Raw genomic sequence first — 117,022 nt, 5'->3', positions numbered from 1 at the left:
ATCACGCAAGCACAAACTGAAATAAAATGTGTGTACATTGTTCAATCAATTAGTGACAGTCCCAAATCTCACATGAATTTGTACATATCCACTGTATACATGAATTGCACCAAAGTTGGTTCCTGTTTCAGTAACGTCTTTGGTTAGGTTCATGTCTTCAAACAAAAAGACAATAATGATTGGTTGACAATTAGAGCCTCCCACAATGCAGCCGGTGGCTGCAGGATGAAGTTGGTGAAGAGCAACTGCAGAAACTAACAGTAGACTGCAGTCAAAATGTCATGACCTTTGATCACATGATTTATGTTCATGCAGTGGACATGAAGGTGCAAGTCCACATTTTTCCCCCCAATAATGCAACACAGTTTCAAAGCCAGTGACATGACAAAAGAGATCAGCTCGAACGAGCATATTATTCTTTATATGGAGGAGTTTGAGCTGATCAATTCTGTCTGTGGTCATGCCTTTCAAAGTGTGTTGCAAGCCTGCCTTGCATCTACATGTCAACTGCATGAAGTCGCTGTAGCTGCTTATTTCATGTTTATTTTTGACATTACAAACAATTAAACATTTTTATAAACAATGGAAACACTGTCATGTAGCTATGAGCCTTGCTGTAGGTTAAAGGCTATACGGACACTCCTGGGCTGCAAACCGCAACGGCAACACAACCATGTTGCACGGAGCCTTGTTTTAGGGAGAAGGCTATATGGACACTCCTGACCTAAACACACTAGTACACCACAGAGGACATGTAATATCTACATATGTACAATGTAATAACTAGTGTATCTTGAAGGGTACTTTTTTGTAATTCAATACACCTGAAAATATGAGGGCAGTGCAAGCAGATGAATGAAAGTAGTGAATATCAGTTTTTATCTGTGAGAATCCCTGGGACCAAAGTAGGTAAGGATTTAGTCAAGGTTAAAGTTAAGGGTCAGTTTTAGATTTTGGATAGTCATTTTGCAGGTCAGCAGTGTCCTTATAGTCTCTCTCTTGCTGTAGGTAAACCGTGCCCCTCCTCCGACTCCGACTTCACTCGTTGACTTTCGTCTACATTCGGCTGCGTTAAAGCCTTCCTGCTCGAACACACCCGATGGGTTTATTGATCCCCTCACCACTCTCTGGAAGTCACCCTCAGAGTTTCGTCAGCAACACGTGACGACCTGGATCCCTCCTAGTTGGCAGGGGTGAGGGGTGGGTTTGGGATTCACCATTTAAAAACACCCTAATGATTGGTTGACAAATAGTGCCTCCCACTTGCCAGGCTGATGGCTGCATTGTGCAGCCAGTGAGAAGCAACTGCAGCAACTTGAAGGTGACTTCATAAAAAACTGCAGGACCTTTGATGAAATATTTTTTGTCAAGTTCATGCAGTCGACATTTTGAAAGGCAATGACCAACAATGTTCACCGACTTAGGGTAATTGATCCACTCGAACGGTCCAATTTCTTCTTCTACTTCTATGGACGGATCAGTGGTATTTTGCTGCCATTGTCTGACTACCACCACCCATTGGCTTGAAGAGTTGGGTGGCGAAAAGCAGAATGCGTTGGTGAACATTGATCAAATCAAATCTTATTTGTCACGTGCTGAATACAGACCTTACCTTGAAATGCTTACTAACAAGCCCTTAACCAACAATGCAGTTCAAGAAATAGAGTTAAGAAAATATTTACTAAATAAACTAAAGCAAAAAAGAAAAGAAAAAGAAAAGGTATCAAGAAAATGACACAACAATAACAAGGCTCTATACAGGGGGTACCGGTACCAAGTCAATGAGTGGGGGTACAGGTTAGTCGAGGTCATTTGAAAAATGACTTTTAAATATATAATTAACAACGTAAATGGTGGCCATATTATTAATTGTTCAGCAGTCTTATGGCTTGGGGGTAGAAGCTGTTAAGGAGCCTTTTGGTCCTAGACTTGGCACTCCGGTACCGCTTGCCGTGCAGTAGCAGAGAGAACAGTCTATTACTTGGGTGTCCCTTTGGGCTTTCATTTTTGTGCCTTCCTCTGACACCGCCTAGTATATAGGTCCTGGATGTCAGGAAGCTTGGTCACAGTGATGTGCTGGGCTGTACGCATTACCCTCTGTAGCACCTTACGATCAATGCCGAGCAGTTGCCATACCGGGCGGTGTTGCAACTGGGTAGGGTGCTGTCAATGGTGCAGCTAACATTTTGAGAATCTAAGGGCCCATGCCCATGTCTCCTGAGGGAGAAAAGGTGTTGTCGTTCCCTCTTCACAACTGTCTTGGTGTGTTTGCACCATGATAGTTTGTTGGTGATGTAGAAACCAAGAAACTTGAAACTCTCGACCGCTCCACTTCAGCCCCGTCGATGTTAATGGGGTTCTGTTCGGCCCTCCTTTTCCCATAGTCCACGATCAACTCCTTTGTCTTTCTCACATTTAGGGAGAGGTTGTTGTCCTGGCACCACACTGCCAGGTCTCTGACCTCCTCCTATAGGCTGTCTCATCTTTGTCTGTGATCAGACCTACCACTGTTGTGTCGTTAGCAAAGTTAATGATGGTGTTGGAGTCATGCTTGACCACGCAGTCGTGGGTGAACAGAGAGTACAGGAGGGGAATAAGCACGTACCCTTAAGGGGCCCCAGTGTTGAGGATCAACGTGGCAGATGTGTTGTTGCTTACCCTTACCACCTGGCGGCTGCCCATTAGGAAGTCCAGGATCCAGTTGCAGAGGGAGGTGTTTAGTCCCAGGGTCCTTAGCTTAGTGATGAGCTCTGTGGGTACTATGGTGTTGAACACTGAGCTGTAGTCAATGAACAGCATTCTAACATAGGTGATCCTTTTGTCCAGGTGGGAAAGGGCAGTGTGCAGTACGATTGAGATTGTGTCATCTGTAAATCTGTTGGAGCAGTATGTGAATTGGAGTGGGTCTAGGGTGTCTGGCATGATGGTGTTGATGTGAGTCATGACCAGCCTTTCACAGCACTTCATGGCTACCAACGTGTGTACTAAGGGGAGGTAATAATTTGGGCAGGTTACCTTTGCTTTCTTGGGCACAGGGACTACAGTGGCATGTTTGAAACATGTAAACTCAGCAAAAAAAGAAACATACCTTTTTCAGGACCCTGTCTTTCAAAGATAATTAATAAAAATAAAAATAACTTCAAAGATCTTTATTGTAAAGGATTTAAAAACACTGTTTCCCATCCTTGTTCAATAAACCATAAACAATTAATGAATATGCACCTGTGGAACGGTCGTTAAGACACTAACAGCTTACAGACAGTAGGCAATTAAGGTCACAGTTATGAAAACCTAGGACACTAAAGAGGCCTTTCTACTGACTCTGAAAAACACCAAAAGAAAGATGCTCAGGGTTCCTGCTCATCTACGTGAATGTGCCTTAGGCATGCTGCAAGGAGGCATGAGGACTGCAGATGTGGCCAGGGCAATGTCCGTACTGTGAGACGCTTAAGACAGCGCTACAGGGAGACAGGACGGACAGCTGACCGAGCTGAATCGGTACATCCGAACATCACACCTGCGGGACAGGAACAGGATGGCCACAACAACTGCCCGAGTTACACCAGGAACGCACAATCCCTCCATCAATGCTCAGCCTGTCCGCAATAGGCTGAGAGAGGCTGGACTGAGGGCTTGTAGGCCTGTTGTAAGGGAGGTCCTCACCAGACATCACCGGCAACAATGTCGCCTATGGGCACAAACCCACTTTCGCTGGACCAGACAGGACTGGCAAAAAAATGCTCTTCACTGACGAGTTGCGGTTTTGTCTCACCAGAGGTGATGTTCGGATTTGCGTTTATCATCGAAGGAATGAGAGTTACACCGAGGCCTGTACTCTGGAGCGGGATCGATTTGGAGGTGGAGGGTCCATCATGCTCTGGGGTGGTGTGTCACAGCATCACCGGACTGAGCTTGTTGTCTTTGCAGGCACTCTCAACGCTGTGGGTTACAGGGAAGACATAGTCCTTCCTCATGTGGTACCCTTCCTGCAGGCTCATCCTGACATGACCCTCCAGCATGACAAGTCCAACAGCCATACTGCTCATTCTGTGAGTGATTTCCTGCAAGACAAGAATGTCAGTGTTCTGCCATGGCCAGTGAAGAGCCCAGATCTCAATCCCATTGAGCACGTCTGGGACCTGTTGGATCGGAGGGTGAGGGCTCGGGTCATTCCCCCCAGAAATGTCAGGGAACTTGCAGGTGCCTTGGTGGAAGAGTGGGGTAACATCTCACAGCAAGAACTGGCAAATGTGGTGCTGTCCATGAGGAGGAGATGCACTGCAGTACTTAATGCAGCTGGTGGCCACACCAGATACTGACTGTTACTTTTGATTTTGACCCCCCTTTGTTCAGGAACACATTACTCCACTTCTGTTAGTCACATGTCTGTGGAACTCGTTCCGTTTATGTCTCAGTTGTTGAATCTTGTTATGTTTATACAAATATTTACACATGTTAAGTCTGCTGAAAATAAACACAGTTGACAGTGAGAGGACATTTCTTTTTTTGCTGAGTTTAATTATGGTCAGATTCGCCAAATGGAGGGCGAGGGAGAGCTTTGCCTGTGTCTCTGTATGTGGAGTAAAGGTGGTCTAGAGTTTTTTCCCTCTGGTTGCAGATGTGACATGCTGGCAGAAATGAGGTAAAACAGATTTGTTTGCCTGCCACTAGGAGCGCCGCTTCTGGATGAGAATTTTCTTGTTCGTTTAGGGCTTTATACAGCTCGTTGCGTGCAGTCTTAGTGCCAGCATCGGTTTGTGGTGTTAAAAAGACGCCTATGAATAATATAGCTGAGAACTCTCTCTGTGGATAGTGTGGTCTACAGCTTATCATGAGGTACTCTACCTCAGGCGAGCAATACCTTGAGACTTCTTTAACATTAGACATCGCACACCAGCAGTTATTGACAAATAGACACACACCCCCGCTCCTCGTCTTACCAGAAGTAGCTGCTCTGTCCTGCAGAATCATGGAAAAGCCAGCCAGCTCTATATTATGTGTCGTCGTTTAGCCACGTCTCGTGAAGAATAAGATATTACAGTTTTTAATATCCCGTTGGTAGGATAGTCTTAATCTTACATTGATCAGTTTGTATTCCAATGATTGTACGTTGGCCAATAATACGGAGGGTAGTGTCTCAAGCACTGTGTAATATTGGCCACAGCTAAATTTCACAAATAGTTAATTCACCCTTTTGAAAATGTATCTATAAAGGAACAAATGTGGTGTTTGATTGTTTTGACTCCTTTAAAATAAAGAAAAGTACTTTGAGCTTGTGTGAGACTCACCTTGCCCAGGGGAAGGTTAGTAGAGTGCCCCCTGTAGGGCTGTGAATAACATGACAGTCCACAGTCTCCCAATCCCAAAAGGGGCCAGTATCAAGTCCAGAGCATCACAAATGCACACATCGTGGTGCACACAAGCAACACATATAACAGACAGATTGACACCAAATTTGATATTAAATGGACATGTGTCCATGGTGGAGGGGAGAGTGGGGTAAGTTTGGCTAAAAGGGTAAGTTGAGCCACCCTTGATTCTAGGAAACCATACACAAAATTAATAATTTGACAAAATGTGGAACACCTGCTCCTTCCATGACATAGAATGACCAGGTGAATCCAGGTGAAAGCTATGATTCCTTATTGATATCACTTGTTAAATCAACTTCAATCAGTGTAGATGAGGGGACAGGTTAAAGACGGATTTTTAAGCCTTGAGACAATTGAGACATGGATTGTGTATGTTTGCCATTCAGAGGGTGAATGGGCAAGACAACATATGTTAAGTGCCTGAGCATGGTAGCAGGTGCAGGGTGCACCGGTTTGAGTGTGTCAAGAACGGCAACGCTGCTGGGTTCTTCACACTCAACAGTTTCCCGTGTGTATCAAGAATGGTCCACCACCCAAAGGACATCCAGGCAACTTGACACAACTGTGGGATGCATTGGAGTCAAATTGTTTCCACGTAATTTGTCAACGTATTGTGATTTGTAATCTATGTGGAAAATACATTGGATTTGAAGAAAGTCATCAACGTAAACTGTAGCTTTGAGGATAACTCATTTCAACCACAGGATTATGTCATGGTGGTAAGTATGTTGGATTCACATCAACCAAAAATAAAAGTTAAAGAATAGGATTAAATCAAATCAAACTGCATTTAAAGTACATTTTAAAATGTAGTCATATTCCTCCATTTAGATTTTGGTTGAATATGAGATGTGAATCCAACATATCAATTATTCATTTGCAGACAAACTGGAATTAAAGCCAGGCTCAGTGGCACAGATGGAGCAATCCCATCAGAAGATACATCTCCTTCACATGTTTATATTTGGTTGCGCTAACAACCAAACACAATTCAGCAGGTCTGTAGAAATCTTCAATTGTTATAATAATTTGCACAAAGTCTCAAAGGCATTGATCACTTGCACCATGTACCTTAATGTAATCTACATTTTCTGCAATCCAGGTAATTTGGTTGTGCTATTAGATCAAGAACAGTGATAATACATTCAGTTCTACTTAAATAAACAACATTTTACAATGATTTTCTATTGGAATTTGGTTGTGTTTTTAGATGGTTGAAAGCATAGTGATAACACATTGGGAAATCAACAAACTTTTGGCAGTTTTTGAGTGGATGAACATAGGTTGGAATCTGATTAATCAACGTTTCTACCTAATATTACCCAATTCTCCACGTTGAAAATATGTGCTGTGCCCAGTACTATGTTTTAATCTGATTAGGCTACTTCAAAAGTCTCCAATAGCCTACCTGCGCACATTCGTCCACTCCACTCTAACTTAATTCCTGCATTCAAACTGATGAATGGAAAGAGATATCGGCTACAAAACACCAACAACTGATATTCTGAGATTGTCAAGCCTTCGATACTGGGTACAAGGTAGGAAGGGATGTATTTTATTTTTGTCGAGATAGACTATGTCAATTTGATTTTGGTGTTGTAAACGCAAACCGTGATTTTGAAAAGAGCACAAAGGCGGTAATCGAGTATGATATGCTTTGCTTATTGGTTGTTTGGGGCATTGGCACAGAAATTTGTTGTTGGAAAACGCATAGCATATATTTTATATAATTATATAGCATTTACATTTTGAAAATATTATTTTCCCCTAGCTGATCATCTGCAGCTGACTCTGATCGCAGTGTAATGAAACAGGCAGAGAGAGAGAGTGAGCTCGTCCGTGGTGGTCGACGAACCCTCTACCTTAACCGCGCGTGGCATCAACTGCGCCACAAAAGCATGCTGGTAGTGGTAAAGTCGATATCCACGCGTATAAACACAGGGTCGCTAGTTATTTGTGGTCGTAAACATTTTGTGTGCAACCTATTTTACAGTACAAGGGGAGGTACCTGGAGTTGGACCCCCCCCCCCCAGTAATGTTCTACCTGTCCCTTAATGACATGCTAAAGTGAACAACTTTCACACTTTTCATGATGTTCTTCATACACATGTATTACCAAACATTACTACGTGACTATTTACTTATTACTCCACAGGTTACTCCTTTATAGTTACGCATAGGTAATGTGACGTGTTTTCCAAACAACAATAGATGTATTGACCATGTCATTTGTACTGAAAGTCGGGGTGCACAGTGGTTTGTTTCTCTGCTTACCTTGTCTGAGCAAGAGATGGTTTTCATCCTATTCAATGTCATTTCTCTGGACGCCATCTTACAGCTCAGTGAAATAAACTCATTGCAAACTCAAACCTGTCTGTCTTTGTCAAACGCAAGTATATCTGTCTACATATTTCTCTTTCTATAAATGACCATTCTCTGGCATGCTTTCGACTCAACATTTGCCATGAAAGAGGCCGAAGATGATAACAATCATGACAGGGTTTCAATGTTAAAGAAACTATTTGCGTTCTGTCATACAGCTGCACATCTATCAAAGTCATGAAAAACAACTTTATCAATATAATAGATATTGGATGAGGAGTACTATATTTTGTGACTATAAAGTACAAGAGCCTGGAGAGTAACATGTAGCATTTGGGTTTCAAATTTTAATAACAGATCCCCCTATATACAAACTTAATACTGTGATATAATTTGCCACAGGTGTAAGTGTGTGTGTATAATGCACACTGAATTAAAAAAAAAAATACATTACATGCTATGGTCTAAACGGTCAAAGAAAAACAAATGGAATGGATATTCTTTCCCTGGAATAAAATGGTTGGTTCCCATTCTCTTGCAGTATTGGAAAAGGCCTTCAGAGGGTATTCTTCAGAGGGTATTCTTCAGTGTACAGTAAATGATTTGTGTTGATGGTTTTAGTGTCACCTTCTGCCATTTCACAAACTGTTATTAGGGCATACACACACTAATAATGGGTAGTCTTCAGTGTACATACCATTATCAGTGTTCTTATCGTAACTGGTCAGATCCTAAACAGTCACTTCTTCTCTACAAATTGTTTTAGTTGGTCCACCATTTCTAGTCTGGTGTTTTTACACTGGTAGCTTTGACTCATGTCAGTCGCATGTCTTTCAGCATACCGAACCTCAAATCCCACACATTAAATTTAATTTCTAGGTAAAACAATGGTTTGATGCAAGACCCACTGATCATTGTCATTTATCCAGGTTGGTAGAATATCATGGATGTCAAACACAGAATAATCCACAAATAATACAGCAGAGTTAGAATCAGTAGCTTAAAATGACATGAAATAAAAGCCATGTCAATTAACAAAAGGAAAATCACAGGACAAATTGCCTCCAGTTTCCTTTTGTGGGCTAAAATGACCAATGTTGAATGTGCAAAATCTTGCAAGAGGCATTACAGGTGTGAGGGGGAATGGAGACTAATGGATGCTACACTGCTTGAAAGCGTACGGTGTGTCACTGTGCAGTAATGTTGGGAACAAGTATCATTGGGAGCGGACAGTCTCAGTTGAAGAGTACAGTAGCAGCCATAGGAAGATTGCTCTCCATACTGCACAAGGGTGAAGTCTTTGATGCCGGAGACCCTAAATGCGTCCATCTCCATCGACAAACCAGTTTGCTTCAAAAGACACGACAAATCAAGGAACTCTATCACACAAAAACACTATCTTCAGGTCCCTAACTGCAGACATTCAATGTTAACTGTGTCGCTATGTACAATATAGGATTTTCATATAGTAATATTTTATTTTTTTCCACTCGCTTGAGTCAATATTTTGATACTCTTTGTCCTCTGTATTGATCGAGTATTTGTATTATTTACAATATAAATTACTTCAGTCTTAAGATAAATAAAATACAATTACTTTCGTGTTTGCAGGGTGGAGAGGAGTCGGCCTTCTCTATGCTTCTGGGAAAAGAGGGACTGTCCCCGTTTTTGTTTTGTAGTCTTCCTAAAGAGAGGCGGTGAGAGGCAAGGGGATACATCAGGGGTCAATACTGGGATGATACGGTGCAGATGCTGGCCCCTCTTCAGCCATGATGGGGGTTTGGTGAGGGGTGCAAAGTTCCACTTCCAGCTATACCACCGTGCCACTGGGTGAGTTCCCGTTCTGTGCTGTCAAGTTCTGGATGAGGGGCCAGGCAGCATCAGGGAGGGAGAGAAAGGAAGGAAGAACATTTAGACTCATGGCAAGTAATCCATAAATACCCTCAAGTCCTTTCTAATAACTTGTAGTATAAACTAGTAAACTAAAAGCTGATAGGACAGCCTAAAGAGCATTATTCATTGATAGATGTTTTGCTACCATAGCGTTACGGACGCTGGGCGCAGGACTCACCACTTTACCCGGCCGTGCCCAGGTGCAGATGAGGCCCTCCTGGCATGCGGTGATGATGCAGTCGTCCATGAACACCAGCACGGTCAGTCTCTCGTGGGCGATCTTCTTACACACCAGGGGCTCCAGCAGGGGCACCTCGTGCATCCGCGGACACAGGGTGGTGCCCAGGACCTTGGCGGCATCCAGGCGACTGCTGCGTGGCGCTACGTTGATCTTGTCGTTGCTCTTGCTGATGTTTCCCAGGCTATGGTACCGCTTGTGCTCCTTCTCCCCGCCCACGCCGCTCCCTCCAGACTTGTCTGATTTACGCTCCTGCAGGGAGAGCGTGGCGAAGCGGCCGATACTGAAGGGGGTGGTGTTGCCACCTCCGCTCCCTCCCCCGCCCTCCGTCGTGCTCTGGCCCTTAGAGACGTTGGCCACGGCGGGGTGGGGGAGGGAGTTGGAGCGCGACAAGGAGCGGGGGAGTGGCAGGGGCATGGGGGGTGGCTGGTGGGGGTTAGTGGTGGGGTGGTGGTGGCCCTCAACCCCTCCTACGACCCCTCCACCTGTAGTGTTGTTGATGGTGCTGCTGACCGAGGGAGGGATGGTGGGGCCGAAGGTGTTGGTGAGGGCACGGGACAGGGGCAGCCTCGGGTACAGCACATCATCCGTCAGATCCCACAGGCAGAATTGGGTGTCCTGGCCCACCGAGCCGAAGCGGTAGGTGACGGAGGGCGAGCCTCCCTTGGAGCTGTGGCGGGAGAGGCGTGACAGCGTGCTGCTCGTGCGCACCCGGCCAAAGTGCAGCGGCCCCTGCTGTAGGTCCTCCTCGCTGCCGCTCAGCTCCATGGGCTCCTCGTCCTCCAGGCTGGTGGTGAAGGGGTCAAAGGCCACCACGTTCACCCAGGACTTGTGGCCATGTCCCCGGGCAACCACGCGGCTCTCTGCGAACGACCACACCGTCACCAGGTCGTCCTCGCCGCCCGTGGCCAGGTATTTGCCGTCGGGGCTCCAGGAGACGCACAGCAGGCCGCCGAAGTAGCTCTTCATCACGCCCTGCAGCTCCATGGAGTCAAAGTGGAAGACGCGCAGGCAGCCGTCCTGGCCCACACACGCCACATGCACACCGTCTGGCGAGAAGGCAAACTCGTTGAGGCCTCCATCGCCCACGGCCCAGCGCAGCAGCGGGTTTCGGGGCGTCTTCGTCTTGCAGGAATAGACTGCAAAGCCTTCGCCCTGGCGGAGCAGGGAGTACTGTGGGGCGGCGGTGCCACACGGGTGCTCCACATTGTAGAGGTAGAGGTGGCCACTGGCGTAAGAGGCCAGGAACAGGTTCTCGGACTTGGGCAGCCATTTCAGACAGGTCACCTTGGACTTGTCTATCATCCTCTGAAAGGCAACATGAAGAATTTGATATTAGCAACACTGGTACATTTGATAAGCTTATATGCCATGTTCAGTGACAGTGGAACGAGATTTATCTGAAAGACGCCAGGTGTCACAATAACTGTAACTAATATCTGTTATATATCTGTTAACTGTTAGAGGTTATATGTCCTCATAAACTAGTGTTCAAAAAACAACAGCCTAAATGAAATGACATCTGGAGTGAAAGACTATGGGTCGGCTTCCTAGACATAGATTACAGTCCTGGACAAAGAAGCATGTTCAAGGGAGATTCTCCACTCAAAGTGCTTTAAGTCCAGGACTAGGGTTTGTCCAGACAACCAGATAAAAGTGAGGCCTGTTGGTATATCTGAGCTCTGTGACAGAGATAGAACAGCAGAGAGAGTGGATTTCGATGCAGTGCGCCGGAGGAGGTTCATTGACTTAGAGGAGAAACCAAGCAAAGGCAAAGAGAAGTGCTCTTTATCATCACACTCCATCATCTGATTTTAATTCAAGTCCCTGTGCAGTAAAACTTCTGTTTTTAATATCATATTGTACAACAGCTGATGAAAAATGTTATCAGTGTTAATTCCTGATAGCTGCTGGTTGAAAATACAATCTACACAGGACCTTCTAAATCAGCAGGTTTGCATGTCCAGTAGTTTTGGATTTCCATGGTGACATCAGCATTCTGTAAATTAGTTAATAAACCAATAACAAAGACAGCTCCAAACCCTCTGTCAATAATAGATTGTTTTCAGTTTCACTAGCAACATTCTTGCTTTAGAACATTCCCCCCCCCCCCCATTTTAATGGAAATTACAGTAAAGTACTTAATTATTACTCATAAATGATTTGATGGCAAGAATGCAAATGGCAACACAGACATAGGCTATAGCTCAACCCCCCTCCCAACACAGACATAGGCTATAGCTCAACCCCCCCTCCCATCACAGACAGAGTCAGACACAGTCAGACACAGTCAGACACACACACATACACACACACACATACAGACACACAGACAGACAGACACACAGACAAACAAACACACAAGAGACAGAAACAAAGACACACAAGAGACAGAAACAAAGACACACAAGAGACAGAAACAAAGACACACAAGAGACAGAAACAAAGACACACAGACAGAAACAAAGACACACAGACAGAAACAAAGACACACAGACAGAAACAAAGACACACAGACAGACCGACCTCCTCATTGAAGAGCTTGCTTGTCTCCTTCTTAATGGGGTCCAGGTATTGAACCTGGCCTGCTGAGAAGCCCACAATGAGGGCCACACTGTCTGCTGTGGCAGAGTACTGGTTGAAGTCATGGCAGGTGGGCTGGGTGCCCTTGTAGATACGCTTGTCTATGGGTTTACTGAGGTCCACAGCCTACACAGACAACACAGAGGGGAATAGAGTTAGGAGCAAGCAGCTTTTAAAATGAACAGGTGAAGGTTTGTTCATCCAACAGAACCATCTCAAAAATGTTTCCCTGTTTCTGTGTTCAACTTCAGTGTTTGTCCCCTTTGTGAAAGTTCAATTTGGTACATGTTTAAAATACATTTTGAGTATAGAATATTTGAGGAAATAATTGTTGAATATTGAGACCCCCCCCCCCCAAGAGGCATTTTTTGCATTACAAACTACGATTGATCGTTGTGTAAACCCGGATGAAAACATTTGCTATCAAAAAAACGCGCTACTTGCAACATCAATGCAGCTACATTCTTGCAACTGTATTTCTGAAATGTAACATTACCTGTGGTCTACGGACGCCGTCATTGTAAACAAGAATATGTTCTTAACTGATTTGACTAGTTAAATAAAGGCCAAATAAATGGAAATAAAAATAGAAAAACAATAATGAATGCACGACTTGATTGCCTCAAAATAACGTGATCACGATTTTACTGGATATGCTATTTGGATTAAGACCACTAGAGCAAAATAATCTGGGACATTGCGGCTACTGCCACCCGAGAAAATAGGCGAGTTTACACCAAACTAAAGCAAATTGGCTATAACGTTAGTTAATAATACATCTCAGTAGTCTATTCATTACTTGCAACTCCGTTATTCAACTTACCTTCTTGATATTTGTGTAAGTGTAGAAATAAAGCTCTCTTCCGATGTTAAAACACACTCTCTCGGATTCTTCACTCGGGTCCTCCGGTTGAAGCTTCACCATGGAGACCCTGACAGGAGGGAGGAAGCCCGCCGGAGAGGAGTTGGCTGCGGCACTGGAGGAGGAGGCAGCTCCGGGCCCCTGCACCAGACCTAAACCACCACCGGGTATCGAACCCGGTCCACCCCCGGGGCCCACCGTGGTACCTGCGGACAGACCCCGAGGTAGTCCGCCTCGTTGTTGTGAATCCGAGAGGGTCAGCAGTTTGTAAAAACCCTCTCTAGTCCTGAACTGGGATTTAATCTCATTGATATCCTTCAGTGCGCCTCCATCACCGGCCATTTTTAGTAGCCTACAAACAAGCCGCACAGGAAACTGAAAATTTGACCTGGAAATAATTCTCGAAACTACAAAGAAAATGGGAGCGACGGGCATAGTTAGTGAGCCTGTAAATCCAAGAAATTAATGGGTCTTCAAACGCATTTTTAAAAGACTGCTAATTCAGTGAACAAATTGAGAGACCTTCTTCAAGCGTCATATATCATTGGTCACTGTTATCTAGTTATCGGCAGCCCGTGGCGCACGCACCCTATCGAATAGTGCGAGCGGTGCTGCAAATTCTTGTGTGTCGGCCACCTGCGCTGCGCAGTCGCTATCCATCTGTAATGAGGAGCTGCAGCTTGGCTACTGATGTGTGAAATGAGGTGATTTAAATCGTTGGTATCCATCCCTCTGGCTGACTATCATGAACTAGCAAATAATATTCAACTTAAAACTAGGGTGTTCACTACGTTTTTCATCAGTTTGCAGCAACCTCCGGATAAGATTATCAGGACAACTCACACATTGAAGGAGGCCTTTAGTGCAGTCTGCACAGAACTCCATTCAGAATAGTGTGTATGGGCAATTAAACTTATGGCACTCCAAAAACACTTTCATGCACTGTGAAACCATTTGGCCACTTGTTGACATTACAGTATTATGAAAAATAAATCAGACTTGGAAGATCTTTATTGGGTAACGTTCCCCATTTATTTGGATATATTGTGATGGGAAGTGTGTCTGTGAGCCCCTTTGTGTCTGTGAGCCTGAGGATGAAAAAAGACAGTTTGGACTCAGAGTAGACGTAATATAGTAAACTTAATTCCGGGACACTCAAAATAGTATGCCATGTTAGGTTTGGTATGGTTACATAAAACAGATTGTTACATAAGGCAAAAACGAAAGTGGGGTGGATGGGTAGGCTTATAACCCATCATCTCAGACAACTTTGGCATTTTAGCTAATAATAACTTTTCAACGATTTACTACTTTTTAGCTACTTTGCAACCATTTAACACGTTAGCTAACCCTTCCCATAACCCTTTAACCTAACTCTTAAACTTAACCCCTAGCCTAGCTAACATTAGCAAGCTAGCTAGAATTTGTAACATATCATAAATTTTGCAAATGTGCTACATATTGTACATTTTCGCAAATTCGTAACACATTATACATTTGGAAATTCATAACATATAATATGAATTGTAATTTGTAACATATGAAATGGGTGATGGAAATCCATAAATTAATACAAAACATAACATATCATACCAAACGGAGTGTCTCTGATTCACATACAGAATAATCTGATTCACATACAGAATAATACGAAATGCTCTTGAGACCAGGTTGCAGCAGAGGTCAAGTACTGTAGTACTGTTACAGGATAAATAGGTATTTGTGGAAGAATGAATGCACATGTGTGTCTGGGCACACTGCCTGTGTGGGCTGGCAGTGGAAGCACTCCATCTGCTCCTAGATTGTGAGGGATGAATTCTGTCTGTGCTCCTTTAAACCAGCAGCACAGCAGTGTTGTTGGGCATGGACACAGTGCCATGGCTGCTGCTTGGAGTGTTCGCAGTGGTGCTACCTTGAGATTGGTCCCATGTGCTAGAGTTCTCAAGGTACTGGGACATAGTTCTCCGCAATCTCCAGGATGTACAGGTTACAAAGCCCCGAATTGTCCTCACTCTGCCGTGTCTCCATGACAACTATCCTGCAGGGGGTTATTAATGTGTTAATCAAAACAATATTTACTTGATTGTGTGTGTGAGTGTGTATCCCATGGAACTATACAGGCACACATACCGGTCTGATCCCACTAGACGGAAGGTCTTCTTGGGGTCTGTGATCTCCTGCAGTACGTATGGGCCCTCTCCTCTCCTCTGCCAGCCATGACGCCACACAGCCAGCAGAGTGTTCTCAAAATACACTGAACCGGACAGACGGAGAGAATGTGCATTAGGCCCTCAGACAGACAGAGGGAGGGAGAGAATGTGCATTAGGTCCTCCGTCTCCCAATACCCCCCCCCCACACCCATCAAACCTCACAATGATTTATCATGATGACCATGCTCCTCTACTCCTCCCCTTCTTACCTACAGCTTCCACATCAAAAGTGAAGGTTGTCTCAGCTTGAATTATCGGGTGGCTCCTCTGCACCCCCTCCAGGTCCACAATATGTACTGAATCTATTCAAAGGCAAGAGAGGTACACACACATTAGCCCTTCCTACACATTTAATTTTCCTCATATAGATTAATAGAAACACCGTCATTCAGGGGTTAAAACAGACTTGGTCTGTAACTAGCCTACTCTTCCTGTGGATGGTGATGTTAACAACATGACTTACTCTCAATGAGCACCAGCAGAGTGTTACAGTCCAGCTGGTTCACCTGCACTGTGTCAGGACACCGGCTCTCTGGAACACAAACACACAGTTACAACACAACTGTAAGATTGGTCCAAACTAAGAACAAAGCTCACAATTCCATTGGACAGTATGTTCATAGAAACAAGCATGCTCTGGGATGTGTTCAGTTCATAATACCTAAGCCAGTGTTGGTGAACCAAGAGGTGTTAGAGTTGAGGTTCATGTTGTCCAGTTGAATGGGCTGCTCAGGACTGGGACCCCTGTGTACCCCAATACACACTAGAGGGTACTCCTGCTGCGGTGCCACCATCATCTCAAACACACGCAGGGGACTGGGCAGGGGGAAGTCAAAGTGCTGCAGGGGACAAATACACAGTCAGGGAAGTAGTCAGGGAAGTAGTCAGGGTCTGACAGCTGTGACAGTAGACGTGACTACAGGGTTGTCTCTAGTAGGGAGAAAACTATTTGAAACGGTGTGAAACAGTGAGCAATTATCTGAACTTATCCAATAAGATATTTTGCAAACTGTTTTGCTACGATGTGTCCTACTGAAGAACCCAGGAAGACAGTGGACAGCAGGATGATGAGAAGGGATGCTGTGGGATCCTGTGTGTACTCACCTTGATGAGCATGAACTTATGCATGGGCTCGTACCACTGCAGGAGCACCACACTGGTCTCCAGGGCACAGCACAGGAACACACAGCCCTGCTGCACATTACTGGCTGCACGGAGCAAGGGGGGGACAGAAGAGGACCTCAGCATTCTAGTATAACAGTCATTTAGCAGACACATTGATCTAAATCAACGTTGACTTCAAACCCACTCGTGTTACAACTGAAGTTCAGTGACCAAACCGCCTGAACCATTTAGTTATCAAGCTAAACAGAACTTCTCAACTTCTCTTTTCTCACCCACTGAGCAGGTCTTGCAGCCTTTGGTGTCCGGTATTTTACATGACACCGAAAACTTCCTGCAAATAAGAAAGAAAATGTATGTTGATACGTAATAATAACTACAGGGGGAGACATTGTTATAATTAACAACAAACACCAGGGAACAAACACCACCACTAGGAACGAAGAGGAAGGGAACGGGCCGAAACAGGGGTGGGACTACTACTGAACTTAATAAGAAATAAGAATAAGAAATGATTGTTAGGCTTTTCTGTTGGGAAAGGCTTTGCTACGGTGTTCACTGATGAATAAGACGCAGCACTAGCGTATGGCAATGAGTTGTAGGGTTACCTAGGCAATAGTCTGTGGGTTGGCAAGGCCACCATTCGCTGCTCCTTTCGGGCCTGCTCACACAGCTCCTTCAGTAAGTGAGAATGGAGCTGGGATGACTTACCTGTGGACGAAAACACACACACACACACACACACACACACACACACACACACACACACACACACACACACACACACACACACACACACACACACACACACACACACACACACACACACACACACACTTCAGTCTATTTATTTGACAGATGTTAGTATTGTAGATTGTCTATGGCTTGCAGATCTCACCTGATATTGACATGAGGACATTACTAATGGTGTAAACCCAGCTGCACTTTCCTGGATAGAGCTGCAGGAGAGATTCGGGCAATGAGAACATTTCAATGGTTTTCAAGTTAGGTAGAGATTACAAGCAATATCAAAGCAAAATGCAATACTGCAGCTATAACATCCATTTTACTGAATTGTACAGTCATACTGTTGCATGAGCTTAGTCTCTCAAACAATACGTTTAGCCTCACTGTAGCTCTGGTCCAGGGCGTTAGGACACGTTCAACACGGGACCAGATCTAGCCTCACTGTAGCTCTGGTCCAGGGCGTTAGGACACGTTCAACACGGGACCAGATCTAGCCTCACTGTAGCTCTGGTCCAGGGCGTTAGGACACGTTCAACACGGGACCAGATCTAGCCTCACCGCAGACATAGAAAGACATTAGAGCAGATTCTCACCAGCTCCATGGTGGCCTCTGAGCTGTTCAGGTTGAGGGTGTAGATCCCCTCGTCTGCTCCCAGGATCAGGTGGTGGTCTTTAGTTGTCGGATGGTCCCACGACGTTGAACAATTTACTTTCAACGGACAGCCATGGAATACTTTCTTAAAGTACACCTAGAGACGAGGTGGAGAACAGGACCCCATATTCATAAACTGTTTCCGTGTAGGAGAGCTGATCTAGGATCAGTTACCCCGTGTCCATATCATCAGAATCATTATGATAAACAAAACGAAACATATCCTAGATCAGTACTGCTAGTCTGAGACTCTTTATAAACATGGGCCCAGGAGTCACTGTCATTGTTCGTAGTGTGTGTATAGTGTTCCAGATAAAGGTGTGAGTAAGTCTCAGTGCATCAAAACAGAGTTACAGTAACTGTCGTAAGATGTAGAGACACATACTCGTGAGACTGGTGGACAAACTTACTGGAGGTTTCTTCAGCACAGGGCTGGCACATTCAACTGGATCCTGCAACAGAAAACAGACACATACTCTAAACATGCATATTGGAATGAAATGCTGTTTTACTTCCTGGTCCCATCCATACCTGGGGGGGCTGTCTCCTTCTCCTGTCTTTCTTGGGGGGCAGCTCAGGTGGTTGGAGGTCCGCTGGTCTGTCTGTTATGTGTAATGGGAAGGAAACAGGGTCTACAGGGGACACAATCATGTTGTTACTGTACATTAGAGAGCATGGAGAAGATGTGCTTCAGGGTAAATGTCATAGGTCAAAGGTCATTCACTGTATATGGTACAGTATACAATTCAGAAGGGACAACAGGGCTATCAAATGAAGATCCTATAACGGTAACTGTAGGTAACAAATAGGGATAAGTGTGGAGCTGACACTCACCGGAGTTGACGTTTCGCTGGGAGCGCGGACGGGGGACGGGGCGTGTGTGGGTGGCACTAGAGGTCCGGAGGAGGGGCGAGGGGGCGTAGAGGGAGTGAAGTGTCTGGCCACGTTCGTCCTCTCCTGTCACAATCTCCTCTGAACTGTGACAAACTTTGGGCTGTGTGGGCACAGTGGTGTAAAGTACTTAAGTAAAAATACTTTAAAGTACTACTTATGTATTTTTTTATTTTTTTTGGGGGGGGGGTATCTGTACAATACTTTACTATTTATATTTTGGACAACTTTTACTTTTACTTCACTACATTCCTAAAAAACTTTTTACTCCATACATTTTACCTGACTCCCAAAAGTACTCGTTACATTTTGAATGCGTAGCAGGACAGGAAAATGGTCCAATTCACACACTTATCAAGAGAACAACCCTAGTCATCTCTACAGCCTCTGATCTAGCGGACTCACTAAACACAAATTATTAGTTTGTAAATTATATCTGAGTGTTAGAGTGTGCCCTTTGCTATCCGTAAATTAAATTTAAAAAACATGAAAATGGTGCTGTCTCGTTTGCTTACTGTAAGGAATTTTGAATGATTTATACTTTTACGTTTGATACTTAAGTATATTTAACTTTTAGACTTTTACTGAAGTAGTATTTTAACGGATGAATTTTACTTGAGTCATTTTCTATTAAGGTATCTTTACTTTTACTCAAGTATGACAATGGGGTACTTTTTCCACCACTGCGTAGGAATATGAAGCACTGGAATTGTGGCTTTAATCAACTTTATGCTGTAGGCTATGTCAACACCATATTCATAGACACATGGGATATGTAGAGGTAACGAATGGCCATAGTTTAGAAAATGTAGTGTTTGTTTACCTTAGGAGGGAGTGGGGGTGGGATGTCATCTCGTGGGATTGTTACACTGTTCAGGGAGAAACAGAAATAGTTCAGTGTTTCAGATTGTTGTTTTCATCCAAATCTTCGGATCTCTTTTCCCATGCAGCTCTTATATAGACGGGTCGGCTGACAATGTCACGAAAATGATGTGCGTATCAACGTGTCCAGAAGTTGGGTGTTGTTATCATTCTGAACGGTCAGCTAGCAAGCAACAATTACAAGAAGCTGCCATGTGGGGTATCGTTGGCAGCTCATTTCAGCTCTTTGTATCTTGTTATTGATACCATGTCTTGCTTTGAGGTGTTTTGACTGATGACATGTCCATGCTAATATCCAGTACAACAAAAAAATTGCAGTTTTGAAACTGCAATAAAAGTGCAGTTACTGCAGTAGACTGAGTAGACTGACATTTTGGACGCAGTAATTGGAGAATAACTGCAGTGTACTGCAGTTGAACAGCAGTTATACTGTACTGTAACTGCAGTTACACTGCAAAAGAAAACGGTGCTATTTTGGACACAGTATTTGTAGCGTACTGCAGTTATACTGCACTCTGACCACAATCTTTTTTCCTAAGGGTTAGCAAAAATTCGCTAGCTAGCTAACCAACAACTGCAACGATGTATTTGATAGACATCAAGTGCTCATTGTGCAAATGTATTTATGTTTTCAATAAACATTTGGAGACTAAAATATAGTTCACATGTTGTCAACATTCTATGCCAACCCTGTCTATTTTGTCCCATTTGTGTTTGTATTTATTAAGGATCCCCATTCGCTGCTGCTTTGTTACTCTTCCTGGGGTCCAGAAACATTAAGGCAGTTATATACAATTTAAAATATTACATTTCATAACACTGACTGGCAACAGAGGGCTGTCTCGATGTGCAAGGAGTTGACTCCTAGTAGGGGGGTATAAATATATGTGCTTGTGTAATCATGTCTTTGCAGTTGTTTGACCCAGTGGGTGGATAAACTTGCTTTGAGTTTTTTACTAGTTGTCCGTGAGTTTTACTCTGTTTGTTCAGAACATAACAGTTGGCGTTGTCGGCAGGATTCACCACGATTTACAGTCGAACTAGGGAGTCCGAATCAGTGAAACAGGAGCCGGGACCAAAAACAAGGTAGGCACAGTTCCTACACCTTTTACCATTCATTCTGAGTCGTAGGCTGAACCAATTATAGGATACGGACCTAGAAAGCATGAGTTTATTCAGTAGGCTCATTGTGTAATGACCAGCCGTGAATATTTGACGTAGGGTAGGTTCCGTAAGGATAGGTCCCGAGTGGAGCTGGTTCTCCTCAAGATCCGTTGGTGACACTACAGTGTAGGGTAGGTTCCGTAAGGATAGGTCCCTAGTGGGGTTGTTCTCCTGCAAGATCCGTAGTTGGGACGAAAGTCCCAGCCGTGGTGGCCGTGAGGCCGTAGAGTGTGCGTGTGTATGGATAAATTGTCATGCTTGTGTACTAGTACGAAAGGTTGTAGAGAAGTAGCCCATCTAGAAGGACAAAGGACAGAAATGCATACCATGGAGAATAGGAGATATCGGAGAATATCTGTGCTGATGAAACATTGTCAGTGAGTGGGAATGTGGATGGTGATAAAAGGTTGCCTATAAGTTCTGGATGAGAGCCCCATCCAAGATATTCAAACATCGTTTGAACATAATTTGTGTGTTTTAGCAGTAGCAATAAGGAGAGAGGTTGGTTTATGCCCTATTGGGGAGGGGAACTGTGACAGATTATACGGAAATAGGGAGACAATTGATGAATCATTTTGGTTATGTGTGTTGTCAACAACAGTGATATGTGAAGCGTGACATGTGTATAAGACAGCTGTTTGTCCCAGAGGGTGAATAAACTTGGTTTGAGCTTTGTACTAGTTGTCTTTGAGTTTTTACTCCATTTGTTCAGAACCTAACCATGGTAAAGACAATGATGTTGAGCGAAGTCCATCCACTCCATCCCAACCGAGAAATACAGTACACTCAACAACAAAAAAGGTTATTTGTCATAGGATAACCCTTTGATGAACCCTTTTTGGTTCCACCTAGAACCCTTTACAAAAAGGGTTATCCATTGGGGAGAGCCGAAGAACCCTTTTGGAACCCTTCTTTCTAAGAGTGTACATCCGGAATGGTATTCACTAAAGTGTCTCAGAGTAGGAGTGCTAATCTTGGATCAGTTTTATCATAATGGATAAGAGAGGTGGTGCTGATCCATCAGCACTCCTACTTTGGGACTGTGTGAATATGGGCTCAGAAATACAGATGAGAGTGAATGGGTGAAGTAAGTCTCAGCAGGCTTGCTTACCTTCTGGTGCAGACGGTCGGACTGTGGAAAGAAGATAGAGAGAAGGGAGAGAGGGTTGTCAAACAGCTCAGATAAATGTACAACTGAAGATATTTCAATAAACTAATGAATGAATAGTCAAGTGTGCGTTGGGATTACATGTCCACGTCATCATAGTCATCATCTGAGTCCATGCATTGGTCTCTATGGGGAAGAGAGAAGGGGAAGGAGATCAACACAGTGCCAGATAAGATCGGTAGTCAATAGTGGTCTCCTTGGATAATTTGTCCTGTAAGTGGAAGACTTGGAGATGATGGAGACATCAGTCAGTGTGTTATTGGTTTGCTGAGCAGTAATCCCCATACCTAATCAGGCTCTTGTCGCTGCCAGTGGATCCCAGTGTGTGCCACTGCACTGTAGACCGTACCTGAAGTACAGAAAGACAATGACAGAAGACTCTGATCAATAAGATATGCAGACCTACATTTGTATCCACACTAGGAAGCACAATGGTACACAGGCATGGATACACCACAGGTACAGTGGTGTAAAGTATTAAGTATAAACTATCAAAAGAAAGAAAGTCACACACTCCATGTATAATAAATTGCTGGGAGATTCCTTTATTTTGATAGTTTATAGTTTATTCGCCATTAGTCAGCACCTCCACACAAACTATTATTCTGGGTGCGCGCTAGCTCATGTTTTTATATGCAATGTATTAAGTAAAAAAAATACTTTAAAGTACTATTTAACTCGAGTAGTATTTTACTGGCTGACTTTCACTTTTACTTGAGTAACCTTCTATTAAGGTATCTTTACTCAAGTATGACAATTGAGTACTTTTTACAGCACTGCCCACACACACTCATATACACTCATACACACACACACTTACCATTGCTTCTGGTGAGGCTGTCTTTACTGGCCTCCTGGTGTAGAGCTGCTCCACTGATAACACACACACACACAACAAATCCAGTGATTAGTCGCACATCTATACAACCGAGTACATTTCCTGGACAGGTTCACAAAGGAAAATAATAATTATATATCTCACAGCTGATGTCAGAGTTGGTTCTCTCTGCCTGGTTGTGTCTGTTAATGGAGTAGATCCTTCTCAGGGAGCCGGGTACCACAACCTATAGGATGTATCACCATAAAGCCATGAGTATTGCATTCTTACATTTTACATGTCTTTTACAATGTGTGATCATGTTTATTGATATGTATCATTCATGTGTATTGTGTATACAAAATATATTACTATATGATATTACAGTGTTTGTGTGTGTGTGTTTGATTGTGGAGGGTATGTGTGTGATGCTCTGACCTCCACGTCTTCCTCCTCAGATGGCAGCGAGGGCTTCAGTTTCTCAGGGTGACGCAGCTTCTCCAGCAGATCCAAGATCAGATCCTGTCTCAGACACGGCTGGGTCAGAAACAGGTGCTGCAGGAAGAGAGAGAAACAGAGAGGGACAGAGAGAGAGAGAGCCAGAGAGAGATAGGGAGAAAAAAGAGAGTGAGAGAGGGGGGGTATCAAGGAGAGAAAAAGGCATACAGTGATTACAAGAAATGAATAGATGAGCCCAAGTTTCAACTTTATTTGTGGGCTAGTACATGAAGTCATAGGGCAGCCATCAATAGACACATACACTGAGTGTACATAGGCTGACCAGGTGAATCCAAGTGAAAGCTATGATCCCTTATTGATGTCAATTGTTAAATCCACTTCAATCAGTGTAGATGAAGGGGAGGAGACAGGTTAAAGAAGGATTTTTAGGCCTTGTGGCATGAACTGCAACACTGCTGCGTTTTTCACGTTCAACAGTTTCCGGTGTGTTTCAGGAATGGCCCACCACCCAAAGGACATCCAGCCAACTTGACACAACTGTGGGATGCATTGGAGTCAACATGATCCAGCATCCCTGTGGAACTCTTTTGACACCTTTCCCTAAATAATTGAGGCTGTTCTGAGCGCAAAAAGGAGTGCAACTCAATATCAATACCATATTCTTAATGTTTGGTATACTGAGTGTATACAATAGGCCTACTAGGGATTGACATTAGCAGCAGCACAAAAGTATAGCAAGCCAAAGTCACCTAATAAGTAAAGTGCTTAGTGCATTTTCAGATCATCTAGTCAACAATATATCAACAGCGTGCAAGCAAAAACAAAAATAAACACCACCATCATCAACAACATATTACGGTCGTCATCCTCAACATCATCATCATCCCTAGCCTACCTCCTTATCTTCCCTGTATTGAAAAGGGCAATGGCCATAAGGGTGAAGGAGTGCTTGGCCCTGTTAGTCTTAACAGTGGGGGATCTAAACTGGCAGCCAGATGGTAGGACCTGGAACTCATGTTGTAGGGGGTGGGAACAGTCAGACAGGATGGATTCTTCCTTTCTCACCACTTCTCTTTTGTACAGGTCAGACAGACTACTCTGCTGCACTCCTGTGATCTTACTGCCCACTTTCACTATTGTAGCTAGTGCATTTGAAGAAAAGTGAGGGAAGGAGAAAGAGAACCGGTGGGTGAGTGAGTGAGATCAAGCAGAGAAGAGAGACATTCTCTGTGTTTCTTGAGGTTTACTCACTGTCAGCATCTTTGAGGCACTGGGTCTCTTCTTAGTGTTCCTGATCAGCATTGCCTTGACAAAGTTATAGAAATTCGAGGACCTAACATGAAAGTGGTGGAACAAATACTGTTGTTTTAACCAACTGCATATTACAGACTGAGGATTAATTGACTGAATGAATTAAGGAATACAGGTATCATTGCCACATCCCAGGTGGATAGTAATGGTTTTACTGCATACCATTTGGCCTTTTCCTTTAGTTTAGGAGGTTGGTAGCCACTTTTGGACATGAGGAACAGCACCCTGAGAAAAGACAATACTTTGATGTGAGGTTTGTGTGTGTGTTTTTTTGTGGGTGTGTGTCATCACAGGTCGACATTGTAACTAAGAATGAGTTCTTAATTGACTTACCTGTATAAATAAAGTTGAAATGAAACGTAAAAAAGTGGGTAAACGGCATGTGCGTAAACGTCAGGCATGAATGTACATACAACTAGAACATAAGGGGGTGTAGAAAGAGGAACGTCTTGATTCTTTCTGCGGGGAGTGTGAATGTAAGAAAGAATGTTGTGTGTGTGTGAGAGGAATGATTTGTGTGTGTTTGTGTGTGTGATTACCTTACCTTAGTGGGTGCACATCGAACAATGGGGGCTGCAGCTCAGCCAGCTCGATAGCAGTGATTCCTACAGACCACACGTCACACAGCTCGTTGTAACCCCCCTTTATCGCCACGGCAGCCACCTCTGGCGCCATCCTGGAAGACATGGGCAACCGCTACCATCAACATCAAGACCATCTGACATCAGATACAACCTCAAGAAGAGCCAAAGGGAGGGGACTCATTTGACCTTCAACCTCACCAGTAAGGAGTCCCGATGAAGGACATCCGCCGTGCCAGAGTAGCCGTGATCTGTGCCGAAATCCCAAAGTCCGCTAAACAGCCAGATAAATGCGTCACTTGTTTAATGTGAGGACAGAAAATGTATGATTTCGGTGTCATTATTTACTTCCTGATGAGTGTACTAGGGCTTCACAGTCACACACCTAGCTTCACCTCTCCAAGGTCATTCAGGAGGATGTTGGCACCCTGGACAACAGGAAGAAGAGACAAAAGCCATCACGATTGAGCAATGTGTACAGTATATGCTGTCTGGACAGCATGAAAACACAACAAACATTGCATCATAACTTAAAGCAAGCCTTGTCTCAGCCAGAACGGCCCTTAGCGACAGACTAGCATCCTGTCTAGGAGGTGTACTAGTACATCAAGTTGACTCATGCTACTGAAACAGAGATAGGCTCCTGCCCCCATAGGCCATTCATAACCGTTATAGAGGCATGACTCATCCCAGCAGATTAGGGAGTCAAACCTGGTCATTTCACCTTTATGTCTCTGTGAATCTTCTTCTGGCCATGTAAGTAATCCAGACCCTGCAGGTAGACAGTTAGTACACTGTTATGTGTTGATATCAAAGCTGAAGATATCAAAACTATTACCTAAAACAGCCAAGTGACATGTTATCCATGCTATATTGTAATGTGTGATATGAGTGATCTAACCTGCAACATCTCCCTGCAGACAAATGCAATCTGAAGCTCAGAGAGAGGTCCGGTCACTAGAGGGAGAGAAAAGAGGGTGTGAAGTAGGACACTGTTTTATAAACTCTGTTACAGTTGTAGATCGTAATCTGCTCCAGTTCACCCACACCCACACACATTACTCTGGAGGACAATGTGACAAATGTCATAAGAAGCACAGCAGTCGATAATGATGAGTAACTTATGATCACTCAAATTAAATCTATGAAAATCGGCGAATGCAGAAGATGTTTTGGGAGGAGGTTTTTTTTCAGCGTAATGGTAAATGGTGATACACTCTTTGAAAAAAAGTGTTCCAAAAGGGATCTTCGGCTGTCCTCATAGGATAACCCTTTTTGGTTCCATGTAGAACTCTCTTTAGAAAGGGTTCTACATGGAGCCCAAAATAGTCTTCAAAAGGTCCTCCTACAGGGACAGCTGAAGAACCCTTTTAGGTTATAGATAGCACCTTTTTTTTACAGGAGTGTAGGTGACCTTTAAGGGTGTTGCTGTGTTTGAACTTTGTGCACGTCCTAACGTGACAAAACTTCTTGCCAGAGGTACTTCACAGAGTAAACCCTGCTGGTTGTGAGACTGATCTGTAGTCAAAGCCTGATTAAACAGCTTTATGTCTCTTTCATCCACACATACTGTAGATTACCTCTCACCTTCTGTTAGTCTAACAATTTCACCTTCCTCCTCAGAGTTTTCTCAGTTAATACATCACAAATCAACCTAAGCTGGCACACACACACACACACACCATGGTAGACATCCTGGAGAGAGCCTCCTCCACAGAACTCCATGCAGATCGACAGCGTGTTGGCCCTGGAAACACACACGCATGTCACACACATGCATCTGTCATATTAAAGGTTTATACTCCCAGTAACTTTATCATGATCACAACTGATAATATTCCCAGTTAGTCTGTATCATCCCATTCCAACTAGAGTATGATATGTGGCTGTGTGTGGCAGGGCCTGCTCAGTGCCCACTCACCGTATATAGCTGCCATAGTAGGCCACAATGTTGCGGTGCTTGCAGCTCTTCACTATGACGATCTCCTGCTGGATTACTGAGAAGTCCTCCTCTGTGTGGGAAAATGTCATATCATTTTATATCATGTTCGACACTGCAATGTATATGGATGCCAGAGGATGTCACAATATAGCACCACAACATCATCTTGGTTTGTAAGCAATTATTTTTGTGGAACGGCAACATTTGACAACGGCATTACCTCGGAAATCTGATACCAATGTGGATTGAAAGGTTTGTTTCTTTCAGACCTGGATTCAAATACTACTTGAAATCATTTCAAATACTATATTTGTGCTCAATTAAGCTTGCCTGTTGTAATGGAACAAATATAAATGTCTAGAATGACCAAACCCCACCCACCTGGTACTCCAGACAGGTTAAAGCAAACGCTCCAAGTATTTGAAAGATATGAAATAGTATTTGAACCAATGATGTATATAAATCCTGATTGCTGATGCTATGTATTGGCCAATGAGAGGCTTCGAAGCCACCGGTCGGCCATCTTGGCACTCCCCAGTAGGTGCTGTCCTCCATAGAAATGAATGGAATTCTACAGTATTTCAATTAAATGTTTCAAGGACAAAATTACATGTATTTAAGTATTTTTTGTTGTTGTAGTGGGGACAGTAACATTAGTCATCTCAAAAAATCATACTTTGAGGATAAAAAATATGTATAGATATTTTTTTATTTGTATGTTTAGCTCACATAATATAATTTAAAGTATGCATTAAGGTGTCTGTAATAGAATAAACATGGTAAAATGAATATAGACATTAATAAATGCATTTCTATAGATTCCAAAACATTTTTTACAACGGTGGAGGAGTACCAAGATGGATGCATGGTGGCTTCAACATAGCGCCCCCTATCAGTCATCTAGTGTATATATAAATAATTGATTTGAGCCCATGTGTGGTCTCCAGTATCTGTAGTAACAAAGGGGGGTTATTTTACCTGGCTCCATCTTGATGACCTTGATGGCCGCCAGCTCCCCGTTCTGCTTGTTCCGAGCCTGAGTAACAGACAGCTGCATCAGTCAGTGGACTTGTTATGGAAGGGGAGTATAACCTGATTCACTGACCTCAGGACAGATCATGTTGTGTCTATGAGTTTATGCGACAATTACTTTCCATTGAAAAACTGTGTTCATTATCTGTTGAGAGTTGATATGGTGTAGCTTTTCTGTGGCGTTCAACTGTTTTGTTTACTGTGCTAAAAATATCTGTGGTCCGCTGTGAGGAAACACCTAACAGGACAGTCCAGACTGTCCTATTTACTTCAGCATTGCCCAATCACACACCCGACATACACTAGAGAACACCAATGAGAGACCCTGTTTGTTGGTTGACACAACAACACTAAACATACAGTTGAAGTCAGAAGTTTACATGCACCTTAGCCAAATACATTTAAACTCATTTTTTCATAATTATTGACATTTAATCGTAGTAAAAATGCCCTGTCTTAGGTCAGTTAGGATCACTACAGCTTTTATTTCTTTCATCACATTCTCAGTGGGTCAGAAGTTTACATACATTCAATTAGTATTTGGGAGCATTGCCTTTAAATTGTTTAACTTGGGTCAAACGTTTCAGGTAACCTTCAAGAAGCTTCCCACAATAAGTTTGGTGAATTTTGACCCATTCCTCCTGACAGAGCTGGTGTAACTGAGTCAGGTTTGTAGGCCTCCTTGCTCGCACACACTTTTTCAGTTCTGCCCATAAATGTTCTATAGGATTGAGGTCAGGGCTTAGTGATTGCCACTCCAATACCTTGACTTTGTTGTCCTTAAGCCATTTTGCCACAACAAATGGGAATACCCATTTGCGACCAAGCTTTAACTTCCTGACTGATGTCTTGAGATGTTGCTTCAATATATCCACATGATTTTCCCACCTCATGATGCCATCTATTTTGTGAAGTGCATCAGTCCCTCATGCAGCAAAGCACCCCCACAACATGATGTTGCCACCCCCGTGCTTCACGGTTGGGATGGTGTTCTTTGGCTTGCAAGCCTCCCCCTTTTCCCTCCAAACATAACAATGGTCATTATGGCCAAACAGTTCTATTTTGGTTTCATCAGACCAGAGGACATTTCTGCAAAAAGTACAATCTTTGTCCCCATGTGCAGTTGCAAACCATAGTCTGGCTTTTTTATGGTGGTTTTGGAGCAGGGGCTTCTTCTTTGCTGAGCGGCCTTTTAGGTTATGTTGATATAGGACTCGTTTTACTGTGGATATAGATACTTTTGTACCTGTTTCCTCCAGCATCTTCACAAGATCCTTTGTTGTTGTTCTGGGATTGATTTGCACTTTTCACACCAAAGTACGTTCATCTCTAGGAGACAGAACGCATCTCCTTCCTGAGCGGTATGATGGCTGCGTGGTCCCATGGTGTTTATACTTGCGTACTATTGTTTGTACAGATGAACGTGGTACCTTCAGGCGATTTGGAAATTGATCACAGGGATGAACCAGACTTGTGGAGGTCTACAGTTTTTTTTCTGCGGTCTTGGCTGATTTCTTTTGATTTTCCCATTTAGGTCAAGCAAAGAGGCACTGAGTGTGAAGGTAGGCCTTGAAATACATCCACAGGTACACCTCCAATTGACTCAAATTATGTCAATTAGCCTATCAGAAGCTTCTGAAGCCATGACATAATTTTCTGGATTTTTCCAAGCTGTTTAAAGGCACAGTCAATGTAGTGTATGTAAAATTCTGACCCACTGGAATTGTGATACAGTGAATTATAAGTAAAATAATCTGTCTGTAAACAATTGTTTGAAAAATGACTTGTGTCATGCAAAAGGTAGATGTCCTAAACAAGTTGCCAAAACTATACTTTATTAATAACAAACTATAGACATTTGTGGAGTGGTTGAAAAACAAGTTTTAATGACTCCAACCTAAGTGTTCCGACTTCAACTGAAGCCCTTGGGTGTGCACAGTGGAAAGTAGGCAGACAATGGGGCGGGTTAGCTGGCGGTTACTGGGTTGAGTGGAGAGAGATGGTCACTGAAGGAAAGCCACAAAACAAACAGTGCTCCTCTCACAGACCACTGGAAACATTGTGATCGAAGTCAGGCCGTTTCCATGGTGACGTCACTGACATTATTGACAGATTGACACCACACAGATGCAGACACTCACCAGCTCTTATACTCATAGAGGATACATGTCTTAAGAAGCACAGCAGTCGATAATGATGAATGACTTACGATCCCTCAAATTAAATCTATAAAAATAGGCGAATGCAGAAGATGTTTTGGGCGGAGGAGTTTGTGTGTGTGTGTGTGTGTGTGTGTGTGTGTGTGTGTGTGTGTGTGTGTGTGTGTGTGTGTGTGTGTGTGTGTGTGTGTGTGTGTGTGTGTGTGTGTGTGTGTGTGTGTGTGTGTGTGTGTGTGTGTGTGTGTATAGGTTAGGCTGATTTGTGATTTCTCTTTAACTGGGAAAACTTTGGGAAAGGGTAAGGGAGAAAAAATTCAGCCAAACAAAAAGTAAGAGGTCATCTACAGTTCTACTTTGTGAAGTACCACTGGGAGGAAGTTATGTAATGAGTTCAAAAAGTTCAAACACAGGGACACTCTTAAAGGTCACGTGTCACCATTTACCATTACAGTGTAACCTCGTGGGGACATACAATTCAGTCCCATTCAAAATCCTATTTTCATTAACCCCTAACCCTCACATTAACCTTAAGCCTAACCCTAACCCCAAAACCTTAACCCTAGCTCCTAACTCTAAAACTAACCCTAGCTACTAACCCTAACCCTAAACCTAATTCTAACCCTAACACTAATTCTAACGTTAACCCTCAACTTCCTAGAAATAGCATTTGACCTTGTGGGGACCAACAAAATGTCCCCAGTTGGTTAAAAAAAATGTGTTTGCTTATTATTCTTGTGGGGTCTTCTACAAGTCTAGTTAAACACGTCCACACAAGTCCACACACACACACACACACACACACACACACACACACACACACACACACACACACACACACACACACACACACACACACAGACACACCCACAGACACACCCACACACACACTATTTCGTGTGAAGTGTAGATACTATAAATACCAATGACTCTCTCACTTCTTTATTTCCACTTTCTGGCCTGTTGTCAAAGATTGCACCTGGCACAGCATGTCAGTGCATTGTATTGGAAACTCAACCTTATTCTGTCCTTTTTAATTTGGTACATGACGAGTCAATGCATTTGAGCCTGCGGGATAAATTCTATTGCATCGAGAACTTGAGATTGTGTAAGTAGTTCTTCTGAATGTCACATCAGTAGGATCCCTGCTTACAAACAAAACAAGTCTACTTCCATAGAGGGTAAATCCATTTGAATTGAACCACTTTTTGAAAGTATCCATACATGTTGGCCCATGGAAGAAGTGGTCAGAAAGATACTTTTTGGACCTGAATTCCAAAACATTAAGGAGATAGAGGTGCTCAAATTTGGCATACCCCACCATACTATGAGTCATCCATGTCTGGAAAAGGTAAACGGTGGAATTTGATGTAATTTAAAAGCTTACTCACAAGGTTGTCAAACTATTTTAGAACTTCTTGGAAAATATTTTTTAAATTATCGAAAAACACATGAACTCAAATTTGTTTCATATTTCCATATGTAGTAGCTAAAACCCTACCATACATCATCTGAGGTTTTTTTGTTGATCCCACTATCGGTTGAGAAACAACATGCTCTTGAATACAGGGTGGGTATCATTTCAATCATTGATTTTTTTTCATAGAATGGACCTACCCCTTCAGACCACTGCAATTTAGCTGGTACACAATTGACATTTAAATAGAATTTACATTTCTACTTCTAATTACTACCACAAAGATGGCCGCTGGTCCACCCATGGTCGAATGTCAACTTAAATGTCTTTTCTATCATCTATATTTCTAGGATTTCAATACTTTCCTATGGAGGATTGACGTAAGTATATATATATATATTTTAAAGGCATTCTATGATGTGTGGACCTCCAACCATCTTTGTGGTACCATTTGAAAGTAGACATTTCTATTTTATTCCCATTTTAGTACATTTATCAGCCAAAACTTGACACCTACCCTGTATTCAGGAGCATGTTGTGCCTCAACTGATGGCGGGCACAACACAAACACCTCAGATGATGTTAAACAGGGTCTAAGCTACAACATATGCAAATATGAGAAGAAGAAAAAAAAAGATTTACATGTTTTTAGATCATTTACATTTAAGGTTATCAAAATAGGAAATTGTTATAAAAACTGTTTTGTTTTCAAGGAATTACAAAACCGTTTGACAAACCTGTTCATAAGCTTTTAAATCAAATACATCTCAATTGTTTATCTTTTCCAGTGATCACTGTCTCATGGTATGGTGGGGTATACAAAATAGGTCAACTTTGAGCACCTTTATTCTTGAATGTTTTGGCATTCAGGTCCAAAAAGTCATTTTTATGACAACTTCTACAATGGGCAAATACTGCATGTATGGAAGGTTTAGTTCAAATCAAAAGGGGTGCTATTAAAAAGTGATTGAATTCAAATGGATTTAACCTAGATAGAGGATAGTAGTTGAAGTTGAAAAAAGAGTCTTAGCTAAATGTGTACCCAAAAAAGTATTCTGCTTTCATAGAAGAGTGTGCCGAAGCAGAAGTACGAAGTTACAAACGCATAAAACCCCACAGCTCTTTCAATTACTGAGCTTCATGTTGTATCCCAGCAAGAACAACTTGCCACGATAATGAACATATGAGACATTGACAAACATTGGCAGAAGTCCAGGTATTTTTCTGGTGTTTATTTTTGTTTCCTTGACCGCCCCCACCTCAGCCCCTCCAGACACTTAACCTAGACAGCATGCAAACCAAACATGTTCTTCCTCTTCCCCACATGCTAGTTAAATAAAGGTACAATAAAACAATTATAAAAAAATGCTCACTCAAGGCTGGCCTGTTTCCTTGACACTGTGGGTAAGCAAAGTGCCGCATCTGCAGGTATACATCAGTGTTCTGTCTGCTTGCTGAATCAACACATAGGCCTTAGAGAGTGGATAAGTGTGTGTGTGTGTGTGTGTGTGTGTGTGTGTGTGTGTGTGTGTGTGTGTGTGTGTGTGTGTGTGTGTGTGTTGGCTTGTGTGTATGTGCCTGTGGGTGAGTGTATTATAAACCCTTGTGGCTTCAGTGCTTTGAATGTGTATTTATTCACTTTGCAGAAAAAAACTGTTTGCAGACATTGCTACCATAAGTTGTTGAAAAAATGCAAAGTACTGTGAAAATAGAGCAGAATCTATCGATGGCCTCCGTTTCTCTCTGGAGAGGAAGTGAGCTCCATATCCCTCAGACTTTGCATCAGTCAGATGTACAGTGGGCAAGCTCCTGAACACAGCAGCTGGCATACTCTGCCTATGCTCGTTCAGTAAGGCCACTCATGATATTGTAAAATCTTTGTCATTTTTCTACAATACCATTATTGACATTGTAGAGTGTATCAGGATCCTGGAAAGGGGTATAGATTCCACATAAGACACACAATTTGCACCGAATGTTCCTATAATGTAGCATTAGCGTCCAGCACAGAGAAGGCACGAGGCAACTGAATGAAATGATCATGGCTGGTGCTGAATAGCACACTCATCATGTGGTGTTCAAACAGGTGCAAAGCACACTGCATTTCTGCTAAGTTCTGTGACCGGCGACAATATGACTAACTCAAGAAATAGAATGTGTCCTTGCAACTTGTAGAAAACAAGTGTTACTGCCGGATACAGTTTGATATTGCCTCCCAACATCCATGCATATCAATGATTCAGCTTCTGCATTTGTTTTAATGGATGTGATGTTCCAACTCACTTACTGGTCACATCCTTTACACACCTATCCCGATTCAAGGTTAACACATTGTGTATCTAATGTGGTCACAATAAATGTGACTTTAGGACGGTGAATTCTCCAGAGCAGTGGCAGTTTGTCTTGTTCCAACACAGTTACTGACTGAGAAGACATTCTGCCCATGAACAAAACTGCTACATACAAAGTCACAGTGTAACTGGCTGGGGTTGAGCTGTGAGAGGTAAACACAACTGACCTCATGGTAAGAGTATAGGACTTAGTTACCTGAAGAAAGACAACAGATCAACCTCTTTTCCCTGGTGAGCTATGAGCCAATCTCTCACTATTTGAGGAAACAGAACTGAGATAAAGCAAGAGTGAATCAAGTGTGTTTTAATGTAATACACTTTTAGGTAATACAAAGGGCCATATTCATTAACCATAAGTGAAAGATGAAGAGACAAAGGAAACCTGTATATGAAAAAAGTTAATCTAAAATCTATTTTTCTAAAACCACTTAACAGGAATTACAAAAAAACGAAGTCTAAATTCCCTGAGAATGTGAATGAAATAATCCAACAAGGTTAATTTACTCGAGACATGATTTAGGCCTACATGAAATCAAACCATCGCCTGCCCCCACAAATACAATCTTAAATGGAAAATGTTACTGTTAATCAGACTACTGACATTCGAAACACAGGCCACCATTAGAAGCATGACAAAAAAAGTTAAAAGCACAGCAACAAGATAGCATAAAACTCTCTGAAAATGTCCTGGCTGTGAGTTGTTTTAATCTCTGACCTTGTAAACTTCGCCATAGGTGCCTCCACCGACCCGGAGAAGAATCTCAAAGTCCTCCTGGGGATTCCGGGTGGAGATGTCCAGTGCAGCCCGGTTCTGGGAGTTCATTACTCCTGGGGCATGGCACAAACACACACACACAGACGCAAACTCCCTCCACTGACTGCTGTTCCTGCTTAGGCGAACAAACACCACACCACACTCTCTCTCACCTTCCTTCTTCACTCACCAGTTGAACCCCCCTCCCTCTGGTCTCTTTCTTCTCTCTCTGTTGCATGCTCAGTGAAGCTCATTTACATTTACTCTGGTTTTATTTCCTGTTGGGTGTGTGTCTGTGAAGGTATGAGTGTATGAAAGAGAGAAAGAGAGAGACAGAGAGAGAGAGAGAGAGAGAGAGAGGGAATGAGACTTAGTTTCACCATTGGCTTTATTACATTATTTGTGTGTGTGCATGCGTGCTTGCGTGTGTGCGTGCAGCTGCGCTACTCAGTTTTCTGTGTGGGTTCTTTCTTGTCACTTGGGCAAGCCTGCAGAGGTGTGAGCTACAAATCTGCAACACTGCTCTCATTTGGAGCCATTTATAATGGCCTGACTTCCTGTAGAGCAACAGTAGCATGTCGATACACATGAGAAACAAGAACAGTGTAAAACATTAAACCATTATTTGCCATGCTTCAGAGTGGTAGCATTCATTATCTAAAATATTACTTCCAATGAGGAAACTTGAAAAAAACATTCTGACGCATACTTAATTGATTGAATTCTCTGACTACCAAAGGACATAAGTCAAAAGCATCACATTGCTCCAGTATTGGTGATAAGAAATTAGTAAGAAATCAAAAGAGAGAAAACCTTTTCTGGACCTGCTGAGAGCACTAAAAACATTGTACAATAATATGCATATACTGTTGTTAGAATGACAGCAGGCTATATCGCATAATATTGTCAAATCAAATGTTGTCACATGCGCCAAATACAACGGGTGTAGTGACCGTGAAATGCTTAGTTACGAGCCCTCCCCAACTATGCAGAGTTAAAAATCATAATAATTAACACAAGAGGAATAAAATACACAAGAATGGAGCTATATACAGGAAGTATCAGTACCAGATCACTGTGGAGCTAAAAATATATATAAATATATATATATATATATATATACAGGAAGTACCAGTACCAGATCACTGTGCAGGGTATTTGAGGTAGATATGTACACAAAGGCAGGGTTAAGTGACTAGGCATCAGGATAGATCATACATAATATGAGTAAAATAAAGAACAGAGTAGCAACAGCGTATGATGATGAGTGTGAAAGTGTGTGTGCGTGTCTGAGCATACAAGAAAGCCCAAAGTGTGTCTGTCAAAGGCCATAGCACACAAACACCCACTGGTGTTTGCCATAGGCATATAGCAAGCAACCACAGATAACCTCCATTAAAATAACGAAAGGGCAATTAAGGCCTATGGGATAGTACGGCTGATGATCAGGTTTGAAATGAGACTATTTGGCGTTAGTTGTGATATGCATATGACAGTGTGCACTAACTGATAATAGAAATGTCACTTTATAATGGAGTTTCAAGGCAGAGAGATAAGTCGATGCCTATGTCATTTAAAGGTTTGGCCATAAAAGGAAGTAATGTCTAGCACTTGTGCAGTCTCCTAGAATCCACACATCACCACTGAAAAAGAGATCACTGTTGCATTAGGCACAGGCTATATCACATATCACATGCACTAGCACAGTGTTCCCCAACTGGAAACCAATGGTATTCTGAGCAAAAATAAATACACATTTGTATTTTTTCAAATGTTCACTGTTGGACATAAAATACTGTAAAAACATCAGGAAATTACCTCCAAATTATTTACTTTTTGGAAATCTTTTCCCAAGTATTCCCACGCATAATAGAGATACTATAAGTGATTGTATACAAATGTAAGCAAGGGTTGAAATGATTATGTTTTAGTCAAATATTATATATGTTTGGGATTCTTGCAGTCAAATTGCAGTCTACAAATAATTTGTAATGCTGTACCGGCCCCCTGAGCATCCCCCCAATAAAAAATCTGTCCCCTGCTGGATCTATCTGATGATCCAAACAGCAGTTTACCACCCTGCATCCCACTGCTGCTTTGCTTCTGAAGCTAAACAGGTTTGGTCCTGGATGGGAGACCAGGTGCTGCTGGAAGTGGTGTTGGGGGGCCAGTAGGAGGCACCCTTTCCACTGCTCAAAAACAAATAATCCCAATACCCTGGGGCAGTGATTGGGGCCATTATCCTGTGTAGGGTGCTGTATTTTGGATGGGATGTTAAATGGGTGTCCTGACTCTCTGTGGTCACTAAAGATCCCATGGCACTTATCGAAAGAGTAGGCATGTTAACCCTGGTGTCCTAGTTAAATTCCTAACCTGACCCTCATACCATCACCGAATCATCCCCAGTTTACAATTGGCTCATTCATCCTGTAACTGTTCCCCTGTAAATGAGAATGTGTTCTCAGGTAAAATAAACAAATTAAAGTTGATTTGCGAATTAGCACAACACTGTAACTATAGAACATATTACAATGTGAGAGCAATACTAAATATACTGTTTTTACAGCAACCAATATATTTATCTTAATAGTTCATACTCCATCACAACAATAGGAGGCAGTAAATTTACCATGCAGCAGTCATTTTGTTTGGGTAGGAACCAGGAACCAAATTGGTTTCGGTCTCGTGGTAGTAAAACCATCACATTCAGGCTCCTCGGTGCATTCACGTCATTCGAAACGCTCGTCAATGATAATTATAGTGCATATATTTGGCCATTCGTCTATATGTTCACAAATTAAACATACTGATTTGTTGATCATATGCTGTCTCAAATGCATTTTCAGCGACATGTTCTGCAGTTTCTAACTAGTGGTCCGTCAGTAAACTAACTTCCTGTTTACGTCAAGTCACCACAGCCCTTTCCGTTCCAAGACATTTACGCTCCACTCACTCGTTTTTCCACTTCTCGGTCCACGTGCGGATTTCTTCAAATTTAGCACCAAAAAGACCACAATACGAGTTTGGATCAAATGGCGTCTTCATTCGAGCAGATGAGAGCCAACGTGGGAAAGCTCTTACGAGGAATTGATAGGTATGCAGACTTGTTTGACAAATACTAGCTTAGCTATCCCATTCTGTTTGCTTGCTGCTACTACGTAATGCTAGCTACATTTTATTGTTTGACATTATATAGAAAGTTACAGTTAGCTGTTGGGGGTCATTTATTAGACATATCCAACATCTAACGACGTGTTTGTGTCAGATCTTTGTTTTACCCAATGCTACTTGTAAGCTAACGTTAGCTATTTAGGTACACAAGCTTTTACCGGTAAACTGTAACGTTAAGCTAACGGTATTTACCTAACACAAAATAATTTGACAGTTGGTTGGTTGTAGCTTGATTAACTCTATGCATATTTTTGCTCAACTTGTTGTAGTTTGCTAGCTGTGTCGGCTATCTGTTGAACACACGCCCTTAATGTTACATTGTTTATGATCTCTTACAGATACAACCCAGAGAACCTTGCAACATTGGAACGCTACGTGGAAACACAAGTTAAAGAGAATGCATACGACCTAGAGGCCAATTTGGCTATCCTCAAATTGTGAGTCACCCTACCTCTGACTGTCTAACTACTATCACATTTGTTAGGCTAGCACAAAATGGTAAACATATGTAGTTCGATTTGTCTGCTGGGTGGCAAGCAGCCCTTGATCATGAATCTCAATTGCATTACACAAGTAATTGGATGAAGGCTTTTTCTGTGTGGGCAAGTTTTGTTATCAACCCGGCAATCTGAACATTAACACGGTTAGTGTTTCCACAATGCCAAAAGAGAACCGGCTACATCTGCAAGTCACCCTCAGCGTTCAGATGTTTGTAAAATGGCTTTTACGATATTAAATGACAGCCAAAGTCATTTGCTGGTCATTGTTCCCAAATGGTTTGTGGAAATATATATTTTTTATCAGTGGACTGTGTGGGCTACCGGATGGACACAACTGATCGCACAACTGATCGGGGCTTTCCGATTGCCAGGTTCACCGTACAAAATATTTAAACAGTCAGTGCATTTGGTCATTTTTACATGAACAGTGGTAGACGCTCAGTCTGCCATATGGCTCAGCACATACTACATCATTCACACACACAAACACACAGGGCAGCTCAGAGAAGTCAACTCAGACCGATCCAGCTCCTGAGCTCGATCAGTATCAGATATTGATTTAGAATGGAAAATTTATGTTTTCATGCACCAAATCGTTTCAAACTAATAGTTTTGTACCTGTATCGGAGCCCATGTCTCTAGATGCGTATTGAATCATGCTTGTAAGGGAGGGATGCACATCCCTACTATCTAGCATGCTCCGAACACTTGTATGTAACTAAAGGTCGCCAGAAACGTGTTGTCAATGAAAAATGCTGTCGGCTGCAACTGTGATAAAGATTGTTAAAACTGTGTACAGTAAGTGTATGTTTTGCATTTGTGAAATTATTTTGATGTGATATGAAGGTAAAGAGCTTTATGTTTCTAGAACCGTATCGCAATTGAGAAACGATTCACATTTATATTGAGTATCTGGCTGTTTTGCTGACAGAGCCAGTCTACCTCTGAAAATAACATAAGGTACTTGGACCTTCAGGTGTACATTCTTGGGCTAGCAGAACACCACTCATGGCTATATCAATAACAGAGATGCTGTTCTTGTTCCTATAGGTACCAGTTCAACCCTGCCTACTTCCAGGTCACAGTGACATCGCAAATTCTGCTCAAGGCCCTGACCAACCTACCACACACAGACTTTACTCTGTGCAAGTGCATGATTGACCAGACACACGTATCCTTTCGGGTGCTCTGTATAATCTAGTATAAACCCTGCAACTAGTGCAGTTTGACCATTTCTGTACTCCCTGTCAACAACAACATTGACAATAATTTGTTCAAAAACAGACGTTTAGTCCTGGGCGGTATACCTTATTGAGTGGTATTGGCGTAGATGTTACTGTCTATTATGTGGCCAGTTGTTTTCTGTGTGTGTGGTGCCTTTCCTTGACTACAGTAAAGCAGCAGGAGGAGCGCCCCATAAGGCAGATCCTGTACCTGGGGAACCTCCTGGAGACCTGCCATTTCCAGTCCTTCTGGGTATGTACACAATACATATCTTGGTCTGTCTCTTTATTTCACCTGCTTTTTGCCCTGCTCATTTCACTTAACTTTCCAGTCATTGTCAGAGAATTTTGGGGATCGTATTCTAATATGAAGGAATGGTTCCAAACAGAACATTGAGGTTAAACATGACTGTACATTGTGGCTCTAACTGGAGATTGACGGCTGTACCAATAGACAACCCCTATCATGACTTAATTATGAAGTGTGACATCCAGTACTCCAAATGGTATGATTGTATGGTACTCATTCCTTTGTCTGTCACTCAGTCCAGCCTGGAGGAGAACAGGGAATTCATTGATGGCATCACAGGCTTTGAGGACTCTGTGCGCAAGTGTGAGTAGAACATATGGAAATCAAGTTAGTTGCTGACTGTATAATATTGCAATAAAACTTGATAATAGCCTTTCTAAATGCTGCTCCCTCCACAGTTATCTGCCATGTGGTTGGAATCACATACCAGAACATTGAGCATCGACTTCTAGCTGAGATGCTGGGTGACCCCCTTGGTAAAGGCCATTCATTTATGATGTATATCTTTTGGAGAGCGTTGTCCTATTGATTTCCTTTCTTTCAGTTACTCTACAGTGTTAATTATCTGTAAGTCATATCCCACTTCCCCCTGCTCAGTTGACTTCCTGCTCCCCATTCAGACACACAGGTGAAGGTGTGGATGAGCAAGTACGGGTGGACGGAGAATGAGGAAGGACAGATATTCATCTTTAACCAGGAGGAGAGTGTCAAGCCCAAGAACATTGTGGAGAAGATTGACTTTGAGAGTGAGTGTTTCCTTGTCTTGTGTCCCAGTTTCTGTCTTGCTTGCTGGTATCCAGTGAAGTGGCTTTTGTCTAGTCTGTAGTCACTTTTAGAATGTCAAAGTTCAACTTCTTCCTTACACCCCCTCCTGTCAGTGTAGATTTAAGACTTTTCATGGAAAGACAATTTTGTTTACATTCTTTTCTCTCTTTCCCTTTTTCTCCTGCTCCCCTGTCTTCCTCTCCCTGTTTTCTCTCCTGTCTTTTTCTTTGTTTCTGTCCCTCTTCCACAGGTGTATCCAGCATCATGGCCACATCTCAGTGATACCCAGGCGCATCTGCACACTCAATGCACAATAGAAAAAAAATCAGCCAGACAGCAGTACATATTCCTCAAACCAACCTTATACAATAAATGTTAATTATCCATTCAAAATCAGATCCGAAGTGTGCCGATCTTTTCACTGATTACATTGACCTTGTCTGACAACATTAAATCCATTCCAGGAATTACTACCAAAAATAGGACTGTATTTCCCCCTTTTTTATATATATATATATTTTAATATTAACCTGTGATAAGATGTGGGTGTGCCTAAGGAGAGTGCTATTTTTATCTTTGACTTGGCATGTGACTAAATTAACACTGTTGTCTGTATCACTAGGGCTGGGCGATATACTGGTATTGATGCACTGGCCACTGGGTTTTTACTTTACCTTCTATACCGGTATTTTAATGTTTGGTTTGTTAAATGTGATACGCAGTGTGTAACATCCATTTTTATAGTTGACTTCGCTTACTTGAGTCATCTCTCTCCACTCTCTCTATTCCGCTCTCCACACAGACCTAGCCATGCCCCCCTGACACTCAAGGAGCGCATTTGATGTTCCTCAACCACGAGACACTTGTGTTCAGTCTGCATGATCAACGCAGCACTGTTGATGACAACGATGCAGTTGTCACTTTGCAAACAGCTAGTTTGTATTTTTCTTAGCAAGTTCTTAAATCTTGTTCCCTACTAATGCTAATCACTAGCTAGCTAATAAATGTACTGAGTAAGAGCAAGCGTAGTTAGCTATACAGCCTGATAATACCAGTTATTGTGTAGACCTAAATCAGCATGTTTGTGCATGTTTCTTCTAAATTAGAGGTAAACGCAAAGCAAGAATATGTTAGCTACATAAAGTAGCCGCAAAGCTGTCAAGGCAAAGGGTGGCTATTGAAAGGAACTCCAATATAAAACATATTTTGATTTGTTTAACACTTTTTTTTTGGTTACTACATGATTCCATATGTGATATTTCATAGTTTTGATATCTTCACTATTATTCTACAATGTAGAAAATAGTAAAAATAAAGAAAAACCCTTGAATGAGTGGGTGTTCTAAAACTTTTGACCGGTAGTGTATGTGCAAAAGTACTATCTCACAACTCAATGAAACCTTCACTCTTGTGCAGACATTTAGAAACAAAACATGCCAATTTGAGCAAGAATTAAGACTTATGAGTAGTAAGACATGTCTAAAAGCAACAGATATCATTAATAAGAAGGGGCTATAAAAGAGTCTTATATGGTGAGCTGCCAAGTGGCTAGGACAGGCAAGCCCCATACTATTGTGGAGGACTTAATTATTCCTGCTGCTGTGGATATGGCTGGTGTCGTATAGTGTGTGGCAGGCTTACAATGATGGAAAAAAACAACAGTTGAGAGTGAGCTGACCCTGGTGCTAGAGGGGGTACGGGACTACAAAAAGTTTGGGAACCACTGGTCTAGGGTTTCTGGGATACTGATGTTGATGTGAGCCATGACCAGCCTTTCAAAGCACGTCATGGCTGCAGACGTGAGTGCTACGGGTTGGATGTCATTTAGGCAGGTTACCTTAGTGTTCTTGGACAGGGACTATGGTGGGCTGCTTGAAACATGTTGGTATTACAGACTCAGACAGGGAGAGGTTGAAAATGTCAGTGAAGACACTTGCCAGTTGGTCAGCGCATGCTCAGAGTACACGTCCTGGTAATCCATCTGGTCCTGCTGCCTTGTGAATGTTGACCTGTTTAAGGGTCTTACTCACATCGGCTGCGGAGAGCTTGATCACACATTCGTCCGGAACAGCTGATGCTCTCATGTATGTTTCAGTGTTACTTGCCTCGAAGCGAGCATAGAAGTAATTTAGCACCTCTGGTAGGCTTGTGTCACTGGGCAGGTGTTGGCTGTGCTTCCCTTTGTCGTCTGTAATAGTTTTCAAGCCCTACCACATTCAACGAGCGTTGAAGCCGGTTTAGTACAATTCGATCTTAGTCCTGTATTGAATCTTTGCCTTTGATGGTTTGTCGGAGGGCATAGCGGGATTTCTCCTTGAAAGCGGCAGCTCTACCCTTTAGCTCAGTGCTTTGCCTGTAATCCATGGCTTCAGGTTGGGGTATGTACGTACAGTCACTGTGGGGACGACGTCATCAATGCACTTATTGATGAAGCCAGTGACTGATGTGGTGTACTCCTCAATGCCATCAGAAGAATCCCGGAACATATTCCAGTCTGTGCTAGCAAAACAGTCCTGTAGCTTAGCATCTGCTTCATCTAACCACTTTTTTTTGACTGAGTCAATGGTGCTTCCTGCTTTAATTTTTGCTTGTAAGCAGGAATCAGGAGGATAGATTTATGGTCAGATTTGCCAAATGAAGGGCAAGGGAGAGCTTTGTACACATCTCTATGTGTGGAGTAAAAGTGGTCTAGAGTTTTATTTATTTATTCCCTCTGGTTGCACATTAACATGCTGGTAGAAATTTAATAAAATCGATTTAAGTGTCCCTGGATTGAAGTCCCCGGCCACTAGGAGTGCCGCTTCTGGATGAGCGTTTTCCTGTTTGCGTATGGCCTTATACAGCTGGTTGAGTGTGGTCTCAGTGCCAGCATCGGTCTGTGGTGGTATGTAGACAGCTACAAAAAATACAGAAAACTCTCTAGGTAGATAGTGTGGTCTACAGCTCATCATGAGAGACACTACCTCAGGCAGGCAAAACCTCAAGACTTCTTTAGATATTGTGCACCAGCTGTTGTTTTCAAATCTACATAGACCGCCACCTCTTGTCTTACCAGAGGCCGCTGTTCTATCCTGCCGATACAGTGTAAAACCTGGCAGCTGTATGTTGTTCATGTCGTCATTCAGCCACGACTTGGTGAAACATACCGTTTTTAATGTCCTGTTGGTAGTTTAATCTTGCTCGTAGGTCATCAATTTGAATTTTCCAATGATTGCATGTTTGCCAATAGAACGGATGGCATTGGGGGTTTACTCACTTGCCTATGAATTCTCAGAAGGCAGCCTGACCTCCGACCCCTTTTTCTCCGTCTTCTCTTCACGCAAAGGACAAGGATTTGGGCCTGTTCCTGGGAAAGCAGTATATCCTTTACGTCGGATTCATTGGACTCGTTAAAGGAGAAAGCTTCTACCAGTTTGTGGTGGTTAATCGCTGTTCTGATCTCCATAAGTTATTTTCGGTCATAAGAGAAGGTAGCAGCAACATTATGTACAAAATAAGTTACAAACAACGCTAAAAAACGAACAAAGTAACACAGTTGGTTTGGAGCACGTAAATCGTCAGCCATCCCCTCCGGTGCCATTGTGACCTGTGGAATGTTTGCCCTCTCAATGGCTGTGCGAAGTTGCTGTATATTGGCGGGAACTGGAACACGCGGTCGGTCTGGTGAGTATGCAGGCCATGGAAGAAGTGGACATTTTTAGCTTCCAAGAATTGTGTACAGATCCTTGCGACATGAAGCAGTGCATTATCATGCTGAAACAAGGTGATGGCGGCAGACGAATGGCACGACAATGGGCCTCGGGATCTCATCACGGTATCTCTGCATTCAAATTGCCATCAATAAAATTAAATTGTGTTTATTGTCCGGAGCTTATGTCTGCCCATATCATAACCCCACCTCCACCATAGGGCACTCTGTTCACAACGTTGACATGAGCAAACTGCTCGCCCACACGATGCCATACAAGCTTTCTGCCATCTACCCAGTACAGATGAAACTGCGATTCATCTTTGAAGAGCACACTTCTGTAGCATGTAAATGGAAATACAGTGAGCTTTTTCCCACTGATGTCGGTTTGATGCTGAACTGCAGTCAGGTCAAGACCAGGGTGAGGGCAACGAGCACACAGATGAGATTCAATGAGACGGTTTCTGACAGCTTATGCAGAAATTATTACAACACCTCTGGTGGACTTTGTGCAGTCAGCATGGCAATTGCACACTCCCTCAACTTGAGACATCTGTGGCATTGTGTTGTGATAAAACTGCACATTTTAGAGTAGCCATGTATGCCCCCCAGCACAAGGTGCACCTGTGTAATGATCATGCTGTTTAATCAGCTTTTTGATATACCACACCTGTCAAATTGATGGATTATCTTGGCAAATTATAAATTATCACTAACAGGGATGTAAATGAATGTGTGCACAACATTTGAGAGAAATAAGCTTTTTGTGCATATGGAACATTTCTGGTAACTTTTATTTCAGCTCATGAAACATGGGACCAACACTTTACATGTTGCGTTGATATTTCTGTTCAATTTATATGACTATGGGGCATCACGCAACGATTTATGAATCATGAGAGTGCGCATGCAAGCGACACTTTCGAAGGCTGCACAGGTGAGTTACAGTGCAGTAATGAGGGTGTGGCCAATGGCCATTTTGACAAGGTAAATCGGTTCATGACTACAAAGTCAGAAGACTCTAGAAAAGTTGTTACGGTAACTCCTGGATAATAATTTAAAAGTGGTTAGAGCAAGTGTTTTAAAAGTTGTAGGGTTTCTCTGCATGCATACTATTTGAACTGCACAACAAACAGCATATCGATTTTGTAAGGACATTCAGAAAGAATTGCGACGGTATGAGTGACAGTAATGAAAAGAAGACTCCGGTCGCAGAAATAGGTACAGCAGAGGCAACGACGGAAGATCTCGGAAGCTCGTTTAACTCCAACCGGTGGCTCTCGTCATTTACCGCTGACAAACCTACTCCAGTTCTTCAAAAACATGGTAACGGCGGTAATTCAATGGATGATGGGTTGTTCGTGGACTACGACTTTCCAATGGGAGATATGATTCTTCAACCCGCCATGGAATGGAGACGCCCAAAGGTAGCGCAGTATGACATTGTTATAACATAAACAAATACAAAATAATTAATGAAAATACTTAATTTAATTTAACCTTTCTCTCTTACAAAATAAGTGTGTATTAATAAAACCATCCGACATACCATGTTATGGATAATTGCAATACACTGAGTGTGGTATGTTTGCATTGACAACAGGGGTGGACGGATGTCTGTTCTCTACAGTTATTTTCAATGCATGACAAATGCACGTTTTTAGGGGTGTGTCATATACTTCTCTTTCAGGTCGCATAGACGTGCTAAGAATCACGCATGTACTGACAACCACCATTTAAAAAAACACCCACAGATGCAGATTAGATTTGTGTGGGTAATGTTTGGTATCAGGTTTAGCTTTTGTCACTCAAATGTCAATGAAGTGGTGAGATAGTCAGACATTGGGGCAGTGATCTTCCAGCCTGGCCCTGATCCACAGGGTTGGGTATCAAGCTCCAGATTACTGAATCATAGGTGGGTGCTATTAATTATCAGATGGATCAGAAAACCAGCAGGCTCCAGACCTCGTAGGGTAAGAAAGAGTTGAATAGCCCTACTATTGGATCATGCTTTATGTGTACAGACCCTGGATTGAAGACGACTGCATTAGGGCAGGACTAGATCATAGTGATTTTAGCCTCAAGGCATAGCCAATTGTCAAGCGGTCATGAGAGCCAAGTCTGGTCGGCTGGTTTTTGTCATAAAGACACAAAGGTCTCCTTACCTACGTTGTACATGTTGTGTTTGCTTTGTTACTCTCCATTGAAGATGGCGTCTTAGGTCAACAATGCCTGTCATCGTGTATCTTTGCATTTTTATTTCATTTTATTTATCTATGGGGAGGCCTAGTAGTGTTCAGTCAATCATAAATAAAAACAAACTGTAAAAAGCAACAGTTGTGAGTGAGGACAGGTGGGTTAAAGTCTCTACACTACTTTAGATCATGTAAACAGAGCGTGTCCCTGTTATGTTGTTATCCACTTCATCTTACCCAGTAAAGGGGACACTCAGCTAAAGGTTTGTTATTAAGAGGCATGTTGTGTCTTGCTTTCTCTTCCCTCTCTCCCAGGATATCTGCCCTTCAGCACAGTTTATAGTGGATGGAGCAACACGTATGGACGTGTGTCAGGGAGTTCTGAGTAAGTAGAACAAATGCCGTATGTATGTTGCCCGAAGCAGTGGCTTTCCACCACCTGCCTCCTTGCATATCAGGGTGTTGTTCAATCTGCGTCGCAGAAGTTCAGCGTTGCAGCGTGATTGCCTTTAAATGTCAATGTTCCCGCTTTTTAGTGGAGGTTGCGTTCATTGTACACACGGCATATGTCTACTCAATCAGAAATTACCTTCAAATGTCTATTGTGGAATCTGCAATGCTTTACAGATTGAATAGAGCCCTTAGTCTTGTTTCCAACCATTGCAGTACCACAATAAGCTGGGGTACGGTTGATCTGTCTGTTTTCTTATTACCCAAAGTTTTCTCCCATTGATGGCAATGTCGTGTCTTTGGCATCATTAAAGTGAAGACTGTTATTTTATCAAATCAATTCTCAGTAATTATTATTACATGATTAAACAAATTATGTAAATGTAATTAACTAGGAAGTCGGGGCACCAAGGAAAATCTTCAGATTGCAAAGTTATAATTTTCCATATATAACTCTTCAGATATTTTAATATCTGATCAATTAGTCTTCTAATTAATTAATTATTCTTTACCTCACGTTAGTCTCATTCCAAACGTTGTAAATTGTTGGTTATCTGCACGAACCCAGCCTTTACTATGAATCATCCATACATCAATTGTCTTAATCATTTATTTACTAACTAAATAATCACAGAAATGGATAAACAAACAACAAAGTAGATATGGTTACAAGGAAATGATAGGGGAGGTTGCCTAGTGGGCTAAACCAATATGACGGCTTGGAGGACAAAGGGAAGTGGGTGTGGACTGAGAAGGGCGGGAAAGACAAAAATGAGTCACTACACAGTTGATAATTATATTAATTGAAATGCTAATCCTTTGCACAAACGCTCACTCATTCGGGAATAATTGCAATCACTATATAGTTACGCTCAGTGTGTCGTCATGATCTCTGTTGGAATCGTCCGTCTTTCTGTTGGAAATTTCATCCAAGCGTCTCTTCTGTTCTTGAGTAGTATGGATACTTCAGAGTACCATTCAAAAATGTTCTTATAGAATAGATGTTTCGGCAGTTGTCGATCTTCGCATGTCAGGTTGACATAATTTCTAGCTGCAGACTAGTAATTAGTATCGAAGATTTGCTCTTACTCTGTCGGGATCGATAGTCTGAGTTGAACCATTTCCACCCGTGTGGCCAATGCTCCACGTGGTATGGTTAGGAATTCAACAACCATTACAACCGTAGCTTATACTGAGGTTTTTTCTACTCAACCTTAGACCTCTCAGCTGACCGAGGTACGCATGGTCTGAAGAGGATTTCTTCAGGTGGGTTTTTTATTCGTAACAGTAGAAAAGGGCTGTCCCATGAGCCAGATCATGCCTGTGCTCATGGGGGCGGGCCAATGACTGAGTTAAACTTTAAAGGGAATACAATTCTCTCACATTAATGGTTTAACGTAGCATTATATCATTTCATAAATAGTTTCATCTTTACTCATTCATTTTATACAATAATTAGACGCAAACCTCATAACGGAGGCACCTGTATAAACAGAGTTATGGTAATGTGGCTATATTGTCTTTTCATGAGGTCACAAACATGAAACAAAATGGACCGGGTCGTAGCTGGCTTCTCCACCGACCTTTTACACATTCTCCAAAACATGGATATTGTTTAGTTCTCAAGTTCTGTGATGTAGAAGAAGTTCCTTTGTTCTACTGTGAAACTCTCTATCTCTCTCTACACTGCATGGCCAGGAGGAGAGAGTCTCCTCAAGGAATTGACAACCTGAGATAACAGAACCTGGGTGTAAGAAAGGAGAGCGAGGGGGATGCCACGCTCTATACCCAGAAAGGGCCACGTCATGACAGCAAAGTTCTACCCTAGAGCACAGAATAGCTTTGACATCATTAATGAATTGTATGTCTACTGTACAGGAAACGACAGGTGGTCATCATCAAATGACTAAACATGCTCTCCCTTGACTTACCCAGTGACATAAATACGATATAATATACCTTTACCTGTCCCTCTGCCCTGCTCTCTGTTGATTAGATGACTGCTGGTTCCTGTCTGCGGTGGCATCCCTCTCCCTGTATCGCCCGCTGTTGGAGCGGGTGGTGCCCAATGGGCAGAGCTTCCAGGAGGGATACAACGGGAGCTTTTACTTCCAGGTCAGCCTCAGGACATTAAACACACCTAATTAGGCTGTACAGTATTTGTCAAGGTTTGTTGAATTTGCACTCCTGTTTATAGGACATATGGGTGAATGACTTTTAGTTTGTTGAGTTTGTTGATGCCTGTCTGTCTATAGTTCTGGCAGTATGGCGAGTGGGAGAAGGTGAAGGTTGATGACCTGCTGCCTACGCAAAAGGGCAAGCTGATCTACCTGTGCTCCTCAGAGAAAAGAGAGTTCTGGAGTGCTCTGTTGGAGAAGGCCTACGCCAAGTCAGTGTTTGTCTCTGCGATCTTTGGTGTTCTATGCATGCTGTTTTTTTCTGCTATCCTGTCACACACACATTGTCTTTGTGGATGCAATGATATATTTTAACTCCGAGTTGGTCTAGAACTGCATGTCTACGTCATTCTATCTTGTCAGTGTAATTACCTCCTGCGTGTGGCTTTAGTTGCGTAAGGCCAAAGTGGACAACACCAGGATGTACCAGTGTGTCCACTGCACTATAATGCTGCTCTGGCCTCCAATCTTACCTGTTGTGATTGACCCTCTCTGTCAGGCTGAAGGGAGGCTATCGGGCCCTGAACATGGGCTTCCCCCACGAGGCCATGGTGGACATGACAGGGGGCATAACGGAGGTGCTGACTGTGGCTTCTCTGCCCAAGGACCTGGCAGCCTTCCTCAAGCCCATTCTGGCCAAGGGAGCACTCATCAACTGTGCCAACTGCCAGGTGTGTGTGTAACGTTACAGGGGAAGTAGTGATGAAACGTAGGTGGAGAGCCTCCATCTTTCTGATGGAATAACCTTTCTATGTGTATTAGGATTCAAATCCACTCCTAGAATTGTATCAGTGAGCAGAACACGGTAATATAACCTTCTGTTCTACTTTGCTTAGACATTAACATATGTTGTGCGTGGGTTCATTTTCCCACAGGGCCCCCTTGAGCAGAGGAATGAGTTTGGAATCCTGTTCAGACATGCCTACTCTGTAACCGGGCTTGAAAATGTAAGACTACCCGCCTCTGTTGTCAAATTCACTCTCTGATTGATGACTGCACACCAAGGCCAAAAGTGTCCAAATGCCACCAGCCAAAACCACACATTCAGTGGAGTTGGGTTTCCTGTGTTTGATAGTCAAATAGGCTTTCAGTTTGGGTGACTCTGTCTCTCTCACTCCTCCACTCAGGTGAAGACGAAGTATGAGACTGTGGAGCTGGTCCGTGTTCACAACCCCTGGGGAAAGATGGAGTGGGAGGGACCCTGGAGTGACATGAATGGGTTAGCTAGCTATTAACCCATTAATCATACCATTTATGTGTGTGTGTGGGTGGCAGGTTCCTCACAGTGTGTTTGTCTGTCCACAGGCCTGAGTGGAGTCATGTCCGTGAGGAGGAGCAGAAGCGTCTGGACAGGGTTCAGAAGGAGGACGGGGAGTTCTGGTAAGTGGACCTCTCTTCATAGACTCTCTCTTTGTGTCTATACTTCACCTGTTCTCATATATTAATAACATCTCTCTCTCTCCTCGCTCAGGATGGCAGTGTCGGACTTCCGTCAGAACTTTGAGTCGATGGAGGTGTGTCACCTGAGTGAGGAGACCCTGAGCGAGCCGGGCGCCACACAGAGGCCATGGAACTGCACGATGCATCATGGGAGCTGGGTACCACACATCTCCGCCGGGGGCTCTCCCAAAGGGGGTGGGAAAAGTCACAATGCTACTGACACACACACCACAACTATGAAATAAAAATTAATTCAGTCATACATAATCAGAGAAGGAATAGATTGATATCCATGTGTGTGCCTTATTGAAACATACATATTTAGTATTGTACATAATCTGTGTATCTGTCCAGGCTGGTTCTGGCAGAACCCTCAGTTCCACTTGACCCTGCTGGAGGAGGACGATGACCCCAGTGACCCTGAGCTGACCTGTTCCTTCCTAGTGGCCCTCATGCAGAAGCACCAGAGACTCAGAGGAGTCCACCTGGGCATCGGCCTGGATATCTACAAGGTACACCAGCACATGACTGTATGCAGACATACACACGCAACGGGAAATACAGCCAGAGGAGATTTAAATGAGCCACACTAAATATGAGAGAGAAAAGAAGGGAGGAAGAAGTCAGGGAATATTTGAGTGTGGCATAATTTTTCTCAGTGTGGAAATGTGCGTGTATGTACCCTACCGTATACACCCCTCTCTTCCCAGGCTGCCTCAGATTGCTCTTACCTGTCCTCTTTGGACCTGAGCTTGCGCCGCCCACTCATCAGCACCCAGGGTTACGCCCAGCGAACGGAGGTGGTGATTCGTGGTCGCCTGGCGCCCGGCCATTATGTCATCATCCCCTCCACCGCGGATACCAATCAGCAGGGAGCGTTCATCCTGCGGGTGTTGACAGAAAAGGGCAACAATGCGACGTGAGTAGACCAGTCCATGACTGGATGTTGGAGGCAGAGATACCTATGATAATTGTTAGTTTCACGGCTCTTAGTCAAGGAAAGGCTCTCTAAATTCCACTGAGTTTACAACATTTTAAGAACACCTGCTCTTTCCATGACAGACTGACCAGGTGAATCCAGGTGAAAGCTATGATCCCTTATTGATGTCACCTGTTAAATCCACAGTCGGTGTGGAGGAACTGTTTCCTTGAGACAATTTAGTCGTGGATTGTGTATGTGTGTCATTCAGAGGGTGAATGAGTAAGAGTAAAGATTTTAAATGCCTTTCAACGGGGTATGGTGGTAGGTGCCAGGCGCTCCGGTTTGAGTGTGTCAAGAACTGCGTCACTGCTGGGTTTTTCACGCTCAACAGTTTTCCCATGTGTCTCAAGACTGGTCCACCACCCAAAGGACATCCAGCAAACTTGACCTTGGGAAGCATTGAAGTCAACTTGGGCCTGCATCCCTGTGGAACACTTTGGACACCTTGTAGAGTCCATGCCCCGACAAATTGAGGCTGTTCTGAGGACCAAAGGAGATGTGACTCAATATTAGGAAAGTGCTTTATACACTCGGTGTGTATGTTTATTCACCAATTAAAAGGTCTGTTTTTCAAGTTAAATCGTATGATTCTGTATTTTCTTTGTGTTTGCAGGCCAGCTGAGAAGCCCGGCACTGAAGTAAACTCCCCCACACAGGTAGAGGTCATTGCATTGATGTCCAAAGTATCCACAATCCAACACCCCCTGTTTCCATTAGTATGAGTTTTCATGATATGACTAAATGGATCATCCTGTGTGTTCCACTGTAGATCTCCCTCTTGCAGCTCTCCTTTCCACACCTGTCGGCTCTGCCCTCTCCTGAGGCCACACGACAGCTCTTTAAAAAGCACCGCAACAAGGTGAGAACACATGTAGTTGGTTCCATGTAAACTGTTCCATTCTAGCCTAAGATGTGCAATATTTACTTTCAAAACTTTTTTTCTAACCTCCCAACAGAAAGGAGAGTGTCGACCTTTGGAGCTTCTCAACCTGCTTACCGAGGCCATAAAAGGCGGAGGTAAGGGTTTGGCTCCAAAAATGGACCGCTATCGTCCCTCAAAAATGGGAGCTAAGACACACCTCCGATTACCATGTACACACTTCCCCTTTACAGCAGCTTGTTATAATGGCATCTGGTACCTGGAAAATTCTGGAAAACTGTAGGAATCTCTCTACTGATTTTAGCAGTCTTCCATAAGCCATAACTACAGCGGGAACATTCAGGAAGTAGTGATGTCACTGCAGGAGGAAGTCTTAACTGTTCCAAACTGACGGTTTGTCTGTGTGGCTTCCTGCTCTTTTCCTGGGCTGTGGCCTGCAGTGCTGGTGGGGAGCGAGAAGAAGCTGGTCCTGGAGCACTGCAAGAGCTTTGTGGTCCTCACGGATGTATCCTTTCTCTTGGAGAAAAAAATACATGTATGGCTGAATCAGTCTGCATCAAGTCTCAACATGGCTGTATGGTCAGTAGTTTATATAGATCAATAAACATGTTAATATAGGTTAAAAATATACTGGATTCCTGTGTAGCGGTCTAAGCTCACATATACCCCCTGGTCATAGGGGTTTGAGCCTCGGCCAGGCCGACTGTTTTGAAGATCATAGCACTTTTTTGGGGGAGCTATGTAATGTGGAATGTTACACACTTGCCATATATGTACATAGACATACAAAGGTAGGGTAACTTGTCCACCATGACCTCACTTGGTCTGCTGATCTACCAAGACCTTAATTGTGCCATGCATTTTTGATGGTCCGTTTCCTTGACTGCAGTGTCAACCCAGAGTCGAGGGTTAGCTCAGCTGGACTGGCAGGGGTTCCAGGCACTGTGGGACAAGATCAGGAAATGGACAGTAAGGTCTAAACCATACAGAGCCATCTGTCAGTGGAAGGTTTACAGTTTCAATCATTCTGTTCTTTCAATATGATAAGATTGGGCGGTAGTTTGATTGGCTAAAGCATGCTTTGTCTTTGAAGTCTTATTATGATTGGCTAAAGGAAATATAATAGTGATCCGTGACTTCTCTGATTCAATCATGTGACTGAGCTGATTCAATAATCATAAGACCCCTTCGACGCATGCGAAGTGATTTGAGTTATATTTGTCTGAAAATATTATTCAGTCATGCTGGTCTTGATCTTCCACTTAACAGGATATATTCTTGACGTTTGATAAGAACAAATCCCAGTTGCTGGAGTACCCTGAAGTCTCACCTGCCTTGAAAGCTGCAGGTAGAACACACTTATGATATAATGACAAGCTTCCATTGGTGCCTTTTAGGGGGCGCCAAAATGCCACTCTTAATGTCCAGTCCCTATTGGTCCACATGAACTTTATAACAGAATGTACGATGCTGAAACAGCATGTTATGTGGTTGAACATGAGTTGATATGTATTCGTCTGGTCTGGTCTGGTCTAGGCATGGGGGTGGATGACTTCGTCCTGGAGCTGATCGGCCTGCGCTACACGGAGCCAGACATGACAATCAGTTACCCCGGTTTCCTTTACCTGCTGATGAAACTGGACAGCATGATTCGTAAGGGAGGGCATGGGTGTGGTCCAACAAGGACTGAAAATAGGAATTTAGGAAAACTGATTGATGTGGGATTTTAAATGATTGTGTTACTGACAAGAAAGATTGAAATGTGTTACTTTTGGGGTGCACTTAGAATAAACTAATAATCATACAAGAGAAATGTGTATTTGTATGTAAGGGTATTTGGTCTAATTCATCATGTTTGCTCCATTCACAGATAAATTTCAAGCCTATGACATTGTGGGAATGGGGACCATATCAGTTAGCTACAGACAGGTAAGAGCATACAGGACAGATGATCCAAACCGACTCTTTTTCTCACAGCCTAGTAAACATGCTGAATACGGCAGACTTAACATGAATGAAAAGGCTGCTTTTGCATGTGATTACATATGTATAATGGCTTGGATAGCCATTTTAATTAAATATTGATTTATTGTCTCACCCTTTTTCTGATTTGTAGTGGCTCCACATGACGATGTACAACTGACCCGCACTCACTGGTTTTCATCCCCTCCGCCGGCTCAACTGGTTTTGGTGCAGCATTGCTTTAAAAGAAAAGTTACTGATCTATTTTGCAATAAAGATGTTCAATTATTTTTGTCGACCATCAGATTTTAGCAACTAAGTGCATGCTGTAATTTTGTTTCACTTTCTGTTGACTTCTTTTCAGCAGGGAATGTTTTGAAAAATGTATGTTCTGCTGAGAGACTTTAGTGTGTGTAAATATCCACTTCAAATGTGGGATGGTCTTGTTTTCTGAGTAGTGGAAAAAAAGCACATACCAGAACCAGGGGTACTGTGGCAAACGTTCAAGCAATTTCCTGTTGTGCCATTATTCCACGAGTGTTAAATAAGTCCGACTGATTTCAGAAGCTTAAACTGTAGCTTGAAGTACAGCTGCAAATTTTGTACGCAACACACACACCCCAGACTTATTAAACAATCTAAAATAACTGGAATTAGGATCAGTAAACATTGATATCAAAGGAGAACAGGTGTAGTTGCACACCTTTGAATGAAATGTCCTTTTCCCCATGTACTAGCTTCACCTGCAACAGGCTTTTTGAAAAAGGAGATGCCAAATCTAGGTCTGTCATTACAATTAAATATAATTCATTAGAAAATGGATATGACGGTTTGATGTGTAATCATTTAACCTTGACATTGTACACACCACAATGATTCCTTATAGTAATGGGAATGGAGTCCAATGCCCATGGGATTTCTGTATATCAGAAAACGATTAGGAATGTGGCACAATGTGGCAGTCATGAAAACATTAGAGGGCTAGGGGGGCCTGCGATGATTCATATATCAAGCCTCGCTGATGATAATTGGCATGGACACTCAGTTGGAGCGAGACCTACTTCATGTAGTGTCTGGTCATGTCAGCCAGATCCAGCATATCAAATTTGAATGGTAAATATAAGCCACTTTACACATGACAAGCTGTCAAACAAAATGATAGGCCCAAGGGAATTTCATACGGTTTTGGTTTCGATGCACCTGCATGTAGGACTATTGATTTGGGCACCAGTGAGGTGGCATAGGCTCTCCATGAAGGTACAACAAAAATCTGAGGTGGGTAACAACACCAATGGGCTCACTGGCTAAATGATTCATGGTGTAGCATGTCCTCATTAGTATTACATCAAATGGGTGGTCTTGTTATAGGCTCCGTCTGATTCGTGTCTTGCAAGAAGAAGCATTGTAGAATGTTGTAGATAGAAATGCCACAAATAAAGCTCATGCGATTCCATATTTTACATGTAAGAGAGGCATGTTTGTTCAACATAGTGTATTTCTATCTGAACGTTCCAAAAGGTTGCATCCTGAAAGCGTCCCTGTGCAGAGTCATATATTTAGACGGATATATACCCCTGTGTAGTTTGTGTTTAAAGTAACTGTCCAGATTTCTATGAGTGAAATAGTTTCCTTTCAATAGTTTTTGTTATTAAGCATGTTAAAAAGCAGCTTTTCTGTGTTGGAATGGAGTGGGCGTACCCCAACAGAATGAGATACAACTGGAGATACAAGTTTGAGGTGGGGTTTTTGAAGTGTTTTTCTCCAATTTATGCTTTGGCCACATATTAGTTTTAGATGAGTCAACAACATTATTTGGATATGAGTTAACATAATATTAACTTTTGAAAGGGACATTTTCACTGGACAGTTACTTTAATATTCTATGGATATTATAGAAGTAGTAGTTATCAGAACTATTCTAGTATTCTCAAAATGTTACAGTTCGTAAATCTGTCTATACTGGCTACAAATCCATTTGTGCATTTTTTAAAATGTATTTCAACATTGTATCGTTTCAAAGGGCCAGGATAAATTGCATCTAAATGTTGATACAATGTTTCAATTATATATTTAGCAACATGCAAAGACTTCAATCTGCAATGACTTAGGTTACTTTACAAAGGCATTAGGCTACATATCAGGCATAATACTTTTTAGAACATTACTTTTAGTAGGCTATAGTCGACTACTAAATTATGTGCTCTCAGTCTTTTGGGGGGAAGGATTTCAACAGCTCATGAATATTAAGCAGATGACTGAATATTCATGAGATATTTGGGCCTGGCAACCTACTCTAGTTTTGTAGGAGCGGCTATTTGCTTTCGACCACACCATTCTCTCCTCGGGTGGAGATTAAGCATTCTTTTAGCCAGTATTGGCAGTGTATAGACCGGATATTCCTGACGGAACGTTGAAAGCAAAGCGTTTCCGCAACTGGGTCACATTCCCTATTTCTCGTTCGAGAGTCTTAGATATACCGGTAGGTTATTAGCTATCTGACAATGGTAGATTATCACGCTTCTAATAATCAAGCATCGTCTGGAGGACCAGCCGTTTACATGGACCCAAGAGAACAAGAAAATGATTGGGACCGGGACCTGCTGCTGGACCCGGCCTGGGAGAAACAGCAAAGAAAGGTAAAATGGAAGGGAGAGGTCGGGGACTGAATTTGGGCCCTGATTGCCGAGCCGCTGCATCTATAAAACAACACGATTTTATACCCACTCAATGTAACGAACTTTCCTGTGTCCATATGGTATATGTCAAACAAGAAATGGGCTAATAAACTCTTTCCACATGCGTCATTACGACAGCAACCTGTATTTTCTCAATCGACCGAGGACTGCGCTAGTTTTTTTTATTGGAATGAAACATTGTACTCCATCTAGTTCTGCCGCTTATGTTAGCCGGGTTTATTTTCCAGTCGATATTTCTGCCATTTTTTCAAGATGGCCATAGGCATAATTTCGATGTGAGTCAAAAAATAGTATAGCAACTTGTGTCCTGAAAGTGTTAAAATATGTTCTGGGTCGAAGCAGATAAAACACTGCTGTGCCCTCTTGGTTTTTTTGGAATCTACTTTCCGTGGCAGTTGAAATAAAATATTTCCAGCTGAAAATATTTTAAAGGTTTTTAGACTCGTTTTAATCCTTCTAATGCTCGGGCGCTTGTAACTATGATCAAACCTTGGAAATGTGGAGTGAGGATCATTTGAGGCAATGTTGCTTAACCGTATGGAATGATTGAGGGTCTGTCGTGCTACACCTCGTTGTGAAAATGATTTGCCTTTTTAGTGGAGTGACGTCACCCGGAGTATTATATTACAGCCCATCATTACTCAGCGTTTTAACTCTCAGCATTATTCATTCAACTAATTGATTTAGCCTAACCATGCGTTCAGCTTTACCCTCTCTGGATTTCGATCCTCTAAATAGGTTTGCCTATAAAGGAAGGGAGACCAACGTTTCATCACAGGAAGAAAAATAATCAATGATGAACAAATGACTCAGATGGCCTACAAAACACAGGCAATAGGGGCTTCTTTCCTAAAAAATAACATTGGTTACTTACTAAAGGATGTATAGCTTTTATAGATTATTGGGGAGGCGTGACATTCATAGCCAGGACATTTATTACAGAAAAGTCGGAGGGGGAACCATGGGCAAATTCCTGTGGCGTTTTCACCGCTGCCAGTTATTGCATGAAGTGAATACATGCCTCCCACCAGTGATTCTGTACTGATTGTAGCCTATGTATTTAGGCCTACTGTATGTATGTGGAAATCAGACCCCAAGTGGACATGCCACTGTTATTCTACCTAAAGGGTTTTTTCCAACACCAAAATTTCATCCTGCGCAGTCTAGTCCAGTTTAATACACTGGTTAAAATGTAATACACTTCAGAGAGCTCCATTTCAGCTTGAGAACCATGTAATTAAGTCCAACCTAATGCCAAACATCAGCCACACGCCAAGACATGTTGTAATACCCAAAATGTTGTTGGAGGCCATTCTTTCTGTTTTAATTTCAATACTAGCAGGGCAATGTTGGAATCGGTGTAGATGCAAATGTATCGGGATGTCAGTTAGCCAACCTACTTCAAAGCAAAGGACATTCAGCCACCAAATATGTGCAAAGGGTAAAGGCACCCCAAACTCAACCACTGTCAGTCTGATGTGATGGCCAAACTTTTTCGTACACTGTTTGGACATGGTCTCGTCTCGCATTCAGTTTAACGTATATTTAAGATCAGTGGGAATTTTTACTGCTCCTCATTTCCCTATATACACTGCACTATCAAAGTACCTGTCTGTTTGCATTACCGTGATTGTTGACGGTCTGTTACAACTCAGCCCCACAAAGAGAAATGCTCTTTCTCTCCTGACCAGACTCACCCATGCCACAGTGCCCTGACTTGCATATATTACCACACAGCCCAGGTGGGCAGTGTTCTAAGTTTCTTCCATTCTCTCCCATTTCCCCAAGCTATTAATTTGACTGGCAGACTCAGTTAGTTCAGGGCTGGCTGCTTTGGTTTCTCACAAGTGGCCATGGTGTTTTTAAGGAATTGGTGCACTAAGCGCTGGACTAGTGGGAGTGGCTGATTTGATATCCATGTTAAAAGAAACCGGTTGTTTCTCCTTTGTCGAGTGTGTGTTTGTGTGACTGGGGCTGATGAAGGGATAAGCAGGAAAGACTCAACTGTGAGTGTGGATATTCCTATCTCCGCCCATAGAGAAACTACACCTTAGTTTCTATTGTTTTATCTGCATGAAGGCCTTCTAGCTGACCACTTTTTTTGCAGTTATATACTCAGGCCTCTGGGTGTTAAGTGTCAAGTGGTCCCTCCCTGATCTCACATCAGTGTTTGACCAGCCTGAGAGCAGTACTGCTGACCCTGGTCTGAAATCAGCTGAATGTAAAATGACCAGGTGGCGAGTGGACAGAGCAGAATGGAATGTCACCGCTCTCCCTCCCTCTTTACTCTCTTTCTCCCACAGCAAGAGCATGCAGGGGGAAACATTCCATTTTTGGCCCATTATAGCTGGGGGGGTTCTGTTTTTTTTATTTTTACGTACCCCCCGCCCCCAAATGAAAAATACATCGTTTTTTTGCAGGATTGCAGATGTGGACAATGTGGCGCGCTGGGAATGTCCTCCAGGGCAGGCAGGGAAGTTGTGGCTACATATTGAGGGCTTGGCAAGGGGCGTCGTCCTACCATCTTTGGGTGCTCCCGTATTTGAAATGGTTGGGGTTTGGGGGCTATTTGTGTTTTTCTGTGTCAGCCATTCTCTCTGGTCTGTTTCTCCTCCCCTCCTCTGTTTATGGGGCTACATTTTAGGGGAGTGAGGAGAGGTTCATAATGCCTTCACATGCTAGAAGCCATAGATGGGGTCTTTTGAAATTGAGTCGCAACACACACGCTATGATGGTGTGGCTCATGTTATTGACTTGTACTTCTTGTGTAGCCTCCTTATCATTAGTACTAAAACTCTGTTTCTGTTGGGAGATTGTCTTCTGAGTTGGTGCCAACATGCCACTGTGTTCGGCTCTAGATCTCATTTAGGATTATTTAGAGCCAGGAGTCAAATATCTGCAATGTGCAGGCAGCTCTCCTACTTGAGTCTGTGGTTTCTGTCTGTACATGTGAGACAGTGTTTGTATACACCAACTTGAAGCACTGCTTGTTTGTGTGTAGGTATGTCTGTGCTTATTGAACGAGGCCCTGTGCTTTTGGGGGCTTGTAGGCAATTGGGAGAAAGGAATGTGTGTTTGGGTGTGGTGGTGTGGTCTGTGAAGACGGGGATGGCTGCATTATTATGGGGAGTGGGAGGGGGCTTTAGGAGAGAAGTTATTTCTTCCACATAGCAGAGTAATGACTGTGGGGTTTCGCCATGGGTTGGTGATAAACACTGTTCCGTTTAAATAAACAAAGTTCCCTCTCCTGTTGCATGTTCTGGCAATTTAGCCAGTCAACACTAGTAGATTGGTTTGTGCAAAGTAATTGCATGACCATTTTTTTGGGGGTCCTTTTTTGTTGTTGTCAGTCAGCGAAGGTGTGATGTGTGTCTGGCATATGTCTATTCTGATAAAAGCCTCACCGAGGCCTCTATGCAGGGAGTATTTTTGGCAGTGGTGGACCAGTCATTATTTAGTCTGTACCCGTGAGAAAGCCAAGCTTAGTGACACAGGGGAGCCAGACCACAGTGCTGCTCAGCACAAGACTATCTGCTGCTATTAAAAGCACCACTACTGCAATCCACTGTCTAATCATGGCCTTGTCTGAGACTCTAATTCAATTGTAATGTAAATAGATACTTATCTAGGCATTTTATTTGTATGTATTCTAATGCAGGAGTGGGCTAAGTTGGCTTGCAGGCTATATAACCAATACATACTATGACAGGGGCAGGCAACCCTGTTCCTGGAGTGCCACAGGCACCACACCTGACCAACTGAGCTAATTGGTCAGTTCAGTGATTGCCTAAATTATTCACACCTGGTCTTCCAGGTCGGTTAAATCAAAACATGAAGTGCCTGTGCCACTCCAGGACCTGGGTTGCCAAGCCCTGCACTATGATATAGTTTTCTGTAATTCAGGTTAAAAGCATCTTGCTTTAGTGAGAAATGGCAGTCGCTAACAGTGGCTTTTAGTCACCAGTGCATTTTGTCTAGCTAACTCAACCACAACACTCAGTGTCCTCAGCTTGACTAAAGTCAAAGACTTGAAATACCATCCTCTAGTGCAGCCTGCCCGGTTTGACTTGATAGCATTTGTATCTCTGTCAATTGACCCATGTTACTGGTCTTGCCAAGTGGCACCACCACTGCAGCAGTAGATGTCCCCAATCTGTGCTGGAAGTTAACCCTGGCCTGAACCCTACACAACATCTGTCCCATAAATCCACTGAAACCCCTTCAGGAAAGACTGTCTGGATAAAAGGCTGGTTCTGAGATTTCATATCATATCCAGTCAGTGTCAGGCCACAGGGAGACTCTGTTACTGGGAGCAGATGTGCAGAGAGACTACTTTGTACTTTACATTAAGATGTTGCTTCAGAGACACGTGCTGTGTATTTGTATGAGTCAACTGTTACAGGAAGCTGAAGGCTTTCATCTCTGCTATTGGAAAGGCTCCGTCACAGTTTAGCCTGGACATTTCGTCTGGTAGAATGCCTACTACAGCTACGCAGTCCACCTGAATTCACAATGAACCAGAGACCAGTTACTTTTTAAAGGTGATCTTTGACTGGGTCGTCACTCCTGGGGCATGCTATCAATGGATGGCTCTATCCAAAGTGCCACATTAGTGATATAGTTCATGCAGTTAGTCCACTGCTATACCATTTGGTAAAGATCTGCCTTTGGCCACGCCCTTTTAAAGTTGACTTGCAATTGAAACGTTTCTACCACTGACTCCATCCTCCCACTGACTTGTCATTGAGTTTTTAATGTATCTAGTGTTTGTTTAACCGCAGGACTTGGTGTCGGAGCTGCATCAAACTCTGGTAGCATGCTGCCCCCTGACATGATCTCACCCTTATCCCAGCTGGAGGAGAGGCAGCTGGATCAGGGGACTTAATAAGAACATGGCTCTGGTGGAAGGGCTAAGGAGGATCAGGAAGGCATGGCCAGAGACACACCGTATCGGTTAATCCTTTTGGTCAGTGACTTTCCATAGCTGTGGAGAACACTGCACAAGGGTAACCTTGAGCTGAAGTACACAGTCCCAACGAGCTACTTCTCAGATCTGTTTGGACAGAAGTGATGCAGAGGGTTGGCTTATAAACTTCAGGTTTGATTGGTTTAACCGTCGCTCAGCTCAGCAGGGTTTGTGTCGGGACCGTGTGGTCTGGATGGATGTGGTTTGATCTGATGAACCTGCTGGTGGCGCTCCTAGTGTGTGTGTGTGTGTGTGTGTGTGTTAACAACCAAACAAAACAGCCTTGAGTGAACAGGCTTAGCTGCCAGTCAACGGTACACATAAACACATACTGTTATCTCTGGATGATTAGTGGTAGGCTCCTCCTACCCTGTAGCCATAAGGGGAGGTCATAGAGAGAAGTAGCTCTTTGAAGCGTTTTCTCTGAGGCCCTCATTTCTATTGTGGCTTCTCGTTTTATTATTAAAGACTCTGGTAAGTGGGGCACAGTGTGAGGGAGGGTCTTGAAACTAAGCATGTTGGGATTTGTTAATGGGATGTTGTTAATTGCCCCCAGCCCTTGGAAAAGAGTAGAAACCCACCAACACACACAATGTTTGTCTAACTCTGAGCCCCAGGTGGTTGCAGGCACGGTAAGTGCAATTTTAGATATTACAGCGCGACCCAGCAGCTACTAGGCCAACCCAGAGTCATGTCGCCGTCTTTCAGTTTGAGGTTTCACCCTGCACCCAGTCAGAGAGGGCACAGAGAGAACCAGCCACAGCAACACTTTCTCTCTCCTTGGCCCATTGTTTGCATATAATGTCTGCAGTGCCACTGAAAGACTCTTAAGTGTACAGGGCCCAGACAAAAGACTGTTTGTAAGAGGATTAGAGCGCGGCCCACGGAAATACACAGGCTTATTTTTAGTATTTAGGCTATATATTTTTATTTTTTGGCCAGCAGCCGGTTGGATTTCGACTTCATCACAAAACCAGTGCAGTTTAACATTTTGGTCATGTGGTCGGGTCCTTATGTGGGAGGCGCTCTTTCTAGTCTTTCTCTTTCTGGCTTTTTTTCGGAGTGTGTTGCAACACAAAGGCAGCTCCTCAGAGACTGTTGTTAGCACACAGACAACCGTATAAAGACCAGAAAAACAGATACGCCGGACAGTTAATCTACTAGACTCAGAGGACAACCTTTAACTTGAACGTTGAATCAATGCAAAATAAAGGGTGTTCATGCTACTTTGGGCACAGCCATCACCAACTCTCTAGTAGGAAGTGACAAGACTACTGGCTCTTCTCGTGCTGTAGATGCTCCCATTTAGACTCACCCAGTCCAATGGGCTTGTTTGTCCTAGTTCAGCCCAGTATGTGACTCCTACTAGAGCCCATCTCAAGGGAGTAGCAGGAAAGGGGAAGGAAGGCTGTGGCATCTGTGGTTTTCTGTTGCTTCCTTATTCAACTCCAGTTGTAGAAGTAGCCCTCAGATTCAGATCTCTGTGTCTTTCAATTCCACATGGTAGGAGATATTTGGAGTCCTAAGCACAGCGTGAGACAGAACAGAGTGGGAGCTAATAGAGAGTGATGATTGTTGTTCACCAGAGGAGGAGGATTGCCCTTGAGGTGTCCCCGCCCCTTAACCAGGCCTCTTAGTGGCTAACCTGCAGGGTGAGAGATGAGGAAAGAACTTTGAGTGGTTTTTGTCTATCTCTGTCTGTAGTGTGACCTGCCTTTCCCTGTGTGTCACAGGGTGTGTCCCTGTGTGTCCCTGTCTTTCCCAGATTTTCACCTTGTCAGCTCGAGGGTTCAATCTTGCAACCTTAAGGTTAACTAGTCCAACGCTCTAACCACCTGCCTCTCATTGCACTCCATGAGGAGCCTGCCTGTTACGCAAATGCAGTAAGAAGCCAAGTTGCTAGCTAGAATTAAACTTACCTTTTTTATTAATCAATCATAATCACTAGGTAACTACACATGGTTGATATTACTAGTTTATCTAGTGTGTCCTGCGTTGCATATAATCGATGCGGTGCGCATTCACGAAAAAGGACTCGTTGCTCCAAGGTGTACCTAACCATAAACATCAATGCCTTCCTTAAAATCAATACACAAGTATATACACTGCTCAAAAAAATAAAGGGAACACTAAAATAACACATCCTAGATCTGAATGAATGAAATATTCTTATTAAATATTTTTTTCTTTACATAGTTGAATGTGCTGACAACAAAATCACACAAATTATCAATGGAAATCAAATGTATTACCCCATGGAGGTCTGGATTTGGAGTCACACTCAAAATTAAAGTGGAAAACCACACTACAGGCTGATCCAACTTTGACGTAATGTCCTTAAAACAAGTCAAAATGAGGCTCAGTAGTGTGTGTGGCCTCCAAGTGCCTGTATGACCTCCCTACAACGCCTGGGCATGCTCCTGATGAGGTGGCAGATGGTCTCCTGAGGGATCTCCTCACAGACCTGGACAAAAGCATCCGCCAACTCCTGGACAGTCTGTGGTGCAACGTGGCGTTGGTGGATGGAGCGAGACATGATGTCCCAGATGTGCTCAATTGGATTCAGGTCTGGGGAACGGGCGGGCAGTCCATAGCGTCAATGCCTTCCTCTTGCAGGAGCTGCTGACACACTCCAGCCACATGAGGTCGAGCATTGTCTTGCATTAGGAGGAACCCAGGGCCAACCGTGCCAGCATATGGTCTCACAAGGGGTCTGAGGATCTCGGTACCTAATGGCAGTCAGGCTACCTCTGGCGAGCACATGGAGGGCTGTGCGGCCCCCACCAAAGAAATGCCACCCCACACCATGACTGACTCACCGCCAAACCGGTCATGCTGGAGGATGTTGCAGGCAGCAGAACGTTCTCCACGGCATCTCCAGACTGTCACATCTGTCACATGTGCTCAGTGTGAACCTGCTTTCATCTGTGAAGGAGGGCACCGAGCGCCAGTGGCGAATTTGCCAATCTTGATGTTCTCTGGCAAATACCAAACGTTCTGCACGGTGTTGGGCTGTAAGCCCAACCCCCACCTGTGGACGTCGGGCCCTCATACCACCCTCATGGAGTCTGTTTCTGACCGTTTGAGCAGACACATGCACATTTGTGGCATGCTGGAGGTCATTTTGCAGTGCTCCTCCTGCTCCTCCTTGCACAAAGGCTGAGGTAGCGGTCCTGCTGCTGGGTTGTTGCCCTCCTACGGCCTCCTCCACGTCTCCTGATGTACTGGCCTGGCTCCTGGTAGCGCCTCCATGCTCTGGACACTAAGCTGACACACAGCAAACCTTCTTGCCACAGCTCGCATTGATGTGCCATCCTGGATGAGCTGCACTACCTGAGCCACTTGTGTGGGTTGTAGACTCCGTCTCATGCTACCACTAGAGTGAAAGCACCGCCAGCATTCAAAAGTGACCAAAACATCAGCCAGGAAGCATAGGAACTGAGAAGTGGTCTGTGGTCCCCACCTGCAGAACCACTCCTTTATTGGGGGTGTCTTGCTAATTGCCTATAATTTCCACCTGTTGTCTATTCCATTTTTACAGCATGTGACATTTATTGTCAATCAGTGTTGCTTCCTAAGTGGACAGTTTGATTTCACAGAAGTGTGATTGACTTGGAGTTACATTGTGTTGTTTAAGTGTTCCCTTTATTTTTTTGAGCAGTGTATTTATCTGCCATGTTGGAGTCAACAGAAATAAGAAATTACATCATAAATATTCCCTTACCTATGATCTTTCATCAGAATGCAGTGCAAGGAATCCTAGTTCCGCAATAAATCGTTGTTTTGTTCCATAATGTCCATTACTAGTGTCCAATTAGCTACTTTTGCTAGCACGTTTAGTTCACATGTCCAAATGCTGGCTCTGGTCCAGGCGAACTCGGATGAAAAATTCAAAAAGTTATATTCCAGGTCGAATAAACTGATTCTCTACTTAATTTGACCAATCTTCAGGATGTTATTATCATATATGTCCAATAACGTTCCAACCGGGTTATTTGTTTTTGTCTACAGAGTAATGGAACGCAAGGCGATATAATGACTACTGTGCGTAACCAGGAACTGGCATTCTGCCAGACCAGTGACTCAAATAGCTGCCATCTGGTCCCACATCACACAAGAGGCTTCATTCCACGTTCTACTGACTGTTGACATCTAGTGGAAGGCGTATGAAGTGCGAACAGATCCATATCTTATTTGCATGTGAATAGGCAATCAGTTAAATCAACCAGCCCCAGAATTTCCACTTCCTGTTTGGAAGTTTGCCTGCCCTATGAGTTCTGTTATACTCAGACTTAATTCAAACAGTTTTAGAAACTTCAGAGTTTTCTATCCAATAGTAATAATAATATGCATATATTAGCATCTGGGACAGAGTAGGCGGCAGTTCACTATGGGCACGCAATTCATCCAAAGTGAAAATGCTGCCCCCTATTAATTAAAGGTTAAGTTAAAATAAGTGTTCATTCAGTATTGTTGTAATTGTCATTATTGAAAATAAATAAAAAAGATTGGCCGATTTAACCGGTATCGGCTTTTTTTGGTCCTCCAATAATCGGTATCAGCGGTGAAATATCATAATCAGTCGACCTCTAATAGAGACCTACACGTCTGTGGAACTTATTCAGTTTGACTAACAGAAATGGATTAATGTGTCCCTGAACAAAGCGGGGTCAAAATCAAAAGTAACAGTCAGTATCTGGTGTGGCCACCAGCTCCATTAAGAACTGCAGTGCATCTCCTCCTCATGGACTGCACTAGATTTGCCAGTTCTTGCTGCGAGATGTTCCTCTTCCACCAAGGCACCTGCAAGTTCCCAGACATTTCTGGAGGGAATGGCCCTAGCCCTCACACTCCGATCCACCAGGTCCCAGACATGCTCAATGGGATTGAGATCTGGGGTCTTCGCTGGCCATGGCAAAACACTGACATTCCTGTCTTGCAGGAAATCACACAGGGTACCGCATGAGGGAGGATGTCTTCCCTGTAACACACAGCGTTGAGATTGCCTGCAATGATATCAAGCTCAGTCCGATGATGCTGTGACGCACCGCCCCAGACCATGACGGTCCCTCCACCTCCAAATCGATCCCGCTCCAGAGTACAGGCCTCGGTGCAACGCTCATTCCTTCGACGATAAACGCGACTTGAGCGTTCCTGGTGTAACTCGGGCAGTTGTTGCCGTCCTGTACCTGTACTACAGGTGTGATGTTCAGATGTTGTTAGACGTGTTCTGCCACTGCGACGACGATCAGCTGTCCGTCCTGTCTCCCTGTAGTGCTGTCTTAGGCTTCTCACAGTACGGACATTGCAATTCATTGCCCTGGCCACATCTGCAGTCCTCATGCCTCCTTGCAGAATCCCTAAGGCACATTCACGCAGATGAGCAGGGACCCTGGGCATCTTTCTTTTGGTGTTTTTCAGAGTCAGTAGAAAGGTCTCTTTAGTGCCCTAAGTTTTCATAACTGTGACCTTAATTGCCTACCGTCTGTAAGCTGTTAGTGTCTTAATGTTCATTAATTGTTTATGGTTCATTGAACAAGCATGGGAAACGATGTTTTAAACACTTTACAATGAAGATCTGTGAAGTTATTTGGATTTTTACGAATTATCTTTGAAAGACAGGGTCCTGAAAAAGGGACGTTTGTTTTTAGATATGTTTCCCCCCAGTGAATCCTTCCTCTTCTACACTCGCTGGGGAATCACCCAACTGCCTGCATCTGTTCTCCTTCCTCATAGCCGTGCAGGCCAGGGAAATGCACCAGACAATCTCTCGGACAAATCAAATCAAAGCCCCCAAAGGCATTCTTAAACAAGAGCGATTTTAACAAAGAGCGCTCTGTACAGGGGCCCTCCACTGCAGTAGTGTACTGGAAAGCCTAACAACCTGCAGCAGCGTAGCCCCAGACAGACAGATGTGTGAATAAACGCCTCAGTGTGCAAGCGTTCACACCACCCATGAGAAGAACAGTGTGTGGTGTTCTGTGGTCGCAGTGTAATACGTTGGATACTTGTCATAGATTTCATGCTGTGCTTGTTTGCCACGCGGTACCACTCTTCTTTTAATTGTTGTTGGTATGATCTTGATCAGTCTCTCTCTGAGCTGTACACATCTAAGTCTTTGGCATTGCTCTACTACCATGCTCTTTATGGACTAGGCCTTGTGATATCCCTCACCTGCATGAATGGTTGTACCCCCCCCTGGCTTAGCACCCCAGGCCAATCTGAGACGGGCTCATTGAATCAAATACTCTTAACCCCCGCCCCTCCACCCGGTCTAAGTGTGTACTAGAGGTCGACCAATTTATGATTATGAACGCACAAAACTGCTGTTTGAATGCTTATGAGCCTGCTGGTGCCTACCATCGCTCAGTCACACTGCTCTATCAAATCATAAACTTAGTTATAACATGATAACACACAGAAATACGAGCCTTAGGTCATTAAAATGGTAGAGTCTGGAAACTATCATCTCGAAAACAAGACGTTTATTCTTTCAGTGAAATATGGAACCGTTCTGGATTTTATTTAACGGGTGGCATCCATAAGTCTAAATATTGCTGCTACATTGCACAACCTTCAATGTTATGTCATAATTACATAAAATTCTGGCAAAATAGGCAGCCCAAAATGTGGCATATAGACTGACACAATTTTACCTGGTTAATATTGCCTGCTAACCTGGATTTTTTTAGCTAAATATGCAGGTTTAAAAATATATACTTCTGCTTATTGATTTTAAGAAAGGCATTGATGTTTATGGTTAGGTACACATTGAAGCAACGATACGCAACGCATGACACGCTAGATAAACTAGTAATATCATCAACCATGTGTAGTTACCTACTGATTATGATTGATTGTTTTTATAAGGTAAGTGTAATGCTAGCTAGCAACTTACCTTCGTTTCTTACTGCATTCGTGTAACAGGCAGTTTCCTCGTGGAGGCAGGTGGTTAGAGCGTTGGACTAGTTAACTGTAAGGTTGCAAGTTTGAATCCCCCGAGCTGACAAGGTAAAAATCTGTCGTTCTGCCCCTGAACGAGGCAGTTAAACCCACCTAGGCCGTCATTGAAAATAAGAATGTGTTCTTAACTGACTTGCCTAGTTAAATAAAGATTAAATAAAGGTGTAAAATAAAAAAGATATCGGCCAAATCGGTGTCCAAAAATACTGTTTTCTGATTGTTATGAAAACCTGAAATCGGCCCTAATTAATCGCCCATTCCGATTAATCGGTTGACCTCTACATTGCACAACCACACACCTAGGTATCAACATTGAAGGTTAACTATAAACTCTCCTTCCAGACTCACATTAAGCATCTCCAATCCAAAATTAAATCTATACTCTGCTCCCTATTTCCCAACAAATCAACCTTCACTCATGCTACCAAACATGCCCTCGTAAAACTGTCTATCCTTCCTTGACTTCGGCAATGTCATTTGCAAAATAGCCTCCAGCACTCTGCTCAGACTGCATCCAATTTGCTATCACAGTGCCGTCCGTTTTGTCACCAAAGCCCCATATACTACCCACCACTGCGACCTGTATGCTCTCGTTGGCTGGCCCTCGCTTCATATTCTTCGCCAAACCCACTGGCTCCAGGTCATCTATAAGTCTTTGCTAGGTGAAGCCCAGCCTTACCTCAGCACTCTGGTCACCATAGGAACACCCACCTGTAGCACGCACTCCAGCAGGCATATTTCACTGGACATCGCCAAAGCCATCTCCTCCTTTGGCCGCCTTTCCTTCCAGTTCTCTGCTGCCAATGACTGGAACAAATTGCAAAATTTACTGAAGCTGGAGACCCATATCTCCCTCACTAACTTTAAGCACCAGCTGTCAGAGCAGATCACTGCACCTGTACATAGCCCATTTTGTAAATAGACCATCCAACTACCTCATCCCCATAATGTTATTTATTTTTTTGGGTCCTTTGTACCCCAGTATCTCTACTTGCACATCTATCATGCCAGTGTTTAATTGCTAAATTGTAACTATTTCGCCACTATGGCCTGTTTATTGCCTTACCTCCCTTATCTTACCTCATTTGCACACGCTGTACATATATTTTCTTTCTATTGTGTTGACTTTTAGGTAGGTTTGTTTATTCCACGTGTAACTCTGTTTGTGTCGCACTGCTTTGCTTTATCTTGACATGGTCGCAGTTGTAAATGAGAACTTGTTCTTAACTAGCCTACCTGGTTAAATAAAAAAATATAATTGTTAAATTCTGGCTAATTAATTATGGTCTTTGTTAGGAAGAAATGGTCTTCACACAGTTCGAGCCAGGCAGCCCAAACTGTTGCATATACCCTGACTCTGCTTGCACTGAACACGAGAAGTGACACCATTTCCCTAGTTAATATTGCCTGCAAACTTCTTAACTAAATATGCAGGTTTAAAAATCTATTCTTGTGTATTGATTTTAAGAAAGGCATTGATGTTTATATTTAGCTACATTGGTACAACGACAGTGCTTATTTTGGGAATGTGCTTGTTAAATCATCACCTGTTTGGTGAAGTAGGCTGTGATTCAATGATAAATTAACAGGCACCTCATTGATTATTTGCAACGCAGGACAAGCTAGTTAAACTAGAAATATCATCAACCATGTGTAGTTTATGTTAAGATTGTTTTTATAAGATACGTTTAATGCTAGCTAGCAACTTACCTTGGCTCCTTGCTGCACTTGCATAACAGGTGGTCAGCCTGCCACGCAGTCTCCTCGTGGAGTGCAATGTAATCGTCCATAATCAGCGTCCAAAAATGCTGATTACCGATTATGAAAACTTGAAATCGACCCTAATTAATTGGCCTTGCTCATTTTTAATCGGTCGACCTCTAGTGTGTTTATGACATGATGCAGCACTGGATAACCCCGGGGAGGGATGGTAGATGGGGAGGCTGGTGAACTGGTTCACAGTCAGTCAGTGATGTGGGTTGTGGTCGAGCCAGAGATCCTGTGCCGGGTGGGTTCTGAACGGGCTCAGTCTGCCCCCCCCTCCCCCTGCATGGCTACAGAGGGGCTGATCTCCAGGGCTCCCTCCCACTCTCACCACATCACCTGTCACACCCCCTGACTGCAGAGGAGGGGTGTGTTGTCTGGTGAGGTGATCTCCCCCTCCTAGTATTCATAATGTTTGGGATGAGTGTTTCTGTTTAGAAAAGGTTGCTTGGATGTTGACATGTTGACATGTTGGGTGATTTATGTGATTCTGCTCTCATCTGTGTATGTGTCTGATTAGGCAATGGCCATTTGGACAATAGTTAAGCCAGAATCTTGGCATTGTGTGTGTCTAACTGTTTGTATATGCCTGTGTTTTGGCATCCATTTTGAGTGTGTGAGTGAGATCCCGCTGTGTGTGTGTGTCAGACACGTAGGGCTGTGAGTCATAAAGGGCCAGGTTGGTTGTGGAATGTCTGTTGGCGGTTGGGGGGGTGGTTCATGTTCACACACATTAGATCAAACAAACACAGGGACAAATGTTGTGAAAGGATGTGGGGTTGTCACTTCAAGATGCTAGCCAATTTTGGAACAAATGTTTCAGTCTGAGAAATGTCCCCCCCCTCCCCCAAGGTGTTTAAAAAAAATTGCTGTGGGGGGTGGTGCACTTGGTGGTAAGCTGTTACATCATCGCCACAGTGACAGGCAGTTAAATGTGTTACCTTATAAGGCAACGAGTGCGAGAGGCAGGCAACGACAGGAAGAGGCAGTTAATGTGACAATGCTGTCTACTGGGCCAGCCTGCCTTTCTCGTTTGGTCACATTTTCTGATGCTCCCTCTCTCACCTCCACATTGGATTTTGTTCCTGCCTTTCAAAGGTTTTCTACAAATACCCCTCCCCTTCCCCTCTGTCACATTCTGGCTTTCGTCCTTGATCTTTAAACCTTTGCCTGACTTAATGTTAATGAGAAAGGTATATATTATTGATTATTCCACTGCCAGAAGGATTTGGTCTTAACGTGTTTTTGGTGATTTCAAACAAGCATTCACAAGATGTGACACTACTCAAATAAAATGTTTCAACTCTTTAATTTATAGGCCTAGGCTGTGTTTCATAAAATGGGCTGTGGAATCCCATCGAGTGTTCATAGTTTCAGATCTTGCAGATCAGACTGACTATCACTATTAAAGAGATGATTCCATGCTGTGCTATTGCGGAGGCTGTTTTAGACATCTCCTCTGACTCTGAGAACCTCCGTGGAGGAGGTCACAGATTTCGAGCAGATGAGGTGCAGGCTATTGAGGCCAGATACACACCTGCCACAGTGGGAATGTTTGGAATAAAGCAGAAATGTCACACTCCCCTTTCTCTCTCTTTTTCTCTTTCTCTCTCTTCCACCAATGTTCTGAAACGAGTCCCAGGAATGATTACCTAAAAAATTTCAGCTGGGCACAAATGCCAGCGTTCCCAGCAAACATTTCTGCTTGTTCTTACATCAAAATGGAGTTGGAGTCATGAAGTTAGGACTGTTGCCTTCGTTTTTAGGACAGCGCTTATTCCAGGTACACCCATTTTGATTTGAGGAAATGACTATTCCCCCCCCGTAATCCTGTCTTTGACCAAATGACTCATTGGTACTCCAGTTCAATGTTGAGATGTCTGGGACAAGGGCAGCATCAAGTTCACAGTAACCTGTTAAAAATGTGCTGTCGCTTGGCCACAAACACAGAGAAGAATTTCTGTGTAGGTGTCAAGCCGACAGCTCACCCCCCACAATCTTGGCCAGCTTTACTGGTGGTGTGGGTTGCTGGAGTGGTCATGTGGGCCAATGCAGAGGAGGTGGTTTTACCAACCGAGCACCCTGTTTGGTTGCAGTGAGTCTGCGGATTAAGTTTGAAATACCTCATGCCTGGCTGAGTAAAGTGAGAACTACCGGTTTGAGGAACGTCCTACTCATAGTTTGAGTAAGACGTCGACATGGGTTGATTCCCACTCATGTGGTTGCTATTCCGATGACCACAGTTGCCTTGTTTAGGGTGCTTGTGGTTGCTGTATTCGCGCCTCAGCTGTGCTTCACTGTCCTGCACTTCTTGTTTCTCTTTGTAATGGCTTCCCCTTTTCAATGGCCAGGCATTCACAAGATGAAACATTTTAGATGAGTAGTGTCACAACTCTTTAATTTATAGGCCATGTTTCATAAAATGGGCTGTGGAATCCCATCGAGTGTTCATAGTTTCAGATCTTGCAGACCAGACTGACTATCACTATTAAAGAGATGATTCCAGGCTTTAAGACACTAAAGGTCAGCAGCCACTCTGGTTGGACTGCTTTTTGCTCTGGTAAGACACTACAGAGAAGGAGATGCTCTGGTAAGACACTACAGAGAAGGAGATGCTCTGGCTTTAGTACAGATGATATCAGAAAATAACACATTTACACTGTCTCATTCATAACGTTACTCAAATCGTGTTTTCTGCTAAAAAAAAGTATTAAATAAACAACTCAATTCTCATAGATTTGATTAGCAAAAAATTATTTAGTTTGAGTGACTGATGGAACCACACCCTTAAGTTGTCTCCCATCATTGTCTAGACCACAGTAGGGGAAACCTGCATAGCTGGATACATTATGTGGGAAGGCTGTGTCATCATTATGGTGACCAGCCCCGTTTGATGCTGTCCTCAATCACTGCTTACTCAGGCTGCAGGGAATTCAGACTGACCTAAGCAATATCAAAGCACCTGTTGGGTGACTCCTCACAGTACACATCCTCCCTGTTTGGCAGCATTTGACAGCTTTTTCTCCAACCCAGCACAGACATGCATAACCCTAAAATGATGCAATTAGTTCACCAAGGGTTAACAATGATAACTGCCAATACCTCTCTGGGGCTGCCAGATTGTGACTAACTCACAGAGCCATGTAATGACATCAGCTTATTTTGTTATTGGCTGAACTGCTGCTTTGTTATTAAAGGTCAAAACGTGGAAAGCAAATAAACGTCTTTGGGGGTGGCCCGAAGTCAGGCATATGTAACTTACTCCAAGGTCTCGCAGTGCAACCGCAAACTCACTGAAGGTCATTTCTAATGTCAAGCAATTTCTTTACATGCCTTAATGGTAAAGTTCCATTTTGATACTCTGATGGTACATAATTGACATGCATGCAGTTTTATGACTACTAACTGATACGGAAGAGTATAAACGGGTGAAGAATAATTACCATAAATCATGGTCTATCAGAATGTGTGTGCCACAGACTATGGTCTGTATGCATGCCTCCATTGTGTGGGATTCAATGGTTGTGTTTCCAGGCGTTGGCCTCGAACTGGGAGGAGACTGAAAGGGTTCCTTATCTCATGTTTGATGCCCCACAATGCCATTTTAAGAATCAGGATAGGGCACAATCCTTAAGAGCTCGCCTCTGCGCAGGGGAGGAGAATTTGGGACGGAAGGAAACCCTTTAATTGAATTTTCCATTTATTTCCGGACCTGTCATGCTGACTATATTCAACATGTGAACCCTGCTGCAGTGTCTCTCTGACCTGTGATTTATTTTGGCATTATACCCCATGTATTTATAGGTGTCCATGTCTGTGTTTGAATTGGAAAGGCCCAGTCTTCCCCTAAGCCAACTGCCAAAACGATGTCTGGAGCACTCTATTTAGTGTGCACACTCTTATCTCCTTTCCTGACAGGATTGGGTGCGTTTACATTTGGCATTTTCTCTGAAAGTGATCGGGATCCATGAGTGGCCGCGAGAGCATTTCCTTGGCAAACACGTCAGTAGTAGTGTAAAGGTTGCTATTCGTTATGAAACCGTGAACAAACATGACTATCCCCATCTTATCTTGGAGTGAGCTCAGTTATTTATGGCACATTTTAGATGCATCGATGTGGAGTATCACGCTAAGATTGAGTTTTCTGGTTTCTAGGTTTGTTAGCTGTGGCAGTGTTGCACTGATAAATTACTATAATTCCTAATGATTCATATGAAGACAAGACAATCTCCTTCCTGGATGTAGACTAAAGGATGGGTCCCCCCCCCCCCATGATTTGCGGGCAGCTGATTAGCCAAGTCGAAGTGTTTGTGAACGGGTGGTGTGAGGCGGGTAGCAGTGCAGTGTGATGTCAAATACAGAGTTACGGCACCTAAGGTTGCTGATTCTAGTGGCTGCAAGAGCTGTGGAGCCCAGTTTTATTTGCCCACTGACTCGGTCTCTTGAAGATCCAATGCTGCCATTTTTTTACCTTTCTAGCGCGGGGGTTCTGCTAGCGGAACACCTCCACAACATTCTGCTGAAAAGGCAGCAGGGGAAATTCTAAAATATTTTTTTAGACTCACACATTAATAAGTCCAATAGAGCAAATGAAAGATAAACATCTTGTTAATCTACGCTTCGTGTCCGATTTTCAAAAATGCTTTACAGCTAAAGCACAACATATGATTATGTTAGATCACCGCCAAGTCGAAAGAACACAGCCATTTTTCCAGCCAAAGATAGGAGTCACAAGAAGCAGAAATATAGATAAAATGAATCACTGACCTTTGATGATCTTCATCAGATGACACTCATAGGACATCATGTTACACAATACATGTATGTTTTGTTCGATAATGTGCATATTTATATCCAAAAATCTGTTTACACTGGCGGCTTACGTGCAGTAATGTTTTGATTCCAAAACATCCCGTGATTTTAGCAGAAATACTCATAATAAACATTGATAAAAAAAATACTAGTGTTATTCACAGAATTAAAGATAGACTTCTCCTTAATGCAACCGCTGTGTCAGATTTCAAAGAAACTTTACGGAAAAAGCATAATCTGCGAATGGTGCTCAGTTCCCAAATCAGCCAGAGGAATAGCCGCCATTTTGGAATCAACAAAGTTAAACATCTTTTGGTTTTGTACACCAGCTTTCATCTTTGGTTATGGACAATACACTACAGTTAAAGTTTGGGGTCACTTAGAAATGTCCTTGTTTTCCATGAAAACACGTGAAATTAGTTGCAAAATAAGTAGGAAATATAGTCAAGACATTGACAAGGTTATAAATAATGCTTTTTAATTGAAATAATAATTGTGTCCTTCAAACTTTGCTTTCGTCAAAGAATCCTCAATATGCAGCAATTACAGCCTTGCAGACCTTAGGCATTCTAGTTGTCAATTTGTTGAGGTAATCTGAAGAGATTTCACACCATGCTTAATGAAGCACCTCCCACAAGTTGGATTGGCTTGATGGGCACTTCTTGCGTACCATACGGTCAAGCTGCTCCCATACCAGCTCAATAGGGTTGAGATCCGGTGACTGTGCTGGCCACTCCATTATCAACAGAATACCAGCTGACTGCTTCTTCCCTAAATAGTTATTGCATAGTTTGGAGCTGTGCTTTGGGTCGTTGTCCTGTTGTAGGAGGAAATTGGCTCCAATTAAGCGCCGTCCACAGGGTATGGTATGGCGTTGCAAAATAGAGTGATAGCCTTCCTTCTTCCAGATCCCTTTTACCCTGTACAAATCTCCCACTTTACCACCACCAAAGCACCCCCAGACCATCACATTGCCTCCACCATGCTTGACAGATGGCGTCAAGCATTCCTCCTGGATCTTTTAATTTTTTCTGCGTCTCATGAATGTTCTTTGATCTGAACACCTCAAACTTAGATGAATCTGTCCATAACACTTTTTCCCCCCCAAATCTTTCTCTGTCCAGTGTCTGTTCTTTTGCCCATCTTAATCTTTTATTTTTATTGGCCAGTCTGAGATATGGCTTTTTCTTTGCAATTCTTCCTAGAAGGCCAGCATCCCGGAGTTGCCTCTTCACTGTTGATGTTGAAACGGGTGTTTTGCGAGTACTATGAGTACTATTTAATGAAGCTGCTGGATTAGCTAACACAACATGCCATTGGAACACCGGTGTGATGATCGCTGATAATGGGCCTCTGTACGCCTATGTAGATATTCCATAAATCAGCCGTTTCCAGCTCCAATAGTCATTTACAACATTAACAATGTCTACACTGTATTTCTAATCAATTAAAATAACATCAAATGGACAAAGTATTTTCTCTCAAAAAGGACATTTTTAAGTGACCCCCAACTTTTGGACGGCAGGGACGGCAGGTAGCCTAGTGGTCAGAGCGTTGGGCCCGTAACTGTAAAGGTTGCTGAATCAAATCCCCGAGCTGACAATGTAAAACAAATCGGTCGTTCTGCCCCTGAACAAGGCAGTTAACCCACTGTTCCCCGGTAGGCTGTCATTGTAAATAAGAATTTGTCTAGTTAAATAAAGGTTCAATTAAAAAATATATTTCACAACTGTTTAGATGAACAATTAGAATTTTTGCAACCAGTGAGTAGTTGAGTGATTCCTACATAGTGCATCTTTAAGTACCTTACTGTGATTGTTTCCAATTTAAAATAGGAAAGGAGCAATTTCTCAAGCAAGAATTGTAATAGGAGTGGTCTGAGTGGGGAGGGGACAACTAGCTATTATTGGCAGAGAGGTTTGGAACGGTCTTATTGGTCTATTAACTAATTTACCACCTGGTGGTGTCGCTGGGCAGGCCATAACTCCATCCCACCCAAACTGAAATTTCAGATTGTCTTTTCGAACAGCTCTTACACTAAAAGGGCATTTAAATTTTTTTTACAGGATTATTCTTACCTTATCGTGTGGAAATGTATATAAAACACAAGAAAATTATGTTTTTGACTGCACTGGGCCTTAAATTACAGTGGCTCTTTTTTTGTAGGTAGTGTTCATCTATGGCAACACTTATAACAGTGGTGAAAGTGGACTCGTTTAGTGTTTATTTATTTTTTATTTTTTACCACAGTTCAGTCGTGAGGTCCCTGTCTGTTCACGCCTCTGATGCCTTGGCCCTCTCTGGCCTCACTGCTCTCTTTCCGTGTTCTTGCCCAAAACACCATGACCCAAAACCAGCCGCACCTCAGAAGTTTGCTCTCAATAGACATAGTTGGCATTCCTGACATCATGCTAATTGAGATGACGGTCATTCCTTCGACGGCTCTCTGGACTCTCCCTCCACTTCGCTGGTTTCACCCAGCCTCTCAGCTGAGCTAAACTGGAGCGGTGCACATCTGGAAGATTCCCTCGCAGGTCACTGCCACAGTCCCAGCCTCTCATTAAACACTCATCCTCTCACTGAGCAGGGAGGGAGTGGGGAGGCTAGAGTGGGCTGACATATTTCCTGTGTCAGCTGAGCTGCCTGTGGCCTACATACTTTACCCAGCCATGCCCCGGGCTGCTGCTGAATGGATGCTACTAGGCCTGTTCTCCTCACTGTGACCGCTGCCTGGTGTCTCTTGTACAGTCATCCTTTTTTTAAAATTATAAATAAATAATAAAAAAAACAAACCCAGAGTCTCTGGTGGCACAGCTAGCACTGCGATGCAGTGCCGTAGACCACTGCGCTACCCAGGAGGCCTTACAGTCATCCTTTTAAGGTAGGTGAGAGATTCTCCTCGGACTGCCTTCTCGGCCCAACTAAATCCTAGACCACTAACTAGAATTACAGCATGTATGTCAAGTTTGTGTCCGTGGTCAGATAAAGTTGAGTAATTTGGTATGTGTATTGAACATGGGAGCTGCAGGTGTTTAAGACTCGACTATTGACACAACGTATAGGCTAATTGTCAGTTGACATTAAGCAACAGTCTGTGCTGAGAGCACTACTATTGACACACAACAGTGCACATTTGCACAATGGTGTGTCCTTGCTGGTCTGTAGGCTGTGGCCCTATGCTGCTGTACTGCTGAAGCTGTACCCCTCTCCTCCTAGCCTGGCTCATTCCCCAGGTCTTGCCTTGTAACAGGATCTGGCCATAGGCAGGTCACTGAAAGGGTTAACCACGCGGTAGAGCCCCCTCAGTGAAACCCAACCCGGCCTCTCACAAAGACAGGAAGCTACATAAATAAATCAACAAATAAACAGCGCTTCCCTCTGCTGGAAGTTTCTACGGTGCGTGCAAAGTCCAAAATATGCCCCCGGTATTTACTCTCTCTGTTGTACCCCCCCTGTGGCAAGAGACTTCTAAAGAAAGGCCAGTAACAGCACAGGACTGCAGCACTAATACTTGTAGGTCACTACTTCTCTTTAGGCAGTGCTTCCTCTAGTTGAGTCAACCTGACCTGGGGGCAACTCTCCTGCCCAAATTGCTGTGCAGAACAGACTGTGTCCCACTCCCAATTCTCTCCTTCCTCCCAAAGTGTGCACTTGTTCACTTCCCTTCTCGGATTTGAAAGAAAAGGCCTGTTTATAAGAAATTACGGGTAACTCCCACCAGCTCATGCCTCTACCAATCCAACGCTTTTATGCTTTGTGGGGTGTAGTGAACTAGTCCGCACCTCAGGAGGCAGGAGAGATTTATTGGGGCCTACCGGGTGGTTAAGGGAGCTGTACTGCAGCGCCAGCTGTGCCATCAGAGACTCTGGGTTCACGCCCAGGCTCTGTCGTAACCGGCTGCGACCGGGAGGTCCGTGGGGCGACGCACAATTGGCCTAGCGTCGTCCGGGTTAGGGAGGGCTTGGTCGGTAGGGATGTCCTTGTCTCATCGCGCACCAGCAACTCCTGTGGCGGGACGGGCGCAGTGCGCGCTAACCAAGGTTGCCAGGTACACAGTGTTTCCTCCGGCACATTGGTGCGGCTGGCTTCCGGGTTGGATGTGCGCTGTGTTAAGAAGCATTGTGGCTGGTTGGGTTGTGTATCGGAGGTCGCATGACTTTCAACCTTCAAGATACAAGATAGTAGCTACTACAACAATTGGATACCATGAAAAAAATAAATTAAAAAAAAAAAAAAATAGATTTATTGGGACACAATCTGAGACTCTTCCCCACTAGAGGTGTAGCCTACAGCCATTACATAACATGAGGTGGAGGTCATGTGTGGGCCACTGTCATGTTGGATGGCTTTGACACTCATATTACATTGTACCTTCATGCATCATATTCACACCTCAAACCAAATCTCTTTCCCCCTTTTCCTCTCCTCCTCTGTTTTACTGGGCGACCATAAGAAAGCGCACTAGAGATGTCAGGATAAACTCTCATTTATCAGACCTGTTTATCAGCTTCTGTTTACAGCAGTTTGCCCTAAATGGTCATTACTACTGACAAACTGAAACAACACTTTCTCACTGGTTAAGAACCTGCACTCGGACGAGTTCCTCTCTTAGTGATGGCTTGTCAGCACACGAAGTGTTTTTTTTTTTTTTTTTTTTTTTAATGATCACTTGTCCAGACCTGACGGGGTAATGAGAGCAGAGCGACATCGGTACCAGGACATGCTCTTTTAAAGGCTTATAGATGGGGCTGAGCCAGGGAGAGAGCCAGTTGCAGGGAACAGCCCAGGGCTTCTGTAATATAGGGGCCAGATCAGGGAGGGAGACAGTCATAGGGAACAGCCCAGGGATATACTACTCCACCATTTAATTAATCTCTACCAGAAAGTCTGTGTTGAAAATGGTTGAGGATGAGTACTCACTACTTATGGTAGCTAGCTAGACTCTGGCCATGCATGAGTTTGGACTGGAGACCGGCTTTATGTAGGTAGCGTCATAGATGGTAAAGGCCTACAGCAATAAAAACATGACGACCATAAACTAATCCAATTCCCTCAAGGTTGCTTTGTGTCTTACTCTATTACATTTTGGGAATTGAGCAGTGAGTCCATGATAAAAGCATGGACGACGGTGGTGGAGTGGTGCGTCACTCTCTATGGTGGAGCTGACCTTGAGAGAGCGCTTACATTGTTCAAACAGCTGTTTATGCATTCGGCTGGAGAGTGGTTCTGTCTGGGGAAACCGAACCCTGGCAGTGCTTTTGCATTTTAGTGCAACCACACCTCACCCCTCTGGATGTGCTGATGCTCTGCACGGTTCCCTCGCTACACTACATGAGCAAAAGTATGTGGGCACCTGCTCTCATTTGAAAATCATGGACGGGGCAGCAGGTAGCCTAGTGGTTAGAGCGTTAGCCTCGTAACCGAAAGGTTGCAAGGTCGAATCCCCGAGCTGACAAGTTACAAATGTTGTTCTGCCCTTGAACAAGGCAGTTAACCCACTGTTCCTAGGCCATCATTGAAAATAAGAATTTGTTTTGACTTGCCTAGTTAAATAATGGTCAAATAAAATAAAAATAATATGGAGATGGTCCTCCCCTTTGCTGCTAGAACAGTCGGCGGTTTCAATTAATTCCAAAGGTGTTCGATGAGGTTGAGGTCAGGTCTCTGTGCAGGTCAGTCATGTTCTTTCACACTGATCTCGACAAACCATTTCTGTATTGACCTTGTTTTGTGCACGAGGGCGTTGTCATGCTGAAACAGGTGAGGGCCTTCCCAAAACTTTTGCCACAAATTTGGAAGCACAGAGTCATATACAATGTCATTGTATGCTGTAGCATTAAGATTTCCCTTCACTGGAACTAAGGGGCCTAGCCTGAACCATGAAAAACAGCACCAGACCATTATTCCTCCTCCACAAAACTTTAGAGTTGGCACTATGTGTTGGAGCAGGTAGCGTTCTCCTGGCAAACCCAGATTTGTCCGTCGGCCTGCCAGATGGGGAAGCGTGATTCATCACTCCAGAGAACTCGTTTCCACTCCAGAGTCCAATGGTGGCGAGCTTTACACCACTCCAGCCGACTATTGGCAATGCACATGGGGATATTAGGCTTGTGTGCGGCTACTCTACCATGGAAACCCATTTCATGACGCTCCCCGACGAACAATTATTGTGCTGCAATTGCTTCCAGAGGCTGTTTGGAACTTTGTAGTGAGTGTTGCAAACGAGGACAGACTATTTTTTTACGGGCTTCTGCACTCTGGTCCCGTTCTGGGGGGGGGGGATCCTAGATCAGCACTCCAACATTGCTTTATGCGAATGGGCCCTGGTCATTCTACCATACATGCATGGCTCGGGGTAGTCAGTCGCCAAACTCCCTTGAACTTGATGGAAGTGGTGTCGGATAACCAAGCTTCCTCCTGCTCAAAGTGTGTGTTTGTGTGCTCTTGTCAGGAAAATACCATTTAAGTCCTAGCAGTCAACTAGTGAAATAGGCTGGCGTGTGGTGCTGGTGGACAGGCACAATGAGCTACCTGTTGCTGTGTGTTTTTGAACAGTGTGGTTATCATGCGACTACTGCGTGAGACAAAGGGCATCTCACAGAACTCTAGTGCCTTGGCCTCCAGGCAGACCTAACTAATTGAGCTGTAGCCTAACAATAGGTGGCTTAGTTTCGGCCAAGGCGTTGCTGACTGACTCCCAGACCTGGCTGCGACCTTCCACCCCCTTCCTGTACTCACTCAGAGGTGGACGACCCACACCTCTGCTGTCGCCTCTGACGAAATCCTCACAGGAGCTCATACAGCAGCAGTCATCATAATGATGACGATAATAACTTCATAATCAGTAGCATGTGAGCTTCCTCTGTTCACTGGTTTCCTCACCTTTGTGACAGTTGAGAACACACAGTATCACCCCCTCCCCGGTCCATGTCCCTGACTGGGCCCGTCAGCCGTTATCCCTTAGGCCATATTGATTTCTCCCACATAAACACACGGCAGGGCATAGCTGCTAGCAGACGTTCCACTGATTTAGCAGCTTCTCTTTCAGAGCTAAGCTGGCCCTGCTGCTGCATGTTGGTGCCGCCTTGTTTTCTGACTGGGAGACAGTGTGTTACTGACTGTGAGAGTGATGAGAGAGTGCGCTCATCAGTGAGGGATTGTTGGGTAGGCTGTCATTTTATTACAGCAGTGGGGGGGGGGGGGTGCAAATGCAGTCATGGGGAAGGCACGGCGGTTGTGCAATAACATTGTGTGCGAGCCTACCTCATTCTTTCTCGGTGCAGCCAGCCAGCCACACCTTTACCTGTTTAGTGTGTCACAAAAGCAGATGTTTGACTAGGGTGCTGCGTGCGGCGTCAGGGAAAGTGTCAGAAGGAAGAAATGTGTGTGTAGGTAGGCTATGTGGGTTGGCGGTTCTTGCGTCTCCCTTGCATTCCTGCTCGGGGAGTGCTGGTGGTGGGTCGGTCTGTTGGCAGGCAAAGACTGGAGTTGTTTGTCTCCTTGTTGGATAGCCCAGGTTTTAGACATCTATCTACATGACCCTTAACCCCTGTGAGATTCAGCCCTGATGCAAAGACCAAATGTGACCTTTGCTGTGGTCAAACTGAGCAGAACACAGCAGAACTGAGTTATTTTGATCCTCGTTAGTCGAACATGGACATGCCAGCTGGTGGGAATACCATACCACCCCTGAAAAGTAGCTTTTGGAGAGAAAAAACATGTTTTTTTTATCACCAAGAATATTGACACTGTTTCCTCCTGGCTGTTGCCCGGTGTCTGTCCAGGTCGTTGTTTGTAGACAGAGAGCAGAGAAATCTGTAATCCACTTGACCTGTGTTTTACTAGGATCTGTCTTGAGTGGCAATGATCCTGCGCTGTTCTTCAACACCACAAGAATAGTGTCATCTAGTTGTTAGTACTGCGCACACTCAACCAACACATACCTGGCCATAGAAGGGCAAACTATTTGACTAGTTGAGTCAACGTTTGAGCGACGCTGAGTTGTAAAATCCCATTGTTAAAGCTGACAGGTCTGCCATGCCCAATCCCTTCCTGGTTTAGAGATGCACACCTGTGTCCCTGTGTGACATCATGTTTGGGATATGGTGCCAGAGCCTTAGTGCCTCATAGGGTTAGTAGTAGCCTAGTGTTGTTGCTGAACTCTGTTATCACAAGGAAGTAGAATACAATAGATTTTTTTTTTCAACTGGTGGTTTTGTATCATGTAGGCTATTGGTGTCTAGCTAGAGTAATTTGAATGCGACCTGGTTATCTCTATGGTCAAGTTAGTTTTTGTTGTGTTGGTAATTATCAACTGTGTTGATTTTTAGCCATTTTGTTTTTGTCTTTTAATGGTACTGTGCTATGCCACATCCTTGCTCAGTTGGAGGCCGATGGCTAGCTGCAACGTGGGGGAGCATTGTTGGCAGGGGATGTTTGTGTCAGCCCTCCTCCTCTGTGCCTGTGGGTCTCGCTCAGGCAGGGGAGTGGGGGGCTGGGAGGCAGGGAGCGGGCTGACGGGACTCATTATATACATGCTGCTCAATGGGCCCTTTGTCTGGCAGCCCTTTGGAATGGGGGGAGAGCCAGGGCCAGCACCCTGTCATAATGTTGTCATACCGCAACACACACTGTAACACCTTGACGGGCCATGCCTATCCTGCTGGGAGGGAGGGTCGACTGATCCCAACTTTGAGTTGGGGATACCAGGCTTTTGGGGAGAAGGTGAAAGGGTGGGGAGGGCAGAAAGGAGTGTTCAAACGGTAGCTCAAATGGGTTGAAATGGTGCCATGTTGGGTCTCGTTGACTCTGGACAAGAGGAGCAAGGGTTACTGTTTGACCCACTCAGGAATCTGTGTGTTTTACTGGTGTTGGTGTGTATTACAGAAGCTATGTTCCAGTCTACTACACACATGGGGCCAAGAACCACAAGTGGTCCTCTTCTGATGCCATTTCTGACTGATAAAGAATAGCCCAGTCTGAAAGGAACATCGTTTAGCTCACATTTCAGTTTGCCTTCTCTGTGATTTTTTTTCTTCCTTTAAAAAAAAAAAGACAAGCAATTTGGGGAGAACATTTTTAACCCTCCACTAATGAATAGTGTGTGCCACAAGTTTTCAAAATAAGTACATTCAAAACACGTGTTTTCCACTGACTGTTTGTCACTAGAAAGTGCCTCGTGACTTAATGTAGGGGGGATAAAACATGAGTATTTTTTTATCGCGGGTGCTGGTCTAGTTTTTAGTCATGTGTACAGTTAGCCTGATACCCGGATCTGTTTGTGCTATCAAGTCAACTCCTTGTCATGCGAGCCCTTTTAATGTTTGGCATGACAATGAGTTAACATGGTGGTACAAACAGAGGTGTGACCAGGATAGCGTACACCGCAGTATATCAACCTTACAGCTCACTCACCTATCCCCTAAAGCACTCGGTTAAATACTTACTGCTAGTTGAAGAGATTCATAAAGAGGCTCGGAGTAGGAGTGCTGAAATAGGATCAGTTTTGTCTTTTTTAAATCCTAATGAATATGATTATATGGACAGGAGGACCTGATCCTAAATCAGCACTTCTACTCAGAATTATGTCAACCAATCATGGTGCACTTCCTGCTACGTGTAGCCTACTGTCTGAGGAACTTCACCCCCTATTTTTCCTTGTGTCTGTCTTTAATTCTATTACTAGGTAAGTTGACTGAGAATGCATTGACCTGGGTAATAGTTATAGGGGAGAGGAGCGTGGATGAATGAGCCAATTTTTGTTCGACCAGAAGAAAGAGTGCCTCCTAGCCCTCCAACACCACTCTGTGCCCTCTCTGACCTCACTTCCTCTCTCTCTCCAGACGTTCACGGCCTGGTGCAACTCCCACCTGAGGAAAGCAGGCACGCAGATCGAGAACATCGAGGAGGACTTCAGGGATGGCCTCAAACTCATGCTCCTGCTGGAGGTCATCTCAGGTGAGCCAGCCCATCGTCGTGATCATCATTACACATACCAAGCTCGACTACCACAGCTAAGCGCTAATCTACTTTACTGCACTCAGCACCAATATACTGTTGCTTTGGCTTTGGTCAAAAGTAGTGCACTATGTAGTGATTAGTGTACCATTTGGGTAGACCGAGTGCAGTGCCGGAAACAGACTCTCTAAAGTACTAGTGTCTCCTGTTCTTTTGATACCTTTTCATCTAAGTAGTCTGGTCGTAGGCCATAGCTTTGGCCCTGTAGATGTTGTCTATTTTGACTAGCAGCCCTGTGAAGGGTGATACTGTGACTTTAAAAGGAGCTGTGCCTGTCTGTTTTGCTGAGCCAGTGGAAAGGGCTGTTTTGTCATGGGACTCTGGGCTCACTGCATTTTGTTTGCCTGTTTGTGTCCGTGTGTGTTCATCCACAGGGGAACGGTTACCTAAGCCCGAGAGAGGCAAGATGAGGGTCCACAAGATCAACAACGTTAACAAAGCTCTGGACTACATCGCCAGCAAGGGGGTCAAGCTGGTGTCCATTGGCGCAGAGGGTCAGTTTAGCTACCCCACACACACACACACACACACACACAAAGAGCACAACTCCAAAGCTCACAGCATCCTGCCAAATACATCTCCCACTTGGGAGCAAAGGCATTTGGCTGGAGAGGGAGGGAGCTCTGGGGGAGGGGCCCTTCACAAGGCCAGTAAATCAGGAGGAGAAACGGCTGTGCGCGCCCGACTCTGACGGTGCGACAGTGACCTTTCTGCTCCAGCTATCATGACAAACGGCCCCGCCAGCCTCCACTCCTCATTCCTACTGCATGATACACACAGCCCATTGGACATCGCTCCAGTTTAGCCCTCTAGCCCCCACCACCCAGACCAGCAGCCTACCACCCTACACCACCAAAGGACAAATGGCAAGACCGAGGCAGGCAGAGAGGGGGATATAAACTAAGTGACTGATACAATGTTGAAGTGTTGGATGTTCACAGGGGAACAGGCAAAACCATTGTCTCTTATCTGTTCAAAGCCACCGCAACAACTTGGGACATTGCTTGAATGCATTATGCATGCCTTCACTCAGACAGATTTGTATTTGCACTGTAAATTACATATATTTGAAGTTCACAAACATATGCAGAACTAGTCCCAGATCTGTTTGTGCTATTATGACAAGTTGTTGACGTGGCAGAACAAACAGATCTGGGTTCAGGTAATTCATAACTGAGTTGATATTTTATTGTATTTATGAGTGATATCCCCTTTTTCTGTTAGAAATTGTGGATGGCAACGCTAAGATGACCCTGGGCATGATCTGGACCATCATCCTCCGCTTCGCCATCCAGGACATCTCCGTGGAAGGTCAGTCTCTCTCCTTTCAAATCTCTCGCTTCTCCTTCATCCCCTCCCCCGTCCCTACTAGGCAGGTAAGGTTGGTTTAGAAAACAAAACTTTGCTTTATGTTCTTCCTCAATTTTGGAGGGTGGATGTCACTGTCCTTAAATTATATTAATTGATCCATTGCTGCTCTATGTTCTTATGCCACTAACCGAGCAGGCATTTTCCTCTTCTTACACACACACACACACACTCCTACTCTTACTCAAAACAGCTGTGCTGAGGAGATTCCACAGGTTAATGCAACTGGGTCTCTCCGATACAATACACACTCACACACACTAAAAACAACTCACCTGCTCTGTTCTGCTGAGACCACAGGAGGTTGAGTGCGCCTTGCCAAGTGAATACAAGTCTGGCCTACATGCCTGCTCTGCTCTCACTGGCACTTGACTAAGACAGACAATGGCAGGAGAGATCGTTCACCCTGGCTTCCCCAGCTCCGCTGCACTCATCTGTGACCGGGAGAGAAGTTAAACACGTTAGCCATCTATAATGTACACTCCAACACAGTGGAAACTAGGTCGAGGCTGCACCTGACTCTGAAATGGCACCCTATTCCTATAGGGCTCCTGGTAGTGCACTATATAGGGAAGAGGGCTCTGGTCAAAAGTAGTGCGCTATATAGGGAATAGGGTGCCATTTGGACATACCATAGACTCCTCCAATTCACATTTGGACTTCGAAGCCAGTTCCACTGCCTTTTTTCATTGTTCCCCTCTAATCAGGACCTGATTTAGACCTGGGACACCAGGTGGGTGCAATGAATTATCAGAGAGAACAGATCCAGCAGTACTCTGGACCTCCCGGTTGGGACTTGAATATCCCTGCCATAGACTTATCGAACTCCTTCTCCCCTTTCCAGAGACCTCTGCCAAGGAGGGCCTGCTCCTGTGGTGCCAGAGGAAGACTGCGCCCTACAAAAACGTCAACGTGCAGAACTTCCACATCAGGTAGCCTACGTTTACACACACACACACGCACACACATGCACAGCCTCGACAGCAGCCTGACGTCATGCCTGATAACAGAACCTGAGACCGGAACAGGCTATAGTATTTCTCCAGACATTTTTTGACCACACTCCAGGAAACTCTACCAGCTCTTCTAGAAAGACTGCCCCCTGCTGGTGAAACGCAGGATAGACAGAAGTATGTGAGTATCCTATGGATGTGCAGCATAGAACTGTTCCTTTTTTTGTATTTTATTATTATTAAAAACATGTGCCACCCCCCCTTTTCCGGGTGAGGCGAAGGTTGAGTCATGCATCCTCCGAAACATGACCCGCCAAACCACGCTCCTTAACACCCGCCTGCTTAACCCGGAAGCCAGCCACACTAATGTGTTGGAGGAAACACCGTCAAACTGTCGACCGAAGTCAGCCTGCAGGTGCCCGAACTTGAGTCTGTAGTGATGCAGTGCCGTGGACTACTGTGCCACTCGGGAGGCCACAGAACTGTCCCTTTTCTGACTGATCTCTCTGCTCTCTCTGACCTCTCTCTCTGACCTCTCTCTCTGCTCTCTCTCTCGCTCTCATATTGACAGCTGGAAGGATGGCCTTGCCTTCAACGCTCTGATCCACAGACACAGGCCAGAGCTCATTGACTACGACAAGCTAAGGAAGGTGAGTGCATCAGCACACACCTCGCTTTGATTGCATGACATGTCCGTGGCTTGTTTTCTCACCCTCTGATTGGTTGCTCAGGATGACCCCTTGACCAACCTGAACAATGCCTTTGAGGTGGCTGAGAAGTACCTGGACATCCCCAAGATGATGGATGCTGAAGGTATGCACAGGGCACAGTTACTCCTGCTGTGTGTGTGTGTCATTGTATAGTGTTTCTGCATATTCATACTGTATTCATTCATCTGACTACTCTTGCATCCCAAGACTCCACGACTCCAGTGTGCAGGTGGATGTGTTGTGACATCATGGCTGCTGTGGTCACCCTTACACACAGACCGTTAGCCTCAGCCCCCCTCCTCCCTCCCTCTCCCTCCATTCATCCTTCTCACTGTTTTGTCTGTTGGCTTGTCCCTCCCCTATTTCCCTTGTCTGTGTGATCACAATTCTATCCTCCAGTTTGTATAACTGTCCCTGTGTCTCCCTCTGTGTGTAACTGTCCCTGTGTCTCCCTTTGTGTGTAACTGTGGTTTCCTACAGACATTGTGAACACTGCCCGTCCAGATGAGAAAGCCATAATGACCTATGTGTCCAGTTTCTACCATGCCTTCTCTGGAGCCCAGAAGGTACCCCTTACCCCCCCCCCCCCCCCCTCTGTCCTGCCCTGATACTAACCCCCCCAGCTGGTCCTGTCCTCCACATCTACCCCACCCTCTTCTCTCCTTTCCAGCATGGCTTTCTCCTGCAGCATTGGTGTCGGCCTCACCGGGAGCTGGTTTTGGACACTCTTCCTCACACTACACACACTAAGTCTTAGTCTCTTAATGTCTTGCTGGTAATAACATGGCCCTCTTGCTCTTGTGTAGTGGCCTGTCTATGTATAGTGATTCACTTGGAGTGGATCAGGCCCCGGGGGCCCTTCGTATTTAAATGGATCCTATACAATCAGGCCTGGGTCAGTTTGTGTCTGAGCAGAGGGTAGGCTCGATCAGGCCTGGGTCAGTTTGTGTCTGAGCAGAGGGTAGGCTCGATCAGGCCTGGGTCAGTTTGTGTCTGAGCAGAGGGTAGGCTCGATCAGGCCTGGGTCAGTTTGTGTCTGAGCAGAGGGTAGGCTCGATCAGGCCTGGGTCAGTTTGTGTCTGAGCAGAGGGTAGGCTCGATCAGGCCTGGGTCAGTTTGTGTCTGAGCAGAGGGTAGGCTCGATCAGTCCTGGGTCAGTTTGTGTCTGAGCAGAGGGTAGGCTCGATCAGGCCTGGGTCAGTTTGTGTCTGAGCAGAGGGTAGGCTCGATCAGGCCTGGGTCAGTTTGTGTCTGAGCAGAGGGTAGGCTCGATCAGGCCTGGGTCAGTTTGTGTCTGAGCAGAGGGTAGGCTAGTCAGAGGGACTCTTGAGAACTCTTCCTAGATGTTTTGTGTGTTTTTGATTTCACCTTCCACCTCAACGCCTCTGGCTCTCTCTCTCTGTCTGCTGGATTCATCTTCTTATTCCTCTCCTCTCACTTTCCTCTCCTCTTACTGTTCTCTTCCTTTTCTCTCTATCCTCCTTTCACTCTTCTCTTTTCCCCGCTCTTCCTCTCCCTGTGGACTGAGAACAGGAAGCCTGCTGACGGGCATGTTTTTTAATGTCGCTGTAATTAGATTTTTATTAATTAAGAAGTTGTTTATGTGCTCCAGTCTCAGGAGAGGTGTGTGCGCATGCAGAACTGTTTGCCACAGTCCCACTGTTGCCTTGACTACAGAACACCACAGTAAGCTGCTAGTGGGCCCGTGCTGGTTAACATATAGTCCTTTGGGCAATCATTTGTTCATTTTGGAAAACAATCATTAATCCAGAAACAGCATGGACATTGGCTACACTGTGTACCCTTCTCTTCAGTTTTAGGACCAGGAGGACCTTTTTTGTTATTACCAGCCTGACAGTTTAAATATTATAATCCAAATGGTGTGTGTACCAACCTCCACATTGTGGCCCCGGCAGACCCCTCCTGTCTCCCGAGGTGGTCTCTCTCTCTCTCCATCTCTGTTACGCTTTTTCTCTCTTTCATTGTAACCCCACAGTGACAACCCCCCCCCCACACACACACACACACACAGTGCATCATTGGAGGCCCCAGAGTTGGGGGCAGCAGCAATGGAGTCCGGCGTCTACTCCATTCACTACACCCCACCCTCCTCTCACCCCCCCACCTCACTGTGTGGCGGGACCCTCTGGCTTTGGGTAGCTTGGCTTCACCACTTCTCTCTCTCTCCTCTCACTGCCTGGCCATGGTTGTGTAGACATCGTGGGCACGCTGAGGCCTGACGAGAAGGCCATCATGACCTATGTCTCCTGCTTCTATCACGCCTTCTCTGGCGCCCAGAAGGTGAGCACCGCCACAACACAACCTTTAACCCCTGACCTCTGTGACACCAGCCAGGGTCACTGGCAATGTCACACTGGCCAAGGATGCTCACTGACGCTTTGGGCTCACACTACACTTCTACGAAACAACAAAAAATGCTCCTCCTTCCTCTGTAACTTCCCTGTTTCAACTCTTCCTCCGCAGATTGATCATTAGCAGTGTTTCCCATAGCTACAGTTGAGGCGTTACTCTAACAAACCAGTTAAGTGACTGAAATGAGCTTCAACTGATCTGTGGGAAGCGCTGTTAACGACGGTTCAAATGTTAACACTGCAACTGTTTCAATGTGCATAGTGTTTCTCTGTGGAGATTTTACTCCGTAGTGTGTTAGACGTTCCAAGGCATAATACAGTTTCTTACTGTTTCTTTATTTCAGTGGTATAACTTTAAGTCCCTAAACACACCAGCTGACGTGGACAAAAGCGGTACAGGACCAGACTGAATGCTCCCATTGTATAGGAGAAGCATGTAGCTTTCTGAGGCACAGAGTGTGACGTTGGCACACACAGTACATGGAACTAACCATTGATAGCTGTAGCATGCTGCGTTAGCACATACCCTTACTACTTTACAGCCATCCAATGGATTTACTTATGTGCACGGTGTTTAAATGAAGTGTAAGTCACGGCTAGTGTGTGGTTTTTGTGTGTTCACTCAGTTTACGGAGTTGTTCATAGCTAAAGTGAGATCTTCCACTCCGTCTAGTTAAAGGTCAAACTCCAGTTGCGTAAGACCAGCACACAGTACCTTCAGTTTGAGCTTGCACTGCATTTGTCTTTGACTGGTAGACAGCTGATCTGAATTGTACATTTGACCCCACTCTGTTAAAAGCCACACACATTTGTGCACATGCTCCTTGACGTTGGCGACCTAATCCATAACAAGCAACCTGTGTATTTGCACTGCTGACGATTCTCATCTGTGATAGGCTGAGACTGCAGCCAATAGAATCTGCAAGGTGCTGGCTGTCAACCAGGAGAATGAGCACCTGATGGAGGACTACGAGAAGCTGGCCAGTGACGTGAGTAGGACACCACTCTGTCTGTACCTCCCTCCTCACCACAGGTCGTCTGTCTGTACCTCCCTCCCTCCTCGCCACACGTCTGTCTGTCTGTACCTCCCTCCCTCCTCGCCACACGTCTGTCTGTCTGTACCTCCCTCCCTCCTCGCCACACGTCTGTCTGTCTGTCTGTACCTCCCTCCCTCCTCGCCACACGTCTACTGTCTGTCTGTACCTCCCTCCCTCCCTCCTCGCCACACGTCTACTGTCTGTCTGTACCTCCCTCCCTCCCTCCTCGCCACACGTCTACTGTCTGTCTGTACCTCCCTCCCTCCCTCCTCGCCACACGTCTACTGTCTGTCTGTACCTCCCTCCCTCCCTCCTCGCCACACGTCTACTGTCTGTCTGTACCTCCCTCCCTCCCTCCTCGCCACACGTCTACTGTCTGTCTGTACCTCCCTCCCTCCCTCCTCGCCACACGTCTACTGTCTGTCTGTACCTCCCTCCCTCCCTCCTCGCCACACGTCTACTGTCTGTCTGTACCTCCCTCCCTCCCTCCTCGCCACACGTCTGTCTGTACCTCCCTCCCTCCCTCCTCGCCACACGTCTGTCTGTACCTCCCTCCCTCCCTCCTCGCCACACGTCTGTCTGTACCTCCCTCCCTCCCTCCTCGCCACACGTCTGTCTGTACCTCCCTCCCTCCCTCCTCGCCACACGTCTGTCTGTACCTCCCTCCCTCCCTCCCTCCTCGCCACACGTCTACTGTCTGTACCTCCCTCCCTCCCTCCTCGCCACACGTCTACTGTCTGTACCTCCCTCCCTCCCTCCTCGCCACACGTCTACTGTCTGTACCTCCCTCCCTCCCTCCTCGCCACACGTCTACTGTCTGTACCTCCCTCCCACCCACCTCGCCACACGTCTACTGTCTGTACCTCTGTCCTCCTGTACCTCCCTCCCTCCTCGCCACACGTCTACTGTCTGTACCTCCCTCCCTCCCTCCTCGCCACACGTCTACTGTCTGTACCTCCCTCCCTCCCTCCTCGCCACACGTCTACTGTCTGTACCTCCCTCCCTCCCTCCTCGCCACACGTCTACTGTCTGTACCTCCCTCCCTCCCTCCTCGCCACACGTCTACTGTCTGTACTCCCTCCCTCCCTCCTGCCACACGTCTGTACCTCCCTCCCTCCCTCCTCGCCACACGTCTACTGTCTGTACCTCCCTCCCTCCTCCCTCCTCGCCACACGTCTACTGTCTGTACCTCCCTCCCCTCCCTCCCTCGCCACACGTCTACTGTCTGTACCTCCCTCCCTCCCTCCCTCCTCGCCACACGTCTACTGTCTGTACCTCCCTCCCTCCCTCCCTCCTCGCCACACGTCTACTGTCTGTACCTCCCTCCCTCCCTCCCTCCTCGCCACACGTCTACTGTCTGTACCTCCCTCCCTCCCTCCCTCCTCGCCACACGTCTACTGTCTGTACCTCCCTCCCTCCCTCCCTCCCTCCTCGCCACACGTCTACTGTCTGTACCTCCCTCCCTCCCTCCCTCCTCGCCACACGTCTACTGTCTGTACCTCCCTCCCTCCCTCCCTCCTCGCCACACGTCTACTGTCTGTACCTCCCTCCCTCCCTCCCTCCTCGCCACACGTCTACTGTCTGTACCTCCCTCCCTCCCTCCCTCCTCGCCACACGTCTACTGTCTGTACCTCCCTCCCTCCCTCCCTCCTCGCCACACGTCTACTGTCTGTACCTCCCTCCCTCCCTCCCTCCTCGCCACACGTCTACTGTCTGTACCTCCCTCCCTCCCTCCCTCCTCGCCACACGTCTACTGTCTGTACCTCCCTCCCTCCCTCCCTCCTCGCCACACGTCTACTGTCTGTACCTCCCTCCCTCCCTCCCTCCTCGCCACACGTCTCCCTCTGTCTGTCTGTACCTCCCTCCCTCCCTCCCTCCTCGCCACACGTCTGTCTGTCTACCTCCCTCCCTCCCTCCTCGCCACACGTCTGTCTGTCTACCTCCCTCCCTCCCTCCTCGCCACACGTCTGTCTGTCTACCTCCCTCCCTCCCTCCTCGCCACACGTCTGTCTGTCTACCTCCCTCCCTCCCTCCTCGCCACACGTCTGTCTGTCTACCTCCCTCCCTCCCTCCTCGCCACACGTCTGTCTGTACCTCCCTCCCTCCCTCCTCGCCACACGTCTGTCTGTACCTCCCTCCCTCCCTCCTCGCCACACGTCTGTCTGTACCTCCCTCCCTCCCTCCTCGCCACACGTCTGTCTGTACCTCCCTCCCTCCCTCCTCGCCACACGTCTGTCTGTACCTCCCTCCCTCCCTCCTCGCCACACGTCTGTCTGTACCTCCCCCTCCCTCCTCGCCACACGTCTGTCTGTACCTCCCTCCCCCTCCTCGCCACACGTCTGTCTGTACCTCCCTCCCTCCCTCCTCGCCACACGTCTGTCTGTACCTCCCCCCTCCCTCCTCGCCACACGTCTGTCTGTACCTCCCTCCCTCCCTCCTCGCCACACGTCTGTCTGTACCTCCCTCCCTCCCTCCTCGCCACACGTCTGTCTGTACCTCCCTCCCTCCCTCCTCGCCACACGTCTGTCTGTACCTCCCTCCCTCCCTCCTCGCCACACGTCTGTCTGTACCTCCCTCCCTCCCTCCTCGCCACACGTCTGTCTGTACCTCCCTCCCTCCCTCCTCGCCACACGTCTGTCTGTACCTCCCTCCCTCCTCGCCACACGTCTGTCTGTACCTCCCTCCCTCCTCGCCACACGTCTGTCTGTACCTCCCTCCTCCCCTCCGCCACACGTCTGTCCTCCCTCCCTCCTCGCCACACGTCTGTCTCCCTCCCTCCTCGCCACACGTCTGTCTGTACCTCCCTCCCTCCCTCGCCACACGTCTGTCTGTACCTCCCTCCCTCCTCGCCACACGTCTGTCTGTACCTCCCTCCCTCCTCGCCACACTCCTGTACTCCCTCCCTCCTCGCCACACGTCTGTCTGTACCTCCCTCCCTCCCTCCTCGCCACACGTCTGTCTGTACCTCCCTCCCTCCCTCCTCGCCACACGTCTGTCTGTACCTCCCTCCCTCCCTCCCTCCTCGCCACACGTCTGTCTGTACCTCCCTCCCTCCCTCCCTCCTCGCAACACGTCTGTCTGTACCTCCCTCCCTCCCTCCCTCCTCGCCACACGTCTGTCTGTACCTCCCTCCCTCCTCGCCACACGCCTGTCTGTACCTCACTCCCTCCCTCCCTCCTCGCCACACGTTTACTGTCTGTCTGTACCTCCCTCCCTCCCTCCTCGCCACACGTCTACTGTCTGTCTGTACCTCCCTCCCTCCATCCTCGCCACACGTCTACTGTCTGTCTGTACCTCACTCCCTCCCTCCCTCCTCGCCACACGTCTACTGTCTGTCTGTACCTCACTCCCTCCCTCCCTCCTCGCCACACGTCTGTCTGTACCTCCCTCCCTCCCTCCCTCCTCGCCACACGTCTACTGTCTGTCTGTACCTCACTCCCTCCCTCCCTCCTCGCCACACGTCTACTGTCTGTCTGTACCTCCCTCCCTCCCTCCTCGCCACACGTTTACTGTCTGTCTGTACCTCCCTCCCTCCCTCCTCGCCACACGTCTACTGTCTGTCTGTACCTCCCTCCCTCCATCCTCGCCACACGTCTACTGTCTGTCTGTACCTCACTCCCTCCCTCCATCCTCGCCACACGTCTACTGTCTGTCTGTACCTCACTCCCTCCCTCCCACCACGCCACACGTCTGTCTGTACCTCCCCCTCCCTCCCTCCCTCCTCGCCACACGTCTACTGTCTGTCTGTACCTCACTCCCTCCCTCCCTCCTCGCCACACGTCTACTGTCTGTCTGTACCTCCCTCCCTCCCTCCTCGCCACACGTTTACTGTCTGTCTGTACCTCCCTCCCTCCCTCCTCGCCACACGTCTACTGTCTGTCTGTACCTCCCTCCCTCCATCCTCGCCACACGTCTACTGTCTGTCTGTACCTCACTCCCTCCCTCCATCCTCGCCACACGTCTACTGTCTGTCTTTACCTCACTCCCTCCCTCCCTCCTCGCCACACGTCTGTCTGTACCTCACTCCCTCCCTCCCTCCTCGCCACACGTCTGTCTGTACCTCACTCCCTCCCTCCCTCCTCGCCACACGTCTGTCTGTACCTCACTCCCTCCCTCCCTCCTCGCCACACGTCTGTCTGTACCTCACTCCCTCCCTCCCTCCTCGCCACACGTCTGTCTGTACCTCACTCCCTCCCTCCCTCCTCGCCACACGTCTGTCTGTACCTCACTCCCTCCCTCCCTCCTCGCCACACGTCTGTCTGTACCTCACTCCCTCCCTCCCTCCTCGCCACACGTCTGTCTGTACCTCACTCCCTCCCTCCCTCCTCGCCACACGTCTGTCTGTACCTCACTCCCTCCCTCCCTCCTCGCCACACGTCTACTGTGTGTCTGTACCTCCCTCCCTCCCTCCTCCCCGCCACACGTCTACTGTCTGTCTGTACCTCACTCCCCCTCCTCGCCACACGTCTACTGTCTGTCTGTACCTCCCTCCCTCCTCGCCACACGTCTACTGTCTGTCTGTACCTCCCTCCCTCCTCGCCACACGTCTACTGTCTGTACCTCCATCCCTCCCTCCTCGCCACACGTCTACTGTCTGTACCTCCCTCCCTCCCTCCTCGCCACACGTCTGTCTGTCTGTACCTCCCTCCCTCCCTCCTCGCCACACGTCTGTCTGTACCTCCCTCCCTCCTCGCCACACGTCTGTCTGTACCTCCCTCCCTCCTCGCCACACGTCGTCTGTCTGTACCTCACTCCCTCCCTCCCTCCTCGCCACACGTCGTCTGTCTGTACCTCACTCCCTCCCTCCTCGCCACACGTCTACTGTCTGTCTGTACCTCCCTCCCTCCTCGCCACACGTCGTCTGTCTGTACCTCACTCCCTCCCTCCCTCCTCGCCACACGTCTACTGTCTGTCTGTACCTCCCTCCCTCCTCGCCACACGTCTACTGTCTGTCTGTACCTCCCTCCCTCCTCGCCACACGTCTACTGTCTGTACCTCCATCCCTCCCTCCTCGCCACACGTCTGTCTGTCTGTACCTCCCTCCCTCCCTCCTCGCCACACGTCTGTCTGTCTGTACCTCCCTCCCTCCCTCCTCGCCACACGTCTGTCTGTACCTCCCTCCCTCCTCGCCACACGTCTGTCTGTACCTCCCTCCCTCCTCGCCACACGTCGTCTGTCTGTCTGTACCTCCCTCCCTCCCTCCCTCCTCGCCACACGTCTACTGTCTGTCTGTACCTCACTCCCTCCCTCCCTCCTCGCCACACGTCTACTGTCTGTCTGTACCTCCCTCCCTCCTCGCCACACGTCGTCTGTCTGTACCTCACTCCCTCCCTCCCTCCTCGCCACACGTCGTCTGTCTGTACCTCACTCCCTCCCTCCTCGCCACACGTCTACTGTCTGTCTGTACCTCCCTCCCTCCTCGCCACACGTCTACTGTCTGTACCTCCCTCCCTCCTCGCCACACGTCGTCTGTCTGTACCTCACTCCCCCTCCCTCCTCGCCACACGTCGTCTGTCTGTACCTCCTCCCTCCCTCCCTCCTCGCCACACGTCTACTGTCTGTCTGTACCTCCCTCCCTCCTCGCCACACGTCTACTGTCTGTACCTCCCTCCCTCCTCGCCACACGTCTGTCTGTCTGTACCTCCCTCCCTCCTCGCCACACGTCTGTCTGTCTGTACCTTCCTCCCTCCCTCCTCACCACACGTCTGTCTGTCTGTACCTCCCTCCCTCCCTCCTCGCCACATGTCTACTGTCTGTCTGTACCTCCCTCCTCGCCACACGTCTACTGTCTGTCTGTACCTACCTCCCTCCTCGCCACACGTCTACTGTCTGTCTGTACCTCCCTCCCTCCTCGCCACACGTCTGTCTGTCTGTCTGTACCTCCCTCCTCCCTCCCTCCTCCTCGCCACACGTCTACTGTCTGTCTGTACCTCCCTCCCGCCACACGTGTACTGTCTGTACCTCCCTCCCTCCTCGCCACACGTCTGTCTGTCTGTACCTCCCTCCCTCCTCGCCACACGTCTGTCTGTCTGTACCTTCCTCCCTCCCTCCTCACCACACGTCTGTCTGTCTGTACCTCCCTCCCTCCCTCCTCGCCACATGTCTACTGTCTGTCTGTACCTCCCCTCCTCCCACACGTCTACTGTGTGTCTGTACCTCCCTCCCTCCCTCCTCGCCACACGTCTACTGTCTGTCTGTACCTCCCTCCCTCCTCGCCACACGTCTGTCTGTCTGTACCTCCCTCCCTCCCTCCTCGCCACACGTCTGTCTGTCTGTACCTCCCCCCTCCTCGCCACACGTCTGTCTGTCTGTACCTCCCTCCCTCCCTCCTCGCCACACGTCTGTCTGTCTGTACCTCCCTCCCTCCCTCCTCGCCACACGTCTACTGTCTGTCTGTACCTCCCTCCCTCCCTCCTCGCCACACGTCTACTGTCTGTCTGTACCTCCCTCCCTCCCCCTCCTCGCCACACGTCTACTGTCTGTCTGTACCTCCCTCCCTCCCTCCTCGCCACACGTCTACTGTCTGTCTGTACCTCCCTCCCTCCCTCCTCGCCACACGTCTACTGTCTGTCTGTACCTCCCTCCCTCCCTCCTCGCCACACGTCTACTGTCTGTCTGTACCTCCCTCCCTCCCTCCTCGCCACACGTCTACTGTCTGTCTGTACCTCCCTCCCTCCCTCCTCGCCACACGTCTACTGTCTGTCTGTACCTCCCTCCCTCCCTCCTCGCCACACGTCTGTCTGTCTGTACCTCCCTCCCTCCCTCCTCGCCACACGTCTGTCTGTCTGTACCTCCCTCCCTCCCTCCCCGCCACACGTCTACTGTCTGTCTGTACCTACCTCCCTCCTCGCCACACGTCTACTGTCTGTCTGTACCTCCCTCCCTCCCTCCCTCCTCGCCACACGTCTACTGTCTGTCTGTACCTCCCTCCCTCCTCGCCACACGTCTACTGTCTGTCTGTACCTCCCTCCCTCCTCGCCACACGTCTACTGTGTGTCTGTACCTCCCTCCCTCCCTCCTCGCCACACGTCTACTGTGTGTCTGTACCTCCCTCCCTCCCTCCTCGCCACACGTCTACTGTCTGTCTGTACCTCCCCTCCCTCCTCGCCACACGTCTGTCTGTCTGTACCTCCCTCCCTCCCTCCCTCCCTCCCTCCTCGCCACACGTCTGTCTGTACCTCACTCCCTCCCTCCCTCCTCGCCACACGTCTGTCTGTACCTCACTCCCTCCCTCCCTCCTCGCCACACGTCTGTCTGTACCTCACTCCCTCCCTCCCTCCTCGCCACACGTCTGTCTGTACCTCACTCCCTCCCTCCCTCCTCGCCACACGTCTACTGTGTGTCTGTACCTCCCTCCCTCCCTCCTCGCCACACGTCTACTGTCTGTCTGTACCTCACTCCCTCCTCGCCACACGTCTACTGTCTGTCTGTACCTCCCTCCCTCCTCGCCACACGTCTACTGTCTGTCTGTACCTCCCTCCCTCGCCACACGTCTGTCTGTACCTCCATCCCTCCCTCCTCGCCACACGTCTACTGTCTGTACCTCCCTCCCTCCTCGCCACACGTCTGTCTGTACCTCCCTCCCTCCTCGCCACACGTCGTCTGTCTGTCTGTACCTCACTCCCTCCCTCCCTCCTCGCCACACGTCTACTGTCTGTCTGTACCTCCCTCCCTCCTCGCCACACGTCGTCTGTCTGTACCTCCCTCCCCTCCTCGCCACACGTCTACTGTCTGTCTGTACCTCCCTCCCTCCTCGCCACACGTCGTCTGTCTGTACCTCCTCCCTCCCTCCCTCCTCGCCACACGTCTACTGTCTGTCTGTACCTCACTCCCTCCTCGCCACACGTCTACTGTCTGTCTGTACCTCCCCCCTCCTCGCCACACGTCTACTGTCTGTCTGTACTGTCTGTCTGCCACACGTCTCTGTACCTCCCTCCCTCCTCGCCACACGTCTGTCTGTCTGTACCTCCATCCCTCCCTCCTCGCCACACGTCTGTCTGTCTGTACCCCTCCCTCCCTCCTCGCCACACGTCTGTCTGTCTGTACCTCCCTCCCTCCCTCCTCGCCACACGTCTGTCTGTACCTCCCTCCCTCCTCGCCACACGTCTGTCTGTACCTCCCTCCCTCCTCGCCACACGTCGTCTGTCTGTCTGTACCTCCCTCCCTCCCTCCCTCCTCGCCACACGTCTACTGTCTGTCTGTACCTCACCCCTCCCTCCCTCCTCGCCACACGTCTACTGTCTGTCTGTACCTCCCTCCCTCCTCGCCACACGTCGTCTGTCTGTACCTCACTCCCTCCCTCCCTCCTCGCCACACGTCGTCTGTCTGTACCTCACTCCCTCCCTCCTCGCCACACGTCTACTGTCTGTCTGTACCTCCCTCCCTCCTCGCCACACGTCTACTGTCTGTACCTCCCTCCTCGCCACACGTCGTCTGTCTGTACCTCACTCCCTCCCTCCCTCCTCGCCACACGTCGTCTGTCTGTACCTCACTCCCTCCCTCCCTCCTCGCCACACGTCTACTGTCTGTCTGTACCTCCCTCCCTCCTCGCCACACGTCTACTGTCTGTACCTCCCTCCCTCCTGTCTGTCTGTCTGTACCTCCCTCCCTCCTCGCCACACGTCTGTCTGTCTGTACCTTCCTCCCTCCCTCCTCACCACACGTCTGTCTGTCTGTACCTCCCTCCCTCCCTCCTCGCCACATGTCTACTGTCTGTCTGTACCTCCCTCCTCGCCACACGTCTACTGTCTGTCTGTACCTACCTCCCTCCTCGCCACACGTCTACTGTCTGTCTGTACCTCCCTCCCTCCTCGCCACACGTCTGTCTGTCTGTCTGTCTGTACCTCCCTCCCTCCCTCCCTCCTCGCCACACGTCTACTGTCTGTCTGTACCTCCCTCCCTCGCCACACGTGTACTGTCTGTACCTCCCTCCCTCCTCGCCACACGTCTGTCTGTCTGTACCTCCCTCCCTCCTCGCCACACGTCTGTCTGTCTGTACCTTCCTCCCTCCCTCCTCACCACACGTCTGTCTGTCTGTACCTCCCTCCCTCCCTCCTCGCCACATGTCTACTGTCTGTCTGTACCTCCCTCCCTCGCCACACGTCTACTGTGTGTCTGTACCTCCCTCCCTCCCTCCTCGCCACACGTCTACTGTCTGTCTGTACCTCACTCCCTCCTCGCCACACGTCTACTGTCTGTCTGTACCTCCCTCCCTCCTCGCCACACGTCTACTGTCTGTCTGTACCTCCCTCCCTCCTCGCCACACGTCTACTGTCTGTACCTCCATCCCTCCCTCCTCGCCACACGTCTGTCTGTCTGTACCTCCCTCCCTCCCTCCTCGCCACACGTCTGTCTGTCTGTACCTCCCTCCCTCCCTCCTCGCCACACGTCTGTCTGTACCTCCCTCCCTCCCTCCACACGTCTGTCTGTACCTCCCTCCCTCCTCGCCACACGTCTCTGTCTGTCTGTACCTCCCTCCCTCCCTCCTCCTCGCCACACGTCTACTGTCTGTCTGTACCTCCCCCTCCCTCCCTCCTCGCCACTCGTCTACTGTCTGTCTGTACCTCCCTCCCTCCTCGCCACACGTCGTCTGTCTGTCCTCACTCCCTCCCTCCCTCCTCGCCACACGCCACTCGTCTGTCTGTACCTCACTCCCTCCCTCCTCGCCACACGTCTACTGTCTGTCTGTACCTCCCTCCCTCCTCGCCACACGTCTACTGTCTGTACCTCCCTCCCTCCTCGCCACACGTCGTCTGTCTGTACCTCCTCCCTCCCTCCCTCCTCGCCACACGTCTCTGTCTGTACCTCACCCTCCCTCCCTCCTCGCCACACGTCTGTCTGTCTGTACCTCCCTCCCTCCTCGCCACACGTCTACTGTCTGTACCTCCCTCCCTCCTCGCCACACGTCTGTCTGTCTGTACTGCCACACGTCTGTCTGTCTGTACCTCCTCCCTCCCTCCTCCCACACGTCTGTCTGTCTGTACCTCCCTCCCTCCCTCCTCGCCACATGTCTACTGTCTGTCTGTACCTCCCTCCTCGCCACACGTCTACTGTCTGTCTGTACCTCCCTCCCGCCACACGTCTACTGTCTGTCTGTACCTCCCTCCCTCCTCGCCACACGTCTCTGTCTGTCTGTCTGTACCTCCCTCCCCCCTCCTCCTCGCCACACGTCTACTGTCTGTCTGTACCTCCTCCCTCGCCACACGTGTACTGTCTGTACCCTCCCTCCTCCTCGCCACACGTCTACTGTCTGTCTGTACCTCCCTCCCTCCTCGCCACACGTCTGTCTGTCTGTACCTCCCTCCCTCCCTCCTCGCCACACGTGTCTGTCTGTCTGTACCTCCCTCCCTCCCTCCCTCTCCACACGTCTACTGTCTGTCTGTACCTCCCTCCCCCTCCTCGCCACACGTCTACTGTCTGTCTGTACCTCCCTCCCTCCCTCCTCGCCACACGTCTACTGTCTGTCTGTACCTCCCTCCCTCCTCGCCACACGTCTGTCTGTCTGTACCTCCCTCCCTCCCGCCACACGTCCTGTCTGCCACACGTCTGTCTGTCTGTACCTCCCTCCCTCCCTCCTCGCCACACGTCTACTGTCTGTCTGTACCTCCCTCCCTCCCTCCTCGCCACACGTCTACTGTCTGTCTGTACCTCCCTCCCTCCCTCCTCGCCACACGTCTACTGTCTGTCTGTACCTCCCTCCCTCCCTCCCGCCACACGTCTACTGTCTGTCTGTACCTCCCTCCCTCCCTCCTCGCCACACGTCTACTGTCTGTCTGTACCTCCCTCCCTCCCTCCTCGCCACACGTCTACTGTCTGTCTGTACCTCCCTCCCTCCCTCCTCGCCACACGTCTACTGTCTGTCTGTACCTCCCTCCCTCCCTCCTCGCCACACGTCTACTGTCTGTCTGTACCTCCCTCCCTCCCTCCTCGCCACACGCTACTGTCTGTCTGTACCTCCCTCCTCCCTCCTCGCCACACGTCTACTGTCTGTCTGTACCTCCCCCTCCCGCCACACGTCCCTGTCTCCTCCCCACCCTCGTCTACTGTCTGTCTGTACCTCCTCCCTCGCCACACGTCCCCTCCCTCCCTCCTCGCCACATGTCTACTGTCTGTCTGTACCTCCCTCCCTCCTCGCCACACGTCTACTGTCCCTCCCTCCCTCCCTCGCCACACGTCTACTGTCTGTCTGTACCTCCCTCCCTCCTCGCCACACGTCTGTCTGTCTGTACCTCCCTCCCTCCCTCCTCGCCACACGTCTACTGTCTGTCTGTACCTCCCTCCCTCCTCGCCACACGTCTACTGTCTGTCTGTACCTCCCTCCCTCGCCACACGTCTACTGTCTGTCTGTACCTCCCTCCCTCCCTCCTCGCCACACGTCTACTGTCTGTCTGTACCTCCCTCCCTCCCTCCTCGCCACACGTCTACTGTCTGTCTGTACCTCCCTCCCTCCCTCCTCGCCACACGTCTGTCTGTCTGTACCTCCCTCCCTCCCTCCTCGCCACACGTCTACTGTCTGTCTGTACCTCCCTCCCTCCCTCCTCGCCACACGTCTACTGTCTGTCTGTACCTCCCTCCCTCCCTCCTCCTCGCCACACGTCTACTGTCTGTCTGTACCTCCCTCCCTCGCCACACGTCTACTGTGTGTCTGTACCTCCCTCCCTCCCTCCTCGCCACACGTCTACTGTCTGTCTGTACCTCCCTCCCTCCCTCCCTCGCCACACGTCTACTGTCTGTCTGTACCTCCCTCCCTCCCTCCTCGCCACACGTCTACTGTCTGTCTGTACCTCCCTCCCTCCCCCTCGCCACACGTCTACTTTCTGTCTGTACCTCCCTCCCCCTCCCTCCTCGCCACACGTCTACTGTCTGTCTGTACCTCCCTCCCTCCCTCCCTCCTCGCCACACGTCTACTGTCTGTCTGTACCTCCCTCCCTCCCTCCCTCGCCACTCGTCTACTGTCTGTCTGTACCTCCCTCCCTCCCTCCTCGCCACACGTCTGTCTGTACCTCCCTCCCTCCCCCTCGCCACACGTGTCTGTCTGTACTCCCTCTGTCTGTCTGTCTGTACCTCCCTCCCTTGCCACACGTCTGTCTGTCTGTACCTCCCTCCCTCCTCCCACACGTCTGTCTGTACCTCCCTCCCTCCCTCCTCGCCACACGTCTACTGTCTGTCTGTACCTCCCTCCCTCCTCGCCACACGTCCCTCCCTCCCTCCCCCTCGCCACACGTCTACTGTCTGTCTGTACCTCCCTCCCTCCCTCCTCGCCACACGTCTACTGTCTGTCTGTACCTCCCTCCCTCCCTCCTCGCCACACGTCTGTCTGTACCTCCCTCCCTCCCTCCTCGCCACACGTCTGTCTGTCTGTACCTCCCTCCCTCCCTCCTCGCCACACGTCTACTGTCTGTCTGTACCTCCCCCTCCCTCCCTCCTCGCCACACGTCTACTGTCTGTCTGTACCTCCCTCCCTCCTGTGTCCCTCCACGTCTACTGTCTGTCTGTACCTCCCTCCCTCCCTCCTCGCCACACGTCTACTGTCTGTCTGTACCTCCCTCCCTCCTCGCCACACGTCTACTGTCTGTCTGTACCTCCCTCCCTCCCTCCTCGCCACACGTCTACTGTCTGTCTGTACCTCCCTCCCTCCCTCCTCCTCCCTCCCCCTCCTCGCCACACGTCTACTGTCTGTCTGTACCTCCCTCCCTCCCTCCCTCCTCGCCACACGTCTACTGTCTGTCTGTACCTCCCTCCCTCCCTCCCTCCTCGCCACTCGTCTACTGTCTGTCTGTACCTCCCTCCCTCCCTCCTCGCCACACGTCTGTCTGTACCTCCCTCCCTCCCTCCTCGCCACACGTCTGTCTGTCTGTACCTCCCTCCCTCCCTCGCCACACGTCTGTCTGTCTGTACCTCCCTCCCTCCCTTGCCACACGTCTGTCTGTCTGTACCTCCCTCCTCGCCACACGTCTGTCTGTACCTCCCTCCTCGCCACACGTCTGTCTGTACCTCCCTCCTCGCCACACGTCTGTCTGTACCTCCTTCCTCGCCACACGTCTACTGTCTGTCTGTCCATGTTTCCTAGCTCCAAATAGGAAATTTCTCCACTAAACTTCCCTTAAACCTTATGCAGTTTTATTCTTATCTCCCATAAAAACATCTGCCCTCCTTTCTCTCACACTTATCTCTGTTATTAGTATCACTCCATCCCCCTCTACTCTGCCCTAGCTGTTGGAGTGGATCCGCCGGACCATCCCGTGGCTGGAGAACCGGGCTCCAGAGAAGACCATGGCCGAGATGCAGCAGAAGCTGGAGGACTTCCGGGGCTACCGCCGCGTCCACAAGCCCCCCAAGGTGCAGGAGAAGTGTCAGCTGGAGATCAACTTCAACACCCTGCAGACCAAGCTGAGGCTGAGCAACAGGCCTGCCTTCATGCCTTCCGAGGGACGCATGGTGTCGGTGAGTGGGACTGGTGGACAGACGCATGGAGACGGTTTAAACATGTAGAGAAGTTGTACCAATGACGCCATCCATATCTATTGGACAATTCACATGTCCATCCTAAAACTCATCATTATAATAGTTAACGTTATTGTCCCACAATGGGAAATTGGCTTGCGACAGTTTAAAAGGACATGGCAACATGACTTCTAACACCAAATACATCTATAAACAAATTGCACTAGAGAGAGTAATGCTGTTATAGAGTGTAGTGTTCTTTCTAGTGTATGGTGGCTCAGTGTCCCCTCTCTCTGGCTGCAGGATATCAACGGGTCGTGGCACAACCTGGAGGGGGCGGAGAAGGGCTACGAGGAGTGGATGCTCAACGAGATCCGTCGCCTGGAGAGACTGGACCACCTGGCTGAGAAGTTCCGTCAGAAAGCCACCATCCACGAGTCCTGGACCGATGGTATTGAAACACTAGTTACTGTACAGACAACACTGCCCCTTTCCCTCACCTCTATCTTAGGGTCACAAAATTCCAGTGGCTTTCCTAGATTTTCCAGAACTCTATTCTGGAGGATTCTGGATATCCTGCTTGTTCCCTGCTGATTCTGGGAATCTTCCAACTGGGATTTCTGGAGTTTAGAATTTGTGGAAAATTACAGGAATTTTGCAACTGTACCTAGACACTTGTTGATTCCCCTGCTTTAACCATATTGGTAATATATTGAAGAAGTAAGGGTTTTGAGTGAGTTGGTTTGGATATCTGTCTTTAACCCCCCCCTTCCTTCCCCAGGTAAGGAGGCCATGCTGACCCAGAAGGACTATGAGACAGCCAGCCTGTCGGAGGTCAAGGCTCTGCTGAGGAAACACGAGGCGTTTGAGTCTGACCTGGCCGCCCACCAAGACCGCGTGGAGCAGATCGCTGCCATCGCACAGGAACTCAAGTAAGAGAGCTGGAGGGATTTTGAGGAGTCTATGGAGGGAAGGAGTAAATCGGGGGGGGAGATGAATGGCGAAATAATCCAGGAGAATACAAGGATGGAGATTGTGGTCAGGTTGATTAGGAGTCGTGTAAAGATAATAAATCCACCTATGTGTTCCCTGTGCCTCAGTGAGCTGGACTACTACGACTCCCCTAGTGTGAATGCCCGTTGTCAGAAGATCTGTGAGCAGTGGGACGCTCTGGGGTCTCTCACCCAGAGCCGCAGGGAGTCTCTGGAGGTACGCCCCCGCCCAGCCACCTTTCACACACTCCCATCTACTCATACATGACACGCTTCTAAGGTCATGACAAGAACACGTTTACACTTCAAAAATGTGTAGACACACACAGACTTTCTACCAGGGTTCCCTTACCCCACTTCTGTCTCATGTTCAATCCCTGTCAGATTGTAGTGTTCCCAGCAGGTACCTGACCCCAGTCTCTCCCCCCACAGAGGACAGAGAAGCAGCTGGAGTCCATTGACGAGCTGTACCTGGAGTACGCCAAGAGGGCGGCACCCTTCAACAACTGGATGGAAGGGGCCATGGAGGACCTGCAGGACATGTTCATCGTTCACAACATCGAAGAGATCCAGGTAAAAGACATGGGGACACCGTCACCAACCGTTTACTGCTTTACGTCCCCAGAGGGTCTCCACTATCACAATGTATCATCATACTGGGTAACGAATGTTTGGAATGACTGGAAATCGACCGGTACAGTAGCAATGCTACCGTACCTGTGGACTTCCAGTCATTGCGCTAACGCTACTTAGCTTTGGCTTGTGAAAATACTGGTAACGTCCTTCACGCTGCACGTATGGTATCCACGGGTTCATCTGACTGATATGGGTACGTACTGTGATTCCACGCAGGTCTCTCTTTTCATCTGTCCATTCCCTCTGTCCACCTCATTTCCCAACCTTCTCCTTTGTTTCTCTCTCCCTTCCCCGCCTCTCTCTTACAGGGCCTAATCACAGCCCATGAGCAGTTCAAGTCTACCCTCCCAGAGGCCAACAAGGAGCGGGAGGCCATCCAAGCCATTCAGGCCGAGGTGCAGAAAATTGCCCAGTATAACGGCATCAAGCTGAGCGGGGGCAACCCCTACACCACCATCACACCCAAGAGTATTGACGACAAGTGGCACAAGGTGTGTTTGTGTTCAATGTGGACCTGTGGCTGTATGTTCATATACTCTGCAACGTGTGCTTTTGCCAGTTTTAATTGAATCCAAATCATCATATTTATTTTTACCTTGTGGTTGTTAATAACCTACCTAAAACAGGCTCCTGAGTGAGCCTCAGCCTTGTGGTGCTGCTGCTGCTGCTGCTATGGGAATGTGTATGCTGTGCTGACTGGTGCCCCCATCTGGTGTGTGTTTGTAGGTGGAACAGCTGGTGCCCCAGCGTGACCGGGCCCTGCAGGAGGAGCTGGCCAAGCAGCAGTCTAACGACCACCTGCGCCGCAAGTTTGCCACCCAGGCCAACATCGTCGGGCCCTGGATACAGACCAAAATGGAGGTACAGCAAAGGCACAGACCCATACTACATAAGATTGACCCAGCCCTCTTACAGTCATTAGCTCTATTGACTCTGTGCCTCCTGGGTCGTGTTCATAATGGCAGTCAACTTGTAACTTGAAACTAAGTTGAGCATCCAGGTTGACCCTTCCTGTTTTCTTCCGTTTGGTGCCTCGTGAATACACGCCGGCCCTGGCCTTTTGGTGATCTGATCTGTGTGTGTGTGTGTGTGTGTAGGAGATTGGGCGGATATCCATTGAGATGAATGGAACTCTGGAGGACCAGCTGGTGAACCTGAGAGAGTATGAGCAGAGCATCATAGAGTACAAGCCCAACATCGACCAGCTGGAGGGAGACCATCAGCTCATCCAGGAGGCCCTCATCTTCGACAACAAATACACCGCCTACACCATGGAGGTAGCTACACACAACACTGACTTTTCGCTGCAGCCCAAATGGCCCCCTATTCCCTTTATAGTGTGCTACTTTTGACCAGGGCTGATAATAAAAGTAGTGCACTATGTAGGGAGTAGGGGCCATTTGGGATGCTACCCTGCTCTGTCTGTTAGAAAAATAGCCATCTGATATAGGTCACTATTTTTCACCTTTATTTTCTCTGATTTTCATCATCTGTTCTATTTAAAAAATTTAGTGACCTGTTTATTTTACCAGGTGGGTCAGTTGAGAACAAATTCTTATTTACAATGACAGCCTGGAGGTTTTTTCTTTCCTCCCTCTATTAGATCTGTTTGTCCGTTCGTCTCTGTTCTACATGTTACACTTGTTACCATCTCTCGTCCTTACTCGGTACGGTTTCTTCTGGTTAACCTTCAACATATATTCTCTCTCTCCATCTTTCCCTGCATCCCAGCACCTGCGGGTGGGCTGGGAGCAGCTCCTCACCACCATCGCCCGCACCATCAACGAGATCGAGAACCAGATCCTGACCCGTGACGCCAAGGGCATCAGCCAGGAGCAGCTGCATGAGTACCGCACTTCCTTCAACCACTTTGACAAGGTCAGGGGTCAACATGCGGGATCATGCGAGAGGGCGCAGGAGGGCTTCTTTTTGTGTATAATAACATTTTTATTTTTTTATGTCTGTGAGAAGGCTGTGATTGCCACCAGCTTTTGCAGTTGTGTCTTACTGGAAGAGGGGTTTACTCTTAACTCCTGTATGTGCAGATTCTTAAGTCTTATGCCTAGTACTTAAGTCCCCCCTCTTATTTCAGAAGGGAAACTCCGGTGGGAGTAAGGCATGGACTAGACTTGTGAGGATGAACCTGTTTGTTGACATTCACAGGTGGAACTAGTATTGGTTCACCATGGGTTTGAGAGGGCTGGCGCTGTGTAGAGTGGAGCTGAGTGCACTGGGGGGGGGGGTTTAAAACCCCTGGGTTCACCTCACCCATCCCACAACACCATACCTCATCACTTCACCTCAGTCTGTATGTATGCCGTGTTTGGCTCAGCATCAAGACACAGGTTGCGTCCCAAATGAGACCATATTCCCTATATAGTGCAGTGCTTTGACCAGGGCCCATATGGCTGTTACTCTGAGGTCCAGACTACTGCTGGTTTTCTGTTCTACCTGATAATTAATCCACACACCTGGTGTCCCAGGTCTAAATCAGTCCCTGATTAGAGGGGAACCGTGTCATTTCTTTTATAAAGCAGTGGGCCTGCCTTCAGAGTTGAATATCGGGGTTCTAGGGAATAGAGTGCCATTTGGAACACAGCTGTCCTGTCACTAGCACTATGGTGATCTTCCATCGTTTACATAAAGGTGTGTGTGTGCGTACAGACGGTTAAACAGTGCTTGTGTATCGCGGATGTGTTCCTAAGCACTTACAGAACATTACCTTCGCTCTCCTTTGGGAGACACTGGCCCCTCATGGTCACTGGTGTGCCTGTCATCGTGTCTAGGATCACGGATGTCTTTTCCCCATAAGCTGTTGTCATTGTGTAACATCTAACATCCGTTTGTCTGTGTCTCTGTCCATCACCCTCATCTTGCATGCCATGATCCCATCACCTGACCACTCCCACCTGCTGTGCTCGGTCCAACCTGGCGTCCATCATCGCGGTGTGCGCTGTAATTGGCTGTTGGTGACCTCACAGGACCACAGCGGGGCCCTGATGGCTGAGGAGTTCAAGGCGTGCCTGATCAGCCTGGGCTACGATGTGGAGAATAACAAAGCGGTAAGGAGCACGTACAAGCTGGGTTGGGAGCGGTAAGGAGCAGAGAGTTACCCGTCTAAACTGCTCTCTTCCTGGCTCTTTCCTTGCCTGTGCTGTCATTCACCCTCATTTCACCCACTGGCCTCCAGCCTCCGCCTCGGCTCCAACACTGCTGTTTGTTTGTTTTTTTTACCTTGATTTGACTCGTCTCTTTTATAACGTTGGTTTTTCTTTTCTTTTTTCACTCCCCTCACATTACTCCCCTCCGCACCTCCCCTCCTGTGTTCCTCCTCTTCCCATGCTTCGATCTGCTCATGTCTTCCTCCTCACTTAATGTTCTGTCCTCTTCAAATTCACACTCCCTCTATTGCTCTTCTTTTCCTTCCATATCTGTTCAACTCTATCTCTCGGCCCCTGGGAACAGAAGCGCACAGGGCAGATGGACATGGACAATTACCGCGCTCTGCTCGTTGCCACTGGAAACAGCCTGGTACTGCCTGCGCTTCTCTCTGCTCTCTCTCTTCTCTCTGCTCTCTCTCTTCTCTCTGCTCTCTCTCTGCTCTCTCTCTTCTCTCTGCTCTCTCTCTTCTCTCTCTCCTCTCTCCTCTCTGTCTTTTTCTCCCTCCATCTTGAGTTTAGAGTAAGACCCTTACTGTTGTAGCTACTATGACATGGTAAGTTTAATGTGTAGTAACTGTCTCTTTTAACACAATCCTTCTTAACAACCCTGTCCCTAAGCAGATATTAACACAATCTTTATCGTCAACTCAAATGGACAAGTTGTGTGTTTAATTAGTGGTAATATTGCTCAGAGGTTGGTCATTGGTCAATGATGCCCTCGTTAAACTGTTCTTCCTGTGGTGGTGGTTTCCAGGGCGATGCCGAGTTTGCCCGCATCATGGGCATAGTGGACCCCAACAACAGCGGAGCTGTCACCTTCCAGGCCTTCATAGACTTCATGTCCCGGGAGACCACGGACACCGACACAGCCGACCAGGTCATCGCCTCCTTCAAGATCTTGGCTGCAGACAAGGTGGGGGTGGAATGGTATTGGGCTTTGTGCGTGTGAGAGATGCAGCTACCTGAGACAGCTGAAGTAGACAAACAATTATTACACAACTATCACTCCGTCATTCACCGTCCCTCCCGCTCTTCCCATCTCCCTCTCTCTCTGTCAGAACTTCATCACGGCTGAGGAACTGAGGCGTGAGCTGCCTCCAGACCAGGCAGAGTACTGCATCGCCCGCATGGCGCCCTACTCGGGCCCCGACGCAAAGCCCGGAGCCCTCGACTACATGTCCTTCTCTACCGCCCTCTACGGGGAGAGTGACCTCTAGGAGCACACCACAGGGGGGAGGGATGGGGACGGGATGAGGTTTGGGGTGGAAGGGGGGTACATAGAGGCTTGCCAGGCCCAATGCAGAGCAGACGCACTCCACCCCTCTAGATATAGCCTGCAGTCACTGAGAGCAGTAGGAGGAGAGAAGAGGGGAGTGATTCTGCAGCCAGTGGATTGATTGGCTTCTGTAGAAGAGGGAGGGGCTGCAGTTGGAGAGTCCTGGGAAGTGATTGGTGGACAACTCTACTGCTCTCTCTAATTTCTGGTCCCGCAGTGCCCCTGAGTGCAGGTTTTCATCTCAAACTCGTTGGCTGTTACAAGCGTTTAATGAGTGCAACTTTGTTCACAGAACTAGAATCAAATGCACATCATGTTATGGGGTGAAAACAAGCAACCACAGGTGCGCTTCTGGGTCAGAATGGAATGAGGACACTGCTCTGTAGTGCAAGTCCCATCTTCACCCTACCCTCTGCCTTGGGGACGGGGTACAAGATATTCTGATTCTTATACAACATTTTTTGTTTGTTTATTTTATCTTGCTGGGAGGGGGGTTGCGTATTAGAACACAGAGATATATGAAGGGGGGGGGGTTGAACAGAGAATAATGACATGTACCCGTACCACATTTTGCTGGATAATTGGAACTTGGATTGCTAGCCTCAACTCTTTCCTTTTCCTGTTTGTTTGTTTCTTTTCTCCAGCAAATGTGAGTAATTGGGTTCAGTGCTGTACATACTTATTTTTTCAGTACGCAACACAGTCAGAATACTCATCGCAGGCTTGTAGGGCAAAACAAGTGGCATTTTTAAAAGGAAAAACAACAAATGGCAAAGGAAAACAAATAGCAGTTTGACACATTGAGTACCGTAGATAGGTTTGAGTTACTGTGAGTCTCCATTTGGGTAAAGTTTTATTTTTGTTTTATTTCTTTTCAACGGTCAAATATGGAATCATGTCAGATTGAAGATATGGTGACAATTTATTTGGAGGAGGAATATGTGAGGCCTTTATAGCTTCTATGTAAACATCACATGACACTTGACACAAACATGTTGGCATTTATGAAACTTTGCTTTCGTGGTATATCACTTTGACATGGAGGCATATAAGATGCTCTTGTTCACCCAATCTATTCATTTATTATAGTTTCAACTGAAGAACATATGAAAGAATATCAGGTCATGTAAAGCTTACATGGACAAAGTGAAGGCCCACCACTATCCTCAGTTGAATTGTTTCTGTAGGGACACCACTTTAGAGTTCCCCGAGGAAGTTGGAAACAATGGGAGTACTAAAAATGTGCCTGTTTGTGGCGACAGCCCTGTCTCTCACTCTTTCATCCCTCCGCCTCCTTGTCTGTCTTCTCTCTGCAGCAGGACAGGCAGGGGCCCAGTGTAAAGGACGGCAAAGGGAGGGGGCCAGAGTCTTAATCAACATTCCATTATGTCTTAAATAGAAAGGAAATGACTGACTACCAATCTATGCAATCGTCTATATCCAATATCACAGTTCAGAGAGATGGCCGGAAATGATTTGAAGAAATTGACTAAATTAAGCGCAAGACGTTTTTTGTTTTATTTCTTTAATATTTGTAAATGAGAGGGGTTGAGGAGCTTAGGGGGAAGTGAGTAAGAGGGACTGGAGGAAAATAAGAATTGGGCCAAAAGCTTGTACTTTCACATGCCTGGTTGGAAAGCATCGAACTTTGGAATTGTGATTTCTTCATTTTTGTGCTCTTTAATATCAAACCTTATCTGCTGTACTGGAAACTGCAAAACGGCCTTCTGTCTAAAAGTGAATTTCACAAGCACACATAAAGTTTCCTTATAAAATACTATGACTTGGTTGTCTTTTTTTCCCCCTTCTCCATTTTCTCCCTTCTCTCTTCTAAATATTTCTACATAGCCATCCTCTGTAATACATGTTATTGTTAGTAATATATGATTCTGGACAGTTAATGGGTCTACTCATACTAACTTTAAAAAAAAAAGTACATTCCTCCTGGTGGAATTAGTGAATGTCGGCTGCTTGCCCTATGGGCTGCTTGGTTATGTCCACGTGAGGGAGACGTAGCCTAGTAGTAGACAGACCACCAGGAGTAGACCGTTCTTACCTCAGCAAATAGGCCTATTAACGTTTATAAAACACTAGTAGATGTCAATAAAAAGACGTTTGCTATAACTACTTTTCATACACTAGCCCACTGAACAAGTTGGCCTAAAGAATGGTTCGTTCTCGTTGTGCAGCAGTTACGCACATGTTATTGTCGGACAGAAGGAGGCTGGCTACTTGGGGTTAAAGCCAATGTAGGAATTTGACAGGGAAGATCTAGATGCTCATATTGTCTGCACTCAAATCCAGGAGGACCGAGAACCACAGTTACAATTATAGTGTAGGTTTTGAAGACATTTCCCGTGAACTATTCTTGCCACCGGTTTTGCGGAAAAACGTAATAATCTGGGAACTACCCGTTTTGTCGTGCTACATGTGAAGAGATACATGTGAAGAAATCTTCCGTTTACCAACTAAATGGCCTGCTGAAAGTGAAAGGAAAGAATATAACTAGCTGTCCTTTAACCCTTTTTTCGCGTTAACGGCTCTACCAAAGGCTGGCTTGGCTGGCGACTTGCGCACCGCGCTTTGCCACAGAGACGGAAGCCCGTGCAACAACTAGCGGAGCCACGCGCCTAAACTGTGGCAGTGGGACGTAGGCTGGTGCTCACTTTCACCTGTCGCGTGCTGCTCATCATCTTGTTGCGTTTAAAGTATATAGTTTTGCGCTCACGTTTTATATTACATTGTGCTCTCGCTGAGTGAAGTAGACTGTAATAGGCAGAACGCAGTGGTTGCCATCTTAAGCAGTGCTGAAAGAAACCCTTTTCAGGTTGGCTACATCCATGAATTAAGGGCATATACCTGTTTTCTTGAGTCATAGAGCTCTGAGTGACGATCTAATCTTGTCTCCTAAATGGTTATGGTCAGTACTAGACTATGACAAACTGATCCAAGATAAGTGAGTAGGGACCATATTTACCTCCAAGCCATGGAGTGGAATCTGAGAAAGTATATAAAGCCAATGTTCCCTAAAGAGGAGGCAGTGTATGGAGTACACAAACACTGGCCAACTAGCCCTGACCACAGGCTAGCAATTTGCCTCGAGGCAAATATTTAAGCTGTTATTTTCACAATCCTTGATTTTCGTCACTGGCCTACTCACAATACCCCATAATGTCGAAGTGGAATTATGTTTTTAGAAATGTTTACAATGTAATAAAAAATGAAAAGCTGAAATGTCTCGTCTAAGTATTCAACCCTTTTGTTATGGCAAGCCTAAATAAGTTCAGGAGTAAACATTTGCTTATCAAGTCACTTAAGTTGCATGAACACACTCTGCAATAATGGATTTTTGAATGACTCATCTCTGTACCCCACATACACAATTATCTGTAAGGTTCCTTCAAGCGCAAATACCAGGGACGTTTTCTAATGGCTCGCAAAGAATGGCACCTATTGGTAGATGGGTATAAAAAAAGCAGACACTGAATATCCCTTTGAGCATGGAGAAGTTGTTAATTACACTTTGGGTTATATATCAATACACCCCGACACTAGAAAAGATACAGGCCTCCTTCCTAAAGCAGTTGCCGGAGAGGAAAGAAACAACTCAGGGTTTTCACCAGAGATTAATGGCTGCGATAGAACTGAGGACGGATCAACAACATTGTAGTTACTCCACAATACTATCTTAAATGACAGAGTGAAAAGAAGGAAGTCTGTATAGAAAATATATCTAAACATGCATCCTGTTTGCAATAAGCCACTAAAGTAAAACTGCAAAAAATGTGACAAAGAAATTATCTTAATGTCCTTAATACAACATGTAATGTTTGGGGCACATCCAACATATCACTGAATACCACACTTCATATTTGGCAGCATCATGTTATGGGTATGCTTGTCATGGGCAAGGACTAGGGAGTTTTTAGGATAAATAGAAATGGAATAGAGTTAAGCACATTGAACATCCTAGAGGAAAACTTACTTCAGTCTCTTTTCCAACAGACAGTTGGAGACATTCACCTTTCAGCAGGACAATAACACAAGGCCAAATATACACTGGAGTTGCTTACCAAGACTACATTGAATGTTCCTGAGTGGCCTAGTTACATGACATGAGTGGCCTCGTTTTCAAGACATGAAAATGGCTGTATAGCAATGATCAACAACTAACTTGACAAAGCTTGAATGATTTTAAAAAGAGTAATGTGCAAATATTGTGCAACCCAGGTGTGCAAAGCCCTTAGAGACTTATCCAGATAGACTCACAGCTGTAATCACTGCAGAAGGGGATTCTGACATGTATTGACTCAGGGGTGTGAATTCTTGTGTAAATTAGTTATTTCTGTATTTCATTTTCAGTACATTTGCAATAATGTCTAAAAACATGTTTGCACTTTGTCATTATCTGGTATTGTCTGTAGATGGGTGAGGGGAAAAATCAATTGAATCAATTTTGAATTCAGGCTGTAACACAACAAAATATGGTCACGGGGTATGAATACTTTCCGATGGCACTGTATGTGTTTGAGTGTGTCAATACAGTACATGTGTTTGTAGGTTTTACTCTGTTTGGTTACCATGCCAATTTTGATGTGTGAGAGAAGGTGGACTTGAACACGACTTGGCTGTGAAAGTGCACCTGTTTAGCATGTCAGCGTGTGTGTGTGTGTGCAGTGTTTTGTTGTTTTTATTCTACAGGCTCATGACAGATTGCACACACAGCCTGTTTGTCTGTTCAGCCATGCCATAGAGATGAATGGAGAAGAACTCTTCACAAGTGACTGATTCACTGCTCTCTCTACTTTTACTCCACATATGACAGAGATGAAGAAAAAACATGTGCAAGTCTTTCAGCAGCGTTACAGTCTTTACCAAAACATCCTATTTCATCACCCTACGGTGACCCTCTTCAGATATATCTTTATTTTCATATGCACTTATAAAATTGGGTCAATCTAACACCCGGTTGCCTAAAACCTTGCCCCCCTTGTTCGTCCATGCTGCACTGCTCAACACAAATCACAGACACTAATTGTAGACGGGAATACATTGTAACACTGCACCTGAACAGAGAAGACCACTCAAGGCTACGAGCTATACTTTGCACTGGGACACCCCTCCTCTCTGCCTGCCTGCCTGCCTGCCTGTCTATTCAGTGGTACTGAACACCGTGAATTCCTAGT

General features: G+C 46.2%; 5 protein-coding genes across 8 annotated transcripts; 3 read left to right on the top strand and 2 right to left on the bottom strand.

Moving 5' to 3' along the window:
- Positions 1 to 8,021: 8,021 nt before the first annotated feature.
- Positions 8,022 to 13,670, bottom strand: LOC135546252 (WD repeat-containing protein 20-like). The gene is made up of 4 exons (XM_064974523.1): positions 13,232 to 13,670; positions 12,352 to 12,534; positions 9,766 to 11,133; positions 8,022 to 9,552 (listed from the first exon to the last, which is right to left on the bottom strand). Exons 1-4 carry the CDS (start codon positions 13,610 to 13,612, stop codon positions 9,505 to 9,507), a joined length of 1,980 nt encoding a protein of 659 aa, XP_064830595.1. The 5' UTR covers positions 13,613 to 13,670; the 3' UTR covers positions 8,022 to 9,504.
- A 1,011-nt stretch (positions 13,671 to 14,681) lies between these two features.
- Positions 14,682 to 37,746, bottom strand: LOC135546249 (mitogen-activated protein kinase kinase kinase kinase 5-like). The gene is made up of 32 exons (XM_064974521.1): positions 37,557 to 37,746; positions 34,889 to 35,220; positions 28,196 to 28,253; positions 27,197 to 27,287; positions 26,958 to 27,022; positions 26,177 to 26,232; positions 26,000 to 26,047; positions 25,661 to 25,703; positions 25,477 to 25,549; positions 25,239 to 25,370; positions 24,857 to 24,919; positions 24,635 to 24,716; positions 23,363 to 23,479; positions 23,090 to 23,171; positions 22,928 to 22,980; positions 22,395 to 22,456; positions 22,189 to 22,233; positions 22,051 to 22,071; positions 19,717 to 19,762; positions 18,837 to 18,996; positions 18,534 to 18,634; positions 18,413 to 18,454; positions 17,944 to 18,099; positions 17,502 to 17,562; positions 17,212 to 17,314; positions 16,879 to 16,937; positions 16,586 to 16,689; positions 16,143 to 16,320; positions 15,945 to 16,013; positions 15,691 to 15,783; positions 15,401 to 15,524; positions 14,682 to 15,308 (listed from the first exon to the last, which is right to left on the bottom strand). Exons 2-32 carry the CDS (start codon positions 34,994 to 34,996, stop codon positions 15,212 to 15,214), a joined length of 2,592 nt encoding a protein of 863 aa, XP_064830593.1. The 5' UTR covers positions 34,997 to 35,220; positions 37,557 to 37,746; the 3' UTR covers positions 14,682 to 15,211.
- A 91-nt stretch (positions 37,747 to 37,837) lies between these two features.
- Positions 37,838 to 41,294, top strand: LOC135546250 (eukaryotic translation initiation factor 3 subunit K). Its single transcript, XM_064974522.1, has 8 exons — positions 37,838 to 38,021; positions 38,437 to 38,535; positions 39,649 to 39,769; positions 39,997 to 40,074; positions 40,368 to 40,434; positions 40,530 to 40,607; positions 40,752 to 40,877; positions 41,147 to 41,294. The coding sequence occupies exons 1-8, from the start codon at positions 37,960 to 37,962 to the stop codon at positions 41,176 to 41,178; spliced, it is 663 nt and encodes a 220-aa protein (XP_064830594.1). The 5' UTR covers positions 37,838 to 37,959; the 3' UTR covers positions 41,179 to 41,294.
- Positions 41,295 to 45,540: 4,246 nt separating this feature from the next.
- On the top strand, positions 45,541 to 55,492 carry zgc:85932 (uncharacterized protein LOC405875 homolog). Of its 3 annotated transcripts, none has more exons than XM_064974517.1 (20): positions 45,541 to 46,011; positions 47,095 to 47,164; positions 49,226 to 49,344; positions 49,485 to 49,618; positions 49,906 to 50,077; positions 50,282 to 50,353; positions 50,534 to 50,625; positions 50,712 to 50,786; positions 50,878 to 51,041; positions 51,201 to 51,358; positions 51,557 to 51,765; positions 52,442 to 52,484; positions 52,598 to 52,687; positions 52,785 to 52,845; positions 53,149 to 53,213; positions 53,609 to 53,677; positions 53,978 to 54,056; positions 54,245 to 54,361; positions 54,579 to 54,637; positions 54,825 to 55,492. In XM_064974517.1, exons 1-20 carry the CDS (start codon positions 45,763 to 45,765, stop codon positions 54,849 to 54,851), a joined length of 2,124 nt encoding a protein of 707 aa, XP_064830589.1. In that variant the 5' UTR covers positions 45,541 to 45,762; the 3' UTR covers positions 54,852 to 55,492. The 3 variants fall into 3 exon arrangements, with proteins under 3 accessions (XP_064830589.1, XP_064830592.1, XP_064830591.1); XM_064974520.1 differs by lacking the exon at positions 45,541 to 46,011 and adding an exon at positions 46,343 to 46,499; XM_064974519.1 differs by lacking the exon at positions 45,541 to 46,011 and adding an exon at positions 46,343 to 46,557.
- A 1,484-nt stretch (positions 55,493 to 56,976) lies between these two features.
- LOC135546247 (alpha-actinin-4) lies at positions 56,977 to 113,613 on the top strand. 2 transcript variants are annotated; one of them, XM_064974516.1, is made up of 21 exons: positions 56,977 to 57,306; positions 85,714 to 85,828; positions 86,263 to 86,382; positions 87,113 to 87,199; positions 88,101 to 88,188; positions 88,781 to 88,859; positions 88,941 to 89,022; positions 91,135 to 91,220; positions 92,188 to 92,280; positions 105,541 to 105,771; positions 106,075 to 106,222; positions 106,553 to 106,703; positions 106,872 to 106,980; positions 107,196 to 107,336; positions 107,708 to 107,890; positions 108,126 to 108,260; positions 108,497 to 108,676; positions 109,131 to 109,277; positions 110,381 to 110,461; positions 111,315 to 111,473; positions 111,619 to 113,613. In XM_064974516.1, the coding sequence occupies exons 1-21, from the start codon at positions 57,172 to 57,174 to the stop codon at positions 111,775 to 111,777; spliced, it is 2,709 nt and encodes a 902-aa protein (XP_064830588.1). In that variant the 5' UTR covers positions 56,977 to 57,171; the 3' UTR covers positions 111,778 to 113,613. The 2 variants fall into 2 exon arrangements, with proteins under 2 accessions (XP_064830588.1, XP_064830587.1); XM_064974515.1 differs by lacking the exon at positions 91,135 to 91,220 and adding an exon at positions 89,400 to 89,485.
- The last annotated feature ends 3,409 nt before the right edge of the window (positions 113,614 to 117,022 follow it).

The sequence above is a fragment of the Oncorhynchus masou genome, chromosome 9 (assembly GCF_036934945.1).
Source record: "Oncorhynchus masou masou isolate Uvic2021 chromosome 9, UVic_Omas_1.1, whole genome shotgun sequence".
Lineage (NCBI taxonomy): Eukaryota > Metazoa > Chordata > Actinopteri > Salmoniformes > Salmonidae > Oncorhynchus > Oncorhynchus masou.
The sequence above is the reverse complement of the archived record's forward strand: the minus strand, read 5'-3'. Positions and strand labels throughout refer to the sequence as shown.

What these genes read in the sequence shown, in the direction of transcription:
- LOC135546252 (XM_064974523.1), bottom strand. Translation starts at nt 13,612, where the DNA reads ATGGCCGGTGATGGAGGCGCACTGAAGGATATCAATGAGATTAAATCC. An exon ending in CTTACACAAATATCAAGAAG is followed by an intron (nt 12,535 to 13,231) that starts GTAAGTTGAATA and finishes TTGTCTGTGTAG; the next exon opens with GCTGTGGACCTCAGTAAACC. An exon ending in GGGCACGGCCGGGTAAAGTG is followed by an intron (nt 9,553 to 9,765) that starts GTGAGTCCTGCG and finishes CCCCTCATCCAG; the next exon opens with AACTTGACAGCACAGAACGG.
- LOC135546249 (XM_064974521.1), bottom strand. Translation starts at nt 34,996, where the DNA reads ATGAACTCCCAGAACCGGGCTGCACTGGACATCTCCACCCGGAATCCC. An exon ending in GACTATGATGACGTGGACAT is followed by an intron (nt 22,072 to 22,188) that starts GTAATCCCAACG and finishes TTCTTTCCACAG; the next exon opens with TCCGACCGTCTGCACCAGAA. An exon ending in CCGACCGTCTGCACCAGAAG is followed by an intron (nt 19,763 to 22,050) that starts GTAAGCAAGCCT and finishes CTCCCTGAACAG; the next exon opens with TGTAACAATCCCACGAGATG.
- LOC135546250 (XM_064974522.1), top strand. Translation starts at nt 37,960, where the DNA reads ATGGCGTCTTCATTCGAGCAGATGAGAGCCAACGTGGGAAAGCTCTTA. An exon ending in AATTTGGCTATCCTCAAATT is followed by an intron (nt 38,536 to 39,648) that starts GTGAGTCACCCT and finishes TTGTTCCTATAG; the next exon opens with GTACCAGTTCAACCCTGCCT. An exon ending in GATGCTGGGTGACCCCCTTG is followed by an intron (nt 40,608 to 40,751) that starts GTAAAGGCCATT and finishes CTCCCCATTCAG; the next exon opens with ACACACAGGTGAAGGTGTGG.
- zgc:85932 (XM_064974517.1), top strand. Translation starts at nt 45,763, where the DNA reads ATGAGTGACAGTAATGAAAAGAAGACTCCGGTCGCAGAAATAGGTACA. An exon ending in TTGGAGAAGGCCTACGCCAA is followed by an intron (nt 49,619 to 49,905) that starts GTCAGTGTTTGT and finishes CCTCTCTGTCAG; the next exon opens with GCTGAAGGGAGGCTATCGGG. An exon ending in CCCTGGAGTGACATGAATGG is followed by an intron (nt 50,626 to 50,711) that starts GTTAGCTAGCTA and finishes GTCTGTCCACAG; the next exon opens with GCCTGAGTGGAGTCATGTCC.
- LOC135546247 (XM_064974516.1), top strand. Translation starts at nt 57,172, where the DNA reads ATGGTAGATTATCACGCTTCTAATAATCAAGCATCGTCTGGAGGACCA. An exon ending in GGATACAGACCAAAATGGAG is followed by an intron (nt 108,261 to 108,496) that starts GTACAGCAAAGG and finishes GTGTGTGTGTAG; the next exon opens with GAGATTGGGCGGATATCCAT. An exon ending in CCTTCAACCACTTTGACAAG is followed by an intron (nt 109,278 to 110,380) that starts GTCAGGGGTCAA and finishes GTGACCTCACAG; the next exon opens with GACCACAGCGGGGCCCTGAT.